The sequence below is a fragment of the Moschus berezovskii genome, chromosome 8 (genome assembly GCF_049115385.1).
Source record: "Moschus berezovskii isolate FMDL1 chromosome 8, NW_MosBer_1.0, whole genome shotgun sequence".
In the NCBI taxonomy this organism is placed as follows: Eukaryota; Metazoa; Chordata; class Mammalia; order Artiodactyla; family Moschidae; genus Moschus; species Moschus berezovskii.
Genome location: NC_142467.1, coordinates 101,101,061 through 101,245,239, shown reverse-complemented (window position 1 = coordinate 101,245,239; position 144,179 = coordinate 101,101,061). Strand labels below are relative to the sequence as shown.

The 144,179-nt window shown below is 44.2% G+C and overlaps 1 non-coding gene and 2 pseudogenes across 1 annotated transcript; 2 read left to right on the top strand and 1 right to left on the bottom strand.

Moving 5' to 3' along the window:
• Nucleotides 1–59,538: 59,538 nt before the first annotated feature.
• LOC148777159 (small ribosomal subunit protein uS14 pseudogene) lies at nt 59,539–61,125 on the bottom strand (annotated as a pseudogene).
• Nucleotides 61,126–61,153: 28 nt separating this feature from the next.
• LOC129559550 (mitochondrial transcription rescue factor 1-like) lies at nt 61,154–130,888 on the top strand (annotated as a pseudogene).
• Nucleotides 119,836–119,908, top strand: TRNAG-UCC (transfer RNA glycine (anticodon UCC)). Its single transcript has one exon. It is a non-coding gene; the product is annotated as a tRNA-Gly (tRNA).
• Nucleotides 130,889–144,179: the final 13,291 nt, after the last annotated feature.

Sequence of the window (144,179 nt, the reverse complement as noted above, 5' to 3'; positions counted from 1 at the left end):
ACATGTGATACGATGTGTCGATGTTAATCATGACCAACTGCACCCCAGTGATCTTTAACTCCACACTCAGGGTTGGAGAAGGCTGGAGAAAGTGAAATGATGTGTGGTATAGGCTTGAGATGGGACACAGTCAGCAGAAGGTGACTTGAAACTTGCAGCCTCCGGAGGCTAAAAGCATAAAGGCTGAAGGACAGGCATGTGCAGCACTCACAGATTTATTGCAGAAAGGGTGATGAAACAGCGCAACAGCTCAAAAGCATATACTCAAAAGTAAATAGATTAATATGGCGCTTTGTACATAGCAAGATCTCCAAGGGTGTTAGCTACTGCTCCAAGACGCTAACACTGGGTCAGTATCTGTCTGAGATCATCAAACCGTGGACTCCACAGGTTTGCTCAGTGGCAACATCTTTCTTTCTTTCTATTTTAAAAATTTATTTGGCTGTCCTGGGTCTTCATTGTGGCATGTGGGATCTCATTCCCTGACTAGGGATTGAACCTGAGCCCCATTGTATTGGGAGCACAGAGTCTTAACCACTGGACCACCAGGGAAGTCCCAGCATCTTTATTTCTTGGCATTTCCTAAGACTGAGAAGAATTTAAGTAGTTCCAATAGCATTGAGACCAAACATTTTGTGTCCCTCAAGAAATATTTCAGAAATAATAGAACCAACAAAAGTAAAATGAGTAAAGCTGGAGAACTTAGGTACCTTCAACTTCTGCTCCAGCCTGGTAGTAAGTCTATTCTCTACTCAGCAGCCAGAGGGAGCCTTTGTTTTTCCTTTTTAGCAAAGTTTCACATTTGTATATCTTTTTTTTTTTTTTGCTTTTAAAGATTGAAATTCACAAAACATAAAATCAACCATGCAAAAATTCAGTGGCATTTAGTACATTCACAGGGTTGTGTAATTGTAAGCAGATAGGGTAGGGAGTCCCTGGGGTAAAAGGACCAGACATATCCTTCTTTCTTTCAAATTTATTTGATCTTGTTGGATCTTAGTTGCGGCATGAGGGCTTCAGAGCCCACCGGCTCCATAGTTGTCCTGTGGCATGAGGGATCTTAGTTCCCCTTCCAGGGATTGAAAGGAGGATTCTTAACCCCTGGATCACTAGGGGAGTCTCTGGGAACGGCTTTCCAGACATAAGTGGAGCCTTTTCTAGCCTGAGCCATTTGGGGGTCTAAGCCTGGTCGCAGTGCTTACTTTGAACAGGTCTCAGTTATGAGTGAGAGAATGCAGGAACACAGGAGAAGCAGTCGAGACACAATAGGCTAGCAACGAAACAGAGTCCTAGTTCCACCTGCAGGGATATATTATTCGTAACAGTCTGATAAATCTTTGAGTTCTGTAGGAACCAAGCGCCCCCTCCAGGTAGAGGATGGCATGATGACATTGACCCTCGTGACTTCAGTCACAAGGCTTGAACTTTGTTGACCTTTGCTCCAATTCCACGTTGAGTTCTTGAACACGTTGTGTTCAAGTCACTTCATGAATATGCATGTACCCTTAGCTTAAAACTTCCTCAGTTTTGCTGTTTGGGAAAGATCCCCAGTGTTCTCTTTACTTGCTGCAGGTAATAAATCCTTCCTTCTTCCAGTCTTTGACTTGACTGTGTCCTTTGACTCAACATCCACCAAGAGGCACCCAGTTTTGGGGTTGCACAACCATCACTTCTATCTAATTCCAGAACGTTTTCATCACCCAAAAGGAAACTCTGCACACAAAATTGAATGCAATAGCCAGAACCTCCATAGTGTGGGGGCTACTTGGAAGGTTTTTTTATGCCTTGTGGGTGGGCTGCGTCCTTTGTCATACCCTTATATTACTCAACTTTGCTTTTCTTCCTCTTCTCATTTAGGTGTGAGCTGAGTAAACAGTTAACTAAATCATTCATTGATTTGTTTGAGGACAATCATTTATTTTGCGTCAGGTGCTGGACCAGATGGTGAAACTACAGGGATGGGAAAACTTGCCCTTGCCGCAAGGTAATTGTACTTGATAGAGGAGATGAAGCAATTCAAACGTGGTAAATATCAGAGACTGGCAGACTATGGCCCCAAGGCCAAATCTGGCCCACCACCTGCGTTTGTAAATAAAGTTTTATTGGAACACAGACACACCCATTTGTTTACCAATTTTCTGTGGTTACTTTCATGCTGCAAGGGCAGAGTTGAGTCATTTTGAAAGAGACCATCTGACTTGAAAAGCTAAAAATATTTACTTTCTCCTCCTTTGAGTTTGCCAACCCTTGGTATATACAATTAGGGCAGATTTAAAATGTGGATAGAGAGCCTTGGAAACTGGGGAAGGGCAGTTAGTTGGGAATGAGAAGGGTTGCAGTGAGACTTCTCTGGTAGTCCAGTTGCAAAGATTCCATGCTTGCAATAGAGGGGACGCAGGTTCAATTCCTGGTCAGAGAGTGAGATCCACGTGCCACAATGAACAATTTGCATGCTGCCACTAAAGCTCTTGAATGCTGCAATGAAGACAGAGGATTCCCATGTGCCTCAATTAAGACCTGGTTCAGCCAAATAAATAAATAACTTAAAAAAAGAAAATAATTCCGTTAAAAATAAAAGGCTTGCTGGTGATAAGACTTAGGTCCATAAATGAATAAATCTTAAGCATACAGCTTGATGAATTTTTACATTTATATGCACCCAAGTAACTATTTGGAGAAGGACATGGCAACCCACTCCAGTATTCTTGCCTGGAGAATTCCATGGACAGGGGAGTCTGGTGGGCTACAGTCCATGGGGGTTGCAAAAAGTCAGACACGACTAAACAACAGCAAATTAACCACTGCCAGGATCCAGAGACAGGACATTTCCAGCCTCTAAGAGGCTCACATCTTTGGTGTAAAGGGCCCTGTGTTCTGAGTCGCTTCATCCAGCTTTTCATTTGCTCTCTCCTGCTGTGTCTTTCCAGCTTGCTTGCCTCACCGCTGCCTGGAATTCCAACAGCAGACGCTTGGATGTTCCCCTGTGTCTGAAAGGCACAGAGCCCCTGTCGTTCTCACCTTTGAACTGCATTACCTATTGCGAACAGCTATGGAAGTGCAGAAGGAGGCGCAACGGATCATGACCCTGTCGGTGTGGAAGATGTACCATTTGCGCATGCAGCACGGTGGCCTGCGGTGCACCGGAGCCTGCAGCTGTCGCTGGTCATGCGCAGCGCCTGGGAGCTCTACTTCTCGGCCAAAGTGGAAGCCCAGGAACCCGAGGTGCCCTTGCCGAGGGGCCTGGTGGGCTGCAGTCCATGGGGGCACAGAGTCAGACATGACTGAGCGACTAACACTTTCTAACTAAGACTCCCCACTCCCAACGCAGGGGGCCTGGGTTCGATCCCTGGTCAGGGAACTAGATCCTACAGGCTGCAACTAAGATTTCACTTGCTGCAGCTAAAGATCCTGCATGCTGCAACAAAGATTGAAGATGGGAGACTGTGCATGCCACAACTAAGACCTGGTTTGTCATACAAAGAAGGAGAGAGAGAACAAAGAAATGAGACCAGTACAACCCACCACACTTGTTACTACTTCTCTTGCTCTCATTGGACTACAAGACTTCAGGGGCAGGAACTGGCAGAATCCTCTGTTTTCCAAAGCTTAGCATAGCACCTGGAACATAAATGTAAATCAAACAAATCAATCAGTAATAGGAAGCCTGACTATTCTGGTACCCTGTTAGTCTTGGACAAGGTAGTATTGCTTCTTAGACAGCTGAGAAAGTGTCCTGGTTTCACTGCTGGGCTTTTTGAGCCAGATTTGAAAAGAGAGAAAAAGGCTATGTTTTCATGCATCATTTTCACCCTCTCTCATTTTCTCAAAATCTCTGCTTGACATTCAGTCATTCTGGGCTGTTGAGGTCCCCACGTGACATTTGCCTGAGATGCCGTGAAAGGGCGTTTTGAACATCTTTATTTCAGGATTTTGACAGCATTGCCTTCCCGCTCATCAGCTCCCTCCACTCAATCTGTTCCCACCAGGGCAGAGACGTTTCTACTTGTGCTGTCTGTTGACCGGGAGTTGCAGATACCTATTTTGTCTTGCAGATATTTTGTGTGTGTGTGTTTTTCTCACCAGCTTCAAAATAGTCTAAGATTTTAGACACACACTCCAAGATTCGCATCTATCCTGATGTTCCCTGGCCATGAAACGGATTATGCAAATCTTGAAGGCATTCTGACTTTCAGAGGAGGAAAATGGCTCTCTAAAAGGGACCACACAATATTGTTGAATAAATGCTTGTAGGTAGAGATGAAAAATGTAGACTATCCATGGCAAATGTGTTCAGTTCAGTTCAGTCACTCAGTCGTGTCCGACTCTTTGCGACCCCATGAATCACAGCACGCCAGGCCTCCCTGTCCATCACCAACTCCCGGAGTTCACTCAAACTCATGTCCATCAAGTCGGTGATGCCATCCAGCCACCTCATTCTCGGTCGTCCCCTTCTCCTCCTGCCCCCAACCCCTCCCAGCATCAGAGTCTTTTCCAATGAGTCAACTCTTCGCATGAGGTGTAGCAATAACCAAATATTTTCTGAAACTCTCCAATGTTCTTCCTCTGTTTCTTTTATAAAGCTCTAATTAAGGGAACATTTTGAAACATAAATCCCTTACTTGAATTAATTAAAATTCTGGCAATAGGGCTTCCCTGGTGGTCCAGTGGTTGAAAATCCACCTGCCAATGAAGAGGACATGAGTTCAATCCCAGGTTTGGGAAGATTCCACATGCTACTGGGCAACTAAGCCTGTGTGCCACCATACTGAACTCACAGCCTCAAACCCGTGAGCCACAGCTACCGAGTCCATGCGCCCTCGAGCCTGTGCTCCACAACAGGAGAAGCCATCACAATGAGAAGCCTGCACATCACAACTGGAGAGTAGCCCCCACTTGCTGCAACTAGAAAAAGCGAACACGCAGCAATGATGACCCAGCACGGCCAAAAATGAATAAGTAAACAAATAAAATTGTAAAACTCTGGCAATAGATTAGGTCACTTGTTTTCCTAACATTTTATTTTGAAAACATTCAAATCTTTTGTTTGAAATGTTCAAAAATTTTCAAATACAGAAAAATTATAAGAATGGTATGATGAACATCCACAAACTCTTCACCCACACCCCCTAGTTATTAACATTTCTGTACTGCTTTCATCTTTACCTCTGTGTCTTTCTATGTATGTGTATGTATGTACATGTACACACTTATTTTTTCTATGAGTTTATTTTAAATTAATTAATTTATTTTGATTAGAGGCTAATTACTTTACAAAATTGTGGTAGTTTATGCCATCCATTGGCATGAATCAGCCATGGGTGTACATGTGTTCCCCATCCTGAAACCCCTCCCGTCTCCCTCCCCATCCCGTCTCTCTGCGTCATCCTAGTGCGCCGGCCTTGAGCACCCTGTCTCATGCATTGAATCTGGGCTGGAGATCTATTTCACATATGGTCATATACATGTTTCAGTGCTATTCTCTCAAATCGTCGCACCCTCACCCTCTCCCACAGAGTCCAAAAGTCTCTTCTTTACATCTGTGACTCTTTTGCTGTCTTGCATACAGGGTTGTCGTTACCATCTTTCTAAATTCCATGTATATTCGTTAAGATACTGTATTGGTGTTTTCCTTTCTGACTTACTTCACTCTGTATATTAGGCTCCAGTTTCATCCACGTCATTAGAACTGACTCAAATGTGTTCTTTTTTATAGTTGAGTAATATTCCATTGTGCATATGTACCACAACTTTCTTATCCATTAATTTGCCAATGTACATTTAGGTTGTTTCCATGTCCTGGCTATTGTAAACAGTGTTGCAATGAACACTGGGGTACATGTGTCTCTTTCAATTCTGGTTTCCTCAGGACACACTTATTTTTTACAGTTTCATTGACATATAACACTGTATAAGTTTCAGGTGTACAAAACAATTGTTTTTATATATTTAAGGACTTCCCTGATGGCTCAGTGGTAAAGAATCTCCCTGCCAATGCAAGAGATACAAGTTCAATCCCTGGAGAAGGGAACCGACTCCAATATCCTTGTGTGGAGAATCCCATGGACAGAGGAGCCTGGCGGGCTATATAGTCCATGGGGTTGCAAAGAGTTGGACATGACTGACCGACTAAGCACAGCACATAATATAGTTATATATATATATAATTGTATATATGGGGCTTCCTAGGCGGTGCTAGTGGTAAAGAACCCTCCTGCCAATGCAGGCAATGTGGAAGCGGGTTCTATCCTGGGTTGGGAAGATCCCTTGGAGGAGGGCATGGCAACCCACTCCAGTATTCTTGCCTGGAGAATCCCATGGGCAGGGGAGTCTGGCAGGCCACAGTCTACAGGGTCTCAAAAGAGTCGGACACAACTGAAGTGACTTAGCACACAGGCAATCATATATACATATATAAATTATTTTCAGATTCTTTTCCTTCATAAGTTACTGTTGGTTGATACATGTATATGCTGTGAACTTATTATCACAGTAAGTTTAGCTAACATCCATCATCTCATATCTAGCGAAATCTTTTTCTTTTGAAGAGAACTTTTAAGATTTACTCCATTAGCATTTACTTTCAAACATATAGTACAGCGCTTTGGTCACCATACAGTACATGACACCCCCAGAGCTTGTTAGAAATGGAAGTTCGTAACTTTCGATCACCCCCTTCCTTTCACCCATCCCTCTTCCTGCCTGCAGTAGTCATCAGTCCCTTCTCTGTATCTGTGGTCTCTCTCTCCTTTTAGATTCCACATATAAATGAAATCATATGGTCTTTGTCTTTCTCTGGCTGACTTGCTCCACTTAGCAAAATGCCCTCTGGCCTATCCACGTTCAGCGTACTAGTGCCACTAATATACTAGTGTATAACGGCCCAACGATGTCCTTTAGGGCAGGGCCCCCCAACCCCCTGTTAGAGACCAGGTCGCGTAGCAGGAGGTGAGCGGCAGGTGAGCACGCGTACAAGCCACAAGCGGAGCTTCCTCTGCACTCACAGCCACTCCCCATTGCTCACATCACTGCTTGAGCTCCACCTCCTGTCAGATCATCAGTGGCATTAGATTCTCACGGGAGCGTGAACCCTACTCTGAACCGAACATGCGAGGGATCTAGGTTTCGTGCTCCTTGTGAGAATCATCCTGAAACCATCCCCTCACCCTTGTCCATGGAAAAATTGTCTTCCACGAAACCCATCCCTATTGCCAAAAATGTTGGGGATGCTGCTTTAGGTCAAAAGGGTCCCATTCAGAGTCATCAGTTGTTGCATTTAGTCACTGGATCCCGACAGTCTCTTTCAGGCTGGGACAGCCTCCTAGTGATTGCTTTTCTTCCATGGCCTTGATTCTTTTGAACAGTGCAGGTTGAGTATTTTGTAGAATGCCCCTCAGTTTGGGTTTGTCTGGTGTTTCTTCCTTATTAATGCCATGAGGCATAGCCTTGAAAGTAAAAAATAGCACAAATTGTTAACACCCTGGTCTGAGCCTCCATCATCTCCCACCTGGACTAGTACTGTTGTTTTTAATTAAAAGATTCATTTTTGTGGGAATGTTGTGGGGTTGTATATCTGTGTTGAAAGTGTTATAGTTGCTTGGTTGTGTTGGACTCTGCAACCCTGTGGACTGTAGCCCACCAGGTTTCTCTGTCCATGGAATTCTCCGCAAGCATACTGGAGTGGGTAGCCATTCCCTTCTCCAGGGGATCTTCCTGACCCAGGGATCAAACCTGGGTCTCCTGCACTTCAGGCAGATTCTTTACCATTGGAGCCACACTGCGATGTCTGTGGGTGGAGAGAATTCTAGAGGACCAAGGATGGGATTTGAACTCAAACAGGATACTATAGGGAGGAAATGAAAACCTAATAAAAAGTCAACACCGAGATATTCTGGTTAGATATTCTAAAAATTCCATAAGCCAGATATTGTATAGCAAGTCATTCATGTCTTCATCCATCCATTCCTTCAACAATGTGTGTTGTGTATGTACTATGGGTGAAGGACTTTCTAGATGTCTGAGCTACAGGAGTGACTAAACAAAGCTATCCTCATGGGACTTCAGTTCAAGTGTGGGGGGTGGTAGATAATAAATATGAGACATAAAGTATGTTGCATGCGTGCTAAGTCACTTCAGTCGTGTCTGACTCTGTGCGACCCTATGGACTGCATGCAGCCTGCCAGGCTCCTCAATCCATGGGATTATCCAGGCAAGAATATTGGAGTGGGTTGCTGGCTCTCCTCCAGGGGAACTTCCTGACCTAGGGATCAAACTCACATCCCTTGTATCTCCTACATTGGCAGGTGGGTTCTTTACCACTAGCACCACCTGGGAAGCCCATAAAGTATGTTGCTGCTGCTGCTAAGTCACTTCAGTCGTGTCCGACTCTGTGTGACCCCATAGACAGCAGCCCACCAGGCTCCCCCTCCCTGGGATTCTCCAGTCAAGAACACTGGATTGGGTTGCCATTTCCTTCAATGCATGAAAGTGAAAAGTGAAAGTGAAGTTGCTCAGTTGTGTCCGACTCTTCGCGACCTGATGGACTGCAGCCCGCCAGGCTCTTCCATCCATGGGATTTTCCAGGCAAGAGTACTGGAGTGGGGTGCCATCACCTTCTCCGATAAAGTATATTAAAATGTAGTAAATACTATGGGAAAAAATATAGAATAAGGTAAGTGGATTGGCCACAGGACTGGAAAAGGTCAGTCTTCATTCCAATCCCAAAGAAAGGCAATGCCAAAGAATGCTCAAACTACCGCACAATTGCACTCATCTCACACGCTAGTAAAGTCATGCTCAAAATTCTCCAAGCCAGGCTTCAGCAATATGTGAACCGTGAACTCCCAGATGTTCAAGCAGGTTTTAGAAAAGGCAGAGGAACCAGAGATCAAATTACCAACATCCGCTGGATCATGGAGAAAGCAAGAGAGTTCCAGAAGAGCATCTGTTTCTGCTTCATTGATTATGCCAAAGCCTTTGACTGTGTGGATCACAATCAACTGTGGAAAATTCTGAAAGAGATGGGAATACCAGACCACCTGACCTGCCTCTTGAGAAACCTGTATGCAGGTCAGGAAGCAACAGAACTGGACATGGAACAACAGACTGGTTCCAAATAGGAAAAGGAGTGCATCAAGGCTGTATATTGTCACCTTGCTTATTTAACTTCTATGCAGAGTACATCATGAGGAACATGATGGGCAGGAAGAAGTACAAGCTGGAATCAAGATTGCCAGGAGAAATATTAATAATCTCAGATATGCTGATGACACTACCCTTATGGCAGAAAGTGAAGAGGAATTCAAAAGCCTCTTGATGAAAGTGAAAGAGGAGAGTGAAAAGGTTGGCTTGAAGCTCAACATTCAGAAAACAAAGATCATGGCATCTGGTCCCATCACTTCATGGGAAATAGATGGAAAAACAGTGGAAACAGTGTCAGACTTTATTTTTGGGGGCTCCAAAATCACTGCAGATGCTGACTGCAGCCAGGAAATTAAAAGACGCTTACTCCTTGGAAGGAAAGTTATGACCAACCTTGATAGTATATTAAAAAGCAGAGACATTACTTTGCCAACCAAGGTCCGTCTAGTCAAGGCTATGGTTTTTCCCGTGGTCATGTATGGATGTGAGAGTTGGACTGTCAAGAAAGCTGATCGCCGAAGAATTGATGCTTTTGAACTGTGGTGCTGGAGAAGACTCTTGAGAGTCCCTTGTACCGCAAGGAGATCCAACCAGTCCATTCTAAGGGAGATCAATCCTGGGTGTTCATTGGAAGGACTGATGCTAAAGCTGAAACTCCAATACTTTGGCCACCTCATGCGAAGAGTTGACTCACTGGAAAAGACTCTGACGCTGGGAAAGGTTGGGGGCGGGAGGAGAAGGGGACGACGGAGAATGAGATGGCTGGATGGCATCACCGACTCTGTGGACATGAATTTGAGTGAACTCCGGGAGTTGGTGATGGACAGGGAGGCCTGGCGTGCTGTGATTCATGGGGTCGCATAGAGTCGGACACAACTGAGCGACTGAACTGAACTGAACTGAAGTGGATTAGGGGTGCTAGGAAGTGAGTTGCAGTTTCTAGTGGTCAGAAGCCAGCTTCATCAAGAATGTGAGAACTGAGTAAGCTTGATGCAGGCGAAGGAGGAAGCTGGGAGGAGGGGCTTTCTAGGTCACAGGAATAGCAAGTGCAAAGGCCCGGAGGTGGGATTATGCCTAGTGCTGTCTGAGCAGCAGCAAGGAGGCCACTGAGATTGGAGAGAATGACTGAGGGGGAGAGTGGGAGGAGGTGAGGCAGGGAGGTGTTGGGGACAGATTGTGCGAGGCCTTGGGGGAAGTGGGAAGGACTTTGGCTTTTACCCCAGTGAAGTGGGAGGTGTGCAAAGTTCTGAGCAGGGGAGGCATGACCCAACTCAGGTGCTCACTGGTGCCCTCTGGCTGTTGCAAAGGGAATGGACCATCATGTGTGAGGGCCGGAGCAGGGAGACATGGGCAGAAGCAACAGCACTGGTCCAGGTGGAAAATGATGGAGGCTTAGACTAGGGTGTTAACAATTTGTGTTGTTTAATTTTTTTAATTTTTAAGGCTGTGCCCATGGCATGTGGGATCCTAGTTCCCCAGCCAGGTCTCAAACCCACACCCCCAGAAGTGGAAGTGTGGAGTCCTAACCACTGGACCACCAGGCACATCCCAATTTATGTTATTTTCAGTTCAGTTCAGTTCAGTCGCTCAGTCGTGTCCGACTCTCCGCGACCCCATGAATCACAGCACGCCAGGCCTCCCTGTCCATCACCAACTCCCGGAGTACATTCAAACTCATGTCCACAGAGTCGGTGATGCCATCCAGCCATCTCATTCTCCGTCGTCCCCTTCTCCTCCCGCCCCCAATCTTTCCCAGCATCAGAGTCTTTTCCAGTGAGTCAACTCGTCGCATGAGGTGGCCAAAGTATTGGAGCTTCAGCTTTAGCATCAGTCCCTCCAATGAACATCCAGGATTGATCTCCTTTAGAATGGACTGGTTGGATCTCCTTGCAGTATAAGGGACTCTCAAGAGTCTTCTCCAGCACCACAGTTCAAAAGCATCGATTCTTCGGCGATCAGCTTTCTTCACAGTCCAACTCTCACATCCATACATGACCACGGGAAAAACCATAGCCTTGACTAGACGGACCTTGGTTGGCAAAGTAATGTCTCTGCTTTTTAATATACTATCAAGGTTGGTCATAACTTTCCTTCCAAGGAGCAAGCGTCTTTTAATTTCATGGCTGCAATCAGCATCCGCAGTGATTTTGGAGCCCAAAAAAATAAAGTCTGACACTGTTTCCACTGTTTTTCCATCTATTTCCCATGAAGTGATGGGACCAGATGCCATGATCTTTGTTTTCTGAATGTTGAGCTTCAAGCCAACCTTTTCACTCTCCTCTTTCACTTTCATCAAGAGGCTTTTGAGTTCCTCTTCACTTTCTGCCATAAGGGTAGTGTCATCTGCATATGTGAGGTTATTGATATTTCTCCCAGCAATCTTGATTCCAGCTTGTGCTTCTTCCAGCCCAGCGTTCCTCATGATGTACTCTGCATATAAGTTAAATAAGCAAGGTGACAATATACAGCCTTGACGTACACCTTTTCCTATTTGGAACCAGTCTGTATGTTATTTTAGGTCAGTATTTTTCACCTTTTGCATTTTTATATGATAGCTGCCTTATTATGTGTTACAAATTTATTGGAATGGTCTGGGCAAAAGAAAGTATGTACTGCAAAGGAGCTCAGGTGGTTAAAAAAGTCCAATATTGCTAAATTTAATATATGTAAAACTCGAGGACTGTGCCCAAGCTGTTATTATAATTATTTTTCTTCTGCAAAAGTTTTTTTCCTCCTTATTCTGCCTCAGGCATTCAGGCATTTACATGACATGTCTGCGTGCCAACCTGTCATATTCTAATTTGATGAACGTGACCTTTAAAGCTGAGGACACAGCACAACAGCAGAAAGGAGAGGACAAACTGGAGGTAAATTTGGGGACAATCAGTTACATGCGTGGAAAACTGTTAAGGCACCGAGGACAGACCAAACACAAGCAAACAAGCCGTTTGTTAATTTCAGTGAGTTTCTTGGCAGAAAGCGGCTTGAGGGTGTTGCCAAAGTCTCTGCCAAGTTTAAATTTAGGACAGCAGGTTCCTCAGGAGTACAGAAGTTTAGAATTCTTGCTCCTATTTTCACTATAACCATTTTTTGTGTGATCTTCAGGGAGTTGCTACATGGAGGGGAATTATTTCCAAATGTCCTCTTTTCCTTTCTTCTCCCCTTCCCTGGGTTACTCAGACAGAAATTTTAAAACTTCTATTTATTTTATTTTTGGCTGCCCTGGGTCTCCACTGCTGCAAGCGGGCTTTCTCTAGTTGTGCTGAGCAGGTGTTAGGCTTGGTTGCGGTGCTCAGGAGTCTCATTGCGGTGGCTTCTCTTGCTGTGGAACGTGGGCTCGAGGCGTGTAGGCTTCAGTAGTTGCAGCACACGGGCTCAATAGTGTGGCTTCCTGGCTCTGGAGCTCACACTCAGTAGTTGTGGTATACCAGCTTAGCTGCTCCAAGGCATGCGGGATCTTCCTGGATCAGGGATTGAACTGGAGTTCCCTGAATTGGCAGGAGGAATTCTTAACCACTAGACCACCAGGGGAGCCCTAAAATCAAGGACATTTTTTTAATGAAAGAATGGATTACACAGACTTTCTTATCCATACTTCCAAATGGGGAAACTGAGGGCCACATTGGCAAAGTGACTTATAAGCACTCCTTCTAGGAGAGGCTCTTGGCTGTAGGCCCTTTAAAGAGACTCAGTGGCATTCATTATGTAATAAATGATTTCTCCTCTCTCATGAAAACAAAGGCCATCAGCAAACTGCTACATACTGATCTTAATTCTTCACTAAGTTTTGTGAAATAATAATTTAGAAAACAAATTATGCAGATTGTAGTTGCGGGAAAATGACATGTAATGTCTGCAAAGTTTTCCTGAGAATTCTCCCTTTGTCCAGAAAGTAGGCTTGCTAGTCAGTATAAGGCTCTGTTCAGTGGTGATAACAAAGAAACCGGAAACTTTAATGGCTGCACCCAGCACAAGTTTGTTTCTTGCTCCTGTGAAGCTGGCTAGCAGGGCTCTCGTTCAAGCAGTGACTCAGAGATCCAACCTTCCTCCATTGAGCACTCTCACACGGCTTCCAAAGCTACCCTGGGAGGAGAAGAGAACAATAGAGGGAGCATACCAGCTGTTTACTGCCTCCAGCCGGTAGCGATAATCCATTGGCTAGAATGAATCACATTGGTCTGCTCTAACTGTAAGGGAGGCTGGGAAATGTAGAACATGTCGGTGAACGTCTACACTGCTTATTATTTCCGTTAGAGAAAAGAGAGAGACTTGCCTTTCAGTGCCTTGAATATGGCAACAGAATTGTTTGGATACTACCAGAGTAACAAAAGGAGCCAAAACACTTTTCCCTTTTGAAGCAGACAGGTAGACATGCCGCTGATCTTTTATTTTCAGTTTTAAGACTCCAGTAGAGGGACCTGGTGGTGGTCCAGTGGCTAAGACTCTGCGCTCCCATTGCAGGAGGCTGGGTTTGATTTCTCATCAGGGAACCAGATTCCACACGCTGCCACTAAGAGTTCACATGCTGCAACTAAAGATCCTGGTTCAGTAACGAAGACCTGGCACAGCCAAATAAATAAATAGTGAAAAGATACACAACGGAAAACATTAATAATTGCAGTAGAGTTGATGGACAGTATTATATGTTTCAGTGTATAGTATAGTGATTCACAGCTTTTAAAAGTTATAGTTTATTTATAGTTATTATTAAGTATTGGCTATGTTCTTTGTGTTGCATTGTATATCCTTGTAGCTTATTTATTTAATACATAATAGTTTGTCCCTCTTCATTCCCTACTCCTGCCTTCCCTATCCCCACTTCCCTCTCCCCATTGGTAACACAACAGCTAGTTTGCTCTCCATAGCTGTGAGACTGTTTCTTTTTTGTGGTAGCCCTAGTTAGCTTTTGGACTGCAAGGAGATCCAACCAGTCCATCCAAAAGGAGACCAGTTCTGGGTGTTCATTGGAAGGACTGATGCTGAGGCTGAAACTCCTACTTTGGCCACCTCATGCAAAGAATTGACTCATTGGAAAAGACTCTGATGCTGGGAGGGATTGGGGACAGTAGGAGAAGGGGACGGCAGAGAATGAGATGGCTGGATGGCATCACCGACTTGATGGACATGAGTTTGAGTGAACTCTGGGAGTTGGTGATGGACAGGGAGGCCTGGCGTGCTGTGGTTCATGGGGTTGCAAAGAGTCGGACACAACTCAGCGACTGAACTGAACTGAACTAGTTAGCTTTATTTTTTAGATTCCACATATAAGCTGAAGTTGCAGAACTAAGAGTCAAATGTAGGTGGTCAGAGGCTGTGGAGGAACGGAATCTCTCATTCATCTCTGGTGGGAACATAAAATGATAAGACAGCTCTGGAGAAAGTTTGGTAGTTCCTTTTAAAACTAAAAGTAGCCTTAGCATATAGCCCAGCAATTATGCTTGTGGGCATATACCTAAGAGAAATGAAAAGTTAACTTTCATGTAGAAACTTGTACATGAATGTTCACAGCATCTTTATTTGTAATAATCAAAGACCAAAAACTACCCAGATGTCTTTTGGTGGGTGAATGGATAAACAAATTATGGTATACTCATGCTATGAAATACTACTCGACGATAAAAAAATATGAGCTATTGGTGCATGCGGCAACTCGAATGAGCTTCAAGGAAATTATGTGAATGAAAAGTCAGCTTCAGAGGATACATGTTGTGTGATTCCATTAATATAGCATTAATGAAATAACATAATTACAGATATGGAGAACAGATTAGTGGCTGTAAAAGGGCAGAAAGAGAGTCTTGTGGTGATGGTACAGTAAACTTTCTTTGTGGCTGGTCGTTACACAAAGCTGTGCATGATAACTCTGGGAGTTGGTGATGGACAGGGAGGCCTGGCGTGCTGTGATTCATGGGGTCGCAGAGTTGGACACTACTGAGCGACTGAACTGAACTGAACACACATACAAAGACACACACACATGCACACACACATTCATGAATGCACAGGTAACTGATGAAATCTGAATAAGCTCTGTGAATTGTACCATCATCAATTTCTTGTTTTGATATTGCGTTACAGGTATGCAAGATATTAGCCTTATGGGAGATGAGTTTAGAGTGTGTGGAAACTCCTTGTACATTTCTTTACAACTTCCTGGGCATCTATAATTATTTCAACATCAAAAGATGAAAAACAATTTGGCTTTAGAGCTTGTCCTATTCTGCGAGGATTTAATTACAAGATCCTCGTCTTTACCACCACCAGAGAAACAAGCAAACACGCAAACAAAGCACACGGAAGAACGCAGCAAGCTGAGTACAGTTACCTAATAGGAAGTTTGCCTAAACGCAGTTGTAATATTAGTGTGATGGGATTAAGGATATTGTTCTTTTCGCATTTCTTTATTTTCTCCTCTTTTCTTTCACTCCATCTTCTTTCTTCCTTTCCCCCTTCCTTCTTCCTTCCCTCCCCTTCCTGCCCTCTCCTTTCCTTCCTTCCTCTTTTTCTCTAGTTTGAGTTCCTCTCAAAGCAGATCCGGAGAAAAGGATTTGGGGTCAAATAGTTATTTGGGAGGTGACCCCCAGAAACATCAGTGGAGGAGAGAGGATGGGAAGGAAGACAATGAAGGGTGTGTTTCATGTATTTTCCTGCTGGAGCACCTGGAGCTTAATTCTACTGGGGACCTCTGGGAGATAGCATAAGGCATGAGCCTTTCAGAAGTGTCCCACTGAAGGGCAAGAGAGCAGGGGTACTTACCCACCAACTCCTGTCAGTTACTGGTTGAGGGCTGTTTCCCAGGGTATTAAGTCCGCGGTTTGTGCATGGCAAAACAAGATGCAGCAGCAAACAAAAGCCTCCATATTCTGGCACTTGGAAGACAGGCTACTATGCACTGAAGGGTAAAGGCAAGAGGGCATGGGCCAGAAATCCTGTGTAATAAATAGAAATCAGAAGGAAAATGGAGCCTGCTTATTGTGGCAGAGATTGCTTGCTTGTTACATCCTTGGTAAAAATCCTCTATTCTTTGTTCTAACAGAGCTCCTCATTCTCATTGAGAATGACAATGTGCTCAGCTAAAAACACATTTCTTAACCTTTAATTCAGATAGCAGTGGCCTCATGAAATACAGATGAAGGTTATTGATGGGAGAGCTTCTAGTAAACTCTTAAACGATGATGACTCATTTGGCACGTATTCTCCAGCCTTTTGCCTCTTAACATTGCATGGAGTATGGATATGATGGCTGGAGAGGTAGTACCAATCTTGTGGCCATGAGGCTGGAAGCCAAGGATGAGAGAGCAAAAAGTTAAAAGACCCTTAGGTCCCTGATAACTGTGCAACTGCCCTACAACTATGAATTCCTTACCTTTGTATACCCACATGAGAGGAAAAAAAATCGTTTTCTTGTTTAACCCACTATTATTTCAGTTTTCTGACCTGTGCAGCAGAATTGAATTCTAACTGATAGATGGACTTATTCACATCAGTTCAGTTCACTGAAAGGGAAAAAGATTACTACTGAAATGCTTCCTCCTTCTCCTTCTCTTTTACTAAAATGTGCTATAAAGGGTCTGGATGTCCAGTTGCCTCTTCTAGGAAACACTGGTAATCAGAACCTGACTTGTTGGGTACTGGCTGGGATCATGTGAAATAATGTACCCAAAACACACAGATCAGTGATGCAGAAAGGATCTAGAAATGGACAGTCCCTACTATTGCAAGTAGGAAAAGTCAATCAGAAGCGACACTTCCTGACAGCAGAATACTTTTTAGGGCACTGTGCTCTGTGTTTGATTAATCTGTGGCTCAGTGTGATTATCTTAGAGCAAATAATGTACCATATTGCTTTTCAAAAATCCTTGGTGCTTGGCTATTTATTCTTGTTGTGTGAAACCTCCAGACAGTCTGTTTATTTAATTGCTCTGGTCAGAGCTGTAAGAAATGGCACTGAATGTCTGCAAGCAAGGTTTTTATAACATGGGATTTTTGGTTGACAGAGTAGGATCTTATCCCAGTTTTGACCAGTGGGAGGTTCTTCAAGCTAGTTTGTGTACTTTTTGACAAAACTTTGTCTTTAAAAGCCGCTTTCTTGCCTTCTGACTCAAGTAGATAGTCTAAGCTCACCTTGTTTATATCCAGGGCACAGATTGTCTGTTTTGTTCCTTTCTGTATCCCCATTACCCAGAAAAGAACCTGGGACTGAATGAATGAATTCTTGCACTTTACTCATCCTTCGGCTATTTCCCCCATAACTCTCAATTTACAACCTCTGCTGAGTCAGGCATCATAACTTGCACATTAAAAAGATGCTTAAAATCATCTCTGAGGTGAGACATACCTATCGATATGTTTTGCTGCAGCTAAGTCTAGCCTGGTCACAGCCTAGATCCCAAGCTTAAAAATAGCTCAATGCAGCCTCAACAGCTTCCAGCATCTTGATTATTTTTAGGACAGAGGAGAGGGTGAAAGAAAAATGTGACCAAGAGTCACCTCCAGGGAGGAGCATTCCTTTCTGGTGGCTCAAAACTAGGGGCTTCACCCCTCCCTGGAGATGTTCATTCCTGTGAATGTTTGAAGTCCGAGAAGTAGAGGGTCACAAGATACGGTTTTCCCCAATACTGGGTGGTGAATGCTAGGCAGATTTCTTGCTCTGCTGGGGACGCAGAGAAATGCAGTGCTTCAGGGTCAAATCAGAGAAAACTTTAAGACTCTGTGTAGGCTCTAGGCTTTCACTATCAACTGCTGGAGAGTAAATATTCCATAGTTCATGGAACGTGCGCATCAGTTCATTCACTCAGTTCTGTGGCGGGTACTGGTGTTACAGCAGCCACTACTGACACAGGTGAAGGTTCCTGCCTTCTTGCGACTGGACCTAGTCTGGGAGTCAGTCAATAAAGTAAAAAAGGAAACTATATAGCTTTTAAAATAGTTTTTTTGGCCACACCATGTGGCATATGGGATCTTAGTTCCCTGACCAGGGATTGAAACTATATCTCTTGCATTTGAAGGGTGGAGTCTTAATGAGGAGAGCACCCCGGAAGTCCCTAAACTACAACAGTTTTGTTAATTGATATGGAGAACAACAACGCGGTAAAGGGGAACAGTCAGAGCTGAAATGTTTTTTTTTTTTTTATTTTGTTTATTGTCTGCACTGGGTCTTGTAGCCTGTGGGATCTTCCATCTTTGTTGCAGCATGCGACATCTTTAGTTACAGCATGAGAACTCCTAGTTGCGGCGTGTGGGATCTATTTCCCTGACCAGGAATTGAACCCAGGGCCTCTGCATTGGGGGCACAGACTCTTAGCCACTGGACCACCAGGGAAGTCCCTCAGTCAGGGTTTTTGTCTGCACGCATGCAAAAGAAATAGATTCTGTTCATATTATTAATAAATTTAAATGATGAGTTTTATGGGAATAATATCAGAGGCTCAGAGAGTGGACTGAAAGTTGTAGAAATATTCTTGGAGAAAGGGGAGAAACTGAGGGATCTCTTGGGGTTTAGTGGGCACCATGAAGGCTGTGAATTGCTGATGCTAATGTTGCACAACTGTGACCTTTGGTAGATACTCCCAGCTGCTGCTGTTTGCATCTTTTTGCTCAACAGACTTCTCTGAAGTTGCCAAAGGCTGCACAGTAGGTTAGAAGCGCCTGGGAATGAACATTGAACAGTTATATCACCACGCCTGCCACGACTAGCAGCAATCAGCCAACAGCTGATGGAAACTGGTGGATCAATACCCCAGCTCCCCTGCCCTCAGGTGGGATGACTCTTAGGGGCATGTCCTATGCAGTCTCCTAGAGTTTCCTAGCTGTTTGGGGCCACAGAGAAAACCTGGTTATCTGTAACACCAGTAGGGGGCACCCTCCCTTTTCTTTATCATATCCCTTCCCTGGTGGCTCAGAGGTTAAAGCGTCTGCCTCCAATGCGGGAGACTGGGGTCCGATCCCTGGGTCGGGAAGATCCCCTGGCGAAGGAAACGGTAACTCACTCCAGTATTCTTGCCTGGAGAATCCCATGGAGAAGCCTGGTAGGCTACAGTCCACGGGGTCGCAAAGAGTCGGACACGACTGAGCGACGGAACGGACGGACGGAAACCCCGACTGGTGTTTCCCACGGTCACCTCCCAAATAAATGATTCATGCAGGAGACTTGGGGTCAGTATCTGCGTCCAGGGGAACCTGAGCAGAGACAATTACATTCCATGGCAGAAGGAATTTAGAACCCACGTTGAGAGTGAAGGGCTGAGAAATGCTAATCTTGGCATCTTGAAGTTTCCTTCGAATCTCCCAGTCACCTGGAGACAGCGGCCCCAGAGCCAGGAGCTGGGTGCAGCAGCTTTGCCCAGCTCTGTGAGCACAGCTATGTCCAGATTTCTTCTTTCTAACTAGCTAATGGCTTTCCCAAGCAGCGCTTCCCAGTGGTAAAGAACCCGCCTGCCAATGCAGGAGACATAAGAGAAGTGAGTTTGATCTGGGTCGGGAAGTCCCCTGGAGGAGGGAATGGCAACTGACTCCACTATTTGCCTGGAGAATCCCCACGGACAGAGGAGGCTGGTGGGCTACAGTCCATAGGATGGCAAAGAGTCAGACATGACTGAAGTAACTTAGCGTGCACACGCCCACCTAATACTTTCATGTTGTGGGGAGAGGAGAAGTCCTGGCGAGGCTCAGTACATTCCTTCTCCTGATCACTCCTGTGTTATTACAGGACATCTGTGAACTTTCATGCTGAAGAGAAAGTTCACAGGAAGTTCACCCTCAGCATATCTGTCTTAGATGAGCCTTCCTCCTTAGGGGCCGGCAAGAGGATTCAGAGCCAAGGTCACAGAGCTGGTGGACAGCTCTGGCCACGTGCTATCCCTGCCCCTGTCTTCAGACACTTCCAAATGACCCTGGACCATTCACTCAGAAGTCAAAACAATGAGACTTAGGTTGGCCAAGCATGACTCCCATGCCTGCCCCGGGTGGGGAGGCTAGTGTTGGAACAGTCCTATGTTAAGACTGTTCTCAATGGGGAATTTCCCCCTAAAAGGGAGAGCAAGAGGATCATAGGAAGATGGCAGGTTAAATGAGAGGAAGCCAGAAGTATAGCCAACGTCAGCTCCCCAAGGGAAGGAGGTGCTGTTGCCTTCATAATTATTTTCTTTTTTTTAAAAAGTATTTATTTACTTAATTTTTGGCTGCACTGGGTCTTCCTTGCTGTGCATGGGCTTTCTCTGTTTGTGGCGAGTAGGGGCTACTCTTAGTTGCAAAGCTTAGGCTTCTCGCTGTGTTGGCTTCTCTTGTGGAGCTCGGGCTCTAGAGCGCATAGGCACTGACAGCTGTGGTGCACAGGTTTTGTTGCTCTGAGGCATGTGGATTCTTCCCAGACTAGGGATCGAACCCGCATCCTCTTCATTGGCAGGTGGATTCTTAACCACTGAGCCACCAGGCGAGTCCCAACCCTCATAATTTCTTGGTTGCATTTGGAAGACATTTCCAGAGATAAAAAGATTCTACCATGGCAGATGCTGATGGTGCTCCTACTGTCTTGGAGGTCTCTTGAAAGCAGTTCCCTTTTATACCAACCACTGCCTTCTAAGGTGGCCATAACAATCAACTGTGTATACTCATTTGCTCAGTCGTGTCTGACTCTTTTGTGACCCCATGGACTGTAGCCCACCAGACTTCTCTGCCCATGGTATTCTCTAGGCAAGAATATTGGAGGGGGTTGCCATTTGCTTCTCCAGGGGATCTTTCTGATGTAGGGATCAAAGCTGGGTCTCCTGCATTGCAGGCAGATTCTTTACAATCTGAGCCACCAGGGCAGCCCCAACAAGTGACCATAGGGGCTTCAAAAACAGAAAACTGTAGGTTCTGGAGGCCAGGGGTCCAAAATCAAGGTATCCGCGGTGCTGGTTTCTTCTGGAGGCTCTGAGGGAGAATCCACATCCTGCCTCTCTCCCAGCTTCTGGCAGTTCCAGCAGTCCTTGGCATTTCTTGGCCTTTAGCTGCATCATTCCAGTCTTTACTCCCATTATCACGTGGTCTTCATCTCTATATGTGTCTCTCTGGGTTATCTTCTCTTTTGTTTATTTTTTAAAATTATTTTAGGCTGTGCCATGCAGTATAACAAACCTGGACAGTGTGTTGAAAAACAGAGGCATTACTCTGCTGACAATGGTCAGTGTTCAAGGCTATGGTCTTCCCAGTGGTCACATATGGTTGTGAGAGCTGGACTGTAAACAAGGTTGACTGCCAAAGAATTGATGCCTTCAAACTGTGGTGCTGGAGAAGACTCTTGAAAGTCCCTTGGATTGCAAGGAGATCAAACTAGTCAATCTTAAGGGAGATCCACCCTGAATATTCACTGGAAGGACTGATGCTGAAGCTGAAACTCCAGTATTTTGGTCATCTGATGTGAAGAGCTGACTCATTGGAAAAGAGCCTGATGCTGGGAAAGATTGAAAGCAGAAAAAGAGGGCATCAGAGGATGAGGTGGCTGGTTGGCATCACCAATGCAATGCACATGAACTTAGGCAAACTTCAGGAGATGGTGAGGGACAGGGAGGCCTGGTGTACTGCAGTCCTCGGGATCGCAAAGAGTCGAGCGACTGACCACCATGCAGCATATGGGATCTTAGGTTCCTCACCAGGAATCGAACTCACACCCCTTGCAGAGCAAGAGCAAAGTCTTAACTACTGGACCACCAGGGAAGTCCCAAGATGGAATCGGATTAGACTGCAGGGTAGCTCTGAGGGATTTGACCTGGTCACTGAGCTCATTTGCTTGTGCCAAAGGAGTTCTGGTCTCCCAGGACATGGCCTGCCTCAGTGTCCTTGCCCTGCTTGGTCACTGGTGGGGGCAGCCTGTGGGAATCATGGCCTCAGCATTGATGTAGTGCTGGATTTCAGAATCCTTCTGATGCTCTTCCTCCACAAAATGTGTGCTAGATATTCATAGCAGGATTCTTCACAACTGCCATGAGGTGGAAGCAACCCGAGTGTCCCTCATCGGAGAAATGAGTAAACAAAATGTAGGATATCCATGTGCTCAGATGCTCAGTCATGTCCGACTCTTTGCAGCCCCGTGGACTGTAGCCTGCTAGGCTCCTCTGTCCATGGAATTTCTCAGGCAAAAATACTGGAGTGGGTTGCCATTTCCTTCTCCAGGGCATCATTCCAACCCAGGAATCAAATCCAGTCTCTTACATCTCCTGCATTGGCAGGCAGATTCTTTACCACTAGTGCCACCTGAGAAGTCCAGTATTGTCCACACAATGGGATCTCATTCAGCCTTAAGAAGAAATGAAGTCTTTTTTTTTTTTATGGTTAGATGGAAGGATTTTATTTTTTTATTTTTATTTTTTTTCCCCCTCCCACCTCCCTCCTCCCTTTATCCTCCCTCTGGGTCATCCCCGCATGCCAGCCCCGAGCATCCTGTAACGTGCATTGACCCTGAACTAGTGATTCATTTCACATATGACAACATACGTGTTTCAATGACATTCTCCCAAATCATCCCACCCTCACCCTCTCCCACAGAGTCCCAAAGACTGATCTATACATCTGTGTCTCTTTTGCTGTCTCGTATACAGGGTTATCATTTGCATCTTTCTAAATTCCATATATATGCGTTAGTATGCTGTATTGGTGTTTTTCTTTCTGGCTTACTTCACTCTGTATAATAGGCTCCAGTTTCATTCACCTCATTAGAACTGATTCAAATGTATTCTTTTTAATGGCTGAATAATACTCCATTGTGTATATGTACCAAAGCTTTCTTATCCATTCGTCTGCAGATGGACATCTAGGTTGCTTCCATGTTCTGGCTATTATAAACAGTGCTGCAATGAACATTGGAGTACATGTGTCTCTTTCAATTCTGGTTTCCTCGGTGTGTATGCCCAGGAGTGCGATTGCTGGATCATATGGCAGTTCTGTTTCCAGTTTTTTGAGAAATCTCCACACTGTTCTCCATAGTGGCTGTACTAGTTTGAATTCCCACCAACAGTGTAAGAGGGTTCCTTTCTCTCCACATCCTCTCCAGCATTTATTACATGTAGACTTTTGGATAGCAGCCATTCTGACAGGTATGAAATGGTATCTCATTGTGGTTTTGATTTGCATCTCTCTGATTATGAGGGATGTTGAGCATTTTTTCATGTGTTTGTTAGCCATCTGTATGTCTTCTTTGGAGAAATGTCTGTTTAGTTCTTTGGCCCATTTTTTGATTGGGTCATTTATTTTTCTGGAATTGAGCTGCAGGAGCTGCTTGTATATTTTGGAAATTAATCCTTTATCAGTTGCTTCATTTGCTATTATTTTCTCCCATTCTGAAGACTGTCTTTTCACCTTGCTTATAGTTTCCTTTGCTGTGCAGAAGCTTTTGATTTTAATTAGGTCCCATTTGTTTATTTTTGCTTTTATTTCCGACCAGTTTTCCCAGCACCACTTGTTAAAGAGACTGTCTTTTCTCCATTGTATATTCTTGCCTCCTTTGTAAAAGATGAGGTGTCCATAGGTGCGTGGATTTATCTCTGGACTTTCTATTTTGTTCCATTGATCTATATTTCTGTCTTTATGCCAGTACCATACTGTCTTGATGACTGTGGCTTTGTAGTAGAGCCTGAAGTCCGGCAGGTTAATTCCCCCAGTTCCATTCTTCTTCCTCAAGATTGCTTTGGCTATTCGAAGTTTTTTGTATTTCCATACAAATTGTGAGATTATTTGTTCTAGTTCTGTGAAAAAGATCGTTGGTAGCTTGATAGGCATTGCATTGAATGTATAAATTACTTTGGGTAGTATATTCATTTTTACAATATTTATTCTTCCAATCCATGAGCATGGTATATTTCTCCATCTATTAGTGTCCTCTTTGATTGCTTTCAGTAGTGTTTTATAGTTTTCTATGTACAAGTCTTTTGTTTCCTTAGGTAGATATATTCCTAAGTATTTAATTCTTTTCGTTGCAACAGTGAATGGAATAGTTTCCTTAATTTCTCTTTCTATTTTCTCATTATTAGTGTATAGGAATGCAAGGGATTTCTGTGTGTTGATTTTATATCCTGCAACGTTACTGTAATCATTGATTAGCTCTAGTAGTTTTCTGGTAGAGTCTCTAGGGTTTTCTGTGTAGAGGATCAGGTCATCAGCGAACAGTGAAAGTTTTACTTCTTCTTTTCCAATTTGGATTCCTTTTATGTCTTTTTCTGCTCTGATTGCTGTGGCCAAAACTTCCAGAACTATGTTGAATAGTAGTGGTGAGAGTGGGCACCCTTGTCTTGTTCCTGACTTTAGGGGAAATGCTTTCAGTTTTTCACCATTGAGGATAATGTTTGCTGTGGGTTTGTCATATATAGCTTTTATTATGTTGAGGTATGTCCCTTCTATTCCCACTTTCTGGAGAGTTTTTATCATAAATGGATGTTGAATTTTGTCAAAGGCTTTCTCTGCATCTATTGAGATAATCATATGATTTTTATTTTTCAGTTTGTTAATGTGGTGTATTACGTTGATTGATTTGCGGATATTGAAGAATCCTTGCATTCCTGGGATAAAGCCCACTTGGTCATGATGTATGATCTTCTTAATATGTTGTTGGATTCTGATTGCTAGAATTTTGTTAAGGATTTTTGCATCTATGTTCATCAGTGATATTGGCCTGTAGTTTTCTGTTTTTGTGGGGTCTTTACCAGGTTTTGCAATTAGGGTGATGGTGGCCTCATAGAATGAGTTTGGAAGTTTCCCTTCCTCAGCAATTTTCTGGAAGAGTTTGAGTAGAATAGGTGTTAGCTCTTCTCTAAATTTTTGGTAGAATTCGGCTGTGAAGCCGTCTGGACCTGGGCTTTTGTTTGCTGGAAGATTCTTGATTACAGCCTCTAGTTCTGTGCTTGTGATGGGTCTGTTCAGATTTTCTATTTCTTCCTGGTTCAGTTTTGGAAAGTTGTACTTTTCTAGGAATTTGTCCATTTCTTCCAGGTTATTCATTTTATTGCCATATAATTGCTGATAGTATTCTCTAATAATCCTTTGTATTTCTGTGTTGTCAGTTGTGATCTCTCCATTTTCATTTCTAATTTTATTGATTTGGTTCTTCTCCCTTTCTTTCTTGATAAGTCTGGCTAGTGGTTTGTCAATTTTATTTACCTTCTCAAAGAACCAGCTTTTGGCTTTGTTGATTTTTGCTATGGTCTCTTTTGTTTCTTTTGCATTTATCTCTGCCCTAATTTTTACAATTTCTTTCCTTCTACTGACCCTGGGGTTCTTCATTTCTTCCTTTTCTAGTTGCTTTAGATGTAGAGTTAGGTTATTTAGTTGACTTTTTTCTTGTTTCTTGATGTGTGCCTGTATTGCTATGAACTTCCCCCTTAGCACTGCTTTTACAGTGTCCCAGAGGTTTTGGGTTGTTGTGTTTTCATTTTCATTCATTTCTATGCATATTTTGATTTTTCTTTTGATTTCTTCTATGATTTGTTCATTATTCAGCAGCGCGTTGTTCAGCCTCCATATGTTGGCATTTTTAATAGTTATTCTCCTGTAATTGAGATCTAATCTTACTGCATTGTGGTCAGAAAAGATGCATGGAATGATTTCAACTTTTTTGAATTTTCCAAGGCTAGATTTATGGCCCAGGATGTGATCTATCCTGGAAAAGTTTCCGTGTGCGCTTGAGAAAAAGGTGAAATTCATTGTTTTGGGGTGAAATGTACTGTAGATATCTATTAGGTCTAACTGGTCTATTGTATCATTTAAAGTTTGTGTTTCCTTGTTAATTTTCTGTTTAGTTGATCTATCCATAGATGTAAGTGGGGTATTAAAATCTCCCACTATTATTGCATTATTGTTAATTTCCCCTTTCATACTTGTTAGTAATTGTCTTACATATTGCAGTGCTCCTATGTTGGGTGCATAAATATTTAGAATTGTTATATCTTCTTCTTGGATTGATCCTTTGATCATTATGTAGTTTCCTTCTTTGTCTCTTTTCACAGCCTTTGTTTTAAAGTCTATTTTATCTGATATGAGTATTGCTACCCCTGCTTTCTTTTGGTCTCTATTTGCATGGAATATCTTTTTCCAGCCCTTCACTTTCAGTCTGTGTGTGTCCCTCGTTTTGAGGTGGGTCTCTTGCAGACAACATATACGGGGGTCTTGTTTTTGTATCCATTCAGCCAGCCTTTGTCTTTTGGTTGGGGCATTCAACCCATTTACGTTTAAGGTAATTATTGATAAGTACGATCCCGTAGCCATTTTCTTTATTGCTTTGGGTTCGAGTTTATACACCCTTTCTGTGTTTCCTGTCTAGAAAAGATCCTTTAGCATTTGTTGGAGAGCTGGTTTGGTAATGCTGAATTCTCTCAGCTTTTGCTTGTCTGTAAAGCTTTTGATTTCTCCTTCATATTTGAATGAGATCCTTGCTGGGTACAGCAGTCTGGGCTGTAGGTTATTTTCTTTCATCACTTTAAGTATGTCTTGCCATTCCCTCCTGGCCTGAAGAGTTTCTGTTGAAAGATCGGCTGTTATCCTTATGGGAATCCCCTTGTGTGTTATTTGCTGTTTTTCCCTTGCTGCTTTTAATATTTGTTCTTTGTGTTTGATCTTTGTTAATTTGATTAATATGTGTCTTGGAGTATTTCGCCTTGGGTTAATCCTGTTGGGGACTCTCTGGGTTTCTTGGACTTGGGTGATTATTTCTTTCCCTATTTTAGGGAAGTTTTCAACTATTATCTCCTCAAGTATTCTTTCATGGTCTTTCTTTTTGTCTTCTTCTTCTGGGATTCCTATGATTCGAATGTTGGAGCGTTTAACATTGTCCCAGAGGTCTCTAATATTGTTCTCATTTCTTTTAATTTGTTTTTCTTTTTTCCTCTCTGTTTCATTTATTTCTACAATTCTATCTGCTAACTCGCTTATCCTGTCTTCTGCCTCTGTTATTCTACTGTTTGTTCCTTCCAGAGTGTTTCTGATCTCATCTATTGCATTATTCATTGTATATTGACTCTTTTTTATTTCCTCTAAGTCCTTATTAAACCTTTCTTCCATCTTCTCAATCTTTTTCTCCAGGTTATTTATCTGTAACTCCATTTTGCTTTCAAGATTTTGAATCATTTTTACCATCAAAATTCGAAATTCTTTATCAGGTAGATTCCCTATATCTTCCTCTTTTGTTTGTGTTGATGGGCATTTATCTTGTTCCTTTACTTGCTGGGTATTTCTCTGCCTCTTCATCTTGCTTATAATGCTTTGCTTGGGGTGGCCTTTCCCTCTTCTGGCCGTTTGTGGAGTTCTCTTTATTATGTAGTTTCCTCGTTGTGTGTGGGGTTGGACAGGTGACTTGTCAAGGTTCCCTGGTTACGGAAGCTTGTGTCGGTGTTCTGGTGGGTGAAGCTGGATTTGTTCTTTCTGGAGTGCAATGAAGTGTCCAGTAATGAGTTATGAGATGTCAGTGGGTTTGGAGTGACTTTGGGCAGCCTGTATATTGAAGCTCAGGGCTAGTTTCCTGTGTTACTGGAGAATTTGTGTGGTATGTCTTGCTCTGGAACTTGTTGACCCTTGGGTGGTGCTTAGTTTTAGTGTAGGTATGGAGACGTATGATGAGCTCCTATCGATTAATGTTCCCTGGAGTCAGGAGTTCTCTGGCGTTCTCAGGATTCGGGCTTAAGCCTCTTGCTTCTGGTTTTTGGTCTTATTCTTGGAGTAGCCTCTAGACGTCTCTATCTGTCATTTCCAAGGTGGTTCCCTCTGTTTTAGCTTCTGTTTGCTGGTCTCTTCAGTGTCTAATTTCCTCCCTGATACTAGGGGGTGGGTGGACACTTTTTAAGGCTCAGTTGTTCAGTCCTGTTCTGGGAAGGGAGGAACGCTGCAGACGAATATCTCTGGCGTCTGTGGGGAGTGATCACAGTGTCTCGGCCACACTGGGTTTGCCCCCACTCACAGCACGTATGCTGTCCCAGTCTATACTGCACAGGCTCTAGGTTGCTCTGCCGGGAACTGTCCGAGGCCGGCGCCGGGTTGTATGCACTTCCCAGGTCTGAGCGGCTCAAGTTCAGGTTCTCAGGTACTCCACAAAGGCGCAGACTTGGTTGGGCCTGTGTTTTGTGCCTTCCCTGGTCTGAGCAGTTCAGGGGACCAGGTGTTTGGTGAGCGCTGTCTCTACGACTTATCGCCTCCCCAGTCCCCGCCACTCAGTTTTCTGGGTGTACAACCGGCGCACCTTCTCAGGTGGATATCGACCGGCCCGAGCCCAAGAAGTCCTGATTAGCAACAAGCCTGTCTGCAGTTTGTATCAAATGCCTTTCTGGGGCCGCGGTTGCCCGCTCCGGCTCTGGCTGCGCTCCCTGCCTGTCTTGGCGGGGGATGGGGGATGGGCCAACCGCAGCCGGCTCGCTCTGCTCAGTCCTTTATTCTGTGAGCGCGGCTGGCCGAGTCTTAGGTTAGAGCTTTCTGCCTTTTCGTGGGGAAGCTATCCCACAGTCTGCTTTGCTATCCCCAGTTCTCTCAAATTGTTCTCGCGGCATTCAAGCCCAGTCCTCTCTCTAAGCAGTTCAGCCGGCTCCTCCCTGCCCAGCCCCCGCTTGCTAATGGCGTATGCAGGCGTCTGGGCTGCTTCTCCGCTGGGAGTTACCGTTTGGCGGGTAGTCTGTGGGTTTTAAAAAAATCTTAAAAAAAAAAAGAGGGTTATGTGGCCCTCTGATCTTCCAAGGCTCGCCACAGATTCGCCAGTGAGAGTGTTTCCTGGTGTTTGGAAACTTCTCTCTTTTTAAAGCCTCCCTTCCCAGGACGGAGCTCCGTCCTTACTTCTTTTGTCTCGCTTTTTATCTTTTATGTTTTTTCCTACCTCCTTTTGAAGACAATGGGCTGCTTTTCTGGGTGCCTGATGTCCTCTGCCAGCATTCAGTAGTTGTTTTGTGGACTTTACTCCGCGTTCAAATGTTCTTTTGATGAATTTGTGGAGGAGAGAGTGGTCTCGCCGTCCTATTCCTCCACCATCTTGTTCCTCCTCCGAAATGAAGTCTTGAAAGGTGCTACAGCATGGGTGAATCTTGAGGACATTATGATAACTCAAGTGAGCCAGTCACAAAAGGATAAGTACCATATCATTCCACTTACTTGAGGTCCCTAGAGAAGTCAAATTCATAGAGACATAAAATAGAATGCTGGATGCCGGAGGCTGAGCAGTCAGTGTTTAATGGGTCTAGAGTTTCAGTTTTACAAGATTAAAAGTGTTCTGGGGATGGATGGTGGTTACACAAAATCCGAATGGATTTAATGCCACTGAAAGTGTTAGTCTCTAAGTTGTGTTTGAGTCTTTGTGACCCCATGGACTATAGCCCACCAGACTCCTTTGTCCATGGACTTCTCCAGGCCGGAATACTGGAGTGGGCAGCCTTTCCCTTTTCCGGGGGATCTTCCTGACTCAGGGATGGAACCCATCTCCTGCATTGCAGGAGGATTCTTTACTCTCTGAGCCACCGGGGAAGCTCACTGAGATGTACACCTAAAAATGGTTAAGATGGTAAATCTTATGTTATGCATTTTGAACCGCAACTGAAAAAAGAAGGGCTTTTTTTTCTCCTCCTGTAAGTTAACAACACCGGGCCCATTTTGGCTTTCTATTCATCATTCAAGTGATGGGTCACAAAAGCTTAGTGTTGCTTATGTGGCTAGATTCTCACCCCCTGAAGCTTGAGGGTTTCCCCTCTCCCTCGACACTCTGATGAACACTGACCCCATTTCCAGCTACCAGGACTGGTATCTCTTTGATCAGAAGCTTTCTTATGCAAACAGAGTCTGTTTTGTCTTTACAGTGGCCAGAAGTGCCTGGAAATCAAAGTCCTCACTGAGAGCAGCCTTCTACAAATGACTGACAGGAGTTGGTGGGTCAATACCCCAGCTCTTTCACCCTTCAATTCAACCCTGGCTGCCAGACTTCCAGAGGGAGTAAGCTCTAGTAACTCATGGCAGGAACTCTCTCGTCAATACATCATTTACAGTCTATCTTGTCTTCCTTGTCTTCCATCTCTATAATCTACTGATACTTCCTGGAGCTACTTTCTAAATAGTGGATTTATTCTCAAATCTTTGTCTGAGCTTCTGGGGCAATTAAAATTAAGATGCTGTCAAAGTAGATTGAATATATTAAGTCTATCCAACTTGAACTTGTGTGTGTGTGTGTAGAAAGCACATTTTATTTTATTTTTTAGCATTTTAAAATTAATTAATTATTTAGGATGCCTCAGCATCAGTTGTGGCACGAGGGACATTCGTTGCCTCTTGCGGGATCTTTGGCTGTGGTGTGAGGACTCTCTTGTTGTGGCCTGTGGGCTTAGTAGTTCTGGTGTGTAGACTTAGTTGCTCTGTGACAAGTAGGATCTTCCCCAACCAGGGATCGAACCTTTGTTCCATGGCTTGCAAGGCAGATTCTTAACCCCTGAACCAACAAGGAAGTCCCAAAAGCACAATTTCAAAAAACAACTTTACAAGAAGTTGGCATTTCCCCAACAAAGACATTGTCTTGACATCTCCTATGGCACATGGAATAGGACTCCAGTAGAGCCATGCCTCCTAGAAAGAGCTGAAGTGCTTTGTGATTTGATGCAGGGGATGTTTGCCATCAGCCCAGGACTGCTGATCATTCTTTTAATGTTTTTGAAGCAGGCTATGGAGGAGCTCACAGCTTCCCATCTCTCTTCTGTGTGCAACTGGATGGAACCACAGGCGTTTCTGAGTGCAAAGAGCAAATGTACAGATATTATGTGCCCATGGACCCCATCCAAGGAGAATTTCCATTTTCCGACCCCACTTTGGAATTGACAAGGCTGTTGATACCTGTGAAAGGCTGAACAGTTTTCCTAACAAACATAAACTTCGACTGGAAAAAATCCCTCAGTCTTCTAGCTCAGGAGCATCTGTGATGCTTGACAGCACACCTGGCTTGGCTGCTTTGGAGATTATGGAGTGGCTCGTGCCCTCCTGATTCACAGCCTCTCTGTAGGCACTGCCAACACACTGATAAGCATATCATTGCTCCTGTGCCAACCACTGACCTCCACAGAGCCCAGGACTTGAGTCACTATCTCTACTAGGAGCTGGTCAAGAAATAGAAGCACAAAATGGATTATTTTTTTATTGCACTGAAGTTGGCTGGATTTCAAGGCAAATGCTTTTAAGACAGATGCTTGATTGGGCTCTGAGTGGAAGTTTCTGTTTTTTTTTTTTCTCACTGTCAGAGCAGTGATCTCACTGACAGGGAAATCAACCAGGGCTCAGCAATAGTTTGGAATCATCTGAACAAGGGGGGAGATCAAAGCCCTGTGTTTATCATTATGGATTTTGTGAAAAACCTAGGAAGTCTTTTGATCAAACTGCCAGGCTGTGAGAGGAGATCGGAGGCTAACTCTGTGGAAATTTCCAAGTCTAGCAGAAGACTTCTTCAGCCTGGTGTGCAGGGTCAGAAATCTGCATATATACAATTATAATTCAATTCCTCCATTAGAACAGATGCATGTCATCTCTTATTGATACAGCAGTGGAGTATCTTGAAGTGCTTTTACCAACCAGACCTAGACTCCAGCTCTGTATACACATCACCCAGCTTCTTCAAGCTTACCTGCTACTTGCTCACACCTGTGGCCTTCAGAGGGCTGCTCGTTAGTTCTGGAGCCACCCTGCTCGTACTGGAGGACCATAAGTGCCTGGGAGTTTATATCACTTCCCCATTCTGGTGTCCTGCTACTGATGGCTTAGGAGTCTGTTGTGGAACCAAAAGTTTGTACTCTCTCCACCCCCAAATTTATATATTGAAGCCCTAACCCCCAATATGAATACATTTGGAGAGGGGAAACTTATGAGGAAATTAAGGTTAAATGTAGAATGAATGGTGGGGCCCTGATCAGATAGGATTTGTGTCATTATACGAAGAGGAGGAGGGTCTTCCTTGGTGATCAGTGGCTAAGACTCCATGCTCCCAATGCAGGGGGCCCAGGTTTGATCCCTGGTCAGGGAACTAGATCTTCCATACTCCAACTGAAAATAGCAACTGCCCCAACTAAGACCCAGTGCAACCAAATAAATAAATACTTTTTAAAAAGAAGAGGAGGTGATATCGATAGCTTGCTCTTCACACATGCACTGAGGAAAGGCCACATGAGTACGCAGTGAAAAGTGGCTATCTGCAACCATTGTTTGACATCCACTGAGAAAGCAATGGCACCCCCTCTCCACTACTCTTTTGCCTGGAAAATCCCATGGACGGAGGAGCCTGGTGGGCTGCAGTCCGTGGGGTCGTGGGGAGTCAGACGCGGCTGGGCGGTGTCACTTTCACTTTTCACTTTCATGCATTGGAGAAGGAAATGGCAACCCACTCCAGTGTTCTTGCCTGGAGAATCCCAGGGACAGCGGAGCCTGGTGGGCTCCCGTCTATGAGGTCGCACAGAGTCGGACACGACTGAAGTGACTTAGCAGCGGCAGCAGCAGAAGGTGAAAGAGGAGAGTGAAAAAGCTGGCTTAAAACTCAACATTCAAAAAACGAAGATCATGGCATCTAGTTCTATCACTTCATGTCAAATAGATGGGGAAAAATGGAAACAGTGACACCTTTTATATTCTTGGGCTCCAAAATCACTGCAGACAGTGACTGCAGTCATGAAACTAAAAGATACTTGTTCCTTTGAAGAAAAGCTATGACAAACCTAGACAGCATCTTAAAAAGCAGAGGCATCACTTTGCTGACAATGGTCCATATTGTCAAAGCTATGGTTTTTTCAGTAGTCAAGTACGGAAGTTAGGGTTGACCATAAAGGAGGGCTGAAGGCTAAAGAATTGATGCTTTCAAATTGTGGCTTTGGAGAAGACTCTTGTGAGTCCCTTGGACAGCAAGGACATTAAACCAGTCAATCCTAAAGGAAATCAACCCTAAATATTCATTGGAAGGACTGATGCTGAAGCTAAAGCTCTAATACTTTGGTCACCTGATACAAAGAGCCGGCTCATTGGAAAAGACTCTGGTGCTGGAAAAGATCGAGGGCTGAAGAAGGGAGTGACAGAGAATGAGATGGTTGGATGGCATAACCGACTCAGTGGACATGAATTTGAGCAAACTCAGGGAGACAGTGAAGGACAGGGAAGCCTGGTGTGCTGCAGTTCATGGGGTCACAAAGAGTTGGACACAGATGAGCAACTGCACAACTCCTGGCACCTTGATCTTGGACTTCCTGCCTCCAGAATTGTGAGAAATAAATTTCTTTTGTTTAAATCACTCAGTCTGTGGTAATAAAGGGTTGAACAAACAGGCTCCTGGACTTCTCTGGTGGTCAAGTGGTTAAGAGTCCACCTGCCAATGCAGGGGACACAGGCTCAATCCCTGGTCCAGGAATATTCCATATGCTGAGGAATAACTAAGCCCACGTGCCACGACTGCTGAGCGCGAGCTTTAGCATCTGTGAACTGCAGCTACTGAAGCCTGAGCACCCTAGCGCCTCTGCTGTACAAGAGAAGCCATTGCAACGAGAGGCCCATGCACTGCACAGCTAGAGAGTAGCCCCCACTTGCTGCAGCTAGAGAAAACCCTTGCACAGCAATAAAGACCCAGCACAGCCAAAAAATAAATAAACGAAAATTAAAAACAAACAAAACCCAGGCTCCTTTGCCTGGGGTATAATTTCTGTCTTACAACTCCCTGCTTGAGAAGTCTGAATTTGGGACTTCACCTGACACCACACTCTGTGTGTGGCTTCTTCCTTTCACTGTCCTACTTCTCCTACTCCCTGAATGGTTATCCTGTGAGTGCTTTGTAACAAGTCACTTGAACCTGAATATTTATTTATTGGGTTATTTGGCTGCGTCAGGGCTTAGTTACAGACATGGGATCTAGTTCCCTGACCAGGGATTGAACCCAGGCCCCCTGTATTGGGAGTGCAGAGTCTTAACTGCTGGACCATCAGAGAAGTCCCAACCTGAATCTTTGTTTCAGGTTTTGCTTCTGGGAAAATCTGACCTAAGAAATCAGTGATGCAGAACTTTGCCAAAGGGAAGCCCAATTCTGAGTTGATGACACAGAAACTGCTGGGACAAATTTGCAAAGCTTTGGTAGTTTCGTTAATGGGAATTCTAATTCTCCTTAGGTATTAGTTAGATTAAGCAATGCAGCTGCTACAATAGGCAACCCCTAAAGTCTCAGTGGTTTAACACAGTAAATGCTTATTTCTCACTTTTGTGCTGTTGAAGTTCATTAAGCAACTCTCTTCCATCTTGTAGCTGCACCAAATGGCTTCCAATGGAACATATGGCTTCCAAGGCTGTCAGAGGAGAAACACCAGTTCTTAACTGCTTCAGTCTGAAAATGACATGCATCATTTCTGCTCATAGTCCATTGGCCAAAACTAGTCACATGATCCTAATCAAACTGCAAGGGATTTTCAGTTCAGTTCAGTTCAGTCGCTCAGTCGTGTCCGACTCTCTGCGACCCCATGAATCACAGCACGTCAGGCCTCCCTGTCCATCACCAACTCCCGGAGTTCACTCAAACTCATGTCCACAGAGTCGGTGATGCCATCCAGCCATCTCATTCTCCGTCGTCCCCTTCTCCTCCCGCCCCCAACCTTTCCCAGCATCAGAGTCTTTTCCAGTGAGTCAACTCGTCGCATGAGGTGGCCAAAGTATTGGAGTTTCAGCTTTAGCATCAGTCCCTCCAATGAACACCCAAAACCACATGGGATACGTGGGGAACCACAGTTTCTTCTTACAGTGGAGTTGCACCTTATACCAGGCTTAGGTTCTGAAGGGTTTCTCAGGTGGCACTAATAGTAAAAAAAAATCTGCCTGCCAATGCAAGAGACATGAGAAGCACAGTTTTGATCCCTTGGTCAGGAATATCCCCTGGAGTAGGGAATGGCCACGCCAGTATTCTTGCCTTAAGATCGAAAAGTGTTGAACTTGACTGAGTGACTGAGAACACACACAGCACAGGTTCTGAAGGCAGTGAAAAAATCAAGCATCGCATATGACCCAAATTGCCTTTGAATATCTTATAGGAAGGTAGCATCAACAAGAGTTTCAGATTCTTACTTTCATTACAGAGAAATAATAACAGAAAATGTCTCCCTCACATTTCAGGCAAAAGTCAATAAATGCTTCTAAAGCTTTGGAAATTTTGCTAGTAAAACAAAATTAAAATTTGAATGTATTTTTGTAAATTTCAATGAGAAATTGTATTATTTGGTTTGAAAAAGAAGCTGAATTAGACCCCAAAGACACAAAACATCAAAGAAAATACAGACAAATTAGACTTCATTAAAAAATATCAATAACCTCAGATATGCAGATGACACTACCCTTATGGCAGAAAGTGAAGAGGAACTCAAAAGCCTCTTGATGAAAGTGAAAGAGGAGAGTGAAAAGGTTGGCTTGAAGCTCAACATTCAGAAAACAAAGGTCATGGCATCTGGTCCCATCACTTCATGGGAAATAGATGGAAAAACAGTGGAAACAGTGTCAGACTTTATTTTTTTGGGCTCCAAAATCACTGCAGATACAGATTGCAGCCATGAAATTAAAAGACGCTTGCTCCTTGGAAGGAAAGTTATGACCAACCTTGATAGTATATTAAAAAGCAGAGACATTACTTTGCCAACCAAGGTCCGTCTAGTCAAGGCAATGGTTTTTCCCGTGGTCATGTATGGATGTGAGAGTTGGATTGTGAAGAAAGCTGATCGCCGAAGAATCGATGCTTTTGAACTGTGGTGCTGGAGAAGACTCTTGAGAGTCCCTTATACTGCAAGGAGATCCAACCAGTCCATTCTAGGGGAGATCAATTCTGGGTGTTCATTGGAGGGACTGATGCTAAAGCTGAAACTGCAATACTTTGGCCACCTCATGCGACGAGTTGACTCACTGGAAAAGACTCTGATGCTGGGAAAGGTTGGGGGCGGGAGGAGAAGGGGACGACGGAGAATGAGATGGCTGGATGGCATCACCGACTCTGTGGACATGAGTTTGAGTGAACTCCGGGAATTGGTGATGGACAGGGAGGCCTGGCGTGCTGTGATTCATGGGGTCGCGGAGAGTCGGACACGACTGAGCGACTGAACTGAACTGAACTGAACTGAAGATTAAGAAATTCTCTTCATCAAAAGATCCCATTAAGAGAGTGAAACATAGGGAATTCCCTGGTGGTCCATTGGTTGGCACTCTGGGCTGTCACTGCAGGGACCTGGGTTTGATTCCTGGTCTATGGGCTTCCCTGATGGCTCAGAGGGTAAAGAATCTTCTTGCAATGCAGGAGATACAGAAGATGTGGGTTTGATTCTTGGGTTGGAAAGATCCCCTGGAGGAGGAAATGGCAACCTACTCCAGTATTCTTGCCTGGGCAATCCCAGGGACAGAGAAACAGACTCCAGAGCCCATGGGCTTCAGTAGTTCTGGCACATGAGCTCCAGGATGTGCAGGCTTAGCTGTTCTGCAGCAGGTGGGACCTTAGTTCTCTGACCAGGGATCAAACTTGTCTCCCCTAAAATGCAAGGCAGATTCTTAATCACTGGACCATCAGGGAAGTTCCCACTCCAATTTTATTTTTATGTTTTTAAAAATATTTTTTTGGAGTATATTTGATTTACAATGTTGTGTTAGTTTCAGGTGAAAAGCAAACTGATTCATTTATGCATATATATATATATTCATTCTTTTTTGGATTCTTTTCTCATTAAGTTAATCACAGAATATTGAGTAGATTTCCCAGTGCTATACAGTAGGTCCTTGTTGGTTATCCGTTGTTCCATTCCAACTTTTAATTTGAGAGCAATGAGTACTGAAAATTCTGACTCAAAAGAGTTGCAATAAAGAACATATGTCCTGATTATCACTGTATGCCAGGTACTGTGATAAGCACTTTACTTGCTATTAATTCATTTATCACTCACGACAACTCTGCAAGGTAGATGCTATTAGCAATCTGCATTTTATGGATAAAGAGAGTGAGGTTCTGTGTGAAAAAGTAATTTTTTAGTGGTTATATAGTCACTGTACTGCTCAGTTTGGAATTAATTTCAAAACATTTTAGGAAGCATTGATTAATACTTGCCTGTAAACACAGACACAGAGAATAAATTTATGGTTACCAAAGGAGAAAGTGTGGAGGGAGGAAAAATCAGGAGTTTGGGATTAACAGATATGCATTACTTTATATAAAATAGATTACCAACAGGTCCTACTATATTAGCACAGGGAACTATATTTAATACCTTGTAATAACCTATAATGGGAAATAATCTTTAAAAGAATATATATGTGTATAACTGAATCACTTTGTTGTACATTGGAAACTAGCACAACATTGTAAATCAACTATCCTTTAATAAAATATATTTGCCTGTAAAAGTAGATGAGAAAGGCTTATGGCTTTATACTGTTGTTTTTTTATACCATGAAGGAAATTAGTTTCCAGTGCATTAAAATAAAGAATGTTTATGTGAAAAGATGTACCTTTTGAAAGGAAGGAACCATAGCTCTCAGATTTCCAAAGGAACTGTGACTACAAAAATTATAAACCACTGAATTACAGGCAGTAGGTTGCAACAATGAATTAGTTCCTAGATAAATTTGCAAAGTGAACTCTGGGCTACTGTTGATGAGTGAAGCCATATATTTTTTAGTTTCTCTTTTGGTGCATCTAAAAATGAGGTTTTGTTCCTTTTGCTGGTATCAGCTGTGGGTGCAGATGATGAATAATACTCTTGCAATTGAAAGGTAGGTGGTGTGTGGATAATGACTCAGTTGCCATGTGGCTCCTGGATGCTGAAGCCATACTTTTTGTATCAATCAGCTGTTAGTACCATGATGCAATATAACAAATTGCCCAAAACTTAGTGGCTTATTCCAAGTAAGTGTTCATTATTTTTTAAAAAAGTGTCTTTTATTGAAGTGTAGTTGATGGACAGCGTTGTGTTAATTTCTACTGTATAGCAGGCTTCCCTGGTGACTCAGATGGTAAAGAATCTGCCTGGCAATGCAGGAGACCCAGGTTCAATCCCTGAGTCAGGAAGAGCCCCTGGAGAAGGGAATGGCTACCCACTCCAGTATTCTTGCCTGGAGAATTCCATGAACAGAGGAGCCTGTTAGACTACATTCCATGGGGTCACATAGAGTTGGACACGACTGAGTGACTAACACATACACTGCTATATAGCACAGTGGTTCAGATATACATAAATACATATATATTTTTTTCATACTCTTTTCCATTGTAATCTATCATAGGATATTGAAGATAGTTCCCTGTGCTAAACAGTAGGACTTCATTGTTTATCCATTCTACAAATTTTGCATCTGCTAATCCCAAACTCCCAATCTATTCCTCCACCACTATATCAGTAAGTCTGTTTCAGTTTTATATATAGATTCATTTATGTCATATTTTATATTCCACATATAAGTGATATCATATGATATCTGTCTTTCTTCTGATTTCACTTAGTATGACAATCTCTAAGTTCATACACGTTCTGCAAATGGCATTATTTCATTCTTTGAAATAAACTTTTACTCTTATGCTTGTGGGTCTACATGTAAAGATTGGTTCAGATTGATCTGTTCAAGGTGTGGTTGGCTGACCTTTCTTCAAGTTGTGGATTGGTTGGGCTCAAATGGGGAGGGTTGGCTTTACTCTGACCCACATTTGTCAAATCTGTGGTCCAAATGCTTTCTCAAAATGTGTGTTGTGGGTGAGGGGCCTGGTGCAACTCTCAGTTTTGAGGCATTTCCTTTCTCTAATTATCAGCTTGTGGCTAGTCACTCAGTCATGTCCAACTCTTTGTGATGCCATGAACAGTAGCCCACCAGGCTCCTCTGTCCATGGGATTCTCCAGGCAAGAATACCGGAGTGGGTTGCCATTTCCTTCTTCAGTTAGCTGCTTGCTTATAGGTAAATAACTCCTTGCTAAAACCTAGCAAGGGTAGGAATATATCTACCTAAAGAAACAAAAGACTTGTACATAGAAAACTATAAAACACTGGTGAAAGTAATCAAAGAGGACACTGATAGATGAAGAAATATACCGTGTTCGTGGATTGGAAGAATAAATATTGTGAAAATGAGTATACTACCCAAAGTAATTTATACATTCAATGCAATCCCTATCAAGCTACCAATGATATTTTTCACAGAGCTAGAACAAATAATCTCACAATTTGTATGGAAATACAAAAAACCTCGAATAGCCAAAGCAATCTTGAGGAAGAAGAATGGAACTGGGGGAATTAACCTGCCGGACTTCAGGCTCTACTACAAAGCCACAGTCATCGAGACAGTATGGTACTGGCATAAAGACAGAAATATAGATCAATGGAACAAAATAGAAAGCCCAGAGATAAATCCACGCACCTATGGACACCTTATCTTTGACAAAGGAGGCAAGAATATACAATGGAGAAAAGACAGTCTCTTCAACAAGTGGTGCTGGGAAAACTGGTCAGCCACTTGTAAAAGAATGAAACTAGAACACTTCCTAACACCATACACCAAAATAAACTCAAAATGGATTAAAGATCTAAATGTAAGACCAGAAACTATAAAACTCCTAGAGGAGAAGGTAGGCAAAACACTCTCCGACATAAATCACAGCAGGATCCTCCATGACCCACCTCCCAGAATATTGGAAATAAAAGCAAAAATTAACAAATGGGACCTAATTAAAATCAAAAGCTTCTGCACAGCAAAGGAAACTATAAGCAAGGTGAAAAGACAGTCTTCAGAATGGGAGAAAATAATAGCAAATGAAACAACTGACAAAGAATTAATCTCCAAAATATACAAGTAGCTCCTGCAGCTCAATTCCAGAAAAATAAATGACCCAATCAAAAAATGGGCCAAAGAACTAAACAGACATTTCTCCAAAGAAGACATAAAGATGGCTAACAAACACATGAAAAAATGCTCAACATCCCTCATAATCAAAACCACAATGAAGTACCATTTCACACCAGTCAGAATGGCTGCTATTCAAAAGTCTACATGCAATAAATGCTGGAGAGGGTGTGGAGAGAAGGGAACCCTCTTACACTGTTGGTGGGAATTCAAACTAGTACAGTCACTATGGAGAATAGTGCCATATGATCCAGCAATCACACTCCTGGGCATACACACTGAGGAAACCAGAATTGAAAGAAACACATGTACTCCAATGTTCATTGCAGCACTGTTTATAATAGCGAGGACATGGAAGCAACCCAGATGTCCATCTGCAGATGAATGGATAAGAAAGCTTTGGTACATATACACAATGGAGTATTATTCAGCCATCACAAAGAATACATTTGAATCAGTTCTAATGAAGTGGATGAAATTGGAGCCTATTATACAGAGTGAAGTAAGCCAGAAAGAAAAACACCAATACAGTATACTAACGCATATATATGGAATTTAGAAAGATGGTAACCTTAACCCTGTATACGAGACAGCAAAAGAGACATAGGTGTATAGAACAGTCTTTGGGACTCTGTGGGAGAGGGTGTGGGTGGGATGATTTAGGAGAATGGCATTGAAGCATGTATATTATCATATGTGAAATGAATCACCAGTCCAGGTTCGAGGCATGATACAGGATGCTCGGGGCTGGTGCACGGGGATGACCCGGAGGGAGGATATGGGGAGGAGGGAGGTGGGAGAGGGGTTCAAGAAAGGGAACACATGTACACCCGGGGCAGATTCATGTCAATGTATGGCAAAACCAACCAATATAATATTGTAAAGTAATTAGCCTCCAATAAAAAGATAAATAAAAAAATAAAACCTAGCAAGGGGCACTCTTTCTGTCCCCTTCTCATGTCTATGTCAGAAGCTTTCACTATCTCTTTTAAACTTTAATAAAACTTTATATACTTTAAAGTTTTATACTCTAATAAAACTTTGCTACACACACACACACACACACACACATAGAGAAAATCTGTGGCCCAGGAGAAAAGGGAAGGAACTTCAGGTGCTTGCTATTCTCCTAACAAAATAACAAGAGCTACACTAAATCATGCAGACACATTTAAATCCTTTGTTCCCATCTGTTAACATTCCATGGGCCAAAGCAAGACGTATGGTCAAGCCCAATATCAATGTAATAGGGAAATACATTCTACCTTTGAGGCAGGACATTGCACTTTTACATACAAAGGATCTAGATGTGTTGCATTTCTAGAAATTCACCCCACCTACCTAGAGGTGGTGGTTAGATTATGGGAGGGAGGGCAGCAGATCTGAGAGACAAAGTGAGTTCTGATGACAGCTTTGACAATGCTGGACCTAGTCATGCTGGGAGTCTGATACATCTTTGGACTTCCCAGAGTCACCAATAAATAACCATCCGTGTCACTTCCCCTCTTCCCTAGTTTTTGGACCATGCCACGTGACTTGTGGGATCTTGGTTCCCTGACCAGGGACTGAACTCAGATTCTCAGCAGTGAGAGCCCGAGTCCTAACTACTAGACTGCCAGAAAATTCTGCACTCCACACCCCACCCCCTTTTTAAAGGGTGATCAAGAAGTACAGTTTATTTAAAAGGAAAGAAAACCCAATAATTCTATATCTTAAAATCCCAAAAGAATACCTCACAATTTATTTGGTAAAGAAGAAGCTAGAACTCACGTACATGAAGACTAGCTGTTATCATCCAGATTAGAAGGTGAGTCACACATTGAGGTAGGGAATTCTTTCAGGTTTTATGGAATCCTTTTATTCAGATGCTCTGGGGAAAACAAACGGGAATGTGGACTGCTATCTGACCAGAGGCCAAAAACAGAAGCAGAAAAGAAAAATATTTTTTTTCCTTCCAGACTGGAAGGCTCTTGGTTAGTGAGCAAATAGTGGATGAAGTGGTAACCACATGACAGTGGAGTGTTGTATTCCAGTACAGCTCCCTCTGGCACCCCTCTGGCCAGCAGCCCTCATGGCCTTGACTGACTCCTGATTCTGACCTTGTTTTGCAGACGCTCCAACTCACTTGTCCTTCCCCTTGGTCGCGGATGTGTGTTTGCACACAACCCTGCAGGCTGCTTCTATGCCCCAGGACCTAGATCCCCTAATACAAGGAGTTTGATTTGACCGCCGGCCCGTCCTTGGTCTGTACGGTACCAGGCTGTGGGAGTGGCTGTCCTCCTCAGCATGTCCTCATGGCTGCAGTGCATCGTGCTGTCTGTGTCTTGCTGTCCTTTGCTGGGGTTTTCTCATCGGTATCATGAGCGGCTAGAGAGGGAGCCTGGTGACAGGCCAGGCGTGAAGTCCACGCAGGCAGCTTCCTCCGGAGTCTGCAGTGTCCTGGTGCCGGTGCTTGGCAGTGGGTCCTGACCTCAACCCTCACCCTTGACCCTGGCTGAGGTGGCATAGGTCCACCATACTTGGGGTGAACCCCAGAGACAGCAAACACCTCTTTCCTGCACGAGGCACCTGTGGGGCTGCGAAAAATCCTGGACCCCCAATTCCCATTTTGATTAAATGATTTTTAAAAAAGATTTTTTTAATGTGGACCATTTAAAAAATCTTTATGGAACTGGTTACAATACTGACTCTTATGTTCTGTTTTTTTTCTGGCTGTGAGGCATGTGGGATTTTTAGTTCCCCAATCAGGGACTGAACCTGCACCCACTGTGTAGAAAGGTGAAGTCTTAACCATTGGACCACCAGGGAAGTCCCCAATTAAACAGTTTCGAATCAGGATCTTATCACCTGCAACCACATGATTCCCAGTAGGTACTCTCTTTACAGTAAATCAGAGTGCTCATTTCTTCTTACCAACTACGGCATGCGTGCTAAGTGGCTTCAGTAGTGTCTGATTCTTTGTGACCCTATGGACTCTAGCTCCCCAGGCTTCTTTGTCCATAGGATTCTCTAGCAAGAATACTGGAGTGGATTGCCATGCCCTCCACCAGGGGATCTTCCTGACCCAGGGACGGAGCCCGAATCTCTCACGTCTCCTTCACTGGCAGGTGGGTTCTTTATCACTAGCACCTCCTGGGAAGCCCACATAGACAACAGCAGCAGCCCTGGGTGTTGATATTTCTTTTCAGCTTTCTCCAGTTTTCCAGTGAAGAATGGTATACCTTGTTTAAGCTTCATTTATTTACCAGTAATATTGACTGTCTCCACACACTTAGTGGCCATTTACATTTCTCTTTTGTGAACTGAATTTAGCTTACTTTGGCAATGTGCTGATTTTTCAAGCTGGAGTTGGATTTGCATAGGGAGATGTTTCCCAAGTGTTTTGGGTGTTGAAATGGTTTTTGCTGTTGATTATAACATCCCTCCAGGCTGAGGGTGTTTCTGCCTTCATGTAGTCAGTGTTTCCTGAGGAAATGAGCACATAACGACTTGTGCCACCTTTTCCAACAGACTCAATGAATGTTATTTTGGGTTAGAGAGCTAGAGTAAGAAAAGACAGAAGGTAAGACAGCTGTCACAAGATCTCCAGAAAGTGGCATCATATTTCACAATTTCACAGTGCCCTGAAGGAAGGCATGGCAACCCACTCCAGTATTCTTGCCTGGAGAATACCACGGACAGAGGATCCTGGCAGGCTATAGTCCATGGGATCGCCAAGAGTCGGACTGAAGTGACTTAGCATGCACACGTGTTTTGTGAAGCACGACAACTTCCTATGAGAAATCTGATGCTCAAAAGAAAATTTGCCCATTAAAACAAACTGAACTGATAAATCCAACTAATTTCCAGGAGTGGAGAACAGCACAGAAAGGGAATTTTTTTTTTCAGGTGCTCTTCATTATCATTTTGAGATCTGAGACTAGAATTCTGGGATCTGGAAGTTTAGCTCCTAAATCCTAGGGGAGGCAGAGGGGTGGAGTGGTTGAAATCCTTGCTCCATAAATTGTGATTCATGGCTTAGCAGCATCAGTACCACCTGGGAACTTTCTAGAAACTTGAAAACTCCACCTCTGCCCTGGACTTCCAAATCAGAACCTTCTGCAAGGGCTTTCGGAGCATGATAATTCTGGCTTCCAATTCTGTTTGTACCACTTATTGGTTTCAGGATTTGGGGCAAATTATATATTCAGTTATTATTATTAAAAAAAATTAATTTTGGCTGGCCTGGGTCTTTGTTGCTGCTCAAGGGCTTTCTCTAGTTGCGGTGAGTGGGCTTCTCCTTGCGGTGGCTTCTCTTGTTTCGGAGCATGGTCTCTAGAGCGTGGGCTCAGTAGTTGTGGCACACAGGCTTAGTTGCCCTGTGGCATGCTGAATTTTAGTTCCCGGACCATGCTTTGAACACAGTCCTATGCGCTGGCCGGCAGATGACTCTTCTTTTTTTTTTTTTTAAATCCTTAATCCTCACATTACTATCATTATTCCCATTTTACATATGTGTAAACCAAAGCACACAGAGAATCAAATAGCTAGCCCAAAGTCACATAACCAGTAACCGACAAAACTGGGATGTGAATATGTGTTTGCTTGATGATGCCACAGCCCGTTCCTTTCACAGCAAACTGCGAGGTCCATGGGCAAGCAGATTCTTAACCAGGACCAGTGGAAGTCCTGAGTCTCATTTTCTTTATTTGCAAAATGGGACTGATAAAAGTATCCAGCTCACTGGATGGTTGTGAGGATTAAATGAACTAGCCTGTTGGATTAGGGTAAAGGTTAAGACGCTATAACAGAAAGGATCCTCCAGTTCAGTAGCTTAAGAGAACACAGGCCAGTGTTTCTCTCTCCCATGGCAGTCTTTCCTGAGCTGTCTTGTCAGGGCAGAGCTGTTCCACATACCATCATGTCCAGGATCCTGCTTCTTTCCCTTGTTGCTCTGCCATTCCTTAAGGCATTGTCTTCATCGGATAGATTCAGACTGGATTATAGGCGCATCTACATTCCAATTCTTGGACAAGCCACTCATAACCTCGGCTCACGTTTCATTGGCAAGATCTTACTCATATGGCCACACCCAGCTCCAGGGGAGGTAGAGAAATGTAGTTTTCAATCTGAGCACCCCTGAGCCCTCCCTAGACACCTCCACAGAACCTGCATCATAGTCTTCCCACAGAGTCTGGCTTGATGAATTTCAACCTCTGCTGTTGCATTATTATTTTTTACTGTGATGTTTCTCAGCTGAGAAGCACTTTCGACCTTTGATCCTGCCACGCCACTTGTGGTAACATCACAGGTTGTGATATATCACTGCCTCTGCTATTTGAAGGAGGCAGTTATCCAGTTCTTTCTAATTACCTGGTCAGGAGGGAGATGAATAGTCCTGCAGTCACCAGGGGATTTAGCAGCCATGGTGGATTTAGAATACTTCCCCATGTGTGGGTGGCTATATTTGCTAAGTACCTAACAGCTGCTATTAGCATTTAATGATCTTAATTCCCCAAGTGGCTTGGTGGCAGAAAAGCTGTTCTCCGGATTTTTCCCTGCCAGGTTTCCCAGGGGACAAATACTTGCTCTCAGCATCTGTATGCTAGGGACCAGGAAGGAGTGTTCTCTGGATCCTGAAAATTTCTAGCCAAGGGAATTTGTAATAGAGCCCACATTTGGTGGAAAGATTAAACCCTGAGATTGAAACTGCTCTGACTTCATCCCAGGGGCAAATGGATTATGTTCTCTCAAAGCATTTGCCTGTAGAGATGAACCAGGGAAATTTTTTCCCCCCACTATATTCAATAAGAATTTGGCTTCTTGGTACTAAACTGCAAATCCTTGCTTTGCTAACTTTCTTGTTCACAGTCTTAGGAATGTCCTTACTAGTCCTCCAAAGAATTACTTTGCAGATAAATACAAAGTAATGTTTGGAAATGGATTTTCTTAAGATTTTCAAGAGTTTTAAGATTTTACTAGAGTTTTAAAACTTCAGCTCTACTACTTACCGGCTGTGGGTCACTGGTCCCATCACTTAGTCTTTCTAGACCTTTATTTTTTTGTTTATAAAATGAGATTAACAATAGTAACTACTTCATAGAGTTGAAGGTTAAATGAATTAATTTTATTTATATAAAATATTGGGTTTGTCAGAAAGTTTGGATTTTCCCATAACATCTTATGGAAACTCAAAAGAACTTTTTGGTCAACCCAATACTCAGAATGGTGCCTGGCATAGCATATGTAAATATTAGCTATATTATTACTGTTAGTAAAAACAATTGTAAGTAAATCCCAGCATGCTCTTATCCCCTTCCTTCCATGGCAGGCACTGTCTTTGGTGTCTCCAGTTTCACCAAGATAAGCTTAGCCATATATTTCTTTTTATTCATTCTGTTTGGGATGTGTTATGCTTCTTGAATCAGAGGACTAATTTTTCATGAGTTTTAGAGAATTTGTAGTTCTTGATCTCATAAAGTGTCGCCTTTCCTCCATTTTCTCTTTTTGATCCTCCTGGGTCTTTGATTAGATGTCCCTTGGGTTTAATCATCTTATTCTTAGTTTCTCTTATTCTTATTCTGTGTCTTATCTTTCTTTGTGTTACAGTCCAGTTTATTCCTCAGCTATGTCTCCCAGTTCACTCATTTTCTCTCACTTTGTTGTGTTTAAGCTGCTTTTAATTAGTTGAGTTCTATATACTTTTATTTTTACAGATTTTATTTTTAAAACTCTACTTCCCCCTCAACTTTCTTGTTGTTTGATCATCGTTGTGACTGCATCTTTACTTTTATTTTTACTATTTCACCTGTTGCTGCTCTTTGTATCTGACAATTCCCGTATCTGAGGACCTTGGAAAGGGGTTCAAGTCTGTTGTTGATTATTTCTCCAATCTTTTGGTCAGGGCAGTTTCTCATGGCTTTGGATTTTAAAAAATTTTGAAATTAAAAGCATGAATTTAAAATTACTCATCTAGTGCTCTGCCTGTGCATAAGGTTCCCGGGACTGAATCATGTCTTCACCACCTGCTGGCAGTGTGCACCCTACTTTTCTGTGTCTTGGCTCCCTATCCAAAAATGGGGGGAAGAATGGCATCTCATGAGGGTGTTTCCAAGCTTCATGAGCTGGTAACTGCAAAGGGCTTAGAACAATGCCTGACACACACTTAGTCCTCATTAGGGTGACACTTTGTTTATACCAATAGTCATTTACTGAATGAATGATAAATGGGTGAATGCAGTCTTGGTTTTCTCACCTTAAAATAAAGGAGTTAAGTTAAAAAAATTGGCTGTACAGTCCTTTCAAGTTTAAAATTCATTCGTTTCCATATTTAATATGTATGGCTTGTAATATTTCTGAAGGCATATGAGCATATAAGTGTGACATTTTATTAACAAAATTTGTTAATAAAATTCACAAGGAATAAAGGATAATATAACTTAACTAAAGGCACAGGCTATGCCCCAAATGGAACTTGGCTGCATTGGACCTCTGGGCTTAAGTTTCCCCATCTGTAAATGTAGGGAATGTTCATATGTAATGATGTTCATATCACTGAGGATTAAATCGATTATGCTAAGAACTCAATGATAGTATTCAAAGGAGGTAAAATTGGGTTATATGCTTGAAAATGAAACAGAGGTAGCAGGACAAAGAAGCTGGGAAGTGCAAGAGGAATGGATGGGTAGGGAAAGGAGTAAGAGTTCTTCTAGTGCCCTGAAATAAAGCCCTGCTACATCAGATATCTCCCCTATCTCAGTTACTGATAAACTAACATGAAGTCTTTAAATTTATCAAAATTACTCTGGTTTTGAAGGTGAATGATATCAATGTGATATGAGTGATGTGTCATGCAGAAATCAGAGTCCCTCATCCAATGGAATGGTCCAGGTTCGCAAGGCAGTTCCCAGTGATCACTCAGGTTCCCAGGTTCCTCTTCTTGCTTCATCCTCCCTAAGGCATTGATCCCATCCTGACCACACACTGAAATCACCTGGAAAGGTGCTTTCTTTCTGGCTGCTTTAAAGATCTTCCGTCTGTCTTTGGTGTTTAGAGTTAGGGTTAAGATTAGGGTTAGGTATAAAAATATATAGATGCCTGACCCTGCCATTAGAGATTCTGAATTAATTGGTCTACAGTGGGATCTGGGCATAGGTTTTTTTTAAAGCTCTCCAAGAGATTTAACGTATAGCCATGTTTATGACCTACTGTCCTGTAGCATTGTTGTATTCCTCTGATAAACACCAGGTCACCATTGCATGTCAGTTCCAGCCAGTAGGAAGGAGAAAGAGAGAATGCAGGAAATGTGTGTGTTGTCCATGAGATTCAAGCCAGGAAGTGGAATATGTCACTTCCTCTCATGCCCCATTGGTGGGAACTCAGTCACATGGCCTCACCTAGCTGCAAGGGAGGCTGGGAAATGTCTAACTGGGCAGTTATGTTCCTGGCTACCATTCTTTCTTTATTTTTTAAAAAATAATTTTGCTTATTTATTTTTTGACTGTCCTGGGTCTTCGCTGCTTTGCACAGGCTTTCTCTAGCTGCAGTCAGTGGGGGGCCACTCTTCGTTGCCATGCTTGGGCTTCTGATTGTGGTGGCTTCTCTAGTTGTGGAGCACAGACTCGTGGCACATGGGCTTGGTAGTCATGGCTTCCAGGTTCTAGAGCCCAGTAGTTGTGGCCCACTGGGTTAGTTGCTCTGTGGCATGGAATCTTCTGGGACCCGGGACTGAACTCATGTCCCCTGCATTGGCAGGCAGATTCCCATCCACTGCACCACCTGGGAAGTCCCTGGCTACCATTCTATTACTTTGGAAGAAGAGGGAAATGGATTTGGGACAAAGGATGGGGTTCAGAAAGCAAATGGGCTGGTAGAACAGGCTCTGTCAGTGACTGGCACTGGCCAATGGATTAATTTCCAAGGCTTTCCACAAATTGGGTCACTTAAAACAATAAAATGTATTTTCTCCTAGTTCTAGTGGCTAGAAGTCTGAAATTAAGATGTTGGTGGGGCCACAACCCCTCTAAAACTTGTAGGGGAGAAACTTTGCCTTTTCGGAGGTGTGTCTGCAGTAAACCTTGGCATTCCTTGACTTGCAGCTATAGCACTTCAGTCTCTGCCTCCTTGCTGTGTGATGTTCTTCTTGTCTCAGTGTCTTCTCTCCCCTCTTTCTTTTTATTTATTTTTTGTAAACACTTGGCAATCCTATTCTTTTTCATACAGTTACACTTATTTATGTTTTGGCTGTGCTGAGTCTTCACTGTTACTTGGGCTTTTCTCTAGCTGGGGAGAGCAGGGGCTACCCTCTAATTGCAGTGTGTGGGCTTCTCATTGTGGTGGCTTCTCTTGTTGTGGAGCACGAGCTCTAGGGCATGCAGGTTTCAGCAGCTGTTGCATGAGGGCTCAGTAATTGTGCTTCCCAGGCTCTGGAGTACAGGCTCAATACTTGTAGTGCTTGGGCTTAATTGCTCAGTGGCATGTGGAATCTTCCCAGAGCAGGGATCGAATCTGAGTCTTCTGCACTGGCAGATGGATTCTTTACCAGGGAAGCCCCATCCTCTTCTCTTTTTAGAAGGACACCAGGGACTTCCCTGGTGGTCCTGTGGTTAAGACTTTGCCTTCCAATGCAGGGAGTATGGTTTCAATCCCTGGTTGGGGAAATGAGATCCCACATGCCTCGAGGACAAAAAAACAAAACATAAAACAGAAGCAATATTGTAAAAGATTCAATAAAGACTTTAAAAATGGTCCACGTCAAAAAAAAAATCTTAAAAAATGGGCAGCCATCAAACTGTAATTAAGTTCCACCCTTCTCCATCATGGCCTCATCTTAACTAGTTAGATCTACAATGACCCTAATAAGGTCATAATTTGAAGTCCTGAGGTTTAGGACTTAAACATTTTGTTGTTGTTGTTGAGGATCACAGTTCAACCCATAGCAGCCAGGAGCCAAGAACAAAAATGATGAGGCACTTTTCAATGTGGCCATCACAGAGAGACAGTGACTTGGCAACTTATCCTTCCTTTCTGTGTGCCTTATCCCCATCCTAGGCACCATGTGAGGCCCAGAAAACTAAGATGCAGCATTATGGCACCAAGAAAAAGCACCCCACCAAGCAGAAGAGTACCCTAAATTGTCTGAGATGAAGTTTCCCATCCCACAGAATAAGGGTTGGAACTAGTCATGAAAGTGAAAGTGCTAGTTGCTTAGTCGTGCTTTGTGACTCCATGGTCTGTAACCCAAAGGCTCCTCTGTCCATGAGATTTTTCAGGCAAGAATACTGGAATTGGTTGCCATTCCCTTCTCCAGGGGATCTTCCTGACCCAGGGATTGAACACATTCTTTACCATCTGAGCCACCAAATTGTTACTGAAAAGTAATTAACGTCTCTCAGGTATTTAAATTGGGCACTGAAATTCACATAAGCAATATCCTCAAGGGTTCAACAGAAGGAAGTAATAACAAACTCCTAAATCAGGTGTTCGGAGAAGGCAATGGCAAGCCACTCCAGTATTCTTGCCTGGAAAATTGCATGGACGGAGGGGCCTGGTGGGCTGCAGTCCATGGGGTCGCTACTGGTCGGATGCGACTGAGCGACTTCACTTTCACTTTTCACTTTCACACACTGGGGAAGGAAATGGCAGCCCACTCCAGTGTTCTTGCCTGGAGAATCCCAGGGACGGGGAAGCCTGGTGGGCTGCTGTCTGTGGGGTCGTGCAGAGTCGGACACGACTGAAGCGACTTGGCAGCAGCAGCAGCAGATCAGGTGTTGGCAAACGATGGCTCACCAGCCAAATTTGCTCACTACCGATTTTTGTAAACAAAGTTTTACTGACACACAGCCACACTCTATTCATATACCTACTGTTTATGGCTGTTTTTTAAAATAACAGTTAGCATTTATTTATTTATTTACTTTTGGCTGCGCTGCATCTTTGTTGCTGTGCGTGGGCTTCCTCTAGTTGCGGTGTGGTGGCTTCTCTTGCTGCACAGCATGGCATCTGGGGTGTGTGGACTTCAGTAGGTGCAGCATGTGGGCTCTAGAGCACAGGTTCAGCAGTGACACAGGGGATTAATTTCCCCAAGTCACGTGGGATCTTCCTGGACTATGGATCGAACCAATGTCCCCTGTATTGGCAGGTGGATTCTTAACCACTGGGCCACCAGGGAAGTTACCTATGGCTGTTTTTAATGCTAAAAAGTTAGATTTAAGTCACCTTGACAGAGACTGTACAACCTGCAAAGCCCAGAATATTTATTATCTGGTCCTTTACAGGAATCTGCCAACCCCAGTCTGGAACAAACTTTCAGATCGTCTACAATTTAAGACCAGTTTTTCAAACATATCCTCCAGTACTCTTCCACCTAAACCTTCCAATATATTAAAACTAGTATCTGCAATATAGGTACTGCCTATGCTCGTAGCAGCACTATTCACAAGTGGCAAGACATGGAAACAACCTAAATGTCCACTGACAGGTGAGTAGGTAAAGAAGATGTGGTGCATGTATATGATAGAATCCCACTCAGCTATAGAAAAGAATAAAACAGCGTCCTTGTCAGCAACACAGGTGGAACTAGAGATGATCATACTAAGTGAAGCAAGTCAGAGGGAGAAAGACAAATGCCACGTGACATCACTTACATACGGAATCCAAAATAGGACACAAATGGACTTATCTATGAAACAGACTCGCAGATACAGAGATCAGATTTGTGGTTGCCAGGGTGAAGAAGGTGGAGGAAGGAGCAATTGGGAGTTTGGGGTTAACAGATGCAAACTATTATACATAGAATGGATAAACAGCAAGGTCCTACTGTATAGCACAGGGAACCACATTCAATATGTTGCGATAAACTGTAAGAAGGTCTTGTGTTAGCCAGTGGTGTCTGATTCTGTGACCCCCATGGACTGTAGCCTACCAGGATCCTCTGTCCATGGAATTCACCAGGTTCCTGTGAAACCTGTATGCAGGTCCAGAAGCAACAGCTAGAACTGGACACACAACATACTGGTTCAAAATTGGGAAAGGAGTATGTCAAGGATGCATATTGTCACCTTGCTTATTTAACGTCTATGCAGAGCACATCATGAGAAATGCTGGCCTGGATGAAGCACAAGCTGGAATCAGGATTGCCAGGAGAATTATCAATAACCTCAGATATGCAGATGATACTACCCTTATGGCCGAAAACAAAGAGGAACTGAAGAGCCTCTTGATGAAAGTGAAAGAGAAGAGTGAAAAGCCTGGCTTAAAATTCAACATTCAAACAACAAAGATCATGGCATCCGGTCCCATCACTTCATGGCAAATAGATGGGGAAACAATGGAAACAGTGATAGACTTTACTTTCTTGGGCTCCAAAATCACAGCAGATGATGACTGCAGTCACAAAATTAACAGACACTTGCTCCTTGGAAGAAAAGCTGTGACCAACCTAGACAGTGTATTAAAAAGCAGAGACGTTACTTTGCCAACAAAGGTCCATCTAGTCAAAGTTATGGTTTTTCCAGTAGTCATGTATGGATGCGGAGAAGGCAATGGCAAGCCACTCCAATACTCTTGCCTAGAAAATCCCATGGACGGAGGAGCCTGGTAGGCTGTAGTCCATGGGGTCGCTACGAGTCAGACATGACTGAGTGACTTCACTTTCACTTTTCACTTTCACACATTGGAGAAGGAAATGGCAACCCACTCCAGTGTTCTTGCCTGGAGAATCCCAGGGACGGGGAAGCCTGGTGGGCTGCCGTCTATGGGGTCACACAGAGTCGGACACGACTGAAGTGACTTAGCAGCAGCAGCAGCAGCATGTATGGATGTGAGAGCTGAACCATAAAGAAGGCTGAGTGCTGAAGACTTGATGCTTTTGAACTGTGGTGTTAGAGAAGACTCTTGAGAGTCACTTGAACTGCAAGGAGATCAAACCAGTCAATCCTAAAAGAAATCAATCCTGAATATTTATTAAAAGGACTGATGCTGAAACTGAAGCTCCAATAGTTTGTCCACCTGATGCAAGGAGCCTGTCCAACATACATTTCTCTTTCTTCTGCTAATATAGTTCTTTTGATTTCCTTTTGGGGAATCATTGTCATTAGAAAAGAACCTGATGCTGGGAAAGATTGAAGGCAGGAGGAGAAGGGGATGACAGAGGACAAGATGGTTGGATGGCATCACTGACTCGATGGACGTGAGTTTGAGCAGGCTCCAGGAGATGGTGAAGGAGAGGGAAGCCTGGTGTGCTACAGTGCATCGGGTGGCAGAGTCTGACACGCCTGAGCGACTGAACAGCAACAGCACAAAGAATACAGGCGTGGGTAGCCATTCCCGTCCCCAGGGGATCTGCTCAACTCAGGGATCGAACCTGGGTCTCCCACATTGCAGGCAGATTTTTTAACATCTGAGTCACCGGGGAAGCTGGTGATAGACCACAGTGGATATTAAAAAGGAATATATGAGCGCGGGGAGCCAGGCAGCCGTGGGTGGGGTGTGAAGAAAAACAATGACACTCCAATGGGCGGCAGTTGCAACTTTTCTTTACGCTGAAATAGGACTCGTTTTAATCTTCTGTCTACCTTTTATTCCTCCTCAGAGATGGCAGAAGATGTTTTCCTTTAGCATTTGGGGTAAAATTGCAAGTTTCTGGAACAAGGCTTTTCAAAAAATAAATAAATAAAAAGGAATATATATGTACATATAACTCAATCACTTTGCTGTACATCAGAAATTAAGACATTTAAATCAACTATGCTTCAACTGAAAAATTTAAAAATAACTGACATCCATAAAGCCCTTTAAATCCATTATCTCTAAACATTTTTTTGTCCCCCAGTAGAGAATCAAGACCCTATCTCTTCCCACCACCCAGTGGATGACAATTGGATGGTTAAGAAGACATGTCATCCTAAACACATGCTAAAACTTGGGTAATAGTGTGTACATTGGCTTTAGCAGTAAGAGTAGAGCTCCTCTTTTCACTCAATACATATATGACTTAAAGTCTACTTATTGAAAAATTATAGGCCAAAAGTACTGCTGATGCAAATGAGTGTTATTAAATATTGTAGGATTTGCCAAACAACCCACGACAAATTAAACTGATAATAACAAGCTAAGCCCACAGTAATTTATCATTAGCTACAGTGGAAGTGAGAAATAGATTTAAGGGACTAGATCTGATAGATAGAGTGCCTGATGAACTCTGGACGGAGGTTCGTGACATTGTACAGGAGACGGGGACCAAGACCATCCCCATGGAAAAGAAATGCAAAAAAGCAAAATGGCTGTCGGAGGAGGCCTTACAAATAGCTGTGAAAAGAAGAGAAGCAAAAAGCAAAGGAGAAAAGGAAAGATATAAGCATCTGAATGCAGAGTTCCAAAGAATAGCAAGGAGAGATAAGAAAGACTTCCTCAGTGATCAATGCAAAGAAATAAAGGAAAACAACAGACTAGGAAAAACAAGAGACCTCTTCAAGAAAATTAGAGATTCCAAGGGAACATTTCATGCAAAGATGGTCTCGATAAAGGACAGAAATGGTATGGACGTAACAGAAGCAGAAGATATTAAGAAGAGGTGGCAAGAATACACAGAAGAACTGTACAAAAAAGATCTTCATGACCAAGATAATCACGATGGCGTGATCACTGACCTAGAGCCAGACATCTTGGAATGTGAAGTCAAGTGGGCCTTAGAAAGCATCACTATGAACGAAGCTAGTGGAGGTGGTGGAATTCCAGTTGAGCTATTTCAAATCCCGAAAGATGATGCTGTGAAAGTGCTGCACTCAATATGCCAGCAAATTTGGAAAACTCAGCAGTGGCCACAGGACTGGAAAAGGTCAGTCAGTCTTTATTTCAATCCCAAAGAAAGGCAATGCCAAAGAATGCTCAAACTACTGCACAATTGCACTCATCTCACATGCCAGTAAAGTCATGCTCAAAATTTTCCAAGCCAGGCTTCAGCAGTATGTAAACCGTGAACTCCCAGATGTTCAAGCAGGTTTTAGAAAAGGCAGAGGCACCAGAGATCAAATCACCAACATCCGCTGGATCATGGAGAAAGCAAGAGAGTTCCAGAAAAACATCTATTGCTGCTTCATTGACTATGCCAAAGCCTTTGACTGTGTGGATCACAATCAACTGTGGAAAATTCTGAAAGAGATGGGAATACCAGACCACCTGACCTGCCTCTTGAGAAACCTGTATGCAGGTCAGGAAGCAACAGTTAGAACTGGACATTAAACAACAGACTGGTTCCAAATAGGAAAAGGAGTACGTCAAGGTTGTATATTATCAGCCTGCTTATTTAACCTATATGCAGAGTACATCATGAGGAACGCTGGGCTGGAAGAAGCACAAGCTGGAATCAAGATTGCTGGGAGAAATATCAATAACCTCACATATGCAGATGACACCACCCTTATGGCAGAAAGTGAAGAGGAATTCAAAAGCCTCTTGATGAAAGTGAAAGAGGAGAGTGAAAAGGTTGGCTTGAAGCTCAACATTCAGAAAACAAAGATCATGGCATCTGGTCCCATCACTTCATGGGAAATAGATGGGGAAACAGTGGAAACAGTGTCAGACTTTATTTTTTTGGGCTCCAAAATCACTGCGGATGCTGATTGCAGCCATGAAAGTAAAGGACGTTTACTCCTTGGAAGGAAAGTTATGACCAACCTAGATAGCATATTAAAAAGCAGAGACATTACTTTGCCAACCAAGGTCCGTCTAGTCAAGGCTATGGTTTTTCCCGTGGTCATGTATGGATGTGAGAGTTGGACTGTGAAGAAGGCTGATCGCCGAAGAATTGATGCTTTTGAACTGTGGTGTTGGAGAAAACTCTTCAGAGTCCCTTGGACTGCAAGGAGATCCAATCAGTCCATTCTAAAGGAGATCAATCCTGGGTGTTCATTGGAAGGACTGATGCTAAAGCTGAAACTCCAATACTTTGGCCACCTCATGAGACGAGTTGACTCACTGGAAAAGACTCTGATGCTGGGAAGGATTGGGGGCGGGAGGAGAAGGGGACGACAGAGAATGAGATGGCTGGATGGCATCACCGACTCGATGGACATGAGTTTGAGTGAGCTCCGGGAGTTGGTGATGGACAGGGAGGCCTGGCGTACTGATTCATGGGGTCTCAAAGAGTCGGACACAACTGAGCGACTGAACTGAACTGAACTGTAGCAAAAAGAACAGCATTCAAAAACCATGGCTAACTCAAGAGAATACAAAGGCAAAATGTTCCTTTAGGGAATTATGGAAATTCCTACTATTGGTGTATACATGTGTGTGTGATACTGTGGGTTATTATTTGGCAGTCAGACTTCTAGGTGGAATACCAAATAAAAATGCTCAGTTAACTGTAGTGTGTAATGCTCAGTTAATTGTTATTTTAAATTTATGAACACTATGTTTTAGTAAGCTTTAATGACTCACTTAGCATTCATAGGCATAATGGATATGTTTTGGGTTTGTCTGTCCAACATACATTTCTCTTTCTTCTGTTTTATATTTCTTCTGATTTTCTTTTGGGGAATCATTGTCTCATTCTATTTTTTAAAAAATTTATTTAGCTGCACCGGGTCTTTGCTGTGGCACACGGAATCTTTGTTGCCACATGCAGGGTCTTTGCTTCGCCATGAGGATCTTCCACTGTGGCATGCTGGCTCTTAATTGCAGCATGTGGGATCTTAGTTCCCTGACTAGGGGTTGAACCCAGGCTCCTCTGCATTGTGAGTGTGGAGTCTTAACCACTGGACCACCAGGGAAGTCCCCATTGTCCCATTCTTATCCATGTAGCTTGAGAAGGGCCAACTTTAGAACTGGGCATAGAACCAAGACTGGCCATTCAGTGTACATCTCTTTGTTCAGAGTTCAGCCATGAGCACATATCTCAAGGTGATGAGACTTGTTTCCAGGATTTCTGCCGTAGTTGCTAAGCTTGGAGAATGGAACTGCCTGCAGCAGGTAGAACCAGACAGCTAATGAAGACAACACAAAGGGAAGCAGGGCCGAGAATGGAAAAACAGATTCCTGACACTGTTTGAGCACCTGGATCCAGTCAAGCCTGAAGCCTTAGGTGACGTCTCCCTTAAGAATCAAGGGATTTGTACTTTTGTAGGTGTCTCAAGCGGCTTCCCTGGTGGCTCAGCTGGTAAAGAATCCTCCTGCAATGTGGGAGACCTGGGTTCGATCCCTGGGTTGGGAAGATCCCCTGCAGGAGGGCATGGCAATCCACTCCAGTATTCTTGCCTGGAAAATCCCCACGGAAGAGTTAGACGTGACTGAGCAACTAAGCACAGCATAGCACAGGTGTCTCAAGGCCATACTCTGAAAGAAATTCTAACCTGTACATGCTGAAACCATGTACAACCCCTGTGTCTTTGTCTTTTGAAGTAAAATGCTGACTCAAGAGTTAATGACTGGGAAATGTGAAGATGTAGAAACAAAGCGTAACTGTTGGGCTAGGGAACTGGTAAGAGTTTAGACAATAATTCCGCTGCATAGCAGAATCACTGAATTCCCAGTTCCCTGAAAGATGCAGATCAAGGCCTGACACACATTCCTAAGTTGTTTACACAGGAAGCAGACCCTCTCCAGATGAAAACTGCTTACCACAAGAACACAGACCCCAGACTGGATGAAACCAGAAGGTTGATGAGGCTTGAAACTTCACCTTGATGCCAACCAATCCAAGAACTGTCCATGTGCTGATCACGCCCCTGCTCCTTGATCGCTATAAAACTCCTCCAGGGTGGGTCACATGATCTTCAGGGCATTAGCCCACTGTGGCCCCCTGTGCCTGGCAAAGGAATAAAAGCTGCCCTTTTCTACTTCATCCCAAACTCCGTCTGTGTGTTTCTGTTTGGCACTGGTGAACAGAGGCCAAGTTTCGGCAACAACGCCTATAAAGTCATATTTTATTTTTTAAAATTTGTGTGGCCGTGTGGAGTCATAGTTGCAGCATATGGAATCTTTGGTTGTGACACATGGGCTTAGTTGTGGTTCCCGGGGCCCTACTTTGGGAGCTCAAAGTCTTAACCACTGGACCACCTGGGAGGTCCCTAAGTCACATTTTATAACTGAGGTTTTATGTTGGAAAAATAAACCCCAGATGGGTTTTTTCTTTTAATGTTTTCTATTGGTTGCTGAATGAAATTCAAGAGCATTTCTTTTCCTGGAGATTATGAGGGAAAAATAAGCATACCTCTTCATGTAAGCCAGTTTTCTGATGTGATATGAGTTCAAAACTTTAGGCTTCAGGATATGATAATAAATGATAAAAGCAAATCACCCAGAGAAAAAGAGAAACAGAGAGAAGATGAGAGTGGAGTGACTGTGTTTTGAGAGGTCACTTGACAGCTATTTTTCCAGTTGTTCCAAAATGTTCATTACAGATGTTAGACAAGGCTTGGCAAACATGTGCTTCAAATTTCCTGCGTGGTTGTGTTTGTTTGCTAGGATTGCCGTAACAAAGTACCATAAGCTCAGGGGCTTAACAGCAGGAATTTATTGTCTATAGTTCTGGAGGCTGAAATCTGGGATCAAGGTGTCAGCGGGTTCTTTTTTCTTTCTGATAATTTTATTTCTTTATTTATTTAGTTTTGGCTGTGGTGGGTCTTCATTTCTGGGCACGTTTTTTTTCTCTAGTTGCAGCAAGTGGGGGTTACTCTCTCGTGGCAGGGGCTTCTCTTTGCGGTGGCTCTAGGGCTCGTGGGCTTCAGGAGTTGCTGTTCCCAGGCTCCAGAGCACAGGCTCAGCAGTTGTGGCACAGGATTAATTGCTCCCAGGCGTATGGGATCTTGCAGTCTCCCTAGTTGCGGCATGAAGGATCTAATTCCCTGACCAGGGACCAAACCCAGGTTCCCTGCATTGGGAGCACAGAGTGGACCAAACTGGAAGTCCCCTAATTTACCTTTTTTTTCTTGGCAGAGGGACACAGTTCAACCCAGAATTCTCATTTATAATTTCCATCTCATTTTATAAAGTCTTCAGTATAGCTGTGCTGTCTCAGGGACACATTGGAGGAGTTTTGTAGAGCTGGACTCTCTCATCCATTGATTTTTCCAGCCTCCCACATTTGCCTCCCTGGAAAGCCTTGTCCTGCTTTTATCAGTGGGGTTCAATGTAGCGCGTGCTGTGCTGTGCTTAGTTGCTCTGTCGTGTCTGACTCTTTGCAACCCCATGGACTGTAGCCCACCAGGCTCCTCTGTCCATGGGGATTCTTCAGGCTAGAATACTGGAGTGGGTTGCCATGCCAGGGATCGAACCCAGGTCTCCTGCATTGCAGGCTGATTCTTCACCAGCTGAGCCACCAGGGAAGCCCCCAATGTCAGTATGTCTCCCCAAATGAGTAGGAGGATCCTTTCCCCAAGGACCTTGGCTCATTCAGGAATGCCCCTCCAACATCCAGGAATATAACCTCAGGTAACAAGAAGTCTTCTCTTGTCTGTGCATCCAAACCACTCATGGATTTTATTTTTTTGCGGGGGCGGGGGCGGTTTTAAACTTTCATTTTATATGCAAAGAGCTAGTATTGGCATAAGGTAGATGTGCTGAATGATCTATTCAAGGAACTTCATTTAGTCTGATTTAACAAAGCCAACGTCCTTCATGTACTGGCGGAAATACTGGTGGCCCATATTGAGGCAATGTTTCTGGATCAGACCGTGCCTGTTTGAACAGACCTGGCAAGAGCGAGAACCTTCCCTGAATTTTCTCAAATGGCCCCAGTAGAGCTGCTGGTGACCCACGTTGTTTTCTTGACTGCAGTGAGGCAAAAGGCTCACAGATTTTTTAAATTAAACAAGTTAAGTCGTAGTCAGCTATATGTCACATACCATTTTAAAGTGTATACAACTCAGTGGCATTTCCTACTTTCACAATGTTGTGCAGCTGTCAGCTTCATCTAGTTCCAAAACATTTTCATCACCCCAAGAGGATGCTCCATACAATTTAGCACTCATTCCCCATTCCTTCCCTCCCTCCAGTCCCTGGCAACCACTCATCAGATTTCTGTCCCTGTGGATTTATCCTGACTATTTCAATAAATGGAATCACTCAATATGTGACCTTTTTTGAGTGGCTACTTTTACGCAGCAAAATGTTTTCGAGGTTCATCCACATTGTACCAGGTATCAGTGCCTCTTTTCTTGTGGAGACTTTTTGGTTTTGTTTTATTAATTTTAATCAGAGTACAGTTGCTTTACAGTGTTGTGTTAGTTTCTGCTGTGCAGCAAAGTGAATCAGTTATATGTATACATGTACCCATTCTTTTTTTTTAATATAAATTTATTTATTTTAATTGGAGGCTAACTACTTTACAATATTGTATTGGCTTTGCCATACACTGACATGAATTCGCCCCAGGTGTACATGTGTTCCCCATCCTGAACCCCCCTCCCACCTCCCTCCCCATCCCATCCCTCTGGGTCATCCCAGTGCACCAGACCCGAGCACCCTGTTTCATGCATCGAACCTGGACTGGTGATCTGATAATATACATGTTTCAATGCCATTCTCCCAAATCATCCTGCCCTCGCCCTCTCCCACAGAGTCCAAAAGACTGTTCTATACATCCGTGTCTCTTTTGCTGTCTCGTAACAGGGTTATCATTACCATCTTTCTAAATTCTATATATATGTGTCAGTATACTGTACTGGTGTTTTTCTTTCTGGCTTACTTACCCCAATGTTCATCACAGCACTGTTTATAATAGCCAGGACATGGAAGCAACCTGGATGTCCATGAGCAGACGAATGGATAAGAAAGCTGTGGTACGTATACACAATGAAGTATTACTCAGCCATTAATAAGAATACATTTGAATCAGTTCTAATGAGGTGGATGAAACTGGAGCCTATTATACAGAGTGAAGTAAGCCACTCTTGTTTTTAGATTTCCTCCCCTTTAGGTTGCCACAGACCGCTGAGTGGAGTTCCCTGTGCTGTACAGTAAGTTCTCATTTGTTCTCTATTTTATACATAGTGGTATCTATGTCAGTCCCAATCTCCCAATCCATCCCATCTCCTCTTCCCCCCCATGGTAACCCTAAGTTTGTCCTCTACATCTGTGACTCTATTTCAGCTTTGCAAGGAGGTCCATCTGTATCATTTTTCTAGATTCCCTTGTGTAGCTTTTTAAAGACATACTTACTTGGACGAATACATCTAGATAAGGGTTGAAAAACTACGCCCGATGCAGGGGTGGGGCTTCCCAAGTATGGCTCCCTGCCTCTTTATATAGACTGTGACCTAAGAATGATTTTTACCTTTTAAAATCATTTTTAAAAATTAAGTGAAGAATAGTCCACAGTGAGAATGATATAAATCTTAAATTTCAATGTATACAAAGTTTTTCTGAACCACAACTACTCCCATTTGCTTCCATTTTGTCTATGGCCCCTTTCAAGCTACCAAGACAGAGTATAAGACAGAGTTCAAGGCTGGCCTGGAGGTAGTGTCACAGTCAGCTACAGATCAAACTCCTCGTTCTACTCTTCCACCTTCTCACTACTGCACTTGACTAGAAAAAAAAAAAAGATACACACACACAAAAGACAGAGTTCAAAACAGAAATGGTCTGGCCCCCTAACTAGTGATATTGACCACTTGGCCCTTCAAGGAAAGTCAGCAGAACACTGCCCCTGGGGATGGACACCACCTAAATTTTCATCCATTCCTTATAGAGAACTCTTTTTCTTTCCACTCACCTTCCTCCCAAGCAAATGAAGACAAACTCCTCCCAGAAGCCACATGAAGATCCCTCAGTTAGAAAGATTTGTTCAAATCCATACATATCAGTTTGCTATATGCTTGAAACTAACACAACATTGTAAATTAATTATATTTCTGGGAATTCCCTGTCAGTCCAGTGGTTAGGACTCCAAGTTTCCACTGCAGGGGACATAAGTTCAATCCCTGACAGGGGAACTAAGGTCTTACATGCTGTGAGGTACAGCCAAAAAAAAAAAAAATTAGAACAATGATGGAATAAAATCAGAGGACCTGGTTTAGAATGAGGAGATAAAGTAAGCCTCTCTCCAAAGAAGAATTTTGATTCTAATGATTCTGATACTAATTCCAATGTGTGGCTTCCCCCCTCCCCCTTGCTGCTGCTGCTGCTAAGTCGCTTCAGTCGTGTCCGACTCTGTGCGACCCCACAGACAGCAGCCCATCAGGTTCCCCCGTCCCTGGGATTCTCCAGGCAAGAACACTGGAGTGGGTTGCCATTTCCTTCTCCAATGCATGAAAGTGAAAAGTGAAAGTGAAGTTGCTCAGTTGTGTCTGACTCTTAACGACCCCATGAACTGCAGCCTACCAGGTTCCTCCGTCCATGGGATTTTAAAGGCGAGAGTACTGGAGTGGGGTGCCATTGTCTTCTCCAATGCATAACCACCAAGCAATTTTCCAACGTACTGGTTGTCCTACATTTCCACTCAATTCTGACAACCCAGAGGTAGCAGCAGGGTCCACAGGTTAAGTACTTGGTCCCATACGACTGCCCCCACTGCAGATGCCAAACACAGTTCCAGGTTGTTACCTGTGTTTCTGACCAACTGGGTATAAATCAGAGATTCCCACTGAGTCAGGAGATAGATGAGTCCCCAGGGGAAACAGAGTTGGTTCTCTGTGGACCAATACTCTAAGAAGAAAATAGTAGGACAATCGAGGGAGGAGCCTAAGCCCTGTCCAGATCGAAGATAAGAGACCACATATTTCTCATTCTTGAAGTCAAGGAAACTCTCTTGATTAGAAAGCTCCTTGGAGGTAAAAAATGGAGGGGGTGTCACCCCCATAGTAAGTGATACCACTACCCATAGGCCTCTTCGGTGGACTATATCTTGACTGAGAGATGCTCATGCACACATAGGGGGATCCTGAGATATACCACGTATGGATTCAGAACCAGGTGGATCAAAATGACTGGCCAAAGGAAACCCTGGAACGAATGCCCCTTAAAAGGAACTGACTACCAGAAAGGGGTGGCTCTCTCTCTGAGTCTGCCCATGAGACTATCCACACATACTGTACACTTTTCTTTCTCCTAGGAAACACTTTAGTTGTTTCACTGTGTGCTGTGCTCATTTGCTTCAGTCACGTCTGGCTCTTTGTGACCCCATAGACTGTAGCCTGCCAGGCTCCTCTGTCCATGGAATCTTCCAGGCAAGAATACTGGAGTGGGTTGCCATGCTCTTCTTCAGGATATCTTCCTGACCCAGGGATGGAACTCGGGTCTCCTGCATTGTGGGTGGTTTCTTTACCTGCTGAGCCACCAGGGAAGCCCCACCTGTTTCACTACTTTCTGTCTTTGTGGGAATTCTTTTTCTGCAAATTTGAAGAGCCAGGGTTTTGTCACTGCCTCTGGTCTAGTGGCTAGGATTTGGTGCTCTCACTGTTGCAACCCAATCCCAATCTCTGGTGGGGAACTGAAACCCTGCTTCAAGGCACTGCAGGGCGAGGCCACCTGAGATGACCATGACCCTCTTCTCAGGTTTAATTAATTTCCTACAGTGGCTCCCTGAACTCAGAATACTAGTCTGCTCGCTAGATCATCTGTTTATTACAGTAAGACTCAACTGCCAGATGCAGAGAGATACACAGGGCAAGATCCTGAACAAAGGAACTTCTGAAAGTGTTCTGGTTCACCAACCTAGAAGTTCTCTGGACCCCAATCTTTGAGGTTTTATGGAAGCTTCATTACATAGACATGATTGATTAAATCCTTGATCATTGGTGATTGAACTCAATCACCCAGAGGCTGGGAAGTGGGAGTGAAATTTTCAACCCTCTAATGACAAAGTTGGTTCCACTGGCAACCTGCCCACATCTCTGTGTGCTTTCCCTAGCATAACAAGACATCTTCATCACTCTTATCACAGAAATTCCAAGGTTTTAAGAGCTGTATGCTAGAAACAAGGATGAAGACCAAATATATATATTTCTTTTTATTTCTTTATTTTAGTTTTGACTGTGCTGGGTCTTCGTTGCTGTGCTTGGGCTTTCTCTAGTTGCGGAGAGTAGGGGCTTCTCTAGTTGCAGTGCACTGGCTTCTCACTGCGGTGACTTCTCTTGTTGCGGAGCAGGGCCCCAGAGAGTGGGCTCAGTAGTTATGACACAAGGGCTTAGTTGCTCCAAAACATGTGGATCTTGGACCAGGGATTGAGCCCATGTCCCCTGCATTGGCAGGAAGATTCTTAACCACTGGACCACTGGGGAAGTCCCAAATATATGTATTTACTATAAATCACAATATCACAGATCTCAAGCTTCCCTTTCTTGACTTGTCAATCCCAGGAAATTCCCATGATTTCCTGCCTGTCCATAAAGTATCTGGAATTGTCGATGGCCAGCTGCCTTATCACCTTAGGAAATCCTTGTGTAAACTCTCTTTCCCCGCATGAGTGAGAAATCTGGTCTCCATGGCAGCGAGGTTAAAGTTCTCTCTGATTTCATGTCACTTCATTGGCAGTTTAATTGCCCAGGACAAGAAAAAAACAAAACACCAGACGCCTTATACTGATGTGTGTACAACACAGATTTTGAATAATGCCCCTGAGGGAAACGTTTCTACCTTTCTTTTCTGTTGCTCCATAACAAATTCTCAAAAATATTTTCCTGAAGCAATGTGTTGCAGTGCCTAAAATCTGCCTTAACATCTAGTGGAAATGAGACAGGAGGCAAGGGGACAGGACACAACCTTTAAAAGAATGACATAATTGCTGAGGATACAACGAAAACTGATTAAAACTAATTAGGCCCAAGATGACAGGCTGCCCTGGTGGCTCAGATGGTGAAGAATCCACCTGCAATGTGGGAGACCTGGGTTCGATTCCTGGGTTGGGAAGATGCCCTGGAGACAGGAACGGCTACCCACTCCAGTATTCTGGCCTGGAGAATTCCATAGACAGAGGAGGCTGGCAAGCCACAGTCCGTGGGGTCTCAAAGAGTTGGACACAACTGAGTGACTTTCACTTTCATTTTCAGAGGTACCATGTGTGCCTGGGCTAATCACTAGTTCCTAAGGCTGTTCAATTTCTTAGTACATGTGATGCTGAAATTCTGTGATGTTCTGCCGCTGTAAAGACACTCAGCTGTGGGATTCTGAGAGCTACTCTGTGGTTGTCATGGGAGCACTCCAGGCAGAAGAGACGATCAGTTCCTAGAGTTAGGAAAAAGCTGTCCTCATAGAGTAAAGAGAGAGTGAAGGGCCTCAGGAAGAAATTTAATGTTCAGAATGGCTAGCTGAAGTGAAGTCAGAAAGAGAAAAACAAATGCCATATGATATCACTTATATGGGGCTTCCCAAGTGGTGCAGCGGTAAAGAATCCACCTGCCAGTGAAGGAGATGCAGGGGATGTGGGTTCAATCCTTAGGTTGGGAGGATCCCCTGGAGTAAGAAATGACACCCCACTCCAGTATTTCTGCCTGGGAAAATCCCATGGACAGAGAAGTCTGGCAGCCTACAGTCCATGGAGTTGCAAAGAGTCAGACACGAATGAGCGGCTGAACACACACACACACACACACAAGTGTGTGTGTGTGTTCTTTTATTAGATTACTGATATATATATATGCATATATGTATGTATGTATGTATCTGCATGTGTGCTCAGTCATGCCCGACTCTTTGTGACCCCATGGACTATAGCCTGCCAGGTTCCTCTGTCCATGGAATTTTCCAGGCAAGACCTGGAGTGGGTTTCCATTTCTTACTCCAATATATATGTGACTGAATCACTGTGCTGGACACCTTAAACTAAAATGATACTGTAAGTCAACTATACTTCAACTAAAGAAAAGAACAAAACATTATTATTAGAGCACTAGTTCTTAAACTTTTTGGTCTCAGGCCCCCCTCTGCACTCTTGAAGTTACTGAGGACCCTACAGAGCTTTCTTAAATGTAAGTTGTAGCTATCAATACTTACTGTTAAAGATTAAAATTGAGAAAATTTACAATGTGCATTTAAAATTTACTTAACAATAAAACCCATTGAGTGGTAACATGAACAACATATTTTATTTTCCAAACCAAAAAATTTAGTTAGAAGAGCAGCATTGCTTTACATATTTGCAAATCTCCTAGGAGACAGTTGTATTCTCATTTGTGAGACTAACTTATTACTCTGTTGTGAAATGTCACTTTAGTCCAAGTCTATGAAGAACACCTACAAGCATCTAGCTGAAACAAGTATTTCAATAGACTTCTCAGGAACTCAAGAATTCTTCTTTAATGCTATACTAAAACTGAAAAATTGGTAATTTAGTCAAGGTTAGTTGTAGTGGGGAATCTCCATTTCAGTGAGTTCTATTTTATTAAAATCCATTTGTCTACCTTGCACTTTTCATGTATTTCTTTTTCTTTTTTTCCCATATCACAGACATGTGGGATCTTAATTCCCTGATCAGGGGTCAACTCCACGCCCCCTGCATTGGAAGCACAGTGTCTTAATTACTAGACTGATAAGACAAGTCCCACCTTGCACTTTTTATGACGTCGTTCATTGGTCTTTTGAATAATATTACTTCACTAAGTCATACAGGTCTCTCAAACATCGACATATTTCATTATATTTTAAAAGCTCCATTTGTTAATATTACCACCAGTCTCAGAAAAGTCTTTCAGTGTTGGAACGTTGTCAAACATAGCGACAAACACGTGTCTTCCAAAATTAAAATTTTCTCTTGAAAGCTCAAATTTTACCACTGGCAACAAACACTGTCAGTTGTTTTCCTTGAAGCGGCAAGTTCATTTCATTCATTTCTGAGAAAATTTCTGCCAGAACCCAAGTTGAATCCTCAGAGACTGTCAGTTTTTTCCAATAAATTATAGTTCATGGAAAACTGGCCGATTCAGCTCTCAAACACTCACACAACTGCGGTCCTCAAGGTATCTGCTGCTGCTGCTGCTAAGTCACTTCAGTCGTGTCCGACTCTGTGCGACCCCATAGACGGCAGCCCAACAGGCTCCCCCATCCCTGGGATTCTCCAGGCAAGAACACTGGAGTGGGTTGCCATTTCCTTCTCCAATGTGTGAAAGTGAAAAGTGAAAGTGAAGTCGCTCAGTCATCTCCAACTCTTCTGTTCAGTCGCTCAGTCGTGTCCGACTCTTTGCGACCCCATGAATCACAGCACTCCAGGCCTCCCTGTTCATCACCAATTCCTGGAGTTCACTCAAACTCATGTCCATCGAGTCGGTGATGCCATCCAGCCATCTCATTTTCTGTCGTTCCTGTCTCCTCCCGCCCCCAATCCGTCCCAGCATCAGTCTTTTCCTTAGCGGCCCCATGAAAGGCAGCCCACCAGGCTCCTCTGTCCATGCGATTTTCCAGGCAAGAGTACTGGAGTGGGTTGCCATTGCCTTCTCCTCGAGATATCTACTATCTGTCTATTGTGATTGGCTCAGAGGTGGTCATGTGATAAAGCCTGGGCCAATCAGAGTGCATCTCAGAACAAAGACTTTCTATCTCCCTCCCTGATGTTTGAAGCTTCAGGGCTACTGTCAGCCAGCTTTTGACCATAGGGTTGGCCAACCATTGTTTGAAGCCAACATCGTGAAGGGCAGAGCAGAGGGATGGGAAGAAACTACTGATCACATCATTGAGCCAGTATACCAAGTCATCCTTAAAAACACATCTTACTTGGGTGACTTAAATGACAGACAATTAATTCTTACAGTTCTGGAGGCTAACAAACCAACATCAATGTTCCAGTCAATCAGGTTTCTAGTGAGGGCTCTGTTTTTGATTTTCAGATGACCTCCTTCTTGCTATATCCACACATGGCCTTTCCTTGGTTCAAGAACATAGTCATTCGGTCACTCTGTCGTGTCCTACTCTTTGCAACCCTATGGACTGCAGCACCCCAGGCTTCCCTATCCTTCACCATCTCCCAGAGTTGGCTCAAATTCAGATCCACTGAGTCAATGATGACATCCAACCATCTCATTTTTTTATTGCCCCCTTCTCCTCCTGCTCTCAATCTTTTCCAGCATCAGGGTCTTTTCAAGAACATAGAGACAGTGTGATTTCTCTCTCTTCCTCTTTTACAAATATTTTATTTATTTATTATCTTTGTCCATGCTGGATCTTCATTGCTACACAGGCTTTCTCTGGTTGTGGTGAGTGGGGTCTACTCCCTAGCTGGGGTGTGTGGGCTTCTCATTGTGGTGGCTTCTCTTGTTGTGGAGTGTGGGCTCTAGGGAACACAGGCTCAGGAATTGTGGCATACAGGCTTAGTTGCCATGTGGCAAGTGGGATCTTCCTGGACCAGGGATTGAACTTTTGTCCCCTGCGCTGCGTTGGCAGACAGATTCTTAATCACTAGGCCACCAGAGAAGTCCCTTTCTCTTTCTCTTTGTATTAGGATTGCAGCTTTACTGAATTAGGCCCCATGACCTTATTTAGCCTTGGAAGTGAAAAATGTTAGTCACTCAGTCACATTCAACTCTTTGTGATCTATGTACTTGCAGCCCATAAGTCTCCTCTGTCCATGGAATTCTCCAGAATTCTGAAATAAAGAGTTCAATATTGGACTAGAAGTCATAGAATACTTAGAATGGAAGAATACTGGAATAGATAGTCATTCCCTTTCTCCAGGGGATGTTCCCAACCTAGAGATCAAAATCAGGTCTGTTTCCTTGCAGGCATATTCTTTACCATAATTGTCTCTTTAAAAGCCCTAATCCAAATAGTCACTTTGAGGGTTAGGGTTTTAGCATATGACTTTTAAAAGGATGCAGTTTGGTCCATGGCAGCTAGTGCTATGTCCAATTCAGTTTGAGATTTTACTTAGTCACAACCAGAAGTATCCTAAACAATGCAGTGGAAACTTAAGTGATTTTTACTAAGTCTGAGCCTCAGTTTTCTCATCTGCAGAATGTTTAAAAGCAGGAGGTCCTTGTCATTCTCATCCACCATGCAGATTAAGTGAAACAATGTATTTGTGAATATTTGGAATAATATAAAGTTCATGGAAGATATTAATGAAAATTAACAAGAAGGTTGGAGGGCTTCCCTGGTGGTCCAGTGATTAAGAATTCATGCTTCCAATGCAGGGGGTGTGCGTTCAATCCCTGGTCTGAAACTGGGATCCTGCATGCTTCGTGGTTGGGTCAAAAAAATAAGTAAATAAAATAAACAGGAAGGCTGCCAGACCGAGGGTCAGAGGTAGGCACAGCAAGGTGAGGAAAAAAAGAGAAATGACACCCTGTTTTTCCAAAAAGATAGATAGTGGTAGGAGCATGCATACTTGGGATATGCGTGCCTGCCTCAGAAATACAAAAATAAACCTTCAGACCCTAAATGGGGAGAGTAATTATAAACATAGCAATATTAGCTGTGAGTGACAAGCCCAATTAGAGAACGTAAAGATGATTTAGAAGGTCTTCATGAAAAGCATCTTGAGTTGCTATTAAAATAGTTGATATTTACAGCTCAAGAAAGAGATGAAAATTAAGAGAAGATAGTTCATGATCTGACTGTTGATCTGCTCTGTTGTAGGTGCTGTCAATGCCCAGTTTTCTCCTTCTCATTGTCAGTCATTACACCCTGGCCCAGCTTCCAAAGGCCAGCTGTGTTGAGCTGTGCTCAGTCACGTCTGACTCTTTGAGGCCCCACGGACTGTAGCCAGCCAGTTTCCTCTGCCCATGGGATTTTCCAGGCAAGAAAATGTAGGTGCCATTTCCTACACCAGGGGATCTTTCTGATCCAGGGATTGAACTCATGTCTCTTGAGTCTCCTGCAGATTCTTTACCACTAACACCACCTGGGAAGCCTTTCCAAAGACCAGCCTCTGCATTCATTTGCCTGAAGACTTTCTCTGGCTTTTGAGGTCACACTGTGATCTACACAGTCAGGCCTAGAAATGGCAGGGAAAGACCGCCCTCTGTGAGTGCACTCAACCAGTGACTGGTAGGAGGTGGTAGATAAATACCCCAGCTCTCTTGCCCATCAGTTGGGCAAAACAGAGATCTGTATTCTGTGCTGCTTCCCAGAGGCTCCCACTGTGGTAACTTGCTTGATTACATGCCCTGCACTGCCTGCCTACCTTCCTTGCTTCACTTTCCATTCCCTTCCCAGGTTGCCTGGTGTGTGTGTGTGTGTGTGTGTGTGTGCACTTAATCATTCAGTCATGTCCGACTCTGCGACCCCAGGACTCGCCAGTCTCCTCTGTCCATGGTATTTCCCAGGCAAGCATACTGGAGTGAATTGCCATTTCCTTCTCCAGGGGATCTTCCTGACCGAGAGATTGAACCTGTGTCTCTTGTGCCTCCTGCATTGGAATCAGATTCTTTACCTGCTGAGTAAGTAAGAATCGGGGAAGCCATCAGGGTCACCTGGAACCACTTCTAAAGTGGTTGGCATTGGAATGAAAACTGACCTTTTCCAGTCTGGTGGCCACTGCTGAGTTTTCCCAATTTGCTGACATTGAGTGAAGCATTTTAACAGCATCATCTTTTAGGATTTGAAATAGCTCAGCTGGAATTCCATCACCTCCACTAGCTTTGTTTGTAGTAATGCTTCCTAAGGCCCACTTGACTTCACACTCCAGGATGTCTGGCTCTAGGTGAGTGATCAGACTGTCATGACTATCCTGGTCATTAAGATCTTTTTTGTACAGTTCTTCTGTGTATTCTTGCCACCACCTTTTCCTTTTAATCTCTTCTGCTTCTGTTAGGTCCTTACCATTTTTGTCCTTTATTGTGCTTGCTTGAAATGTTCCCTTGGTATCTCTAATTTTCTTGAAGAGATCTCTAGTCTTTTCCATTCTGTTGTTTTCCTCTACTTCTTTGCACTGTTCGCTTAAGGAGGCTTTCTTCTCTCTCCTTGCTATTCTCTGGAACTCTGCATTCAGTTGGGTGTATCTTTCCCTTTCTCCCTTGCTTCTCTTCTTTCCTCAGCTATTAGTAAAGCCTTATCAGACAATCACTTTGTCCTCTTGCATTTCTTTTTTGTGGGGATGGTTTTGGTCACTGCCTCCTGTACAATGTCACGATCCTCCATCCATAGTTCTTCAGGCACTCTATCATATTTAATGCCTTGAATCTATTTGTCACTTCCACTGTATAATCATAAGGGATTTGATTTAGGTCACTACTGAATGACCTACTGGTTTTCCGTACCTTCTTCAATTTGAACCTGAAACCTGCAATAAGGAGCTGATGATCTGAGCCACAGTCATCTTCCAGTGGTTGTTTTTTTTTTTTTTTTTTGATGACAACAAAACAACTTAGAGCTTCTCCAGCTTCAGCTGCAAAGAACATGATCAATCTGATTTCGATAGTGACCCTCTGGTGATGTCCATGTGTAGAGCCATCTCTTGTGTTGCTGGAAAAGGGTGTTTGCTGTGACCAGTGTGTTCTGTTGGCAAAGCTCTATTAGTTTTTGCCCTGCTTCATTCTGTACACCAAGGCCAAATTTGTCTGTTACTGCAGGTATCTCTTGACTTCTTGCGTTTGCATTCCAGTCCCCTATGATGAAAAGGACATCTTTTGTGTGTGTGTGTTAGTTCTAGAAGATCTTGTAGGTCTTCATAGAACTGGCCAACTTCAGCTTCTTTGGCATCAGTGGTTGGGGCATAGATTTGGATTACCGTGATATTGAATGGTTTTCCTTGGAAACAAACCAAGATCATTCTATCGTTTTTGAGATTGCACCCAAGTACTTGCACTTTGGACTCTTTTGTTGACTTTGAGAGCTACTTCATTTCTTCTAAGGGATCCTTGCCCACAGTAGTGGACATAATGGTCATCTGAATTAAATTCACCCATTCCCATTCATTTTAGTCCACTGATTCCTAAGATGTCAGTGTTCACTCTTGCCATCTCCTGCTTGATCACATCCAATTTACCTTGATTTATGGACCTAACATTCCAGGTACCTATGCGATATTCTTCTTTACAGCATTGGACTTTACTTTCATCACCAGATACATTAACAACTGTCATTTCCACTTTGTCCTATCTGCTTCATTTTGTCTGGAGCTATTAGTAATTGCCCTCCACTCTTCCCTGGTAGCGTATTGGACATTTTCCAACATGGAGGGGCTCACTTTTCGGTGTCATATCTTTTTGCTTTTTCATACTGTTCATGGGGTTCTTGCGGCTAGAATACTAGAGTGGTTTGCCATTCCCTCCTCCAGTGGACTACATTTTGTCAGAACTCTCCACCGTGACCTGTCCATCTTGGGTGGCCCTGCACAGCACGACTCATAGCTTCATTGGGTTCCACAAGCCCCTTTGCCATGACAAGGCTGTGATCCATGAAGGGGACATGCACTATACTTCCATTTATATGATCTCCCGGTGAGGACAAAACTGTAGGGATAGATTGCTATGGGCTGAAGATGCCAGAAGGAGTTAATTACAAAGGGTCTCGAGGGAACTGCTTGGGGCTGATGGAACTCTTCTACGTCTTGATTTTGGAGATGGTTCCACAGCTGTGTGCATTTTTCAACACTCATAGGACTGTACACTAATCAAGGGTGAATTTGGCTGGATGTAAATTAAGCCTCAATAAAAAAGGTCACTTAAAGAAAGAACGTTCATCATCATTGTCTTAGCTGGTTGTCATGGCAACCCAGCAACAATCAGACATGATTATTCATTTTTTCAGCCAACTCTTTTGAGCCTATCTGCACTTTGCAATGCCACGTCCTTCTAAACCTGTTATTGATTGCTTTCCAGCCCACCAGTCCTCTCAAATTGTTCTTGTCGAGGTCATTAGTGACCTCATATTTGCTCAAGCCCATGGTTAATTTTCAGCTCTCACTTCCTTGATCTTTTTTTTTCTTCCTTCCTTTCGGTCCTCCCTTCTTTCCTTTCTTTTTTTATTTTTTTCAAGAAACAATCTCAATTATTTTTTATTTTCTTATGTTTTTTTAAAATTTTAATTGAAGGCTAATTACTTTACAATATTGTGGTGGTTTTTGCCATACATTCACATGGATCAGCCATGGGTGTACATGTGTTCCCCATCCTGACCCTCCCTCCCACCTCCCTCCCCATCCCATCCCTCAGGGTCAAGATCATTTATTTATTTGGCTGCACTGGGTCCTAGTTACAGTAGGTGATATATTTTAGTCGAAGCATGCAGAATCTTTTGGGGCACACAGACTCTCAGTTGCGCCATGTAGGATCTTGTTTCCTGCCCAGGGGTCAAACCCAGTCCTCCTGCATTGGGATCAGGGGGTTTTAGGCACTGGACGCCAGGGAAGTCCCTCCTCCTTTCTTTTTACCTCTTTCATCCCCCCGCCCCGTCCCCTTCTCTCTCCGTCTCTTTCTTTCTTTCTCTCCCTCCCCACCTCTGTCTTTCATTCTTTCTTTCCCACTTGGCATCCCAGATGCTCACACCACAGCTCTATCTCCTCCAGCCCGCAGCTTTCCCGATGCTGCTTTTTCCTCTTCTGCCTGACGGTCCTCAATTTCTTCTTTACCCCATCCCTCCCCACTTAGCTGCTTTTCCTCTCCTCCCCACCTCCCTAGGGGAGCACATCCAGCCTTTTGGCACCAGAAAGCATTTAGACACTCATGACTGCCAAGTCTGGTTTCCATCTTATCCCCTTCCTTCCTGCTTACCTGGATTTCCAGTGTAATTTTCGTCAGTTGATTTTGCAGTATCCAAAAATGACATTAAATCAGGGAAGCTTTGACTCACAGCTCAGTGCTGCTGTCACTAGGTTTCAAGCCACTTACTTCACTTCACATTTTCTTTATCTGTTTATTTATTGATGGACATTTAGGTTGTTTTCATGTCTTGGTCGTTGTGAATAATATTGCAATGAACATGTGAGCTCAGATACCTCATCAAGACCCAGGTTTCTTTTTCTTTGGATATACACCTGGAAGTGGGGTTGCTGTCTCACCGGGTAGTTCTATTTTTAATTTCTTGAGAAACCTCTATACTGTTTGCTGTGACGGCTGCACCAGTTTATATTTCCACCAACAGTGCACAAGTGTTGCTTTTCTCTATGTCATTGCCATCACTGTTATCTCCTGTCTTTCTGAAAATAGCAAAGGTTCATCATCTTGACCTCAACTGGCTAAACACAACACTGTCCTGAATAAAGAGCTCTATTTCATCTTCTTTTGAATTTTTATAGCTGTAAAAACTATACACTTCAAAAATGCAAAAACCGGAAACTGATGATCTCCATTAATCTCTCTTCGAGAGCTCACCCATATTTGTAGCTGTTGTTCAGTGGCTAAGTCATGTCCAACTCTTTGTAACCCCGTGTACTACAGCATGACAGGGTCTCCTGTCCGTCACTATCTCCCAGAGTTTGCTCAAACCCATGTCCATTGAGTTGGTGATACCATCCAACCATCTCATCCTCTGCCACCCCCTTCTCCTTTTGCCTTCAATCTTTCCCAGCGTCAGGGTCTTTTCCAATGAATCAGTTCTTCTCATCAGGTGGCCAAAGTGTTGGAGCTTCAGTGTCAGCACCAGTTCTTCCTGTGAATATTCAGGGTTGATTTCCTTTAGGATTGACTGGCTTGATCGCCTTGCTGTCCAAGGGACTGTCAAGAGTCTTCTCCAGCACTACAATTAGAAAGCATCAATTCTTCAGCCCTCAGCCTTCTTTATGGTCCAACTCTCACATTTGTTCATGACTACTGGAAAAACCATATTAGTGATTTGCAATTAATCCTCTCAAACATTTATTTATAAATGCTAATTTTCAAAGTCAGAACATGTACATTCTGTTCTATTTACTTGATAAGATATATTGGCTGTCTAGTGATTTGGTAATTAATTAATTAATTTTATATTTTTGGTTGCTCTGGATTCTCATTGCACGTGGGCTTTCTCTAGTAGTTGGGAGCGGGGGCTACTCTGTTGCGGTGCCCGGGCTTCTCATTGCAGTGGCTTCTCTTGTTGAGGAAACAGGCTCTAGGTGTGCAGGTTTCAGTGGTTGCAGCATGTGGGCTCAGTAGTTGCAGCTCATAGGCTCTAGAGAGCAACTCAGTAGCTGTGGTGCTCAAGGACTCAGCTGCTTCTTGGCATGCACAATCCTCCCAGACCAGGGATCAAAGCTGTGTCCTCTGCATTGACAGGTGGATTCTTATCCACTGCGCCACCAGGCAAGTCCAGAGACAGAATGTCTTTAAATTTTTGCCTCTGATCAGTGTTTCTCAATGGGGGAGAGTTGTCCCCCCAGGGGACATTTGGTTGTGACATTTGAGGGTGGTCATGTCCATGGAATCTTGGGGGTAGAGGCTGAATATACTATTAGATGGAAACATCTTACAGAGAACAAGAGAGTCCTGCCCTCCCACCACCACAAAGAGATATCCTGGATTATCTGAGTGGTTCCAAATGTAATCACGTGTGTGCATGTATGCTCTGTTGCTTTAGTCATGACCAACTCTTCGTAATCCCATGAACTGTAGCCCACCAGGCTCCTCTGTCCATGGGATTCTCCAGGCAAGAATACTGGAGTGGGTGTCATGCCCTCCTCCAAAGGATCTTCCCAACCCAGGGATTGAATCTGGGTCTCCTGCATTGCAGGCAGATTCTTTACTGCTGAGTCACTAGGGAAGTGCAATTAATCACAGTGGTCTTTATATTAATAAGGGGCAGGATATCAGAGGTAATGTGATGATGAAAGAAGGGGGAGAAAGGTACCTGAAGATACTACTGCTGCCTTTGAAGATGGAGGAAGGGGACATGAATCAAGGGATGCAAAAAATATATCTCTAGAACCTGGAAAAGTCAAGGAAGTATGTTCCCTTCTAGAACTTCCAGAGACAAGCACAGCCCTGCCAACACTTTGGTTTCAGGTCAGTGGAACCCAGCCATGAAGTTAAAAGATGCTTGCTCCTTGGAAGAAAATTTATGATGAACCTCAGTTCAGTTCAGTTCAGTTCAGTTCAGTCGCTCAGTCTTGTCCGACTCTTTGCGACCCCATGAGTCACAGCATGCCAGGCCTCCCTGTCCATCACCAACTCCCGGAGTTCACTCAAATTCATGTCCATCGAGTTGGTGATGCCATCCAGCCATCTCATTCTCTGTCGTCCCTGTCTCCTCCCGCCCCCAATCCTTCCCAGCATCAGAGTCTTTTCCAGTGAGTCAACTCGTCGCATGAGGTGGCCAAAGTATTGGAGTTTCAGCTTTAGCATCAGTCCTTCCAATGAACACCCAAGATTGACAGCATATTAAAAAGCAGAGACATCACTTTACCAACAAATGTCCATGTAGTCAAAGCTATGGATTTTCCAGTGGTCGTGTACGGATGTGAGAGTTGGACCATAAAGAAGGCTGAGCGCTGAAGAATTAATACTTTTAAACTGTGGTGTTGGAAAATACTCTTGAAAGTCCTTTGGACAGCAAGGAGATCAAGTCAGTCAATCCTAAAGGAAATCAACCCTGAACATTCATTGGAAGTACTGGTGCTGAAGCTGAAGCTCTGATACTTTGGCCACCTGATCCAATGAGTGACTCATTTTCCAATGAGTGACTCATTGGAAAAGACCCTGATGCTGGGAAAGACTGAGGGCAGGAGGAGAAGGGGGTGACAGAGGATGAGATGGTTGGATGGCATGATCAAGTCAATGGACATGAGTTTGAGCAAACTCCAGGAGATAGTGAAGGACAGGCAAGCTTGGGGTGATGCAGTGCATGGGGTCGCAAAGAGTCGGACACAACTGAGCGACTGAACAGCAACAACAGTGAAACCCATTGAAGACAATACATTTATGCTATTCTAAGCAACTAAGTTTATGCATGTTTGTTAGAGCAGTGATAAGAAATGAATACAGATGCTATTCCATGTTGTGGCATAGTTTATTTAACCAATTTTCTATTGATGGTCATTTAGGTTACTTGAAAAAGGTTTTTTTTTTTTTTAGTTTGTTTGTTTAATTAATTTATTTTGTATTGAAGAATAATTGCTTTACAGAATGTTGCTGTTCTCTGTCAAACCTCAGCACGAATCGGCCAGTGTTTGTTTCTGCCTCTTTGGCAGTTACAGATGATGCCTGTGGCAGATTGCCAAACTGGCACCGATTCTTCATGCTTTTCTTCTGCCGGTCACTTTGCAGCATCTTATTATTTTTTAATTTTAATTAAAAATTATTTATTAATTTATTTTTGGTTGCCCTGACTCTCTGTTGTTGCACAAGGGCTTTCTCTAGTGGTGGTGAGTGGGGAATACTCACTGCAGTGGCTTCTCTTGTTGCGTGCGTGGGCTTCTCACTGCAGTGGCTTCTCTTGTTGGGGAACGCCCTGGGAATGTACACTGCTCAGTGGCTGTGGTTTGCTGGCTTTAGAGCTCGGGCTCTGTAGCTGTGGCACACGGTCCCAGTTGCTCTGAGGCACGTGGAAACTTCCCAGACAGGGGATCAAACCTATTTCCCCTGCTTTGGCAGGTGGATTCTTAATCACTAGACTACCAGGCAAGTCCTAGCATCCTACTGCTTTTACTGTGGGTTTGGCTATATGACTTGCTTTGGGTCAGTGGAAAGTTGGTAAGAAAATGCTTGAAAGGTCCCTATTGATTAGGCTTACTCTTGCACCACTGACATCACCACGAGGACACACTGGGGATAGCCTTCAGGAGAATGAGAGACACGTGGCACAGAGCCAAGTTGCTCCTGTCACTCCAAGGTCAGCCAGCTAACCATCAGTCATGTGAGCAAAAGAACTAAGGTCAACAAAACCATTTGATCCTCAACTGACCCCAGACATATGTGCAACAAATTTACTGTTGTATGCCATTGATCACTTACGAAGGCTTTCTTATCTGTCCTTGCTATTCGTAGGAACTCTGCATTCAGATAGGTAAACCTTCTCTTTTCTCCTTTACCTTTCCTCTTTTCTCAGCTATTTGTAAGGCCTCCTCAGACAACCATTTTGCCTTTTTGGCATTTCTTTTTCTTGGGGATGGTCTTGATCACTGCCTCCTGTACAATGTCACAAACCTCCATCCATAGTTCTTCAGGCACTCCATCAGACCTAATCCCTTGAATCTTTTGTCACTTCCACTGTATAATCATAAGGGATTTGATTTAGGTCAAACCTGAATGGTCTAGTGATTTTCCCTGCTTTCTTCAACTTAAGTCTGTATTTGGCAATAAGGAGTGCATGATTGCAGCCACAATCTGCTCCAGGTCTTGTTTTTGCTGACTGTATAGAGCTTCTCCATCTTTGGCTGCAAAGATTATAATCAATCTGATTTCTGTATTGACCATCTTGTGATGTCCATGTGTAGAGTTGTCTCTTGTGTTGTTGGAAGAGGCAAAGGAGAAAAGAAAAGATATACCCATTTGAATCAGAGTTCCAGAGAATAGAAAGGAGAGATGAGAAAGCCTTCCTAAGTGATCAATGAAAAGAAATAGAGGAAAACAATAGAATTGGAAAGACTCTTCAAGAAAATTAGAGATACCAAGGGAACATTTCATGCAAAGATGGGCACAATAAAGGACAGAAATGGTATGGACCTAACAGAAGCAGAAGATATTAAGAAGAGGTGGCAAGAATATACATAAAAACTACACAAAAAAGATCTTCATGACCCAGATAACCACAATGATGTGATCACTCACCTACAGCCAGACATCCTGGAGTGTGAAGTCAAGTGGGCCTTAGGAAGCATCACTACGAACAAAACTAGTGGAGTGATGGAATTCCAGACAATCTATTTCAAATCCTAAAAGATGATGCTTTTAAAATGCTGCACTCAATATGCCAGCAAATTTGGAAAACTCAGCAGTGGTCACAAGACTGGAAAAGTTCAGTTTTCATTCCAATTCCAAAGAAGGGCAAAGCCAAAGAACGTTCAAAGTGAAAGAAAGTGAAAGTGAAGTCGCTCAGTTGTGTCCAACTCTGAGTGACCCCATGGACCACAGCCTACCAGGCTCCTCTGCACATGGGATTCTCCAGGCAAGAGTACTGGAGTAGGTTGCCATTTCCTTCTCCAGGGGATCTTCCCAACCCAGGGATCAAACCTGAGTCTCCTGCATTGCAGGCAGATGCTTTACCATCTGAGCCAAAGAATGTTCAAACTACTGCACAATTGCACTCATCTCACACACTAGCAAAGTAATGCTCAAAATTCGCCAAGTGAGTCTTCAACAGTATGTGAACTGTGAACTTCCAGATATTCAAGTTGTATTTAGAAAAGGCAGAGGAACCAGAGATCAAATCACCTACATCCATTGGATCATAGAAAAGCAAGAGAGTTCAGAAAAACATTTGCTTTTGCCTCACTGACTATGCCAAACCCTTGACTGTGTGGATCACAAAAAACTATGGAAAATTCTTCAAGAGATGGGAATACCAGACCACCTTACCTGCCTCCTGAGAACTCTGTATGCAGGTCAAGAAGCAACAGTTAGAACCCGACGTGGAACAACAGACTTGTTCCAAACTGGGAAAGGAGTACATCAAGGCTGTATACTTTCACCCTGCTTTTTTAACTTATACGCAAAGTACATCATGTGAAATGCCAGACTGGATGAAGCACAAGCTGGAATCAAGATTGTTGCGAGAAATATCAATAACCTCACATATGCAGATGATATCACCCTCATGGGAGAAAGCCAAGAGTGATAAAGGGCCTTTTGATGAAAGTGAAAGAGAAGAGTGAAAAAGCTGGCTTGAAACTCAACATTCAGGGACTTCCCTGATGGTCCAGTGGTGAAGACGCCAAGCTCCCAATGCAAGGGGCCTGGGTTTGATCCTTGGTCAGGGAACTAGATCCCACATGCTGCAACTAAGACCTGATGTAGTCAAATAAATATGTATATATAAACTCAACATTCAAAAAACAAAGATCATGGCATATGGCCCCATCACTTCATGGCAAACAGATGGGGAAACAATGGAAACAGTGACGGACTTTATTTCCTTGGACTCCAAAATCGCTGCAGATGGTGATTACCGCCATGAAATTAAAAGGAGCTTGCTCCTTGGAAGAAAAGCTATGACAAATCTAGACAGCATATTAAAAAGCAAAGATAATACTTTGCCAACAAAGGTCCATCAAGTCAAAGCTATGGTTTTTTCAGTAGTCATAAATGGATGTGAAAGTTGGCCCATAAAGAAAGCTGAGCACCAAAGAATTGATGCTTTTGAACTGTAATGTTGGAAAAGACTCTTGAGAGTCCCTTAGACAGCAAGGAGATCAAACCAGTCAATCCTAAAGGAAATCAGTCTTGAATATTCATTGGAAGGACTAATGTTGAAGGTGAAGCCCCAATACTTTGGCCAACTGATGTGAAGAACTGACTCATTTGAAAAGATGCTGATGCTGGGAAAGATTGAAGGCAGGAGGAGAAGGGGATGACAGAGGATGAGATGGTTGGATGGCATCCCTGATTCTATGTACATGAGTTTGAGCACCTTCAGGAGTTGGTGATGGACAGGGAAGCCTGGCGTGCTACAGTCCATGGGGTCACAAAAAGTCAGACATGACTGAGTGACTGAACTGATGCCACTGATGTTTTGTGCTTATTTGTTGCACAGTATTATCATAGAAACAGGTAACTGATACAAGGTTGTTCTGAATATTTTTGCAATTATCTCTCTGGGTTAGGGTTAGTGTCAGAAATGAAATGTTGAGAAATTGGATATCATAGTGGATATCTTTTGAAACATCTACTTGTCTACAATCCAATGACCTCCACCCCTCTCTGTGGGAATCATCCTCCCATCCAAAGGAACGGTTCAGGAAGCCATGTTGGTGCAATATGATTGCTTTTTCCTCTTAAATTCCAGACACAGTTGATTAGATTTGGAAGTGTATCTCACCCAAACTATTTTAAAGCCTAACTTTCCTTTGTAATTGGGACTAAAAGATTTTTTGGTTTAATGTATGCTTGTCCATTGATTGAAAAGCACCATGGAAAGGGGATTATTTTTATTTCATTCCCAACACACTGCATGTAAGAAAATAATCACCAACCACAGGGAGTGATTACTGTGTTCCAGTCATTCTGCGTTTATTATCTGATTTTCTCACACCAGCCCTATTATTCAAGTCCCATGGTTATTCCCACTTTACAGATGAGAAAACTGAGACTTAGAGAGATTAAATACTTTGTCCAAGAGCACACGTCAGAAAGAAGCAGAGACAGACCTGCGTCTCACATAGCCAACCACAGTGCCATGTATTCTGCCAGCACATGGCAGGTGGTCAATAAATATTTGAGGATGAATGAAGGGATGGAATCATTTTTGGTGTTAGTTCTAGCAGGTCCTGTAGGTCTGCATAGAATTGTTCAACTTCAGCTTGTTTGGCATTAGTGGTTGGGGCATAGACTTGGATTACTATGATGCTGAATCGTTTGCCTTGGAAACAAACCAAGATCATTCTGTCAATTTTGAGATTGCACCCAAGTACTGCATTTTGAATTCTCTTGTTGACTATGTGGGCTACTCCGTTTCTTCTGAGGGATTCTTGACCACAGTAGTAGGTATAATGGTCATCTGAATTAAATTTTCCCTTTCTGTCCATTTTAGTTCAACTGATTCCTGAAATGTTAGTATTCACTCTTGCCATCTCTTTCCTGATCACATCCAGTTTCCCTTGATTCATGGACCTAATATTCCAGGTTCCCATGCAGTACTGCTCTTTACAGCATTGGACTTTACTTTCACCACCAGACACATCCACAACTGGGCGTTGTTTCTGCTTTTGCCCAGCCTCTTCATTCTTTCTGGAGCTATTTCTCCACTCTTCCCCAGTAGCATATTGGACATCTACCCACCTGGGGGGCTCATCTTCCAATGTCATATCTTTTTGCCTTTTCATACTGTTCGTGGGGTTCTTGAGGCAAGAATACTGGAGTGGTTTGCCATTCCCTTCTCCAGTGGGAATGAGTTTCACCACCGACTCAGTGCACGTAAGTTTGAGCAAACTCTGGGAAATAGTGAAGGACAGGGGAACCTGGTGTGCTGTAGTACATGGAGTCACAAAGAGCTGGACGTGACTTAGCGACTGAGCAGCAACAACAGGGATCGATGCAGGGTGAGAAGACTGAAGCTGATGTGGAGGAACTGAAGACCTACTAGGTTGTGATGATGTTTTGAGGATGGATCCTAGTTCCTGTGAGAGGAAAATTTGTTCTGTATTATATGAGGTATGGCATGTCCTTCCCTTTTAACATCATTATCAGCACAATCATAATTTTGCTTAAGCTACCTTTATTTAGCTTATGCTAAGAACTTCTAAAAATAAATAAAAGTAAGATGCATATTTAGGTTTTAAATAATATTTCTGTAATATAAATGCTAATAATATTAATATAACCTTGCCCTCCCAACAGTTTATAACAATGCTTACTCCCACAACAGCATAAATTAATGTCTGTCTTTCCACATCCTAGCCCACACTGGATATCACCAATTTTTAAAGTTTTTAATTTACTTTTTATTTAAAAATGTTTATTTATTAATTTGACTGTGCTGGGTCTCAGTTGCAGCATGCAAGATCTTTAGTTGCAGTGTCCGGGATCTTAGTTCCCTGACCAGGGATCTAAGCCTGGGCCCCCTGCATTGGGAGGGTGGAGTCTTAGCCACTGGACCACCAGGGAAGTCCTTCAATTTTTTTTTTTAATGTACAGGGAAGAGACAAGCTTCCTTTTATTTTCCCCGGGCTGGTAGATAAAGTTCTCCTGGTACCCATTCCCTAGGGTACTACCTGGTCCCACCGGAGTTCCAGCTCTATGTGGAAAATGTCAGTTGCTATTTATGTGTTCACTCAGGACATGAGGCCTCATCTCTTGCCTTGCAGAGTCAGTAAAGCCCCTAATACTTCCTCTATAAGCTCTACATTATGCTCTACAAGCTTTCTTGGTGCCATGTTGCTTGCTTACCTCCAGAGTCTCAGCTGTCTCTTTTCTGACTTCTGGGCAACCTTTTGTTTCTTTAAAAAATTTTATTTATTGTTTGTTTTTGGCTGCACTGGGTCTTTGTTGCTGTAAAGGGGCTTCCTCTAGTTGCGGCTAGCTGGGCTACTTCTAGTCGAGGTGTGAGGGCTTCTCATCATGGAAGCTTCTCTTGTTGTGGAGCGTGGGCTCTAGAGCACGCAGGCTTCAGGAGCTGTAGCACTGGATTTAGTTGCCCCTTGGCATGTGGGATCTTCCCAGACCAGGGATCAAACCCGTGTCTCCTGCACTGGCAGGTGAACTCTCAACCACTGGACCACCAGGGATGTATCTTCTATTACTTTAAAGCTCACTTGTGCATGTATGGGGCTTCCTAGGTGGCTCAGTGGTAAAGAATCCACTTGCCAATGCAGGAGCCACAGGAGACTCTGGCTCAATCCCTGAGTCAGGAAGATCCCCTAGAGGAGGAAATGACAATCTACTCCAGTATTCTTGCTTGGATAATTCCATGGACAGAGGAGCCTGGTGGGCTACAGTCCATAGGATCACAGAGTCAGATATGACTGAACACAAATGCAGAGACACACGTGTGTCTATTTGTATGGCATGATTGACCACTAGGGGAATGCAAATGAGAACCCCAGCAAGATTTGACTATACACCCACCAGAATGACTATCATCCAAAGGATGGATGATGCCAATTGCTGGCAAGGCTGGGGAGTGTTGTGCCCACTGGTGGTGGAAAACAGTATGGTAAAAGCCTTTTTATGGAGTTAAATGTATGCTCACCAGATGGTATTTCCGAAACTGAGTACTTACCCAGGACAAATGAAAACACATGTCCACACCAGAGCCTGCATGTGGTTGTTCCCGGCAGCTCTGTTTGTAATGGGCAAACACTAGCAGCGAGCCAAATGTCTATCAACAGGTGAGCGGACAAACTGCGGTCCAGCCGTACGATGGAATAGAATACAAAGGGACAGAAACTGGTAAACAGACCAATGTGGATGAATCTCAAAAGCATTATGTTTCATGAAAGGAGCGGACACAAAAGAGGAGTTCATTTGTGTAAAATTATAGAATAGATGAGTTTACTCTATAGTGACAGAGAACAGATCGGTGGTGACTTAGAGGCAGGGATGGGGTGTTGATAATAAAGGGGCAAGAGTGAACTTTTGGGGTGATGGAAATGTTCTGAATGTTGATGGTGTTGGTGGTGGTTACATGTCGTGTATGCTAGTAAAGACTCATCAAACTGTCTACGTCAGATGGATGCATTGAATTATAGGCAATTTTTATCTCTGTAACATTGATTATAGTGTGTTCTGTGTTATCTGGTAGGGACTCAATATATTGTCAGGGTTTTCTCCATCAGACTCCACCTGGAGGTCTTCAGCATATTTTTTGCCAGACCAACCTTTTTTAAGGACCCACTTTGTGGGGGACAGTAGAGTGAGGTCTTTTTAAAAATAATTTTATTTATTCATTTATTTTTGGCTGTGCTGGGTCTTCATTGCTGCGCATGGACTTTCTCTCTAGTTGAGACAAGCTGGGGTTGCTCTCTAGTGGTGTGCAGGCTTCTCATTGCAGTGACAACTCTTGTTGCAGAATATGGGCTCTAGGTGTGTGGGCTTCAGCAGTTGCGACTTCTGGGTTCTAGAGCACAGGCTAGATAGTTGTGGCCAACAGGCTTAGTTGCTCTGTGGCATGTAGGATCTTCTGGGATCAGGGATGGAACCCATGTCTCCTGCATTGGCAGGCAAATTCTTTACTACTGAGCCACCAGGCAAGCCCCATAAAGTGCTTTCTTATTTCATAATCCCTTCATCATGATTATCCATTCAAGATTTTTAATTTTATAAGGCTTCATAGTAACTGTTATGGACTAAATAATTTTTCCCCACGGTCTTAGACCCTTCAGGCTGCTATAACAGAATATGATAGTCTGGATGGCTTAAAAACAGCAGAATTTATTTCTCCCAGTTGTGGAGGTTGGGAAGTTCAAGATCAAGGCACTTATAGATTCAGTACCTGTTGAAGGCCTGCTTCCTAGATGGCCATCTTCTCCTTGTGTTCTCAGGTGGCAGAAGGGGTGAGGGAGCCCTCTAGGGTCTCTTCTTAAAAAGACATGAATCAGGACTTCCCTGGTGGTCCAGTGGTTAAGAATCTACCTTGCAATGCAAGGGACACTGGTTCAACCTCTGTCCCAGGAACTAAGATCCCACATGTTGCAGAGCAACTAAGCCCGTGTGCCACAACTACTGAGCCAGCACTCTAGAGCTTGGAAGCCGCAACTACTGTGCCCGTGTGCTACAACTACTGAAGCCTGCGTACCCTAGAGCCCGTGCTCCACAGCAAGTGAAACCACTGCAGTGAGAAACCTGTGCATGGCAATGAATAGTGGCCCTTGCTTGCTGAACTAAAGAAAGCTAACATGTAGCAATGAACACCCAACACAGCCAATAAATAAATCTAAAACAAAAAAGGACATGAATCTGAATCCCATTCTAGAAGGCTCCACCCTGATAACCTAATTGCCACCCAAAGATCCCCTACCCCCAATACCATCACACTGGGGTTAGGATTTCAATATAAGACTTTTGGAGGGATACATACCTTGAAGCCCTATCTCTCAGAACATGGGAATCTGACCTTATTTGGAAACAGGGTTGTTGCAGTTGTAACTGGTTAAAATGAGGTCATTAGAGTGGACTGTAATCCAATATGACTGATGTCCTTGTAAAATATGGGAAACACAGTCGCAGCCATGCCTATAGGGAGAATGCCTTATGAGCATGAAGACAGCCATCTAGAAGCCAAGGAGAGAGGCTGGAGTGGACTTTTCCCTCACAGCTCTCAGAAAGAACCAGTCCTGTTGCCAGTTTGATTTTGGACTTTTAGTCTCCAGCACCAAACTTCCCAGTCTTCGCTCAGTATCTGGGGGGCATTCATTTCAGGCCCCCCACGGGTACCAAAACTCAGGGATGTTCAAATCCCTTACAGTTGGGTTTATTAATTCATGGGTCCCCAAATCTGAGGATTGGTTGAATCCCTGAAATCCCTAGAACCCACATGTGCCAAGGGCCAATTGTAGTTCATCCTAGCTAACCTAGAAAACTAAAACAGCAACTTAGGATTCACTATGTTATACAGCAGAAACTAACACCATTGTAAATCAACTATGTCTAATAAAATTAATTATACACACATACATACACACACATATGTATGTATATATATACACATATATATGTATATAAATCATTAAGATAGAATATGCCAAAGCTGGGGGCCTGACCACAGATTCGATTTCAGAGTTTGATCGCTTTCACTGTGTCCTTTCTTGGTTAAAGGATTGTCTCACACGAGTTAGGGATGGGGGCATTTCATCTGGCATTTTGGTCTCTTGCTTTCCTCTCTCCTGATTGCCTCCCCATCACTTTACCGAGAGATCGGACTTTGCCGAGGATTTATAAGCAGCAATTCTCCAGCCTGGGTGGCTGGCAAAGACATTCGCCGTGTGGGCGGTGGGTGGTGTCAGAGTGTCATATTTCCCAGTAGCTCCGTGTGTGCAGTTTCAGCTATGGGACTCAGAGAATGACCTCCACCATTCTGGAGGGCATGATATGTCTGGCCAGCTGCCTGCTCTTTTGGCCAAGGGAAACATGATTGGGAGAACATAAATAGAAGTAATGACCCTCTTCCTTTGGGAGAGCTGGCTTAACCAGAGAGATCACTATAGATGTAAATGTGTATGTGGAACAGTTCTCAAGATTTATTGGGGGTGGGTGGGATGGATTGGGAGATGGGGATTGATATATATACACTGCTATATAGAAAATAGATAGCTAATGAGAACCTACTGTATAGCACAGGGAACTCTATGCTATGTGGTGACCGAAACAGGAAGGAAATCCAGGGAAGAGGGAATATATAAATATATATATATACTGTGGCTGATTCACTTGGCTGTGTAACAGAAACTAACACAACATTGCAGAGCAACTACACTCCAATAAAAACAATTTACTGGGGATTCCTTGGAGAATGCATTTTCCCTTTTGTATCTGTTCCCTTTGGTAGCCAGTGAAGAAAAAAAAAATCAGGTCAAGCACATTGCTGAGAAAAATGACCTGAATCACAGAGATTCAGAAAGTAACTGATGGTGCTCTGGCAATAAAAAACTCGTTAAAAAAATGGTAAAACTCCATTTGCCATCCTGTTCCACTCTCTCCTGTTTTCCACCTTGTTCTGTGCTGTTGGAGGCTAACCAATAAGAATGACATCATTGGGTTTTATTGTCTCCTGGTGTACTAGTCAGTGTTCTCCTGAGTAACAACCAATGTGGTTGCTGTTCAGTTGCTAAGTCATGTCCAATTCTTTGCGAACCCCGTGGACTGCAGCATGCCAGTCCTTCCTGTCCTCCACTATCTCCTGGAGCTTGCTCAAACTCATGTCCATTGAGCCCGTGATGCCATCCAACCATCTCATCCTCTGTCACCTCCTTCTCCTCTTGCCCCCAATTTTTCCCAGCATCAGGATCTTTTCCAACGAGTTGGCTCTTCACATCAGGTGGTCAAAGTATTGGAGCTTCAGCTGCAGCATCAGTCCTTCCAATGAATATTCAGGACTGATTTCCTTTAGGATTGATGGGTTTGATCTCCTTGCAGTCCAAGGGACTCTGGAGTCTTCTCCAGCACCACAGTTTGAAAGCATCAATTCTTCAGCAATGAGCCATCTTTATAGTCTAACTCTCACATCCACCCATACATGACTACTGGAAAAACCATGGCTTGACTAAAGAGCCTCTTGATGAGGGTAAATCAGGAGAGTGAAAAACCTGGCTTAAAAGTCAATGTTTGAAAAACTAAGATCATGGCATCTGGTCCCATCACTTCATGGAAAATAGAAGGGGAAAAAGTGGAAACAGTGACAGATTTTATTTTCTTGGGCTCCAAAATCACTGTGGATGGTGACTGTAGCCATTAAATTAAAAGATGCTGTTTTTCAGGTCAGGTACAGAAATGACCTCTCTGAGTGAGTGATACTGTTAATGAAAACGGAGGTCCGGCTGCTCACTGCTCACAAGTGCATAAAGGGGCAAAGTTGGTGGAAGGGAAAGTTTACTTTATTTGGGATGCTGGCAACTGAAGTGGGTTGGGGAGGTGGACTCCAGTCCAAAGGCTGACCTCCCTCTTCCCCACTCCACCACTTTCCACCTGAGCCCCGCTTTCCCCCTCTCACACGCTCCCCCGCCCCTAGACATGGCCACTGACAATCAGCGGGCAAGAGCTTTTATAGATGGAGGGAGGGGAATACATGCAGAAAAAGCACAGTCAGCCCTGACAATCATCTTGAAATTGGTCATGCAGTCTGACCAATGTCATCTTGATTTTTTTTGTGGCCCTGCCTCATAGCTCGTGGGATCTTAGTTCCCTGACCAGTGATTGAAGTTGGGACCTCAGGTGTGAAAGCACAGCATCCTAACCACTGGACCGCTAAGGAATTCCCCCATCTTGATTGTTTTAAGTAGAGTTAATCTTCAGTTCCAGGGTCAGCTTGTCCCCATTTCCTTGAGGCCAGTTCTTGGAGCTGTGGAAGCATATTTCATGGCTGAAGTCTGGTCATCATGTAGTTAACCTCTCCCACCTGGTAGGGGTTTCAATATCTACCAGACAGCTCACAGAATGTGGCTCAGAGTACTATCTGTAGCCCTTGAGAAGGAACTAAAGGCTCTTATCTTTGGTTACTGACTAAACTATTGTTTAGTCCTGTTTGACCGCTTGTCATTGTTTCTGCATTTTCTTGCTTCTCTGATTAAACTTACTCTGTGGGTAAAGTTTTTTTTTCACAAAAGGCAGGTGGAGGACATGGTGGGAAGGACCATAGGGTCCCACTCCATTACAGTATTTTATCAGAGACCTGAACAAAGGGATGGAGTGAGCTTGGGTCCCCTGAGACAAGGGAATTGCAGGCAGAGGGAACAGCTGATGTGAAGCCCCTGAGGCCTAGTTTTTGGCTAAATGTTCGGTGGGGAGAACACATTTATTGAACACCTTTGCATCTCTCAGAAACTTTATTAAGTGATCTCACCACACATTAAATCATTCCAGCAATGACTGCTGAGCATTTACCAAAATCCATCCCCTCTTCTTCTCAGGGATGCAGCCAGAATACATTCTCCAGGCTTTCTTGCAGTGGGTGCAGCTGATTCAAGTGGGAATTAAGTGAAGTACCATCCTGGATAAGTTTTCTGAACTGACTATTATCCTCCCAGTCTTCTGATTGACTCAGCACATTACACTGCCTTCTAAAACATCTTCAGTCATCATTTTTGTGGGCAGAATTGGAAAACCAGTGGAAATTGTTGAGAAGGTGCCCAGACTTTATCTACTGGGCCAACTTCATCTTTCTTTGGGCTTCCCTGATAGCCCAGTTGGTAAAGAATCTGCCTCCAATGCAGGAGACCCAATTCAATTCCTGGGTTGGGAAGATCTTCTGGAGAAGGGAAAGGCTATCCACTCCAGTATTCTTGGGCTCCCCTTATGGCTCAGTTGGTAAAGAATCCTTCTGCAGTACTGGAGACCTGGGTTTGATTCCTGGGTTGGGAAGATTCCCTGGAGGAGGGAATGGCTACCTACTCCGGTATTCTGGCCTGGAGAATTCCCTGGCGTATAGTCGATGGGGTCGCAAAGAGTTGGATACAACTGAGCGACTTTCATCTTTCTTCCTTTGAAATTCTTTTTTAAACTTTTTCATTGGAGGCTCATTGTTTTACAATGTTGTGTTGGTTTCTGCCGTACAACAATGTGGATCAGCCATAAGAATATATATATATCCCCTCCCTCTTGAGCTTCCCTCCCCCCACCCTCGCCCTGCCCCTCTAGGTGGTCACAGAGTGCCATGGGGGCTCCCCGTGCCATATAGCAACTTCCCACTCCGTCTCTACTTTACGCACAGCATTGTGTATATGTCAACGCTACTGCCTCAAGTAGTCCCTCTTTCTCCTTTCCCTGCTGTGTCCTTAAGTCCATTCCCTGCATCTGCATCTCTATTCCTGCCCTGCGAATAGTTTCATCAGTACCGTCCTTCCCCGATTCCGTATGTGTGTGTGCATTAATATACGATATTTGTTTTCCTCTTCATAACGTACTTCACTCTGTGTAACAGGCTCTAGGTTAATCCACCTCACTTCAGCTGACTCGTCAATGCTTTAATAAGTCCACATGAAACTTCACTCTAGGTGCCTTGATTGCACGCTACTCCTATAGAACGTTTAGACATGGAAGCAATATCGACCATGCAAGAGAGATGAAACGGCTACTCCATCGCGATGTACACTGTTTCACCCCATGCGTATGACTGCTCAGATCATGGAGAAACTGCCACAACAAATCAATGAGAAGCATCTTTCTTTTTAGTTTTAAGAAGTAAAAAGAAAATTAAAAGTAATTTTTTTTTTCTGAAGAAGTAAATTTCTTTTTATATTAATTATGTTTTTGTTTGTAAAATTTTTACAGTTTTGTGTTGGTTTCTGCCATACAATAACATGAATCAGCCACAGGTATACATATATCCCCTCCCTTTTGAACCTCCCTCCCATCTCCCTCCCCATCCCACCCCTCTAGGTTGATACAGAGCCCTTGTTTGAGTTTCCTGAGTCATACAGCACATTCCTGTTGGCTGTCTATTTTACATATGGTAATGTAAGTCTCCAGGTGACTCTCTCCACACATCTCCCCTCCCCTCCCCTCTCCCCACGTCCACAAGTCTATTCTCTATGTCTGTTTCTCCATTCAGTTCAGTCGCTCAGTCGTGTCTGACCTTTTCCGACCCAATGAATCACAGCACGCCAGGCCTCCCTGTCCATCACCAACTCCCGGAGTTCACTCAAACTCACGTCCATCGAGTCGGTGATGCCATCCAGCCATCTCATTCTCTGTCGTCCCCTTCTCCTGCCCCCAATCCTTCCCAGCATAAGAGTCTTTTCCAGTGAGTCAACTTGTCGCATGAGGTGGCCAAAGTATTGAAGTTTCAGCTTTAGCATCAGTCCTTCCAATGAACACCCAGGATTGATCTCCTACCCTGTAAATAAATTCGTCAGCACCATTTTTCTAGATTCTATGCATTAGAATACAATATTTATCTTTCTCTTTCTGACTTACTTTACTCTGTATAATAAGTTCCAGGTTCATCCACCTCATCAGAACTGACTCAGATGCGTTCCTTTTTATGGCTGCGTAATATTCCATGGTGTATATGTACCACAACTTTATCCATTCATCTGTCGATGGGCATCTAAGTTGCTTCCATGTTCTAGCTATTGTAAATAGTGCTGCAATGAACAATGGGATACATGTGTCTTTTTCAATTTTGGTTTCCTCAGGGTATATGCCTAGGAGTGGGACTGCTGGGTCATACGGTGGTTTTATTCCTAGTTTTTTAAGGAATCTCCATACCGTCTTCCATAGTGGTTGTATCAAGTTACATTCCCACCAACAGTGCAAGAGCATTCCCTTTTCTTCACACCCTCTCCAACATTTATTGTTTCTAGGCTTTTTGATGATGGCCATTCTAACTGGTGTGAGGTGATATCTCATTGTGGTTTTGATTTGCATTTCTCTAATAATGAGCAATGTTGAGCATTTCTTCATGTGTTTGTTAGCCATCTGTCTTTGGTGAAATGTCTGTTTAGGTCTTTTTCCTACTTTTTGATTGGGTTGTTTTTCTGATATTGAGTTGTATGAGCTGCTTTTATATTTTGGAAATTAATCCTTTGTCAGTAGTTTCATTTGCTATTATTTTCTCCCATTCCGAGGGCCTTGTCACCTTGTTTATAGTTTCATTTCTGTGCAAAAGCTTTTTAGTTTAATCAGGTCCCACTTGTTTACTTTTGTTTTTATTTCCATTACTCTAGGAGGGGGGTCATGGAAGATCTTGCTTTGATTTATGTCATCGAGTGTTCTGCCTATGTTTTCCTCTAAGAGTTTTATAGTTTCGGGTCTTACATTTAGGTCATCAATTCATTTTGAGTTTATCTTTGTGTTTGATGTTAGGAAGTGTTCTAATTTCATTCTTTTACATATAGCTGTCCAGTTTCCCCAGCACCATTTATTGACAATTCTGTCTTTGCCCCATTGTGTATACTTGCCTCTTTTGTCAAAAATAAGGTGCCCATGAGGGCGCCTTGCACTGCAAATGCCTGTGCAGCAGCGCAACCCTGGGTGGTTGCTCCAGGTGACAGGTCTTACCAGTTAGTGCAGGTAGCTCAACCAGAGAACACGTACACTCTGAATGGATTTACTGTCAGATCCAAATGTGTTGCGTGGTCAAGTCTCAGAAACACATGGTCTAAATATGAGATTTTGGAAATAACTGAAGAGGGCACAAAGGTTTTGGAACTTTCAAATGGCATAGAGGAGGTAGTGAACCCTGAGAATGTCTGGAATGGTATCCCCGAATTGGATTGGAGTCCATCTTGAGAAAAGAGGCCTGGAGATGATAGAGATTTAACTGTGGATCTGTAAGTGTGATCAGTCAGTCCAAAGCTGCTCTGAAATAAGTGCCATCTTAACCAGAGCAACAAAGATATTTGAGAAAATTGAGAGGTGTAAACACAAGAAGTTGTAATTTTTGAAAACTTTGTGTTGAAAACAAAACAGATCTCAGACTGCCTGTGTGGTGTATTTATAGTACTATTTCTGTGTATATGGAGTTGAGATGTTTCCTCTCCCTTTCAATGTGTCATCTTTCTGATCAGTTGGGAGGATTTACTTTGCTAAACAGTTTGCTAACACATTACTCATATTGCAAAAAAGAGAGTATTTTGGTTTCTTCTGAATAATAGTGTTTAAAATAGAAAATTATAGGTTTCTGACAAGTATATTATATGATACTACTTGGGGGGATTGGCTTTGTTAGCAGTAATTCCTTCAAAATTTTTGTTTTGTTTCTGAATCTTTGCTGTTCTAGTTTTGACTAACACTTTCTTTGAATTTAGAAGTATACTAATATGACACAAGATGTGAATAAAGTTTGTCCTTAAAAGTAAAAAAAAAAAATGTACTCATAAGTGCATGTGTTTATTTCTCGACTTTCTATCTTGTTCCATTGGTCAATATTTGTTTTTGTGACAGTACCATACTGTCCTGTTGACTGTAGCTTTATAGTATAATCTGAAGTCAGTAAGGTTGATTCCTTCAGCACCATTCTTCTTTTTCAAGACTGCTTTGGCTATTCGGGGTCTTTTGTGTTTCCATATGAATTGTGAAATTTGTTGTTTTAGTTCTGTGAAAAATGTCATTGGTAATTTGATAGGTAGCTCATTGAATCTGTAGATTGCATTTGGTAGTATAGTCATTTTCACAATATTAATTCTTTCTACCCAGGAGCATGGAATATCTCTCCATCTGTTTATGTCATCTTTGATTTCTTTCATTAGTGTCTTATAATTTTCTGTGTACAGTTCTTTTGTCTCCTGAGGTAAGTTTATTCCTAGATGTTTAATCCTTTTTTTTGCAATGGTGAATGGGATTGATTCCTTAGTTTCTCTTTCTTATTTTTCATTGTTAGTATATAGAAGTGCAAGTGATTTCTGTGTATTGATTTTGTATCCTGTAACTTTGCTAAATTCACTGATTAGCTCTAGTAATTTTCTGACAGTATCTTTAGGGTTTTCTATGTACAGTATCATGTCATCTGCAAACAGGGAGAGCTTTATTTCTTCTTTTCTGATCTGGATTCTTTTATTTCTTTTTCTTCTCTGATTGCTGTAGGTAGGACCTCTAGAACTATGTTGAATAACAGTGGTGAAAGTGGACACCCTTGTCTTGTTCCTGATCTTAGGGTGAATGCTTTCAGTTTTTCACCATTGAGAATAATGTTTGCTGTTAGGCTTATCATATATGGCCCTTACTATGTTGAGGTAGGTTCCTTCTATGCCCATTTTTTGAAGAGTTTCAATCATAAATAGGTGCTGAATTTTGTCAAAGGCTTTTTCTGCATCTATTGAGATGATTATATGGTTTACATCTTTCAATTTGTTAATATGGTGTATCACATTGATTGATTTGCGTATATTGAAGAATCCTTGCATCCCTGGAACAAATCCAAGTTGATCATGGTGTTTTTGGATGTGTTGCTGAATTCTGTTTGCTAAAGTTTTGTTGAGGATTTTTGCATCTATGCTTATCAGTGATGTTGGCCTGAGGTTTTCTTTTTTGTGTTGTCTTTGTCTGGTTTTGGTGTCAGGGTGGTGGTGGCCTCGTAAAATGAGTTTGGAAGTGCTCCTCCCTCTGCAATTTTTGGAAAGAGTTTTAGAAGGATAGGCATTGTCTCTTCTCTAAATGTTTGATAGAATTCTCCTTGAAGCCATCTGGTCCTGGGCTTTTGTTTTTTGGGAGATTTTTGACCACAGCTTCAATTTCAGTGCTTGTAATTAGGTTGTCCATAACTTCTATTTCTTCCTGGAGCAGTCTTGGAAGATTGAATTTTTCTAAGAATCTGTCCACTTCTTCCAAGTTATCCATTTTATTGCCATCTAGTTGTTCATAACAGTCTCTTTAATCCTTTGTATTTCTTCATTATCTGTTTTAATCTCTCCTTTTTCATTTCCAATTTTGTTGATTTGATTCTTCTCTCTTTTTATCTTGATGAGTCTGGCTAAAGGTTTGTCAATTTTGTTTATCTTCTCAAAGAACCAGCTTTTAATTTTATTAATGTTTACTATTGTTTCTTTCCTTTCTTTTTCATTTATTTCTGCTCTGATCTGTATTATTCCTTTCCTTCTACTAATTTTGGTGTGTGTTTTGTTCTTTTTCCAGTTGTTTTAGGTATAAAGTTAGGTTGTCTATTCGATGTTTTTCTTGTTTCTTGAGGTAGTACTGTATTGCTATAAACTTCCCTCTTAGAACGTGCTTTTGGTGCATCCCATAGGTTTTGAGTTGTCATGTTTCCATTGTCACTTGTTTCTAGGAATTTTTTGACTTCCTTTTGATTTCTCCAGTAACCTGTTGGTTATTTAGAAATGTATTGTTTAATCTCCATGTGTTTGTGTTCCTTAACAACTTTTTCTTGTAATTGATACCTAGTCTCATAGCATTGTGGTTGGAGAAGATGCTTGATACAATTTCAATTTTCTTAAATTTACTGAGGTTTGATTTGTGACCTAAGATGTGGTCTATCCTGGAGAATGTTCCACATGTACTTGAGAAGAAGGTGTATTTTTCTGCATTTGGATGGATTGTCCTGAAGATATCAATGAGATCCATCTCATCTAATGTATCATTTAAGACTTGTGTTTCCTTATTAATTTTCTGTTTTGATGATCTGTCCGTTGGTGTGAGTAGGGTGTTAGAGTCTCCTACCATTATTGTGTTACTGTCAATTTCTCCTTTTATGTCTGTTAGTGTTTGTCTTATATATTGAGGTGCTCCTATGTTGGGTGCATAGATATTTACAATTGTTATGTCTTCCTCTTGGATTGATCCCTTGATCATTATGTAGTGTCCTTCCTTATCTCTTGTAATCTTCCTTATTTTAAGGTCTATTTTGTCTGATATGAGGGATTCTACTCCAGCTTTCTTTTGCTTCCCATTTGCATGGAATGTATTTTCCCATCCTCTCACATCCAGTCTCTATGTGTCTTTACGTCTGAAGCGGGTTTCTTGTAGACAGCGTGTATATGGGTCTTGTTTTCATATCCATTCAGCCAGTCTGTGTCTTTTGGTTGGAGCATTTAATCCCTTTATAATTAAAGTAATTATCTATATGTATGTTCCTATTGCCATTTTCTTAATTGTTTGAGATTGATTTTGTAGAACTTTTTTCTTCTCTTGTATTTCTTGACTATATAAGTCTCTTTAACATTTGCTGTAAAACAGGTTTGGTGGTACTGAATTCTCTTAACTTCTGCTTGTCTGAAAAGCTTTTTATTCCTCCATCAATTTTGAATGAGATCCTTGCTGGGTACAGTAATCTTAGTTGTAGGTTTTCCCCTTTCAGTACTTTAAATATATCCTGCCATTCCTTCTGGCCTGCAGAGTTTCTGCTGAAGAATCAGCTGTTAAATGTCTGGGGTTTCTCTTGTATGTTACTTGTTGCTTTTCCCTTGCTACTTTCAATACTCTTTCTTGGTGTTTAGTCTTTGTTAGTTTGATTAGTATATGTCTTGGTGTGTTTCAAATCCTTGGGTTTATCCTGTATGGGACTCTTTGTTCCTCTTGGACTAGAGTGACTATTTCCATTTCCATGTTGGGGAAATTTTCAACTATAATCTCTTAAAAAAATTTCCTATACCCTTTCTTTTTCTCTTCTTCTTCTGAAACCCCTATAATTCAAATGTTGGTGCACTTGATAATGTCCCAGAGGTCTTGGAGGCTATCCTCAGTTCTTTTCATTCTTTCTACTCTACTCTGCTCTTCAGAAGTTATTTCCACCATTTTATCTTCCAGCCCACTGACTCATTCTTCCGCTTCAGATATTCTGCTATTGATTCCTTCTAGAGTATTTTTAATGTCAGTAATAGTGTTGTTTGTCTCTGTATGTTTATTCTTTAATTCTTCTAGGCCTTTGTTAATTGATTCTTGCTTCTTCTCTATTCTGTTTTCAAGGTTTTTGATCATCTTTACTATCATTATTCTGAATTCTTTTTCAGGTAGTTTGCCTATTTACTCTTCATTTATTTGGACTTATGTGTTTCTAGTTTGTTCCTTTTCATTATTATTATTTTTTTAAACTTATTGTGTTTGAGGTCTCCTTTTCCCAGGCTTCAAGTTTGAATTCTTTATTCCTTTTGGTTTCTTCCCTCCTAAGGTTGGTCCTGTGGTTTGTGTAAGTTTCATATAGGGTGAGATTTGTGCTGAGTTTTTTGTTTGTTTTTCCTCTGATGTGCAACATTGAGTGAGGTGGTAATCCTGTCTGCTGATGATTTGGTTTATATTTTTGTTTTGTTTGTTGTTTAGATGAGGCCTGCTGCACAGGGTGCTACTGGTAGTTGGGTGATGCCAGGTCTTGTATTCAAGTAGTTTCCTTTGTATGAGTTCTCACTATTTGATCCTCCCTAGACGCCTACTCCTTGGGAGGAAAGTTATGACCAACCTAGATAGCATATTAAAAAGCAGAGACATTACTTTGCTAACCAAGGTCCATCTAGTCAAGGCTATGATTTTTCCCGTGGTCATGTATGGATGTGAGAGTTGGACTGTGAAGAAAGCTGATCGCCAAAGAATTGATGCTTTTGAACTGTGGTGCTGGAGAAGACTCTTGAGAGTCCCTTGGACTGCAAGGAGATCCAACCAGTCCATTCTAAAGGAGATCAGTCCTGGGTATTCATTGGAAGGACTGATGCTAAAGCTGAGGCTCCAATACTTTGGCCACCTCATGCGAAGAGTTGACTCACTGGAAAAGACTCTGATGCTAGGAGGGATTGGGGGCAGGAGGAGAAGGGGACAACAGAGAATGAGATGGCTGGATGGCATCACTGACTCGATGGAGGTGAGTTTGAGTGAACTCTGGGAGTTGGTGATGGACAGGGAGGCCTGGCGTGCTGTGATTCATGGGGTCACAAAGAGTCGGACATGACTGAGCGACTGAACTGAACTGAGGGCTAGTTCTCTGGTAGTCTAGGGTCTTGGAGTTAGTGCTCCCACTCCAAAGGCTCAAGGCTTGATCTCTGGTCTTAAGACTCAGAGGGAGAAACAAATCTGAAAGGTTAAAACTGAAATACAGTGAAAGTCTATCTGCATTAAATTCTTTCCCATAGATCTTATGTCTAGGAGCTATCTTCACATGATTCAGCAACTTTCTGTGGGTCTCACTTTGTTGCCAAAAATATAGTCATTGCTTTTACATTCTTCATAACAAGCAGCACAGTCCTCTTTACAAGGGATTTGGGACAAGAGCAAGTTCTACAGACCATTAGAAAGGACATTGCAGAAGTGGGGCACCAGAAGTATTTTTAATTCAGTCTCATTGTGCTTGAATTTCACAGGCTTTGGGCTTCTTCTCTGGGCCAGTGGATCAGATGTTGTTGTTCAGGTGCTCAGTCGTGCCTGACTCTTTGCGATCCTGTGGACTGCAGCATGCCAGGCTTCCCTGTCCTACACCATCCCCTGGAGTTTCTCAAACTCATGTCCATTGAGTTGGTGATGCCACCCAACTATCTCATCCTCTGTTGTCTCCTCCTGCCCTCCATCTTTCCCAGCATCAGGGTCTTTTCCAATGAGTCAACTCTTTGTATCAGGTGGCCAAAGTATTGGAGCTTCAGTTTCAGCAGCAGTCCTCCCAGTGAATATTCAGGGTTGATTTCCTTTAGGATTGACTGGTTTGATCTTGCGGTCCATGGGACTGTCAAGAGATTGTTGCAATTGTCTGCATTACAAACTACCCCAAAGCTCAGTGAAGAGAAGTGAAGTGTTTGTTGCTCAGCCGTGTCCGACTCTTTGTGACTGCATGGAATGTAGCCTGCCAGATGACTCTGTCCATGGGATTCTCCAGGCAAGAATACTAGAGTAGTAGTCATTCTCTTCTCCAGGGGATCTTCCTGACTCAGGGATTCAATCTGGGTCTCCCACATTGCTGGTGGATTCTTTACCATCTGAGCCACCAGGGAAGCCTAAAGCTCAGTGGATTAAAGCAATAGACATATATATCCATGCACCTCTGAATCTGCTGGGTTGGCCAATCTGGATAGGGCTCGACTGGTTGTCTCAGCTCCATTGGTCTTTTATCTTTATTCTGGGATAGTTGTGCTCATGCTGACAACTCTTTTGAGAAGCAAGAGGGCAGGTGGGGCATGGGAGGTCTCTTTAGACCCACGCGTGGAACTGGCTTATTGCCACTTCCGCCCACATGCTGTTGATCAAAGCAAGTCCACAGTCAAGGGCTGAGGAAATACATGACGCTCACAATAAGCTGTGACAAAGAGGGATACAGGAAGGAGTGAATAATTGAGGCCAACCTATTATTCATGGTCACCAACTCTTGCAAAAGGCACAAGAGTTTAAAAGTTGGTTGACTCAGGATGGCCTCATTTGCATAAAGGAAAAAGCAGAACTTTTTGACATTTTCAAAGGACTTTTAAAGAAACCAGGATGGCGATTTATGTTCATCATGAAGTGACTCATACAAGTCATGTGATTTAAAAATAGGAAAATTCAATGCTAATTGCATAGACTTATGGCTTCTGGCATAACAATAATAACATCTTACATTGCAGAGCATTTTAGAGCACACAATGCCTTTTCATATCAGATGTCTCATTTTATACCCAAAACAATCTTCCTCAAGTGTTATTATCCTAGTTTTGAATAGGAGGTGATGGAGGCTTAAGTGACTTGCTCAAGGTCACACAGCTTGCCATGGCTCAGCTCTGTCCTCCACACTCTGGCTTTTCTTTGAGTTACTTTGAAGCCTGGGGGTTCACCTAGTTGCTGAACTGAGGGTTCCAGTCTCCCACAGAGAAGACCCCTCTGCCCTACTTCTGTTGGTCCAAACCTACCTTCATGGACTGCATTTTTCCTATTTAATATTTACCTCCATCTCTTTTAAAAAAGAACATTTTAAGCACAAAGCAAAGAGAATACAATGAAAATAACAATGGACTCCCTTGTCCCCATAAGCAAGCTTCTTCAATGAGCAATGTTGTGCTGGTCATGTTTATTTCCCACCCCCCACCCCCTTTTGCACTGCATTAAAAAAATTTGGTGGGAAATTCCTTTCACATGAAATTAACCTTTTTATTTATTTAAAGTTTTTTTTTTTCTGGCTGTGCCAGGTCTTAGTTGTGGCATGTGGGATCCAATTCCCCGACCAGGGACTGAACTTCAGGCCCTCTGCATTGGGACTCTGGAGACTTAGCCGCTGGACCACCAGGGAAGTTCCTAAAGATTTTTTTGATGTGGATCATTTTTAAAATCTTTATTGAGTTTGTTATAATATCGCTTCTGTTTTATGGGGTTTTTTGTTTGTTTTTTGGCCATTGAGGCATGTGGGATTTTAGCTCCCTGACCAGCCAGGGATTGAAACTGGAAGGCAAAGTTTTAACCACTGGGCCACTAGGGAAGTCTCTAACCCTTTGAAAGAGAAGAATTCAGAGCTTTTAGTACATTCACAGTATCATGCCACTTTTCTATCTCATTCTAGAATATTTCCATCACCTCAAAATGCAACCCTGTACCCACTAGCAGGCACCCCTAGCTCCCCATCCCCTGCTCCTGGCAACTGCCGATCTACTTCCTGTCTCTGTGGATTTGCCTATTCTGGATGCTTCACACAAAGGGACTCATTCACTATGCGACATCTGGCTTCTTTCACTCAGCATAATGTTTTTGAGGTTCAGCCATGTTGTAGGATGTCTCAGTGCATCTTTATTTTTAATGTGTGTGTGTTAGTCGCTCAGTTGTGTCTGACTCTTTGAGTCCCATGGACTGTACCCCTCCAGGCTCCTCTGTCCATGGACTTCCCCAGGCAAGGATACTGGAGTGGGTTGCCATTCCCTTCTCCATCAGATCTTCCTGACCCAGGGATCAAACCTGATTCTCCCACATTTCAAGCAGATTCTTTACAGTCTGAGCCATCAGGGAACCATTATTTTTAATGACCGAATGCTATTCCACTGTGCAGAGGTGTTACTGAGTCCAGGCTCCTACTGCTTGCTGCACAACAGGCCAATAAACCAAGAAACAAGTTGTTGGGGCAAGCAGTATAGACTTTATTTGGAAAGCCAGCAAACTGAGAAAATGGTGGGCTAGTATCCCAAAGAACCATCTTCCCTGAGTTAGAATTCAGGCTTCTTTGATCCTGAAAGGGGAGGAGGCATGGTTGGTTGCTGCAAACTTCTTGATGTCAAGAATCCTTTGTTCTCGCAGCTGTCTGGGTAGGTCAGGTCACCGTGTTCAAGTAAACCTCCAGCAAGACAAATGTCATTCTCTGTCTGCAACTTTTTTGTTTTTTTTTTTTTTTTACAAACTATGTTTATTGTAGTCTAGAGTTTGAGTGAACTCCGGGAGTTGGTGATGGACAGGGAGGCCTGGTGTGCTGTGATTCCTGGGGTCGCAAAGAGTCGGACACAACTGAGCGACTGAACTGAACTGAACTGAAGGGCTTATAAAAAGAGATTGGAAAACACGTGGAATTAGAAAAAACCATTTAAACAGCAAACAGTGGTAAACACAGGACATCTGTGGCTACAAGGAGGGAAATCCATGGAAGTTTGGCCAGAGTACACTGTTGGGGGCAGGCACTCAACAGGAGGTCTTTCCAGTGGAGCATGAGAACCAATGTCTAGAAGCGCACCCAGTATTGACTTCGGTCAGGGCGAGCTGCTATGTGTATCCAAACCAAGCAAGTTCAGTCCTGAGGAACCCAAGCACGTATTCAGCAGAATGTGCCAGTTGCCCTCTGAAACAGCTGTTACATAATCATTTATAAAACAGGGCAAGAGCAAGAGGCCATGGGGCAAGAAACCCTGACCACACCATCTTGGCTAATTTGCTCTCTCCCCACAAAAAGTGGAAATTGTAGGAAGGTAGGAGGAATCAGCATTTTCAAGAAGCCAGATCTGCACATCCTGTGATTCCCATCAGCAATGTCAACGCACCTTATTGCGACTGTTGTTTAGTCGCTAAGTCGTATTCTACTCTTTGCAACCTTGTGGATTGTAGCCCACCAGGCTCCTCTATGCATGGAACTTCCCAGGCAAGAATACTGGAGAGGGTTGCCATTTCCTTCTCCACATTCTGCAACTTTTTATCTCTATGTGAATGAAAATGGGGTATCCAGTATATTTCAGGCTATAGGTAACATTATCATAGCAAAAGCAATAAACTACAAAGGTTGAAGTAGAAGATTCAATATGAAGTCACATTTCTTCTTCCCTATTACAGAGGATCTGAAATTTTGTTTATTCATTCATTATTCCTGAAAAAGACCTATCACCTTAAGCATAAATACTTCAATATGCATCCCTAATACATAAAGACTTTAAAAAAACAACATAATCAAAATACTGGGCTTCCCAGGTGGTAATGGTGGTAAAGAATCCACCTGCCAATGCAGGAGACACAAAGGATATGGGTTTGATCCCCGGATAGGGAAGATCCCCTGGAGTAGGAAGTGGCAACCCACTCCAGTATTCTTGCCTGGAAAATCCCATGGTCAGATGAGCCTGGCGGGCTACAGTCCATGGGGCAGCAAAGAGTCAGACAGGACTGAGCACAATCAAAATACTACTAAGAAACTTTATAAAAGGAACACTAATTCTTTGATATCCCTTAACATCTAACACAGGTTTAATTGCTCCTGTCTAAACAATGCTTCTTTCCCCAGTGAGGTAAATCCTCCCATTTTGACTCCACCTTACGAAAAACAGGAGGCTTCTCTCTGCCCTAGATGCCTCTTATAAACATACAGCTCATCTTTAAAAGGAGCCTCCTTTAAAAGGAGAAAGGGGGTCACCCCAGTTTTGGAAACCTAAGTCTACGCATGCAGCAAACAAACCTGTGAAGCTTGCCATCAGTTGTGTTTTTGCATCCAAAGACTCAAATTTTCTTCTTGCTGCCTTTGTATTCAAATCATACAACTCCCTTTGCCTTAAGGGAGTGGGAGGGAGCTCAAAGAGAAGCTATTTCGCCAGAGAACAGGAGAGACTGGGGGTGGGGTGGGGTTAGCAGCTGTCCTCTAATTAGTGTTTTTGTAAGGGCATCAATAATTTAGTTTGTAATCTGGCGGAGGGGAGATGGTTAAATTATAAGTGTGATTCCACATCCATGCTGCTTCCCGCCTGCTACACACGCCCCTTCCGCAAACCCACTAAGTAGGAGAGACAGAGCCTTTTCTGGCTCCTTAAGAGAAGCTGCTCTGGAAGAAGGTAGAGGGGTGATTCACAGCATCCTTCCAGAGAGTCCTGACCCGTGCTGGGAGGTTGTGGTCCAGTGTTAAGGGGGCAGAGAGACGAGAGTAAGAATTCCTTTTTATTTTCCCCCTGAGGAGCACTGTGGATGGGAGGCTGGATAGTCTCCCTGTGCTGTTCCCAAGCAGTAAGTACTTTGCTGGAGATGATCAGGGGCTGATGACACGTTAGTCCTCCCCTGTCTCCTCCCAACATTAGGGAAACCTCCTCCTCTTCCTTCTCCCTTTCCCCCCCTGTCAGCTGGCACAGAAGCCCCATTTGGCACCTGCCTTTGTGGGCAGCCCTCAGCTCGGAGCTTGGCTGCTCTTGGCTGCTCTTGGCATCCCCTTTCTCTCTCCTTTCTCCGGGGCCCCTTTTTCCATTCCATTGGGCAGGCAATGGATGCGTGGGTATCTGCTGGCTTGGACCCCTGGGCGCTGACAAGGTGGGACCCTCAGGACAGCCGGAGGACTCGCTGCGCTGCCCACTAACCACACAGCCTGAGCGCCAGAGCCCATGCCACACAGGTGAGTGAGAGAAAAAATCTGGGGGGCAGAGTTCTGCAGGGAGTCTAATCTTTCTTTCCTTGCTGCAACCTTACCTGTATAGGCAAAGGTAAGAACCCAGTGACCCCCCCTCCTTCCTCTGAATAGCTTTTCTTTGGGGGTGGGCAGTTTATTTCTCTCCGCAGCTTCTCTTGCTGGGGGCAGACCCCCTGATTTCCAGCTTTTACTTCTTGCTGAAATATTCATTTTCTCTCAACTGCCCTTAGCCCTTGTGTAGGACTTGATGTCTCTGTGCCACCTGCTCTGGACCTGTGACATTTCCCCAATGATCACAGTTTCTAAGCTAAGTCTAATTCTACTTTTTAAAAAATGTCTCCCCCCAATCCCGTCTCCTGTCTTCTGCCCCGCCCCCGGCCATCGCTCAAGTCTAGATTAGTCTTTTTGCTTTAAGATCCAGGCAGGCTGGACTAAGTGACGGAGCCTCCCCTCCCCCATCGCCAACGACTTTGTTGTGGGGTGGGGGGCGGTGTGGTGGTCCCAGAAACAAAAGTTCACGACTCCCGTGCCTTGTTTGCTGTGCTCTAAGCAGCGTGAATGCGTTTGGAAAAAGGGAGATGGCAGATGGCTGTTGAGGATAATTACGCCGTCTTAGGCAACCTCTTGTTCTGTTTAATATTTAATATTCTGCCCTCCCTTGCTCCAAATGAAAAGCAGAGACAGTGCTTGGCGCCCCTCTAGACCAACCCCTCCCTTTCGGAAATGTTTGGACAGAGCTGACTCTCTGGGTGGCTTTTATTTCTGAAGAAATAAGAGAAATCACTCTCCTCTCTGGCTCTCGCCGGCTGACAGCTTCAGAGAACACGTGGCTGGTGGGGGCGGGAGGGGAAGCGCCCCGCGGGCTGGGCTCCTCCGCCTTTTCCCGGGGCTCGGGCTCTGAGGGTTCCTGATGACTGAGCTGGAAGAAGGAATCAAAAGGGAATGTAGACAGGAGGACAAAATAGCTTCCAGGAGGCAGTGGCCTCCGCCGTGGCTGAACAGACAAGAGGGGGCGCTCTTCCCTGGGCCGCCTCCTCCTTAGCTCCTCGGTGCGGGGGTGGCAGTGGGGTGGTGATCTCCACTAGGTATTCCGGCTGCATCCTGAGTTTCCTGTTGAGTCGCCAACTTCAGGGCAGACCTGCCATTTCCCCTGCGGGCTCTTTCAGGGACAGTCTTAGGTCTCTGGGGGATGGGGGGTGGGATGGGTGGGGTGGGGAGGTGAGGAGAAAGGCCGGCTCCTGTGTCTATGGCTGACTCTGGCCCCTCACCCCCAACTTGGCTTCTACACCTTCCAAACCCAAGCCCTGGGTTGCAGGAAAGCTCCCAACTCCAGAGGTCTTAGTAGCTCACCATCCCATTGATGTTTTTCTCTAAAACACTGGGATATGCAGGGACGCATAAAGGTGTTCCAGCCAATGCATGGTGCCTAACTCTGTTTTTTGTGGAAGGAAATGGAAACCCACTCCAGTATTCTTGACTGGAGAATTCCATGAACAGAGAAGGCTGGCGGGCTGTACAGTCCATGGGGTTGCAAAGACTCGGAAACGACTGAGTCATTGAGCACATAAAGATATTACTTGAGGCAAATGCCGTCATCCCTCTAGATAAGACTGCTTTACTTCAGTGCTGCCCCTCTTGCTGCCCCAAAGTAAGTGGAAAGATCAGAACTAAGGTTCTGGAGGCAAAGAGCAGATTTTTTTTCTTAAGGTGTTTTTTTTTGGGGGGTGGGGTGGGCAGCACTGTCATGTGGGATCTTAGTTCTCCCAGCAGGGATCAAACCCATGCCCCCTGCAATGGAAGTGTAGAGTCTTAACCACTGGACCGCCAGGGAAGTCCCCCAAGGGCGGATTTGACATTGAACAAATTAGTGGGTAAATGACGGGCAAAGTCATGCCAAGTGTAGCTCTTGAACATCATAGCACCAGCAGAAGGTTTGACTTATTTTCTTACTGTTTTCAAAATGCTAGCTTACAGGACCAGAGGGCCCTTAGTGGCCGAGGGCAAGTGAGGGAAGATCCTATTCCAGGATCTTTCAAGCCAACTGTCTTCATAGTGACAGACAGGCGAGGGCTCTCGGCATGTTCTCCTACCTGCTCCCGGCAAGGCCAAGCCTGTCTGATGGCGGTCAGCGAGACTGACTTGACTGAGTAGGGTAGGGGAGGGGAGCTGGTCAGAATCCTCAGACCTTTATCTCAAAGTGCAGACCCTGGACTGGCATCATACTCTGGGAATGCAGAGTCTCAGGCCCCATCCAGGCCTGTTGAGTTAGAATCTCCCTTTCAGCTGGATTCCAGGGCAGAATCAGAGTCTGACTGGCTGGTCAGAGTCTTAGAAACTGGGGACATAAGTCTGTGCGTCAGTGTTTCTAGTTGACAAGCCAGTGGTGGCATCCCAGTAGTAGAGATCCTGGGAGACCAGGTCAGGTGATGCTCAGTGCTGGGCACATAGTAGGAGCTCACTAAATCTTGGCTACTTGTTTGTTGTTGATATTCTTGCAAGAGTTGATTAATGAATGTAATATGGTTTTGTAAAGTTTCATTTATTATGGGCTTCCTAGGTGGCCCAGTGAAAGAATCTGTCTGCCAACACAGGAGATGCAAGTTCGATCCCGGGGTCAGGAAGATCCCCAAAAGGAGGAAATGGCAACCCACTCCAGTATTCTTGCTTGGGAAATCCCATGGACTGAAGAGCCTGGTGGGCTATAGTCCATGGAGTCACAAAGAGTTGGACACAACTGACTTGTTGTTCAGTTGCCAAGTTGTGAACGCTTCTTCACGACCCCGTGGACTGCAGCACCCCAGGCTTCCCTGTCCCTCACTGTCTCTCAGAGTTCATGTCCATTGAATTGGTGATGCCATCCAACCATCTCATTGTCCGTCACCCTCTTCTCATTCTGCCTTCAATCTGCCTAGCATCAGGGTCTTTTCCAGTGAGTCAGCTGTTCCTCTCAGGTGGCTAAAGTGTTGCAGCTTCAGCATTAATTCTTCCAAAGAGTATTCAGGGTTGACTTCCTTTTGAATCGACTGGTTTGATCTCCTTGCTTTTCAAGGGGCTCTCAAGAGTCTTCTCTAGCACCACAGTTCAAAAGCATCAGTTCTTCAATGCTTTGCCTTCTTTACTGTCAAGCTCTCACATCCGTACAAGACCATAGCCTTGACTATAGGGACCTTTGTCAGCAAAGTGATGTACATCCGTACAAAGACCATAGCCTTGACTATAGGGACTTTTGTCAGGAAAGTGATGTCTCTGCTTTTGAACACACTGTCTAGGTTTGTCACAGCTTTCCTGCCAAGAAGCAGTCATCTTCTAACTTCATGGATGTATGCACCATCCACAGTGATTTTAGAGCCCAAGAACAGGACATCTATCATTGCTTACACCTTTCCCCCTTCTGTTTGCCATGAAGTGATGGGACTGGATGCCATGATCTTAGTTTAATGTGGAGTTTTAAGCCGGCTTTTTCACTTTCCTCCTTCACCCTTATCAAGAGGTTCTTTAGTTCCTCTTCACTTTCTGCCGTTAGAGTGGTATCATCCGCATATCTGAGGTTGTTGACATTTCTCTTGGCAATCTTGATTCCAGCTTGTAACTCATCCAGCTCGGCAATTCCCATGATGTGCTCTGCATACAAGTTAAATAAACAGGGTGACAATAAACAGCCTTGTCGTACTCCTTTCTCAATCCTGAACCAGTCAGTTGTTCTGTACAGGATTCTAACTGTTGCTTCTTGACCCGCATACAGGCTTCTAGGAAGGTAATATGGTCTGGTAATATGGTCTAGGTAATATGGTCTGGTATTCCCATCTCTTTAAGAATTTTCCACAGTTTGTTATGATCCACACAATCAAAGGCTTTAGTGTAGTCAATGACACAGAAGTAGATGTATTTCTAGAATTCCCCTGGTTTTTCTATGATCCAGTGAATGTTGGCAATCTAATCGTTGGTTCCTGTGTCTTTTCTAAACCCAGCTTGAACATATGGACATTCTTGGTGCATGTAATGCTGCAGTGTAGCATGCAGGATTTTGAGCATGACCTTTCTAGCATGGGAGATGAGTACCATTGTCCGGTGGTGTGAACATTCTTTGATACTACCCTTCTTGGGAACTGGGATGCGGGCTGATGTTTTCCAGTCCTGTGGCCACTGCTGGGTTTTCCAGATTTGCAGACATATTGAGTGCAGCGCTTTAATAGCATCATCTTTTAGGGTTTTAAATAGCTCTGCTGGGATTCCGGCACCTCCACTAGCTTTATTGGGAGCAGTGCTTCCTGAGGCCCACCTGACTTCACATTCCAGAATGTCTGGCTATGCGCAAGAAAGATCTTAATGACCCAGATAACAACACGATGGTGTAGTCTCTCACTCAGAGCCAGACTGAACGACTTAGCACAAACTTATTTATTACCTTTTTAATCATTAAAAAATTGAAGTATAGTTATTTTACAGTGTTGTTAATTGAGTCTTGTGTTAGTTTTATGTGTACAGCAAAGTAATTTATACACACACACAATGCAGGAGATCCTGGTTTGAGTTCTGGGGTTGGGAAGATTCCCTGGAGAAGTGATAGGCTCCCCACTCCAGTGTTCTTGGGCTTCTCTCACGTCTCAGCTGGTAATTATCCACTTCAATGCGGGAGGCCTGGGTTTAATCCCTGAGTTGGGAAGATCCCTGCAGAAGGTCATGGCAACCCACTCTAGTATTCTTGCCTGGAGAATCCCTATGGACAGAGGAGCCTGATAGGTTATAGTCCAGGGGGTCTCAAAGAGTCAGACACAACTGAGTGACTAACACAGCACAGCATATATATATATATTCTTTCTCAGATTCTTTTCCGCTATGGGTTATTACAAGATATTGATCCCAGTTCTCTGTGCTAATTTTGTTTACCTTTAAATTTCTCTCCAGAGCAAGGATGTGTATCCGGTTTCTTTTCTAATTTAAAATACACCCAACATAAAGTTCACTGTTTTCACCATTTTAATTTCACCAATTAAACAGCATTAGTATATTTGTAATGTTGTGCAACCATTACCTCTATTTATTAATAGTTCCAGAATTTTCTGTTTATTTCAGAGGGAAAGTCTCTACCGTGAAACAGTTGCTTTCATTCCTCAGTCCCCTGGCACCTGGCAGCCACCTACCAGCTTTCTCTCTTTATGGATTTCCCTCTTCTCCATACTTCATAGAAATGTGTCTGGCTTCTTTTCACTTCTGATTTCTTTTGTAGTTCAGACTTCAACTTCCCCTTTCTTTCACGTGTCCCACCCAGCCCTCCCTTAGAGCATGGAGGTCAGATGAGTATTGGAAACATATCCTGCTGCTGCTGTTGCTGCTAAGTCACTTCAGTTGTGTCCGACTCTGTGTGACCCTATAGACGGAAGCCCACCAGGCTCCCCCGTCCCTGGGATTCTCCAGGCAAGAACACTGGAGTGGGTTGCCATTTCCTTCTCCAATGTGTGAAAGTGAAAAGTGAAGTTGCTCAGTCGTGTCCGACCCTTAGTGACCCCACGGACTGCAGCCTACCAGGCTCCTCCATCCATGGGATTTTCTAGGCAATAGTACTGGAGTGGCTTGCCATTGCCTTCTCCTAGACCCTACTATTTCACACATTCATTCTTTCTTGTTTTGAACTTTTTTTTAAATTGGCGTATAGCCGATTAATGTTGTGATAGTTTCAGGTGAGCAATGAAGGGACTCAGCCATACATATACATGTATCCATTCTCCCCAAACCCCTCTCCCATCCAGGCTGCCACATCACATTGAGCAGAGTTCCTTGTGCTATACAATAAGTTCTTGTTGATTATCCATTTTAAATACAGCAGTGTGTACATTACCATCTCAAACTCTCTAACTATCCCTTCCTCCTGGCAACTATAAGTCTGTTTTCTAAATCTGTGAGTCTCTTTCTACTTTGTAAGTAAGTTCATTTGTATCAATTCTTTTTAGATTCCACAAATAATGGAGGTCATATACTATTTCTCATTCTCTGTCTGAATTACTTCACTCAATATGACACTCTTTGGGTACATCTGTGTTGCCATGAATGGCATTATTTCATTCTTTCTAATGGCTCAGTAATATTCCATTGTGTATATGTACCACACCTTTATCTGATCCTCTGTCAATGGATATTTAGGTTGCTTCCATGCCTTGGCTGTTGTAAATAGTTCTGCAAAGAACACTGGAGTGCATGTATCCCTTTGGATCGTTTTTCTCTGGATATATGCCCTGGAGTGAGATTGCAGAGTCATATAGTAGTTCTAGTTTTAGTTTTTAAAAGAACCTCCGTACTGTTCTCCATAGTGGATGCACAGTTTACATTCCCGCCAACAGTCACATGTTCATTCTTAGTGAGCAGGAACAATGTAGGGAGACTCAGTCTTCAAATATTTTTTCAGGACTGGACACCCAGACTACTCACTTTTTCTTTTTCTAAAAGTGATTCCGATTTTGGTATCCAGCTGTTTCCCTCCAGCCAAAACCATCACTACAATTTCTTTCAGCTCCAGTGAGGGGGCAGTTTCTCGATGATATCTTGAGAGTTTTAAGATCTCAAGGTGTGCAGTAATTGAGTCACAGTGCCACACAGTCGGTACTCAGTAAATATTTGCTGAGCAAACAGTGTATGTCCGTACTAATGATTACTGTCAAAATGAATTAATGTCTTCATGTAGTAATACGTTGATAACCATCCACAGCCGCTGGTTGGTCAAAGGGGCAGAATGAATGAGGGAGATCATGAAGTTCCTACTGATGCTAAATGCCAAGTCCAAAAAACACGTACTGGGGACTTCCCTGGTGCTTCAGTGGCTAAGACTCCGTGCTCTAAATGCAGGGGGCCTGGGTTCCATCCCGTCAGGGAACTAAATCCCCCATGCTGCACCTAAGAGTTTGAATGCCGCAACTACTCATTCTGTGTGCTGCAGCTAAGCCCAGGTGCAAGCAAATAAATGAATAAAACCCATGTATTGAAGGCAAAGGATTCCAAAGATGCAGTTTGTAGGAAAAACTGTGCCCCTAACCCTGAGAACACAGAGGACAGTAAATATCCCTTAAATGTTTAGTTTAAGGGAACAGCATTAGAGCCTCATTTTCTCCAGGAAGGAGTTTTATTTTTTCCTGGCAGTCTATTTTTTTTTTTTTTTGGTTAACCTTCCAGTTCCAGTGGATTCAAGTAAGTTTAAGAGAGAAAGAGACAATAAAGAGTAAGTGGTGTCAATCGTTTGGAGCATGAGTCCAGTTGTGATATTGCTCTGGACAAGAGGATCTACCTTGTTTTTTTGCCACACAACTTGTGGGATCTTGGGTTTCCCTGGTGGCTCAGACGGTAAAGAACCTGCCTACAATGCAGGAGACCCAGGTTCGAATCTTGGGTTGGGAATATCCCCTGGAGAAGGAAATGGCAACCCACTCCAGTATTCTTGCCTGGGAAATCCCATGGACAGAGGATCCTGGCGGACTACAGTCCAGACACAACTGAGCATGTATGCACTCCTCACATGTAGGAAATTACCATGTGCGGGTCACTGCTGCAAGCATATTATGTAGAACGAAATGATTTCATTGTCACAAGAGCTTGATGAAGTCTGTGCTCTTATCATCCTTATTTTACAGATGGGGAAACTAGTTCAGAGCAGTGAAGTGGCTTGCCCAAGGTCACATAGCAGGAAGGGACTGTCCAGGAACTAAGCAGGCTGGTTGCAAAGCTGGGGGCATTTCTCCACCAACTCTTATCAGTCATTGGTTCAGGAATATTCCAAGGGTATTAACTTCCCAGAACCTCTGGCCTGTCCTTTGATCCTGAAGCCACAACTAGGCCCATGGCAGGTGATGGAGGTAGAGAGCCATGTACACATGTGGGCAGGGGAGGGATTTGGGTGCTAGCAAATTCTCTTGGAAGCTTCATAGAAAAATAATTTTTTTTTTAAGATTCATTTATTTTTGGCTGTTCTGGGTCTTTCTCGAGTTGTGGTACTCAGGGGCTACACTTTGCTGTGATGCTCGGGCTTCTCACTGCAGTGGTTTCTCCCGTTGCCGAGCACAGGTTCTCAGTTCACAGGCTTCAGTAGTTGTCGCACACAGGCTTTGTCGCTCTGAGGCGTGTGGGATTCTCCCAGACCAGGGATCAAATGAGTGTCCCCTGCACTGGCTGGTGTTTTCTTAACCACAATTTGTCATTGTTGCTCAGTTGTGTCTGACTCTTTGCAACCCCATGGACTGCAGCATGCCAGGCTTCCCTGTCCTTCATTATCCCCTGGAGTTTGCTCAGACTCATGTCCATTGAGTTGATGATGCCATCCAACCATCTCATTCTTTGTTGCCCTCTTCTCCTCCTGTCCTCAATTGCCACGCATTAACCACTCGACCACCAGGGAAGCCCCAGAAACATCTTTTTTTTTTTTTTTTTAAAAAAAAACAAACTACAATTCCCCTCTTATTTATTTATTTTGGCTGTGCCCAGGGGCATGGAAGATCTTAGTTCCTTGACCAGGGATCAAACCTATGCCCCCTGGCACTGGAAACGTGCAATCTCACCCACTGGACTGCCAGGGAAGATCCACAGAAACATCTTTTGAGCTGGACATTGGAGGTGGGGAGATAGAAGGATATTCAGGATGGAGGCAAAGAGGTGTGGAAGTTAGGATGTGTTCAGGATTGGTAGTGGAAGTCTTTTGGGGATTGACCAACAGATAACCTGATAGGCGATGATGAATTGGAGGGAGAGTCAGGGCTCAGAACACAGAGGTAAAGATTACAGTCCCTCGGCATGGATCGAATGAGGGTCTGAACCTTGGCAAGTGAAAGAGAAGTATGAGGTAGAGTCAGTAGCCCTGGTGACGGGTAGAATGTGGGGTGAAGGAGGGAGAGAGGGGGCCCCACAATGGTTGGGTGATCACTTCTATGGCTTTTTGGGTTTCTTACAAATCTGACCTCTAGGGGCTGCCTGAGAACACCTGAGTCAGGTCGTGTCTCTCCTCTGCTTGGAATCTTCCATGGCTCCCACCTTCAGTCAGTTCAGTTCAGTAGCTCAATCGTGTCCGACTCTTTGAGACCCCATGGACTGCAGCACACCAGGCCTCCCTGTCCATCACCCACTCCTGGACTTTAGTCAAACTCATGTCCATAGAGTCAGTGATGCCATCTAACCATCTCATCCTCTGCCGTCCTCCTGCCTTCAATCTTTCCCAGCATCAGGATCTTTTCCAATGAGTCAGTTCTTCACATCAGATGGCCAAAGTATTGAAGTTTCAGCTTCAACATTAGTCCTTCCAATGAATACTCAAGACTGATTTCCTTTAGGATTGACTGGTTTGCTCTCCTTTTAGTCTAAGGGACTCTCAAGAGTCTTCTCCAACACCACGGTTCAAAAGCATCAATTCCTCGGCGCTCAGCTTTCTTCACAGTCCAACTCTCACATTCATACATGACCACTGGAAAAACCATAGCCTTGACTAGATGGACCTTTGTCGGCAAAGTAATGTCTCTGATTTTTAATATGCTGTCTAGGTTGGTCATAGCTTTCCTTCCTTTCTTTTAATGTCATGGCTTCAATCAGCATCTGCAGTGATTTTGGAGCCCAAGAAAATGAAGTCTGTTACTGTTTCCATTTTTTCCCTATTTGCCATGAAGTGATGGGACTGATTGCCATGATCTTAGTTCTTTGAATGTTGAGTTTTAAGCCAACTTTTTCACTCTCCTCTTTCACTTTCATAAACAGCAACAACAACAACAAAAGCCTATGTCCTCTCTGTAATCCCCAAGGCTCTCTACTATCCATCCCTGTCACCTTCCTCTGTCAGCTCACTCGCTCACTCTATTCCAGCCACACAGGCCTCCTTGTTGCTCCTTGAACTCACCAGGCACGCTCCAGCCATGGGACGTGTTCCCTCTGCCTGGACCACTCTTCCTCCCCCCACCCTCATGGCTCCTCTCTCACCTCCCTGAGATCTTTGCTCAAATGGATCTTTCCCACAGGGGTCCTTTCTGACTAACTTCTTCTTCTTTTTTAAATTATTATTATTTTTTTATTTTGGCTGTGCAAGGTCTTTTTTTGCTACATGTGGGCTTCTCTAATTGTGGAGCATGTTCTCTGACTCAATAATTGCAACATGCAGATTTAGTTGCCCCACAGCAATGTGGGATCTTAGTTCCCCAACCATAGATGGAACCTGCTTCCCCTGCAATGGAAAGCGGATTCTTAACCACTGGACCACCAGGGAAATCCTACCTTCTGTAAATGACCTTCCGCTTCCCCTTCCTTTTCCTCCTTTTCTGTTTTCTTTCCTCTGTCTGCATGATTTTGCTTGTTTATATTGTTTCTTGTCTGTCTCGCTTACTAGAATGTCCGTTCCATGAGGGCAGGGGATCCATATTCCCTTTTGTTTACTGCTGGGTCCCCTACAACAGACACACAGTCGGTGCTCAATAAATATCACTGGCTAGATGAATGAGTGAATGATGGGAAGGATAATGGAGCCATGAAACTATAATTGGGAGGAAGAATTCAGCTTGAGGGATTTCCCTGGTGGTCAAATGGATAAGAATCCATCTCCCATTGCAGGGGATGTGGGTTCGATCCCTGGTTGGGGAACTAAGATCCCACATGCTGCAGGGCAGCTAAGCCTGCGAGCCTCAGCTAGAGAGGCTGCTTTGGCAACTACGGAGGCTGTGTGCACTGGAGTCCGATCACCACAACTGGAGGGAAGCCCAGGCCCTGAACGTATGACCTGATGCAGCCATAAATAAATAAATAGCAGTGGTTCACCTGGATGTTGCCCAGCAGCCTGCACCCCAGGGGTCTCCCTTCCTTTCTCCTTCCTAAAGCCCGGTCAGTACCTGGAGGCTGCTGTGAAGAATCATCCAGCAATCCCAGGGGATCTGTTCATCCTGATGGGAGGGAGTGTGTGTCTCCCTGCACTGTGATGGGCAACTGAGCAAGCAGGTGAAAAACAAGCCCAGCTGCGACACAGTTCCTTCTCACCGGGGGAGGGACCTTTTGCAGCTGTACTCAGGGCTATGCTGGCGTGCTGGTCTCAGCCTAGCCTTCAGCCTTTGCCATATGGCTTGCATTTTCTTTAGCTCTGTTCTCGTGTATGTGGGGCAATTCTGGCATTTGGCTCCAGGGGCCAAGAGCTCTTATTGGCCCTGGCTTTTTCGTTTCACCTTTCTCTTAGCTTCTCTTGGCGTAGGTGGGCTGTGGGGTGAATTCACTCTGCCTGAGACCGAGTGGTTTTGGGTTGTCTGAATCAGCATGAAAGCTCTGATCTATGTCTAGATCTACTTATCAGTGCCCTCAATAAGTGCATGTCGGCACTGCTATATTTAACATGGATAACCAGCAAGTACCTACTGTACAACACAGGGAACTCGGCTCACTCTGCTCGTTATTATGTAACAACCTAAATGAGGAAAGAGTTTGAAAAAGAATAGATACATGCGTATGTATAACTGAAACACTTTGCTGTATACCTGAAACTAACACAGCATTGCTAATTAGCTATCAGTTCAGTTCAATTCAGTCGCTCAGTCGTGTCCGACTCTCTGCGACCCCATGAATCACAGCATGCCAGGCCTCCCTGTCCATCACCAACTCCCGGAGTTCACCCAAACTCATGTGCTATACTCCAATATAAAAGAAAATGTTTAAAAAAAGAGGGTATTTTAAAAAATTAATTTATTTTCAATTGTGCTGGGTCTTTGCTGCTGTGCTCAGACTTTGTCTAGTTGCAGTGATGGGGGGCTTCTTGTTGTGGTTGCTTCTCTTGTTCTGGAACACTGGCTCTAGGCATGCCAGCTTTAGTAATTGCAGCTTGCGGACTCAGCAGTTGCAACTCAAGGGCTCTAGAGTGCTGGCTCAATAGTTGTGGTACATGGGGTTAGTTGCTCCAAGGCTTGTGGGATCCTCCTGGACCAGGGTTTGAACCCGTGTTCCCTGCACTGGCAGCCAGATTCTTAACCACTGGACCACCAGGTAAGTCCCATAAGTGGGCATTTGATGCTGTAAGACAAGAAGGCTGAAATGCTGGGGCAACTAAGGATAGTTAAGTACCTTCAAGAAGATGAGTGGATGTTTTTTGATCGCCTGTTAAAGAGTTTTTTCCTATATATATTTTTTGGGGGGTATGGAGAAGGAAATGGCAACCCACTCCAGTATTCTTGCCTGGAGAATCCCAGGGATGGCAGTGCGTGGTGGGCTGCCATCTATGGGGTCGCACAGAGTCGGACATGACTGGAGCTACTTAGCAGCAGCAGCAGCAAGATAGACATAACATATCATTTACCAGTTTAACAATTTTTCGGTGGTCTTATGTGAAAGTGAAAGTCACTCAGTCCTGCCCAACTCTTTGCCACCCCATGGACTATACAGTCCATGGAACTCTCCAGGCTAGAATATTGGAGTGGGTAGCCTTTCCCTTCTCCAGGGGATCTTCTCAACCCAGGGATCGAACCCAGGTCTCCCTCATTGCAGGCAGATTCTTTACCAGTTGAGCCACAAGGGAAGCCCAAGAATACTGGAGTGGATAGCCTATCCCTTCTCCAGCAGATCTTCCCGACCCAGGAATTGAACTGGGGTCTATTCCATTGCAGGTGGATTCTTACCAACTGAGCTATCAGGGAATCATGTACATTCATAATATTTTGCATCGTCACTATTCATCTCCAGGACTCTTCCTCATCTTCTCAAGCGGAAACTCTGTCCCCATTAAACATTAAACCCCGTTTGTTCTCCTCCCAGCTCCTGGCAGCCCACCTTTCTGCTTTCTGTCTCTATAGGTTGGCCTCATGTGAGTGGAATCATACAGCGCTTCCCCTCTTGTGACTGGTCTCTCACTGAGCGTAATGCTCTCAAGGTGCATTCATGTTGTAGTGTGTGTCTGGATTTCCTTCCTTCTCAAAGCCAAGTAACATCCCGTTGGATGTTTCGTTTGTCTTCATCCATTGATGGGCATTTGGCTTATTTCCCTGTTACCTTTCAGCTCTTCCACCAACAGTGCAGGAGGGATTGCATTTCTCTGTGTCCCTGCCATCACTTGTCATCCCTTATCCTTTTAAAAAATAGCTTTAGGTATTTATTTATTGGTTGTGCTGCGTATTCGCTGCTGCTCGGGCTTTTCTCCAGTTGGGGCGAGCGGGGGCTACTCTCTAGTGGTGCAGACTTCTCCTTGTGGTGGCTTTTCCTTGTGGAGCATGGACTCAAGGGTGCGAGAGTTTCAGTAGCCGAGGCACATGGGTTTGGTAGGTGCGGTTCCTGGGCTCTGCAGCACAGGCTCAGCAGTTGTGGCACACGGGCTTAGTTGCTCTTCGGCAGGCGGTATCCTCCAGTATCAGGGGTCGCACCCGTGTCTCCTGTGACTGAGCTGCCAGGGAAGCCCTCTTGTCTTTTTGATGATAGTGATTCTAAACAGTGTGAAACAATATCTCATGTGGCTTTGATTTGCATCTCCCTGAGAATTAGTGATGTTGAGCACATTTTCATTTGACTGTTGGCCATTTGGATGTCTCTTTTAGAAAAATGTCTATTTAGTGCCTCTGTTTATTTATTTATTTATTTTTAAAAACTATGTTTTGACTGCACTGCAAAGCATGGGGCATCTTCATTCGCTAACCACGGATCAAACCCACGCCTCCTGCAGTGGAATGTTGAAGTCTTAATCACTGGACCACCAGGGAAGTTCCCTCTGCCAATTTCTTTAATTAAAATTTTTATTTTGTGTTGGAGTAGAGCTGATGAACAATCTTGTGATAGTTTCAGGTGGACAGCAAAGGGACTCAGTCATACAATCAATACTTTTTTTAAGCTACTGAGTTGTATGAGTTCTTTACAGATACCAACCCCGTATCTGATATATGGGGCTTCCCAAGTGGCGCTTGTGCTGAAAAATCCACCTGCCAAAGCAGGTAGATTTGAGAGACCCAGGTTCAATTCCTGGGTCTGGAAGATCCCCTGGAAAAGGAAATGGCAACCCACTCCATTATTCTTGCCTGGAGAATCCCGTGGACAGAGGCACCTGGCAGGCTGCAGTCCTTAGGGTCGCACAGAGTTGGACACAAGTGAAGTGACTTAGCACTCACATCTGATGCATAATTTGCAAATATCTGTCCCCGTTCTGTAGATTGTCTTTTTGTTTTGTTTATGGTTCCTTTTGCTGTACAAAACCTTTTTAGTTTGATGCAGTCCCACTTACTGATTTTTGTTTTTGTTACTCCCTGCTTTTTTTCATTTGAAGAATTATTTTTAAGTTTTTCTTTCTTCTTACTTTAAAAAAGTTTTAATTGAAGGATAATTGCTTTACAATATTGTGTTGGTTTCTGCCATACATCAACATGAATCAGCCCTAGGTATACATATGTCGCCTACCCCTTGAACCTCCTTCATCTTTTTTTTTTTTTGGCCTCACCACATGGCATGTGGGTTCTTCCCTGACCAGGATTCAAACCCATGCCCTCTGCATTGGAAGTGTGGAGTCCTAACCACTGGACTGCCAGGGAAGTCCTTTTTTTGTTGTTGTAAGTTTTTACTCCTAGGTAGAATCCTGCACTTGTCCCTTACCTGTTCCGGAGATTGTTTAGGGTCCAGAAATCACTTTTACTATCAGTCAAATAAAACATCTAGAAAGGGATGAATGCATTTGAAAGGCGGTTGAAAATGACATTTGAATTAGCTTCATCCTGGCTATTAGAATCCACGGTCTGTTGACTTTCATACTCTTCAGGCTAGAACTCAGGAAGAGATACTGTTTTTTCCATGGGTCTTAGCAACACTTGTTTAGTCTGGGGCTAGTTAAGATGCCTTGTTAACAGAGATCTTAGCACACAGAGCAATACAGGAAGGCATGAAACTACCTAAGAGAAGCCCAAACAGCAAGTGGAAGAAAGAAAATGCAGGCTGAGAGAGAAAGCACGAGGGAAGGGGTGAGAGCAAAGGATTTTGTGCAGAGATGCTCTCTTTGGCCTTCATTTTAACGAACGCTTTGGTGTTCTCAACAGGACTCCACACCTGTGTGGATTCTCCTTGAATGCAAAGCTTTCAAAGCATGAGAAAAACATTCGTTGAATGAAACCAGTGTTGCTTCTGTGAAGTAGTATGTTAGTTGTGTGTGTTAGTCACTCAGTTGTGTCCAACTCTTTGCGACCCCATGGACTGTAGCCAACCAGGCTCTTCTGTCCATGGAATTCTCCAGGCAAGAATGCTGGAGCGGGTTGCCATTTCCTTCTCCAGGGGATCTTCTTGACCCAGGGATCAAACCCAGATCTCCTGTATTGCAGGCAGATTCTTTACCATTAGGGACATACTATGTACTGGCTGATGTCCCCCTAAATTCATATCTTGAAGTCCCTAACTTCCAATGGGATGCTCTTTGGAGATGGGAGGTCATTAGGTTTAAGTGAGATCATGAGGTTGGGACCCTTGTGATGGGATTGTTGTTGTTCAGTTGCTAAGTTGTGTCCGACTTTGTGACCCCATGGACTGTAGCCAACCAGGCTCCTCTGTCCGTGGGATTTTCCCAGCAAGAGTACTTGAGTAGGTTGCCATTTCCTTCTCTAGGAATTACCGCCCTTATAAGAAGAGACACCAGAGAACGCAGTCTCTTTCTCTCTTTCTCCTCCATGTAAGGACACAGAGAGAAGGTGGTCATTTACAAACCAGGAAGCAAATCTTCCTCAGGAACTGACCTGGTCTTGGACTTCCAGCTTCCCAAACTGTGAGAAAATAAATGTTTGTCATTTAAGCCACTCAGTCTATGGTATTTTGTTATCGCAGCCAAGCTAAGACAGGAATCCTGCAGTAACAAATAGGCCCCCAATTGGGTGAAAGGTTAAACAAGAAGTCTGTTTCTAACTCACCTGATTACCCTGGAAGGCTGTTTCTGGTCAGTGGATGACTCTGCTCCTTCACATGGTGTCTCAAGGACCCAGGTCCCCACCTTTTCATGGCTCCAGCACACACAGGGCCCTTACTGTCTCCCATGTCTAGCCAGCAGAGGAGAAAAGGAACTTGTCGAGGGCACACCTGCTCCTTAAAGCTTTGACCCAAGGGGCCGCTTCACAGTTGCTCACATTCCTTAGGTGAAGATGAGTTGCATGGCCACACCAATTCAAGAGGAGCTGAGAAGGTAGTCCCTGGCCACTGTTTGTTCCCCAGGGTGTTGCCTTGATTTTGGTTGCAGTATCTGTCAGATTTTCTTTTCGTTTACACTTTGATGGATTGATTTTTGGCTGCACTGGGTCTTCATTGGTGCACGCTGGCTGTCTAGTTGCGCTGAGTGGCGGCTACTCTCTGGTTGAGGCACACGGGCTTCTCACTGCGGTGGCTTCTCTTGCTGCAGAGCCCGGGCTCGAGGACTCCTGGGCTTCAGTAGCTGTGGCTCGTGGACTCAATAGTTGTGGCTCCCAGGCTCTGGAGCACAGGCACAATAGTTGTTGTGCATGGGCTTCGTTGCTCTGTACCACGAGGGACCTTCCTGGATCAGGGATAGAACCTGCGTCTCCTGTATTGGCAGGCAAATTCTTTATCACTGAACCACCAGGGAAGCCCTCCTGTCAAAATTTAAAATGTACACAATCTTTGAAACAGCTTCTAGAATTCATGCTACAGAAATACTTGTAGCATGGATGTCCCTGATGGTCCAGTGGTTAAGACTCTGCACTTCCAATGCAGGGGGCACGGGTTCAATCCCTGGTCAGGGAACTAGGTCTTGCATACTGCATGACACGGCCAAGAAATAAAAATAAATAAGAAAAGGAAAAAGAGTTAAAAAAAGAAATACTTGCAGCAGCTTCATGGGGATTTATATATAAAGTGATGGCTACAATATTTTGAGGAAGAGAAAAAATGAAAAGACCCAGATGTCCACACTAGATAAATTCTGTGGGTTCATAGAAAACTATAGGAACTGGTGTAGAATGTTGTTTAAGATATATTATTTAAAAAATTCAGACTTTTATGTATTCAGTTCAGTTCAGTTCAGTTCAGTCGCTCAGTTGTGTCTGACTCTTTGCGACCCCATGAATCACAGCACGCCAAGCCTCCCTGTCCATCACCAACTCCCGGAGTTCACCCAAACTCATGTCCATCGAGTCGGTGATGCCATCCAGCCATCTCATTCTCTGTCGTCCCCTTCTCCTCCCACCCCCAATCCTTCCCAGCATCAGAGTCTTTTCCAGTGAGTCAACTCGTCGCATGAGGTGGCCAAAGTATTGCAGTTTCAGCTTTAGCATCAGTCCTTCCAGTGAACACCCAAGATTGATCTCCTTTAGAATGGACTGGTTGGATCTCCTTGCAGTCCAAGGGACTCTCAAGAGTCTTCTCCACATACATAAAACATATATGGGTGTGTCTATATAGACAACTCTGTGTATATGTGTATGTGAAAATGCGTTTATATATGATCAGTTGGGCCCGACTCTTTGTGACCCCATGGACTGTAGCTGACCCACCAGGCTCCTCTGTCCATGGCATTCTCCAGGCAAGAACACTGGAGTGGGTTGGCATGCCCTCCTCCAGGGGATCTTCCTGTCTCAGTGATTGAACCAGAGTCTCTATGTCTTCTGCATTGGCAGGTGGATTCTTTACCATTGTGCCACCTGGGGAGCACCCATATATATAAAATCTCACTTTTTTTGAGCTGAGCCACGTGGCATGGGGGATCTTAGTTCCCTGACCAGCGATTGAACCTTGGTCCCTGCAGTGGAAGTGTGGAGTCATAACCACTAGACTGGCAGGGAATTTCCTTTTTTTTTTTAAAATCTCACTTTTTTTTTTTTAAACAAATGCTTGTACAGTTCTTTTTGTACACATATGGGATTGTGTATTATTTTTCTACGCTGCCATATCCAATTCGCACAAATTGAGTGGCTTACCAACAGCATGCTGTTTCCATGGGTTGGAAGTCTGACTGAGTTGCAGTCAAGGTGTGGGTGTCTGTGTGCTTTTCTGGACACTAGGGAGAATCTGTTTCCTTGTTCATTCAGGCTGTTGGCAGAAGTTGGTTTCAAGCTATTGTGACTGACCTGGGGTCCTGTTTCCTTGCTGGCTGGCAGCTAGACATTGTCCTTAGCTGCTTGAGGCCACCAGCATTCCTTGGCCTGCAGCTCCTTCATCTCAGAAGTAATGATCCAGGGTCAAGTCCTCCTCTCTCTCTCATGCTTCAAATCTCTCCTGCCTCATCTTCTGTTGCATTGCTGGCCTATTCTTATGCCTCCCTCTTACTTTTTTCTTTCCTTTTTTTCCCTTTTCTCTCTCTCTCTCTTTTTTTTTTTTTTTTTGGTTTATTTTCAAACCCTGGTGTTGAGGGCTGACTTTCAATAGATGGCAGCGAGGGAGCTTCTCTGATACCTCTGAAATTCTGACCTCTATTACTTTTTAAAAAAATATTAATTTATTTTCAGCTGGATCTTTGTTGCAGCTTTTTTTCGAGTGGTGGTGAGTGGGGGGCTACTCTCTAGTTGCAGTGCTTGGACTTCTCACTGTGGTGACTTCCCTTGTTGGGGAGATTGGGCTCTAGAACACAGGCTCAGCGGTTGTGGCCACAGGCTCAGTTCCCCCTCAGCATGTTGAGTCTTCCTGGACCAGGGAACAAACCTGTGTCCCTTGCATTGGCAGGTGGATTCTTAACCACTAGACCACCAGGGATGCCCTACCTCTTCTTTTAAAGACCTCTGTGATGAGCTTGGGCCCACAGGAATAACCCAGGACATGCTCCCTATTTTAAAGTGTGTAGCCTCGGACCCATTTCTTTCACCATGTAGTACAACATACTCAGGTGCCAAGACCATGGGGGACACACTGTTGCCTAGCACAGATTATGTTTTGGGAGAAGTGTTCTTGGTAAGATAAAGGCTCAGTGTCAGACTCTGGGTTAGACCTCAGAGAGAGGTGCTAGGCACCCCTAGAAACCTAGATTTGTGTCCCTGGCCTGTTTGCTGCAGCCTGTGGGACCTTTGCTGAGCGGTTGCACCTTCTGAACCTCAGTCTTGTCTGTAACACAAGGGAGTAGATTTCCCACTTCCTCCGGGGCTTGTGTTTGGGTGGGGAGATTTGGCTAATATCCCTTTTTCTGCCCAAATCAAAGCTTAATTGTGGGGAGGAAGGGCATACGTTCTTGCTCTTAGTGAATTTAATGAGATTGTTTTGCCTTTAAAAATATATCTGTTGGTCTTGTTGCTCAGTCACTTCCTGTCCAACTCTTTGTGACCTATGGACTGCTGCTCACCAGGCCTCCCTGTCCTTCACTACCTCCCGGAGTTTGCTTAAACTCAGTGATGCCATCCAATCATCTCATTCTCTATCGTCCCCTTCTCCTCCTGCCCTCAATCTTTCCCAGCATCAGGGTCTTTTCCAATGAGTTGGCTCTTTGCATCAGGTGGCCAAAGTATTGGAGCTTCGGCTGCAGCATCACTCCTTCCAATGATATTCAGGGCTGATTTCCTTTACAATTGACTGGTTTGATGTTGTAGTGCAAGGGACTGTCAAAAATCTTCTCCAGCACCACAGTTTGAAAGCATCAATTGTTTGGCGTTCAGCCCTCTTTATGGTCCAACTCTCACATCCATACACGACTACTGGAAAAACCATAGCTCTAACTACACGGAGATCTGTGCTTTTTAATACACTGTCTAGGTTTGTCATAGCTTTTCTTCCAAGGAGCAAGCGTCTTTTAATTTCAACAAAATGTAGAAAAATGCACAAATGAATCTTTACACAGATCTATATACTATGTTCCTTACCATGACCCAGGTAAAGAGTTAAGGAATTTCCAACCCTCAGTGGGCTGTCAGTTTAAACAAATTAAAAAATATAGAGAACACGTAGTTAAATTTGAATTTCAGATAACCAGTGAATAGGTTTTGAACTTCGTATCAGTGGAATCACACAGTGGGTCCTCCTGTGTCGTTCTGTGAGGTTCATCCGCGTGGGCGCCTGTAATGCTTTCTTTTTCACTGATGTGTCGTGTTCCACTGTATGGATGCACCACACTCTGTTTTTCTTTTTCTTGTTAATGGGCCTTTGGGTTGCTTCTAGTTTTAACCTACTAAAAACAGAGCTTTGTGAACATGACTTTCAGTGGCTAGATGCACTTAGGAGTGAAATTACTGGCCATTTTTAGTTTAAAAATTTTCCTCCCAGATGGGAGAAAAAGACATCCTCCCACACCAGTGAATAAATTGAAGTCTTGTAGGTTACATTCCAGCCCCCAGCCTGGTCTTATTTTTATTTCCTGAATGAAGGACCTTGTGGGCATATTGAGTTTCCATCTTCTCTAATGGGTCTAAGGAGCCTGTGAAGCTTTAGAGAATGTTTTTTTCTCTACTTTTAATTTAATTTTATTTTCAATTTTGTAATCGAAGTATAATTGATTTACAATGTTACGTTAGTTTCAGGTATATGGAAAAGTGATGCAGTTTCAAAGTGATTCAGGAACATGTTGTCATTCAGTCACCAAGTTGTGTCTGACTCTCTGGACCCCCTGGGACTCTGGGCTTCTCTGTCCTTCACCGTCTCCCGGAGTTTGTTCACACTCATGCCTATTGAGTCGGTGATGCATCCAACCATCTGTCCTCTGTCGCCCCCTTCTCCTCCTGCCCTCAATCTTTCCCAGCTTCCAGGTCTTTTTTCAGTGAATCGGCTCTTTGCATGGTGGCCAAATACCTTTCAGATTCTTTTCCTGTATCGGTTATTACAAAATACTGAGTGTAGATCCCTGTTCTATACAGTAGGTTCTCGTTGCTTATCTGGTGGTGTATGTTACTCTCAAACTCCTAATTTATCCCTCACCTCCCCACTACGTTTCCCCTTTGGTAGCCATAATGCCTCTAATTTTAGGGGCCATATCTTTTGCTGATTTTTAGGAAAGAGAAGGCTGCTTTAGGAGTTATTGGTACTTGTTTAACCCACGGATAGTGAAGCCTGGTGCCCAGCGCAGCTATTAAATGTCCCTGTCCATGTGGGGGTGGTGCACAGAAGCCATCCAGACTGCCTTGCAGTCCCTGCCTCTCTGTTCCCCTCCCGTAGCTCCTGAACCAGCTATATTCATCAGGAGCACCTCCAAGTGCCATCTGGTTGCTATGGCAACTCAGGCTGGTCCAGGCTTGGCAGTGGGGGTCAACCCCCATCTCGGCTGCAGTTCCAATTTGGATTCAGGGAAATAGATACACGCGATATCGGGTGCTTTGAGGAAGTCCTATTCTGATTACATTAACAGTAAGATTTTTTTGTGGTCTCAGGCTTAATGCCGCTTCTTTTCTTCTATTTGCTTTACCCCCATTGTCATCTCTTTGCACCGCCTGTTCATGAAACCTGGCTGCTTCTAAGGGATGCAAACCCCATGTGCTTTGCCATTTCCTCTGTGCTGTGGCTGAGCAAACAGAGAGGAAACAGCACACCTGGTCACAAGGGCCCACAGGTGCCAGGAACGGACACCCGGCTGGAAGCACCCGTTGGCTGGGGACGTGTTTGTTTCTTGTGTGTACACACAGGACAGCTGGGGCTCTGTTGCTGGAAGCGCGTGTGATGGCTCTGCAGAGTGAGCTCCGTGGTGTTGCTTGAGCAGCTGTCCCCATCACCCCCTACCCTGCCCCGACCCGACCCTTCCAGCTTTCAGGCTCCACCCACCTGCCACAATGTCAACTGGAGAGCCAGTGTTGACCAGGCACTTTCCATGGCCTGGTGCTGTGCTCAGAGCTCTGCCTTCTGACAGGTGCCCACTGACCCCTCACTATGGCTCCCTGTACTACTGATCCTTATCCCCACCTTGTGCAGGAGAAAGAGACCCAGGGGATTAAATAACATTGGGGAACACACAGCTAGTTCATTGTGTGCTGGAGTCCAACGGGCCTGGCTCTGGGCTAAATCTTCTTTCCCACCACAATTTATCCTTTCCCTACCTAGGTGAAGTCCTAGACCCCAGGCAGCAGTGTTCTCTGAGCTTGGTGAGGTTTTCTTGGGTAGACTCATCCTTAAGATCATTCATTCATTCAGATTGCACGCATGCTCAGTCGCTCAGTTGTGTCTGACTCTTTGCAACCTTATGGACCGTAGCCCACCAGTCTCCTCTGTCCATGGGATTCTCCAGGCAAGAACACTAGAGTGGGTTGCCATTTCTTCCTCCATGGGATCTTCCTGACCTAGGAATGGAACCAGCATCACTCTCGTTGGCAATCCTTTACCACTGAGCCACCTGGGAAGCCCAAGTTGTCAGGGACCTAATGGCAAACAACATAGATTGAGATCCTTGTATGCATAACACTGGCATCCTACAAGGGACACCAAAAACCCCATGAGGAAGACCTCATTGGAGGATGTGATGAGGCGTGCCTAAATCTGACTACAGCCTGAACGATGAGAGGGAGCTGACCCATCACAGACAAGGGAAAGAGCATTCTAGGAAGTGGCCTGTCTGCATGTGTGCTCAGTCATGTCCGACTCTTTGTGACCCCATGGGCTCTAGCCTACCAGTTTCCTCTGAATGTGGGATTCTCCAGACAAGAATACTGGAGTAGGTTGCCATTTCCTACTCCAGGGGTCTTCCAGACCCAGGGTTCGAACCCGTGTCTCTTGCAGATCTTGTGTCGCCTGCACTGGCAGGCAAATTCTTTAGCACTGCTCCACTAGGAAGAGGGAACAGCAGTTGCAAAGATGGAATGAGCTTGGCAGAGAGCAGGAGTGACTCTGGAGCTTAGAGGCAAGAGGGGGAAAGGGAGGGATTGGGGCCAGGCTGATGGGGCAGCCTGTAGGGTGGGGCTTTTATTTCTGTAAGAGCAAAAGAGCGACTGACTCTTTGCAGAAGCGTCCCCATTGACTGCGGAGCAGAATACAGGCTGGACGTGGGGAGTGAGAAAGCCAGCTGACCCAGGAGAGGCAACTGCCCAAGTCCAGGCCAGCAATGAGGGAGGCTTTGCCATGGAGGGAAGTGGTTGGATATAGAATCTATTTTGGAAGTGAATGGATGGCACCTGCTGATGGCTTTCAGTCAGAGAGTGAAGGGAAAGGGAGAACCATGTGGTTTGGGCATCAAGTTAAATTGGGGGGCCTGTCATGGGATGGGGGATATTGGGAGCAAAGGGCTGTAGAGAAGGAGCAGGGAAGGGAGATTTCTGTCTGGGCCTGTGGGACCAGCAGGTGGATGTCTCAAAAGATGCCACTTGTGCCTGTGCCTTAGGTTTTGTCTTCCCCACTCTGTCTCCCATCTTCCAGGTACAATCCTCCCTTCTCTAGGTGCCTGAAGCTTTTTCCATCAAGCCTGGGCTCTGGGGTTTTAGTTGCACTGGGGATACTACACAGAACATCCAAGTTGTAAGCTAGGTTCTTTCATTTTTCAAAAATTTTAAAGTATTGGTTTTCAATGTTGTGTTAGTATTGAAACAGGAATCTGAATTCTTGTTCACAGAGCTGAAGAATGAAATTCACAAACATGCAATCACAGTAGCAAGCAAATAGGATTTATTTTAAAGAAATGAAAAGAACAAAGCTCTTAGCATAGACACTGAAGTGCCCCAAAATGTGGGACTTACAGCATTTATAAGCATTAAAATGCTTACAGCACTTAACAGTATTATATCCTTTCTAGTATCGATCTGTCTTTTTTTGATTGGCTCTTGTCCTTAACGTATGTCATTTCTAGCCAATCAGTTTAAAGGTTACAATGTTTAACTTGGCATCTTTATGGCTTCTTTTGATCCCCAGTTTTGAAGTCTCCTCACATTTTCAGTCACCATCGTGTGACCCTGTCTGATGACCTCTGGCCGTTTCACAGAGGATCAGCTATGGGCCAAAATTTGATGGTCTACCTGTTGCTTTTCTTTCAGATAAGAGGGCCAGGAGTTAATGGTTGTCCTGTCCTGCATCTGGGTGTTTTATGATCTACCAGACCAAGGACGCATTCCCCCGGAAGTCAGGAAACTGGAACAAAGGATATAGCTTTAGGTTAGTAGACTGAGATGTTTATTGAAAAAAAAAGACCAAGGTCTCAGTCTTACACTGACTACCAAACAATTTCTACCTCAGTTTCAGGTGTACAGCCCAGTGATTCAGTTTTAGAATCTGTGTCTATATCTATTCCTTTCCAGATTCTTTTCTCTTATAGTTAGTTCAGTCGCTCAGTCGTGTCCGACTCTTTGCGACCCCATGAATCACAGCATGCCAGGCCTCCCTGTCCATCACCAACTCCCGGAGTTCGCTCAAACTCATGTCCATCGAGTCGGTGATGCCATCCAGCCATCTCATTCTCTGTCATCCCCTTCTCCTCCTGCCCCCAATCCCTCCCAGCATCAGGGTCTTTTCCAATGAGTCAACTCGTCGCATGAGGTGGCCAAAGTATTGGAGCTTCAGCTTTAGCATCAGTCCTTCCAATGAACACCCAGGATTGATCTCCTTTAGAATGGACTGGTTGGATCTCCTTGCAGTCCAAGGGACTCTCAAGAGTCTTCTCCAACACCACACAGTTCAAAAGCATCAATTCTTCGGTGATCAGCTTTCTCTTATAGGTTATCACAAAAATATTGAATATAGTTCCTTGTGGTGAATCACATTTTGGGGAGTGGAAGGGGTGACTCCAGGAAGTAGAAATGGAACAGGTAGCAAGACACTTGAACCTTCCTTTCACCCTCAGTTTTTTAAATGTGTGTGTGTGTGTCTGTGTGTGTGTGTGTGTGTGTGTGTGTGTGTGTGTGTGTCTGTGTGTGTGTGTGTCTGTGTGTGTGTGTCTGTGTGTGTGTCTGTGTGTGTGTGTCTGTGTGTGTGTCTGTGTGTGTGTGTGTCTGTCTGTGTGTGTGTGTCTGTGTGTGTGTGAGTGTGTGTCTGTGTGTGTGTGTGTGTGTCTGGGTGTGTCTGTGTGTGTGTGTGTATATGTCTGCGCACACATACATATATTTATTTTGGCTGTGCCAGGTCTCAGTTGAAACATGCAGGATCTTTTTTAGTTGCAGCATGCAAACTCATCTTTTTCAGTTCTGGCATGTGGGATCTAGTTCCCTGACCAGGGATCAAACCCAGGCCTCTTGCATTGGGAGCGGGGAGTCTTAGCCACTGGACCACCTGGGAAGTCCCAGTCTTCAGTTTTATTTCTATAAAATGTGAAGGAAAATGCCTTCAAGGCATAAGTGCTTATAAAAGGAATAAAAGGCTTTTTTTTCAATGCAAAGGGAAAGTATTTAGAAAAACACAAAAGGCTTTATAAATTCATGATCATAGGCGATTAAGAGTAAGTTTTCATGGGAGTAAATTGAAATTTAAAGGCGTCATGAAGATAGGCCTATTAAACTCCATTAGTTACAAGATTTGAAAAAAGAAACCTCCCCAGAGGGAAACAGCGTTCATTAAACTGATATTGACTTGATCTACTTAGGAGAGGCCTGCTTAGGAGAGGGAACTTTCTTACTTCTTGGAAGCCTTCAAGCAGAGCAAGAGGAAATAGTCAGCAGGGAGATAAGCCTCCTCTCCCACTCCCGTTTCTTTGCACCATCTTCTTACACCTCTGGGTGTTGAGGTGACTCTTGCAATGTTTATGCATGGGATTTAGGCTCCTAATTCTGTGTCATTCAGGCTGGCCTTCCTGTGGATTTGCTCTTCTTGGACAGACACTGGGAGGCAAGTGATGGGGGGCTGTTAGGTGGAAAAACTCGGTTTGGGGTTGAAAATATGCTGTTGGGTAAGCTGTGGATCTGAACACCATGAGCCATCTCACTCCTAGAAGGAACAAGAAAAATGTTCTTCCCATGGCTCACAAGGTCCTGTGTGATCTGCCCCATCCCCTCCCCACGCTCATCCCTACTACGCTCTCCTCACTCACAGCCTCCTTGTTGTTCCTTTAGCAAATCACACGCAGCCCTGCCTCAGGACCTTTGCACATGCTGCTCTCTGCCTGGAACTCTCTTCTCAGATACCCAGCGTGGCTACTGCTTCAAGTCCTCCAGGTCTCTCTGTTGAGATGTCACTTTCTCAGAGAGGCCATCTCTGACCCCCTATTTAATACAATAACCAGCCCACCCACCACTTCCTGTCATCCTCTGGTGAGCAGAATTCTGTCTTCTGCCCCCAAATTCACATGGTGCAGTTCTAACCCACAGTAGCATGTGACTGTATTTTATTTTTTAAGATTTTTTTTCTTTTGACATGGGCCATTTTAAAATTCTTTATTGAATTTGTAACAATATTGCTTCTGTTTCATGTGTGGGTTTTGGTTTTTTTGGCCCCAAGGCATGTGGGATCTTAGCTCCCTGACCAGGGATGGAACCCTCACCCTCTGCATTGGAAGGCGAAGTCTTAACCAGTGGACTGCCAGGGAAATCCCAGCATGGGACCATATTTGGAGATACAGCCTTTAAAGACAAAATTAAGATTCCTCTCCCCTGGCCACACTCCTGCTAGGTCTCCACATGAATCCCTCGTGTCCTGCCTTGACCTGGTCAGCTTGGGATGCCCTGTAGACCCTGGAGGTGGGTGCTGTAGGGCTGTAGGAACCTGGTGGGCTGAGGCTGTCTGCCCCCTGGCCTGGCTGCTCCTGCTGGCTGGAGATCCAGGTCAAAAGCCCAAGGATGCTGGTGTTCAGTTTCCTGTGACTTTGAGGACCTGGGAAGGTCATATGCACCACGGGTATAACTAGTGTCAGATTGCCCAGCAGTATTTTAAGAAAGCCAGATGCCTGGACTGGAGACTGCAGACACCTTCACACAGACACTGTGCTTTCCTGTAATTGATATTTCATTTTTCTAGTATCAAGTTAAATGCATGATATTGTAAAACTTTTTTAAAATTTTTGTCACACTTCAAAGCTTACAGGATCTTGGTTCCCTGACCAGGAATGAAAACCGGGACCCCTGCAGTGAAAGTACAGGAAGTGTGGATTCCTAACCACCGGACCATCAGGGAATTCCCATAAAATATTCTTTTATAATATCATCTCACTGAGATCTCCAGGGCTTTTATATTCATTTTTTTTAAGTTTTTTAAAGAATTTTTTTGATGTGGACCGTGTTGTTAAAAAGTCTTTATTGAATTTGTTACAGTATTGCTTCTGTACTATTTTATTTTAATTTTTGGTTGCGAAGCATGTGGGATCTTAGCTCACTAACTAGGGATTGAACCCACACCTCCTACCTTGGAAGACAGTCTTAACCAGTAGACCACCAGGGAAGTTCCCCCAAGGCTTTTAATATCTTCAGAATCTATATTCCCATTTTCCAAAAGACTCAAAAGTCAAATAAACTCTAAGAAATCTACTAAAAAGATGATGAAAAAGTTAGAAGAAGAGGGGTCTCTGATGAAGAGCGTGACCATAAATGAGATGAGTGAGCAGGAAGAAAAGCCTGAGGACGAACCCAGGGTGGTCAAAGACAATCTTTATTAGGTGAAAGTAGGGTAGTCTTTTCCATAGGATGTTATCCTGAAGCCATACCCAGATAGTGGAAGACATAAAGTGAACCAACGCTACAAAGGTGGACTCAGGCTGAACAGGAGAAAAATTATGGAAGACGAGGAGAAGGGTGAAAGTGGGAGATACTCTGGCTCTTCTAATGGGAGAGGATAAAGAAGCAGAGATGGAGATGCAGATTCTCCCGAAAAAAAATAAAGTGTTTAAAGAGAAGACTGACAGAAATGCCGAGTGGTGCTATGACAGTGGAAAAAGTAAAGTTGCCTAAAAAGAACATACGCAAACAAATGAATTGTTTTTAGCAATAAACTTGCTTTCTAGCGGAGGGGGAAAGGGCCAGGTTAAAAAGAGGATTTAAAAAAAAATTAAAATTAAGTCCTCCTATCTTTGGAGGGGGAAAGAAAAACGGGGGAAAAAAAATGAGAGAGAAAAAAGAGACAGTTAGGGTAAAATAGGGACTTCCCTGGTGATGCTAGTGGTTAAGAACCTGGCTGCCAGTACAGGAAATGTAGGAGACTCTGGTTTGACCCCTGGGTTGGGAATATTCCCTGGAGGAGCACATGGCATCCCACTCCAGTATCCTTGCTTGGAGAATCCCATGGACAGAGGAGCTGGCGGGCTGTAGTCCATAGGGCTGCAAAGAGTCGGGCATGACTGAAGCAGTTTAGCAGGCACGCATGCAAAGTTTAGAAGGACATTAGGACACAGACATACCCAGAGGGGAAACCACGAGAAGACAGCAGTCTACAAGCCAAGGAGAGAGACCTCCAAAGAAACCAGCCTTGCTGACCCCTTGATCTCCAACCTGTAGCGTTCAGAACTGGGAGGAAACAAATTTCTGTTGTTTAAGGTACCCTGCACGTGGTATTTTGCTACGGCAACTCCAGCAAATGAATATAGCTCTCCTGCTGAATTGCCCTCCACAGCACTTTAAAAATTTTATTTATTCATTTGGCTGTGCTGGGTCTCCATTGCTGCTTGGGCTTTTCTCTAGTTGTGGTGCTTGGGCCTCACGCTGTTTGAGGCTTCTCTTGTTTTGGAGCATGAGCTCTCGGTGCGTGGGTTTCCATGGTTGCAGACAGTGGGCTCAGTATTTGCGGCTCCCGGGCTCTAGAGCACAAGCCCAGCAGTTGTGGTGCATGGGCCTCGTTGCTCCTCTGCATGTGGAGTCTTCCCCACCAGGGATCAAACAGGTGTCCCTCGCGTTCAAGGGCGGAGTCATAGCCACTGGGCCACCAGGGAAGTCCCTCCACAGCACTTTTCAACTCCCAGTCTCCACATGAGGTATTTATTTTGTTTACAGTCTGCCTCCCCTTCTAGAACCTCCATTCTAGCATAAGGGTGACATTTGTTTGTCTCATTCACACTGTGTCCCCGGCAGCCAGCGCAAGGCCTGCACACAGCAGCTGCTCACTCAGCGTTTGTTGAGTGAATAAGTGTATGAAATGGAGACAAAGCTTTTCCCCGGCTCTCAGTCCCTCTGGGGTTTAACCACCTGATGCATTCATAAAGGGCAAGAACTCTGTCCCTTTTCTCTTTTCTTAAATTTTTAAACATTTATTTTTTGGGCTATGCCTCACAGCCTGTGGGATCTGAGTTCCCAGACCAGGGATCCAATCCATATCCCCTGCAGTGGAAGTGTCCACCCCAGGGAAGTCCCCATTTTCTCTTTTCAAAAAACCAGCCAAGGTGGCAAAGGGCAGGGCTCACTCACAGATGGCCATATTCTGTGTGGGTTTTAAAGCCGACCCTTAAACTCCAGAGGAACCAGGGACCAGAGGAGAGTGAACAAGTAGGCTCCCGGCGGCCCATTTTGCAGAGGAGAACGTTGAGATGCTGAGAAATCCCAAGAATCACCCTCGGTGGCTGGCACCTGGGAAGTGGAGCGAGCAGGACGCAACACAGCCTCCGCGGTCTTTTGCGCCACGGTGCTGCCTTGGTTGCCGGGCAGCTCCTAAGAATTGGCTTCCCGGGCCTGAGTTGCCAGGGAAGTACTAATTCCCGTTGGGCCGGTCCTGGGGCGTTTTTTGACTCCCTGTGCAGGAGGCTGGTCGCCTGCGCGGTCCTGGTCCCCTGAGCGCCCTTCTCGCCGCTTCTCCCTCACCTTTCCTCTTTCTCGTTCTCTCCTGTCTCCTGCTTTAGTTTCCTCCCGGCTGGAGGCAGAAGACCCTGGGATTTCTGAGTGAGGCCCATGGATGTCGACGTCCTCCCGGGTCCCGGACCCCATGCTCTCGCCCCGCAGTTACTATGATGCCCTGTACGAGCGCGGCGGGGGCCCCTCAGGTCCCGCCGGCGCCCCGCCGGCCGCGCGGCCCTGCCTGATAAGCGGCGGCGGCTGCGAGGGGCCCGCTCTGAAGCGACGGGGCGGCGTGGTGGACCACCGCGATGTCATCTTGGCCCACCAGGCGCACAAAATCCACAGCACCCCGCAGGCCAGAAGGAAAGAATGGGAGTGAGTATGCACGGGGTGGGCGACCGACCCCCAGCGTCCCGGGGTAGGGAGCAGCAGTGAACCGGGGTCTCTTGGGGTCAGGAAATGCCTATTTCTGACAAGCTCCTGGGGCGGGGGCGGGGGGCCGTTCCTGTGGCTGGTTGCTGAGGTCGCCAATTCCTTTCCTGCCAGTTGATCGTAGAGCCGCTGGCTTGGGTCCCTTCGGTGAACCCCCGGGGCACACGCGGTGCAGCCACAAAGGGGTTAATTGTGGGCGTGGCGGGGAGTGCTCAGGACCCCGCTCTGCGAGCGTCCACTCCGAGGGGTCGGCAGATAGTTCCCGTGGGATGGACATCCCCAACCAGGCTGGGAAATGCTTCTTTCTCGGGGGTGGGGGTGGGGTGGGCAGGTGAGGGGTGGAAGGTGGAAATCACACTTTTACCTCAAGCCTTCAGTCTAAACCTGCAAAGTGGTGTGGGAGTCGGGGTGGGGGTTTGGGAGGATGTGGTGACTCTGATCCCGGGTTCCCTTTCTCTGGGCCAGCGACCCTGAAAGTGGGTCTTCTCCTGGGAGCCATCATTGGATGGACGAGTGGGGTTAGAAGCGGCTCCACTGGGCTCGCTCTCCACCGTGAAATCTTTGCAGGCTGTTTGAAGATTCAGAGCTGTTTGTGTGAAGAAGGTTCAGTCCCCCATATGGAGGGAGAACTGGTGCTTTTTTTCTTTCTCTTGTTCTCAAGAGCTTCTTTGGCCAAGGCTTAGAGTAGGGGGGATTCTTGGGCAGACAGCAGGCAAGTGGGCTGTGAATACGAATTCAAGGCTACTGCTAATCACTCTTGTGGCCCCAGAAATCCCTTCTGCCGCCCACCTCACGCCGGCCAGGTCTGACCTCTTGGGAACTAGCAACTTCATCACTAGGCTTAGGCTCTGCCTCCCCCACCTCGTGCCCCTCCTCCCCATTTTCTGTCTGCTTGAAGGGGGAACTGGGTTACAACGCCAGTTGGGTTCTGGGTGTAGTGATGAGGAAAGTATAATTACCGAATGCCATGAAAACTGTATTATCAAAATGTTCAGTCGCTCAGTCGTGTCCGACTCTTTGCAACCCCATGCACTGCAGCACGTCAGGCTTCCCTGTCCTTCACTGTCTCCCGGAGCTTGCTCAAACTCCCGTCCATTGAATCAGTGATGCCATCCAACCATCTCATCCTCTGTCGTCCCCTTCTCCTGCCTTCAATCTTTCCCAGCAGGGTCTTTTCCAGTGAATCGGCTCTTCTCGTCAGGTGGCCAAAGTTCTGGAGCTTCAGCTGCAGCGTCACTCCTTCCAATGAATATTCAGGGTTGATTTTCTTTAGGACTGACTGGTTTGGTTATTATCAAAATGAGCCAGTGTTTGTTTTCAGTCAGAGGGCTTCACGTAAGGTGAAAAAGGTGCTGCCAATGTGGACTCTGACATGGTTTCCTGAGGTTAGACTGACATCTGGTGGCATGTTTCGGCATCACATATAGTAGAAAGGCAATGGGGTAACCAAACTATTTTTTTTTGCCCATGCTGTCTTCCTTCTGACATTCGCTCCTCTCCATCCATACATCTAGCCACCCACCCACCCACCTTCCTACTGGACCGTCCATCATCCATTCATCCATCCACCCATCCACTCAGCAATCTTCCTATCCATCTATCCATTCATCCCTCTCCCCACCCCTCCCTCCCTTTGCCTGCCCATATTTCTATCCACCCATCCATCCGTTCTTCCATCTGCCCATCCATCCATCCATTTACTTACCCATCTTTCTATGCACCTCTCAACTCATCCATCTCCCTGTATACCCTCCCATCCATCCATTCATCCATTGGCCTGTCCATGTTTCTGTCCATCCACCCTCCCACACACCCGTGCATCTTCCATTTGTTAACCCATCCATCCGTATGTCATTCATATACCCACTGATCTATATCTCTGTCTAGTCCTCCATCTCTCTACCGGTCCTTCTGTTCTTCAGTTCATCCATCCATCCATCCACCCACCTATCATTTCATAGTTCATAAATAACCGGTAGTGGTGTTTTAGTCTCCAAGTCCTGTCTGACTCTGGTGACCCCATGGGCTGTAGCCCAGCAGGCTCCTCTGTCCATGGGATTTCCCAGGCAAACATACTGGAGTGGGTTGCCATTTCCTTCTCCAGGGAACCTGCCTGACTCAGGCACTGAACCCACATATGCATTGCAGGTAGATTCTTTACCGACTGAGCCACCAGAGAAGCCCTAAAGTGTTAGTTGCTCGGTTGTTTCTGACTCTTTGCGACCCCATGCACTGTAACCAACCAGGTTCCTCTGCCCAAGGAATTCTCCAGACGAGAATACTGGAGTGGGTAGCCATTCCTTTCTCCAGGGGATCTTCCTGACCCAGGGATTGAACCCACGTCTCCTGCATTGCAAGCAAATTCTTTACTGTCTGATCCAGCAGGGATGTGGTACATCTAATAAATGCAGCTGCAATGCTAAATACCTCTCCTCTATTATCCCCTTTCTGGGCTTCCCTGGTGGCTCAAATGATAAAGAATTTGATTGCAATGCTGGAGACCTGGGTTCGATACCTGGGTTGGGAAGATCCCCTGGAGAAGGGAACAGCTACCTACTCCAATATTCTGGCCCGGAGAATTCCATGGACTGTATAGTCCATGGGGTCGCAAAGAGTCAGACATGACTGAGCAACTTTCACTTTTTCATTATCCCCTCTGTAGGATTCACCTGCTTTCTCCTCTCCTTTCCCATTTATTTCCATTCTCCTCTTGTTTTCTTTTATTTTTTATTGAAAAAGAAATTTTATTAACTCTCAAAGAAACAGCGAAGCTTCTTTAAGGGGTTAGAGTGAGTTATTTCTGCCGACCTGCAGAAAAGAGATTTTTAAGATAAGGAAAAGTGTCAGTGAATTAAAGAATTAAAAAACCTGTTGCCCAAGGGAAATGATAACTATAATTTCCAACAATAATGACAGCTAGTGTTTATTGGCCACCTACGGTATGCCAGACACTTTAAAAAAATTTATTTATGGCTGTGCTGGGTCTTCGTTGCTGCGTGGGCTTTTCTCCAGTTGTGGTGAGTGAGGGCTACTTTTGTGTTGTGGTGCTTGGGCTTCTCATTCCTGTGGCTTCTCTTGTTGCAGAGCACAGACTCTAGGGTGCATGGGCTTGAGTCATTGTGGCTCCCAGGCTCCAGAGCACAGGCTTAATAGTTGTGGTGCATAGGCTTAGTTGCTCCACAGCACGTGGGATCTCCCCAGATCAGGGATTGAACCGTGTCTCCTGCATTGGCAGGCAGATTCTTTGCCACTGAGCTACCAGGGAAGCCCTGCCTCATACTTCTTGTCATACGTCTGTCCGCTGTAGATTCTGCATTATCTGCACTTTACAGATGAAAACAGAGGGTGGGAAAGACAAAGTAACTTGCTAGAAAGTGGCAGAACTGAGATTCGAACCCCGACCTGTCAGACTCTGAAACTCAAACTCTTTATCCTTTGGCCAAAGAGTTTTTACTTGCCAAATAGTAAGAGGCAAGGATTTGCTTTCAACTAACTCAGAAAACAAGAACGTCAATCACATCAGGGAGAAAGACAGAAGAACTGCAGGGTATTCAGACATGGCATTAGGTGCCTTTTCTACCACAGCCTCATTGGATGGTTAACTTCTGCCCTAGCTTGCCATCACTTTCCCCCAGTCTCTTTCTGGGACCATAAAAAGTCTTGGAGAGTCTTTCTAGCCATGATCTCCAAACTTCTGAACTCCTACCTCTGCCAGCAAAGCCAACACATTTCCAGCACGTGTACATATTTTTTTCAGCTTTACTTTTGTTGTTTATTGCCTATTTTTCTTTTCCACTGTGGTTTATTATAGGATATTGAACATAGTTCCCTGTGCTATACAGTAGAACCTTGTCGCTTATCTGTTCTGTGTATAGTAGCTTACATCTGCTAATCCCACACTCCCAGTTCTTCCCTCTTCACCTCCCCTCCACCTCGGCAACCATAGGTCTGTTCTTTATGTCTTTGAGTCTGTTTCTGTTTTGTAAGTTCATCTGTGTCATTGTTTAGATCCCATGTGTAAGTGATATCATATTGTATTTGTCTTTCTCTTTCTGACTCGATGCACTTAGTATGATCATCTCTAGGTCCACTCATGTAGCTGCAAGTGATGGCATTATTTTACTTTTTATGACTGAGTAATATTCCATTGAATACATACACATCTTTATTCATCCAGTGGTCAATGGACATTTAGGTTGTTTCCATGTCCTGGCTATCATGAATAGTGCTGATATGATCATAGGGGTGCATATATCTTTTCTTTTCTTTTTAAAGAATTTTATTGGAGTATAGTTGAGTTGCAGTGTTGCATTAGTTTCTGCTGTATAGCAAAGTGATTCAGTTATACACATACATATAGCCACTCTTTTTTAGATTCTTTTCCTGTATAGGCCATTGCAGCGTGTTGAGTAGAGTTCCCTGTGCTCTACAGTGGATACCTATTAGCTTTTTATTTAATTCATATATATGTGTGTGTATATATATATATACTATATATATATATATATAGTACTATATATATATATATATATAGTACTGCATATATGTCAATCCCAGTCTCCCAATTTATCATTTCCCCCCTTACCCCTGGTAACCATGAGTTTGTTCTCTTCGTCTGGAACTCTATTTGTTTTGTAGATAAGTTCATTTGTACCCTTTCTTAGATTCCACGTATAAGCGATATCTTAGATTTGTCTTTCTCTGTCTGACTTACTTCACTCAGTATGACAGTCTCTAGGTTTATCAGTGTTGCTGAAAATGGCAGTATTTTATTTTTCTTTTTATAGCTGTAAATGGGCACCACATCTTGATCTTTATCTATTCCTCTGTTGATGGACATTTAAGGTTGGTTCTGTGTTCCAGCTGTTGTGAACAGTGCTGCTATGAACCTTGGGGTGCCTGTATCTTTTCAAGTTAGTTTTGTCCAGATAAATGCCCAGGAGTGGGATTGCTGGATCACACGGTAACTCTGTTTTTAGTTTATCGAGGAACCTCTGTATAGTTCTCCATAGTGGCGCTTCCAATTTACATTTCCATCAACAGTGTTGGAGGGTTTCCCTTTCTCCACACCCTCTACGGCACTTATTTGTAGACTTTTTAATAATGGTCATTTCTGACCAGTGTGAGGTGATACTTCATTGTAGTTTTGATTTGTATTTCACTAATAATGAGTGATTTTGAACATGTTTTCATTAACATATTTTTATTTATGTGTTTATAGTTATTCCACTAAAATTATTATTTGCACTATAAAATCTACAAAAATCAAAATGTTAAAAGGGTGAAACACCAATGAGATAGATATTTTTAAATGGCTTTAATTTTTGAAAGTTATCCTGTGTTTTGTAAGAGCTTTTAAGGGCTTCCCAGGTGTCACAGTGGTAAAGAATCTGCCTAACAATGTGGGAGACACAGGACATGCGAGCTCAATCTCTGGGAGGAGGAAATGGCAAGTCACTCCAGTATTCTTGTCTAGAGAATCCCATGGAAAAAGGAGCCTGGAATGCTGCAGTCCATGTGGTGGAAAAGAGTCGGACACGACTGAGCACGCATGCACGAGCTTATTCTGAAAATATTCAAATACACTCAGAGTAGAGACAGCCCGACATACCCGTTACCCAAATGTAATTATTAGCATTTAGACTTACAAGTTCATTTTTCTCTTTATTTTTGAGCTATTTTAAAGCAAATTCCAGACCTCATATGATTTTACAAACTTCCGTCTACATCTCTTAAAAGCACACAAATATTTTCTTACTGCTATCACACTGACAAAATTAACAATGATTTTTAAATGTCATCTAATTTCCAGTCCACATTCAGATTTTCCTGCTTGTCTTTTTACAGTCAATTTCTTTGTTTTTTTTTTAATTTATTTATTTTAATTGAAGGCTAATTACTTTACATTATTGTATTGGTTTTGCCATACATTGACATGACTCTGCCCCAGGTGTACATATGTTCCCTATCTTGAACACCCCTCCCACCTCCCTCCCCATCCCATCCCTCTGGTTCATCGCGGTACACTAGCCCCGAGCATCTTGTATCATGCAGTCAATTTCTTTGAATCGAGAAAGTCTGTTTCTTACATTTGGTAGTCATATCTCTTTTTACAAACTGTAGTGAAATAGACATAACATAAAATCTGCCATTGTCACCACTTTTAAATGGTGACATTCAGTACATTCATATCTCTATGCAGCCACCACCACTGTTCATCTCTAGAACTCTCCATTTTGCAAAAGTGAAACTCTGTCCCCATTAAATACTAGCTCCCATCCCTCTCCCCCTTCTTTTGGCAACCACCATTCTACTTTCTGTCTCTATGAATGTGGCTGCTCTGGGAACCTCATATAAGTGGAATCATACAGTATTTGTCCTTTTAGCATAATGTCTCAAGGTTCATCCACGTCACACATGTCAGAATTTACTTCTTTTTTGAGGCTGAATACTATTCCATTGTGTGAATGAACTGCATTTTGTTTATCCATTCATCCACTGATGGACACTTGGATTCTTTCTGCGTTTTGGTGATTATGAATAATGCTGCTGTGAAAATATGTATATATCTATATCTGTCTTTGAGACCCTGCTTTCAGCTCCACCGGGTCTGTGCACAGAATGGAAACTGCTGGATCACATGGGCTTCCTAGGTGGCTCGGTGGTAAAGAGTGCCTGCAGGAGAGGCAGGTTCGATCCCTGAGGTGGGAAGATTCCCTGGAAGAGGAAGTGGCAGCTGACTCCAGTGTTCTTGCCTGGAGAATCCCCATGGACAGAGGAACCTGGTGGGTTACAGTCCATGGGGTCTCAGAAGAGTCAGACACAACTGAGTGATGGAGCACACAGTCATGGTAATGCTATAGACTTTTTTTTTCAGTTTTTTAAAAAACGTTTATTTATTTGACTGCATCTGGCTTAGTTGAGGCATGTGTTGTGGCATGTGGGCTTCCCTAATTGCAGCACACGGGCCCAGCTGCCCTGAGGCATGTAGAATGCCAGTTTATTGACCAGGAATCAAATCCGAGCCCCCTGCACTCTAAGGTGGATTCTTAACCACTGGACCACCAGGGAAGTCCCCTATGTATCTATCTTTGAGACTCTGCTTTCAGCTCCTCTGGGTCTGTACACAGAATGGGAACTGCTGGATGATATAATCCTATGGGCTTCCTAGGTGGCGCTAGTGGTAAAGAACCTGCTTGTCAATGCAGGAGACGTAAGAGACGTGGGTTTGGGTTCGATCGCTGTGTCAGGAAGACCCCCCGGAGGAAGGCACAGCAACGCACTCTAGTATTCTTGCCTGAAAAATCCCATGGACAGAGGAGCCTGGCAGGCTACAGTCCATGGGGGTCACAAAGAGTCAGACACAGCTCTTTGAGCACAAGGGCACAAAGGAGAATGAAGGGTACCTTCACAACACGGTTATTTATCTTGTTTCTTGTCTGTCTCACCCGATAGAATGTCCATGGAAGGGATGTTTGGCTAGGTCCTTAGTACCCGAGACAGGCTGGTACTCAGAGGCGCTCAGGAAATACCTGTTGAATGAAAGCACCAGATGGGAACAACTGAGGGCAGGTTGCTGCCAAGCAGATATGTGGATTTGGTCCACCATACATGCCGGGTTAAGAAAGTGCAACGCTCTGTTTCAGATGAAACAGTAGCAGACGTGGAAGCTTGAGTATTTGGCTCCACACATTCACGGATGTACTCTCTGGGGTGGCCCTGATCCACTCTGGAGGTTCTTAGACCCAGAGTTGAGTGAGAAGAGGCTCCCTCCCCTCCTCCTCCCCCTCTGAGTTTTCCCTTCTCTCCAGCCTTCCCTCCTCCCCTCTGTCCATTCCCTCCCTCCTCCTTTACCCTCTCCACCTCCTCTTCTCTCCACACCCTGCCTCTTCTGTTCTCCTCTCCACCCCTCCCTCCTCCCTGCTCTCCACCCCTCCCTCCTCCCTTCTCCAACCTCTCCCCCCTCCCTTCACCTCTCCCCTCCCTCCTCCCTTCTCCTCTCCATTCACCCCATCTCCTTTCCTCACTCTTTCACTCCTCCCTTCCTTCCTCCCCTTTCTCCTCCCACCAGTATTTAGGACACCACCATGCTCAGCTCAGTGAGGGGCCTTGGGGACGCATCAGTCAACAGTCAGCTCTTTCCAGAATGACACTCTCCAGTCAGCAGGAAAATCCCGCATGAAGCAAATGGTGACAAGCAGGAAGAGTGCCCAGACAGGGGCTGTATAAGAGTCTGGGGGGAGCCAGGGGAGTGTCCCCAGGAAGAAATTTCTAGGCTAGTTCCTCTCACACTTGACTACACTTTTGAACCCCTATGGAGAGTCTTGTTAAATGCAGATTCTTACTCAGCAGATCTGGGCCAGGGCCTGGGACCCTGTGTTTCTTTCTAAGAGTCTCCCAGCTGGAATCAGTGCTGTTGACTGTGGACCGTGGCCTGAGTAGCCAATTCTGAGCCATCATTATCATTATCATCAAACAGAGGATGTGGCTGGGAGAATGGAAGGCAGGGAGAGAAGAGCTAAGCAAACTGCAAGGAGTGAAATGAATAATACTTGTGCTGTGATGATAATGATGATAACAAATATTTGTGGAGGACTTAATATCTGCAGGGCACAGTTCCAAGCCCTTTATATATATATTAACTCATTTAATCCTCATCCCCATTGTTATAAATAAGATTGGGCAGCATGCTATTGTTTTCCTAAGCATTTCTAAGTTTCACATCTTACTGCAAGGACACAACAGCCTCATGAAGCATCCAGGGCAGGCATTTTTGCTGTTATTAATTTTTTATTGTGAATTTATTATTATTATTTTGGCTGTTCTTTGATCTTCGTTGTGGGGCTTTCCTGGTGGCTCAGATGCTAAAGAATCCTCCTGCAATGGAGGAGGCCCAGTTTCAATCCCAGGGTCAGAAAGATCCCCTGGAGAAGGGAATGACAACCCACTCTAGTATTCTTGCCTGGATAATCCCATGGACAGAGGAGCCTGGCAGGTTACAGTTCGTGGGGTCGTAAAGAATTGAACACGACTGGGCTGGAACAGCGCCTGGCACAGAATAAGTGTTCTGTAAACAACCAGCTTTGGTCATTGCTTGGGGAGAAGGAGGCCAGGGGGACCCTACTTTCCCCTGGGTTCACCGCTTTGCACTTGCGGCTGCCACCAGGTGGCGCTGTGGCCTCCGCGTCTGGAGAGCACAGACCAGAAGAGGTGCGGGAGCGGTCCGCATACCTTCCGCGGTACCTACTTCCTGGCTCCATCCTGCCTGCTCTCGGTGGACACAGAAATGGGGGACAGCGCCAAATCAACAATCCAGTTTTCATCAGCTAGTACTCAGTCGTTCCATATATGGCGATTTCGTTTTCATACAAAGTGCTTGGTAAAGACGAATTGAGAGGACTCGGGGCTTGATTAGCTCCCAGAAGTGCTAACAGGTTTCAGATGGGTTCTGGAGTCAAGTGTGAGGCTCAGCTGTCTTTGTTCTGGGGTGTGGTTGAATTCCTGGACTAGGAGCCAGATGGCAGGAGTTCAAATCGCAGCTCTGGCCCTCCTGGACTCTGGGGGAAGAGTATTCTCTGCTCTGCCTCAGTTTCCTCATCTGTAAAATGGGGATAACGATAACACCCGCCTTTGGGCTCCTGACAAAGATGAAATTCAATGCATTATTAGATAGCAAGCATTTAGAACAGTGCAGGTGTATAGTAAGCCTTGATAACTGTTTGCTATGGTCTGGAGAAGGGTAAACCTTTAAGCTTCTGGAAGCCTAAGTTAACACACAGTTAAGAAAAAAGAATAGCAGGTTGTGAAGACATCAAAACTGAAACCTGGCCTTTAAAGAAGACCTGCTTGAGAATCAGAGCACCGTTTTTTTTTTTTTTCCTTCTCTTTCCAGGGAGGCAGTTGGACAATTCTAGCCTAGTTGATATTAAAAAAAAAAAAAAATAGGTCTGGTCCCAGGGAGCTTCTTTTTCAGTGCTGCTGTCTGGTTTTAGTGCAGAAAGACCCTCCTTTTGTCCTTTGAATTAGCAGCTTTGGCTGCAGCTAGCTGTGGAAGGCCTGGGGAAGCCACCCTACCCCCCAGAGATGGCATCCTTTTTGATCTATCAGGTTTTCCACGTGAGTCTTTGGAACCCAAGCAGCTGGTGAGATCCTCCCAGAGTCACCATCCTGCTTACTGCGCCGCCATCTTTTATTCTGCCACCATCCCTCCGAAAGTCTGTCCTTTCAACCCTGCAAGCTTCTTTTGATAGTGTCTGTGCACTTTTTCTCCAGGCTTCCGCAACTGCTTCCACCCAGGTGGGTCTATCGGCTTCAATTCTGCCTATGCTTTTACTATTATTATTCTCGCTTTTGGTCAAGGCTCACTAGCCACGTTTCTGTTCCCTGTATTTGCAAGTGCTTGCTCACCTCAGGACCTTTGCACTGGCTCTTCCCTGACCTGCAGTGCTTGGCTCCAACTTGCCTTCCAATCTCAGCACAGATGTCACCTCACGTAAAGCTGCCCCCTCCCCCTCCCAGGGATCATATCACTCTGCTCATTACAATTAGGTATTTTCTCTTACATTATTAGACTGCCAGCAACTTGAGGGCAGTTTTTCTTTCAATCTTTCTTGTCCACTCCCGGGTCCCCAGTGCTCGGGAAAGGGCCCAGTGCATAGAAGGCTCCGGTGTTTGCTGTTCAGTCGCTAAGTCGTGTCTGACTGTCTGCCACCCCATGGACTGCAGCACACCAGGCTTCCCTGTTCTTCACCATCTCCTGGAGCTTGTCCATTGATTCGGTGATGCCATCCAACCATCTCCTCCTCTGTCACCCACTTCTCCTGTCCTCAATCTTTCCCAGCATCAGGGTTTTTTCCAACGAGTCAGCTCTTTGCATTAGGTGTTTGTTGAGTGAATAGCCAATCAATCCTTGGGAACTTGAACATTTGCATTGATGATCTTTCTGTGTCTCTGGCTTAGAGACCTGAAAGCCCCTTAAAACAAGTGAACCCAATTTTCTTTTTTAAGTTCTCTGCCCAGGGCATACTCTGGTTTCAAGTTCTGCATGGTCTATTCAAGGGGGTCTGCCTGGAAGAGGAGACAGA